Raw genomic sequence first — 139,859 nt, forward strand, 5'->3', positions numbered from 1 at the left:
GGGGGAAACGGACGAGCGAGGCTGTGCGGGTCTCAGGGCAGTCCGAGGGGAGAAGTTAGTTGGTCTTAAAGAGGGAAAGAAGGCGTTATTCGGGATCACTAAGCATCAAAGCAGGTATAGAGACCATTGCAGGGAGGGAGAGAGGGAGCTCACTCCAGTTCCAGCGTGGATCAACCTGTAGCCAAGGAGCTATGTAGGGTCAGTGGGTGAAAAATTGCCAAGTGCCAACAGTGGGGGTTAAGGAGCGGGTGGCTAAACCAGCCTAAGGGTTCCTGGGAGTACAGGACTGGCGGTGGTGCAGAAGGCTGATCGGACACCCAGGATGGCGGCGGGGGTGTTCTTGTTAAACTTGAGATTCTTTGTTACACTTGATGTTACGGACACATGTACATTGGGCCTAAAATAAGGTTCAGACGAATGACTAAAGTTTGACCAAGCAAAGAGTCTTCTGTCGCCTCTCATTGAGACTGGGAGAATGAGACCTGTTGTTCCTGATGATTACCTTTAAAGAAACAGGTCTCAGATTCCTGAGAAGGATACCCCTGAGTAAACATCTCAAAGAGGTGAGATACATAAGCAAAGGGATGAAGGAAGGATTCACAATTGCGCTTGTTAATACTTAAGAAAAGGAAGTTAGGAGCGTCTTACCAGATAATGACTAGAACAAACAGTAATTTTCCTAGCTGCATTGAGGCAGGCAGGCATTTTAATGGGGAAAGAATTGGGGTCACCCTAGGAACATGACTATTGTTGCTATGTGCTATGTTAGAGTTCTTTCTTTTCCTAAGTGCAGAGGTTGGGATGGAGGTGTTATGTACCAAGAATTCTGCCGTTCTCAGTTCCCTCCTTCCATCCCCTAATCCCTTGAATTACCATATTTTTTTAAAATTTGGGGGACGGAGTAGGCTGGGAATGTAGCTCAGTGGTAGAATGCATGTCTAGCATGCATGTGGCATTGGTTTCCATTCCCATCACAGGATGTCAGAGAGTAGAATCAAATATATTCCGTTAAAAAAGGTGATTTAAATGAGATTTTTCCTTGAAATTGGAAATATTCATTTTAAAATTTCAAAAGTGACTTATACTAAGAGGTCAGCATTATCTGATGGGTAATAATGCCTCACTTTTCTGCCACATTCCTTATTGTTATTGAGATGCCATATATAATCCATGAAATTACGTGTAGCAGTTGTAAACATTTTTTATCTACCAGTCATTTCAATTTTGTAGAACAAGACTTTCACTGTAATGACCCCATTTCACTTAGTTTTCTGTCTACCCTAGCCTGAATTTTCCAACTTTTTCTATTCAGCATTATTCCAGTACCTATGTGCCCTAGTCCACATCTCCTTTTTCTGTGTGTTCAGTCCTTTCAATCATGAGCTACTACTGCTTGTCACAGATCTTTGTTGGATTTTAAGAAAACATTGTAAATGTATATACTGCCCAGACTCCCTAAAAAAACACCCTGAGATTCAGCAGCTTCTCCATGTCTCCACTGGCCTCCCAGTGGACACTCTAACCCAGTGAGTCCAAATGTAATTTTTATTATGTATGGTTTGTAAGATAATCCCCTAGTGGTTTTCTGCTGGATTTGGATAATGCTTCAGGTAGAAAGTGGTTGTAGGATACTGTACACTGGTTTAGTCTAAACTTGTTTTATATTTGAATTAAAACTCTTAAAGCAGCACTGTCTAGCAGAACCTTCTACAACAAAGGTAATGTTCTGTATCAGACCTAAATGCATTATGATAGTTTCTAGCCACACATGCCCAATGAGCACTTGAAATGGAAATAGTGTAAGGATGTCTATTCTTTAAGTTGTTGATGGATCTTTATTTTATTTATTTATATATGGTGCTGAGAATTGAACCCACTGGCTCACACATGCTAGGCAAGTGCTCCACCACTGAGCCACAACTCCAGCTCAGGAAGTCTATTATATAATTAATTTATATTTAAATTGCCATGTTGCCTAGTGCTTTCCATTATTGGACACCACAGTTCTAGAGCCTGCCTTTAATATATAATCTCTTTTGTATCAAACTTTCACATTTTAGTACAAAACAGTTCCTCTTAATGTCCCTGTCACTTGTCTCATGTCCACTTCACCTCCTTTTCAGCTCTGGATGTGGATTTCCCTGCCAATTCATAAAATTACAGAAGTAAGGGTCATCTGTTTTCTCAGTATAGCTAAGGCACTGACATCTGACACTGGGTTAATTTTCTCTTTTATTCTTTGCCTTCTCAGTCATCCATGTCCTGGGTTTCCTATTCTCTGTGAGTTGTTTTATTTCTTCATGCAGTGTCCTTACTATTGTGTGCCACAATTTTGAATTATGATGGAAAAAGGCATTATGGTTCCCATGTAGCTTATAGTCTGTGGTGCTCTTTCTATAAATTGATGACATCCAAGCTAATTGGACCACAACACAGAAATATATCATTGTTACAAGCTAATGATTGCAAATGTGTGTGAATAAATTAATGTTTAAGGAAAATATGACCCAAATTGCATGCAAAGTACATTAATACTTAAATAATTTTTTTAATGCTGGTAGAGATGCAGTTTGTTGATTTTTATGACCCACTCACGTTTGAAAACCTAAACACTAGTGTTCCCAGGCCATGACATTAGCCTGTGACCACCTCCTGCCACCTGATTTCCTGCATGCTCTCACACAAGTCCAGCCCTACTCCTGTCTGTGGCTCTTTCCTTGAAACTGCCTCTAGAGACTCCCCATGGACTGCACTCAGCCAGCAGGCTCCCAGGCATCACTGCTTGGTGCCAGGCTTGCCTTCACTCACTGTGTCTAATCCTGACTTCATTCCCTTTCCCCATATCCTGTTCCTTCTATATTGACTGTGTTGGTGAATGGTTCTACAGAATTTGTCCTAGGTAGACATCTAGAAGACATCCTCAATGTGTCTCCCTTCATAGCTTCATCATGTGAAGTCTCTCTAATCCTTCCTCTCCTCACTGCCATTGCTTCAGCTTAGGTCCTTCTGACTTCCACCATGCGCAATGTACCTCAAGAGCCTTCTGGATGGGCCCTATATAATGGCACTTTCAATGATGATGGAAGTTTTTGTATTTACACTGCCCAAATGGGAGCCACTAGCCACATGTAGCTGTTGAGCACCAAAAATGTGGCCAGTGTGACTGACAAACTAATTTGTTTTTCTTCCTCATGGGCAGAGAATGGGCACAGCATCTTGCCATGTTGCCCAGGCTGGCCTTGAACTCCAGGGCTCAAGTGATCCTCCCCCTGACTCATGGACATGTATGGCTAATGATTAATGTACTGTACAGCAGCATATGTCTAAATAATCTTCCTGCCACAAGCGTAGCCCCTCCCAGCCCCTGGCACAAAGAGATGGCCAACCAGCAGTCCTGTTGACTAGTTTAATGAAGGAAACATGACAACATGAAGGCTGAATAAGGATGATAGCAGTACCACGAATTGCTATGTAGTGTCACAAGTCAAGCTTTTTAGTTCAGTAATTTTCTTTTAACTTGATTGGTTATTTATTTCCTCACATTCTTATTTTAAACCGTCTTTGTCATTAAAAACTTTTTCCTTCTTTTTTTTTTCCCAACAAATACAAACTACCCTTTATCTTCAACAACTTCTATCATCAGTTATATATTTAATAAATACCTCTATCAATCTGTTTAATCAGATTAGTTGACTCATGTTTAGGGACAAAAGCAAATGAGTGGTTGCCTGAAGAAGTGGTGGGAAGGATTGCAAAGTGTAATGAAAAAAAAAAAACCCCAGAAGATACAGGCATGTTTGCTGTCCTTTCCTTGTACTGGGCACTAGTCTGCGCAATCCACAACCAGTAGATAAATTATGCCTGCATTTTACAGCTGCTGCCTCTTGGAAGTGCCACCCACTCCCATGGCTCATCCACTCACCTCTGACTTCCTGATGTTTGCAAACCTCAGACACCATGACTCTTTCCCTCCCCACCGAGGGTAGCCATGCTTTGGAAATTGAGGGACAAGAGGATTACATAAATTGCCTGAGGTTGTGCTGCTGGAAGAGGCAGATCTTGTGTGAGATTTCAGATAATCCAGGTCTCAGGGATAGTACCTCGGTGGCCTCAATAAAGCCTCACAAAAGGACTCAAGGTTACTTAAAATCTTAACACACCATATGTTAATTTAAGTGTATGTGCTTACATTTTAAATGCCTGAATTTTGAAAATAACAAAAATTAAAGCTACTATAGATTTGCATTTGATGTCATTTCAGTTTATATTTACAACTCTTGCTTGACCCCTAAAGTTGTTTAAATTATAAAAATTGATATTATCCTACCCTGTATTTTATTTTGAGATAGATTTTCCCCTGAAACTTCTGCACCATGATTTTAGGTTTATTATCAATATCTTATTTTGAACATAAATTTTATCTTTTTTAAAAATTTCATATTTAAGGACCTAGACACCATGAAGAACTAGGAAATACTTTTGTGCTGTATCATGTTTATCTAATTTACTGTAGCTATTCACAGTTAGTTTACCCACATGATGGTAAAAATAAGTAGTGTCTTTTTGATGGAATCAGTGCCTGAGACCTTGGGCAAGTGCAGACTATAAGCAGTACAGACAACAAGCGATTTTTATTGAGATTACTGTTTACCTTAATTTAAAATGTGTGTTATTGATGAAATTTGTACATTTTTGTTCATCCTCTTTTATTTCCTGAAGTCCATTTTGATCTGGATTTATAATATGAGACTTGACATTAATTAAAATATTCATACTTAAAAAAATAAAATCTGGGGCTGGGGATGTGGCTCAAGCGGTAGCGCGCTCGCCTGGCATGCGTGCGGCGCAGGGTTCAATCCTCAGCACCACATACAAATAAAGATGTTGTGTCCGCTGAAAGCTAAAAAAAAAAATATTGAAAAAGTTTCTCTCTCTCTCTCTCTCTCTTTCTCTAAAAAAATAAAATAAAATCTGCAATTTGGTATTTAATTAACCCAGTCTTTTCTCATCATTCTAAATTACTGAATATTAATTTTCTGCATTTGGTCTTTCCGCTGTTGGAAAACTGTCAGTTGACATCTATGGAGTTATTTAAGGACGCACTGGAAGCCACTGTGCTCTAGAGGCGAACATTTTTATTGCACAGGGATCTGAAATCCAAACACTTCAAGAAGGGAAAATATTGCATTAGCAATATAGGAGCATGATGAATGAAACCGAAATAGTCTTCTGTCCTAGTAGCATAGCAAGCCTTCTGAATCTGATTTTAGACACTGAACATCCACTGGGCTCACATTTCAAACGAGGAATTTGGAATCCTCTGTGCCGTCCTGATAGCCTTTCAGTTGCCCCTTAGCTGGTGTTACCTAAAGCAGGTGCTCTCTGTGCTTGCTCTGCATGACAACTCTCTAGACTGTCTGCTATCTTTTTTCTAATTTGAATTATTTTTAATCGATATGTTAAACCTCATACATATTAATTGGGCAATGTGTTGTTTCAATAAATGTATGTTGTGTAATTGTGCAATGTTTCAATCAGATAAACATCTATCTCCTGAAGCACTATTTCTTATGTTGAAAACTTTCCAACTGCTTTCTTATAGCTTTTGGAAATATGCAGGATATTGTTGCTATCTACAGCACCCTCTGTGCAAGAGCACACCAGAACTTCTTGCTTTTATCTAACCATAACTGAGTACCAATTGGTAAACCTGTCTGTCTGAAACCATGGGCAGTGCCCTCTAGCCAAACCCCATGGCCTTGCTACTATTCGACTCACTCCAGCATGGGGCAATGTCCACCACTTCCTCACATAGGATCCCAAACTTGACCCTGTCCTGACCCCCTCACCATCACCACTAAAGCCTTTAGTGGTTACCCTTCTACAGCTTCCTCCTTTTGGAAGAGTGATGCTCTAGGCTTCTGCCCTTAGCGCTTGTACACCTACAACCTCTTGGACATGCTATCCAGTCTCATAGCTTGCCTCATTCACCTCTAATTTCCTAGTTTTTATGAACCCTCATACACCCTGGCCCTTCCCCAGCCCACTGAGGGAAGCCAACATGTGGGTCTGGGGTAGATTTTTCTACCATATTGCATGAATACAAGATGGGTATGTGATACTTTATTCATCTCTATATTCCTTTACCCAGCCAGGTGTGGACCGTGGGCCACAATAAGAGCTTGTGGAGAGCTGAGGAAGTAGCTTCATGGTAGACCACTTGCCTAGCATGCTCAAGACCCTGGATTTAATCCCTAGCCCTGCAAAAAATAAATAAATAGAAGTTGTGGAAGGGAGGAATTCCTTGATATAGCCCAAAATTTCTCTTAGTTTTCTCTCCTTACATCTTTACCTCCTCAATTTCTAGAACTCCAGCCCTGCTTCCCTCTGGGTGCTCCAGAGTTCTAAGCCTCTATTTTCCCTGGTATGGATTTAGTACATGCCTATTCCTTTCCTGGTCAGTCAGTTCCTCTGCACAAACCAGTGTCATCACATATAGTGGCAGAAATCTAGGAAGTGGAAATCCTTCACTTCCATCCACAGATCCCAATATGAGTCTTCACTGCATATTGAGTCATTGAAGTGTACTGATGACCTATGACAAAATTATTATTTACTGTTATAGCACTTTATCCCATTCACAATGGTATGGAAATGTCTGTGGGGGTCTGTCTCCCACACCCAGCATGTCCTCAAAAGACAGTCTCTATTTTCTCTCCAATACTCTGCTCAATTCCTAGCAGGTAATCTGAAATGTTCACTCAGACACTGACTCTGCCTGCAAGCTTAGAGTTTAGTAAGGGAGATAAACTATACGTATTATTTGAAAATACATAGTAAATGTCTGTAAATACAGAGAATGTGTCCTAAGTGTCTTGTGACCTGCAAAGCTAACAGATTTTCAGTAAATACTTAAGGCATTGCTGAATGACCAGTTCCAGTGATCTTCAGAAAGAAGGTACAGTTTTCATCTTGAGGGTGAGCTGGCATTTGAACCAACCCTAAAGGGTAATAAGCATACTATGACAGACAAGAAGAGGTGGAGGAATGAGAGGAGTGTATCCCAAGCTGAAGGAAATGTAAAAAGTGGGAGAGAAATGGTCCAGTTTAGTGGCAACTTGGGAAGAACAAACTAGAAGGCAGGTTAGAAGGTCTTAAATGCCACACCAGAAGGACAAACTTCACTTTTGACAGTTTTTGATCAGGCATAGGACACAATCATAACTTCAGGGGGATTCATCTGGTGGTTCACAGCTGTTATCTGTGTGTGGAATTATGAACCACTGTGGGAATTGTCATCTATTGATGTAAATTGCTAGGGTAAAAAACCATTTGGTCAGGCCCTCATCATTCCAGGCCTGCATTCTATGTCTTGGTTTTCAGCTTTGCTATTGTCAGACCTATTCTTATCCCATGCTGTGATAGCAGGTCAGCAAATACTCACGGAGCATCTGTGGGTAGGGACCCTGCATTCATGATTATGCTTCAGTAAGACAAAGGATTTTCCTTTAACTATGGTGCAACCTTCCACAGGCTACTTTAGACAACTATAGCAACGTTGCAGGGGAGCGAAGGGTGGAGAGAGAATTTCAATATAAGTTTAAGGAAATGGCAATTTTAAGGGTCTATGAATATGTGGAATTAAAGTAGAGAAGATGGAAAGAGTTTCCTGGCCAAGTGTAAGAGGTGTCAGTGCACACTGATTTAAGAGCCTCCGGATCAGAGCTCTAGATGTCTAACAAGACGAATGATTCTAAGTGATCTCGAAAGGAAAATCAGTGAAGAAGGATCTTGAGGGGATCAACAGTCCCCGCAAAGGGGTCAGCCAGGCTGAAACACTATACATTTCCCAGCACACTAATAGTATCTACCAGAGGAAGAAGACGTCAAGAGTCTACGTTTGACCAGGGCGCTCTGTCCCCAAGCTCATGGAGAGGCGGTTGTCATGAATAACAAGGGTGCCCAAGCTTCTAGCAGTGCGACCCTGGGCCGGTCTACGTCAAGCAAAATCGAGTCTGGCCTCACTGTAATAAGTCGCTAAACTACTACTGGAAGGGTTTGGAGAGGGGGCCCTCCGAGACCTGGTTCGCGTCGGGCACTGGCCGCGCCGGGCTCAGCACGCAAGGTTACTCCAACCGCTGGCCCGGAAAGCACCAGCCTCAAGACCGCTCACCCAACGCGGCCCGGGGAGTGGTGGGGGCGCGCGGTGCTCGGCGCCCTTTACTCCAATTGGCCGGGATGAGGCTCAGGGGAGGGCAGGCGGGCAGGGGAGGAGGCAGGGATTCGCTGCGCCCGTCCAGGGGCGGAGCTAGGGGCGGGGCCAGGCACCTCCTCGGCTTCCCGCAGGGCCCGCTCCTCCCCAGGGTTCCTGCGCCTCCCTGGAGCTGGGCGGGAAGAGGTGTACCCCCCAGGCTCCCCAGCAACCCGCGACACCGGCCGCCGGGGAGAGCGGGCCTGCGACGTGACCTCCGCCCCGAGGCGCCTCCCGCTGCCAGCTCGGCGGCCGCGCTCCCCGCCCCGGTCTCGGAGTCCGGGAAGCGGGTCGGCAGACCTGCCGAGTGGGAGCCGCGCGTCGTCCGAGGAGCCAGCCGCGACCGGTGAGGGGCCGGGGGCCGGGAGGGCGAGGGTGGCGGGGACGGCGGTCCCCTACAGTTGCCGGCTTCTCCCCTCCGCCGCCACTCGAGTCTGCCCGGGCCGAAGCGCCCCTCGGCAACGCGTGATGTTCAGGCGCGGCGGAGCGGCGATTGGTCCGCGCCCCGCCGCGTGCGGCCCGCTCCGCCCAGGCCAGCCTTCAGCGCGTCCTCGCCGCCCTGCCCCGGTGACCTTCGCGTTGGAGGCCCCACGTCGGCGGCCCCGCGGGGCCTCGACGCATTAAAGGGGCAGTGACGCCGCCGGGCGCGGAACTCTCCTCCCCCCCTCCCTCCGCGTGCAGAACGCCGGGGCGGGGCGGGGGCTGGGACAGGCCCCGCGGTGGGAAGGCTCCCGGCCATCTACCCAGCAACTCCCGGCGCGCCGACTGGGGCGCCCGGATAGGCTGCGGGGGCCCACGGAGGCGACCTGTTCAGGTGCCACGTTCGTCATTCCGTGAACAGTCGTTCCAACTCCCATTAAGTACCAAGCACCGAGGCTGAAGGCGAAGCCGACCTCTCTGCTTTACTCGGGAGCCCCGGGTGCGCGGCCGCGCGGGCCACGCTACTCCAACCACGTGGGGAAGGCGGGGTGTGCAGCCAGGGCCTCCGCGGGGCAGAGGTCCGCGTGTTAGGGCCTCTCCAGAGAAAGGCAGTCCAAGGAAACCAGGCCCTCAACTCGAGTCAGCTGCAGTTCTCAAACTTAGACACTTTTCCTGCCCGAGGAAACTGTTTTCCCAGGCAGGAGGGTGACACCCTGAGTTCTCTGTTCAAGGTCACACAATTAGTAATGGAAAAACAGGAGTTAAGACATGTGCCTCTCTGGTTCCTTTAAACAGTTTGCATTCCCAACTCCATAGTATTTAGGGTGATGGAGAATAGGATAACTATAGAAAAAAGCTGGCTCCTCCAGAAACCTAACATTTGTGAGAACTGAATCCCAGCCACAGACTGAAGAAAAATTTTATCAGGACGGACTGCTTTTTTCGAAAGCAAAAGAAAGATGATACAAAAAGAAAAAGGGAGGCTGACCTTAAAGGTCATGGTCATCGTCATCGATGCTTTTATTAGGCAACGGAAGGGCACAATTTTTCAAAGGGAAAATAGCAAGGGGCTACAAGAAAGAACTAGTTTTATAGGGTTTAGCTGAGCTGGGTCATCACTGGTGGGCTCCTTTAGGGTGGGGCAGGAAGGCTATAGGGGAACAGTTGTAGATAAAGGAAGTTCCCTGGGGGCCATCGTTCTCCTTTCTCTCTGGTGTCTGTTTTCCATATCCTTCTTATAGAAGATTATATTGCCTAGTGGTGTTGTAGCTGTCAGTTTGTGTGCAATTCACCCGGATACTCACAACAAAATGGCCCAAGAACATATTTCTCAGGACTTACTCCTGTCAGGAAGCCATCTGTTCATTTTTAAAAAAGCATTGAGTGCCAGATGTGTACACCTTGATAGACCCAGTGAGTATGTTGAAGACCTAACAGTCTTCCTGATCCCGGTTCTGGGATGCCTTGGCCACTCTGGGCCCATGTCAGAGGGATAGGATAAACTACAGTGTACACTCTCTCAGACCTGCCTACATACCCACCTTCTTCACACTTCCAAGTTGTCAACAAAATCTTTGTAAAACCAGAACTTCTGAAAGAATGTCTTTGGCTCATTATCAGACATGGGTACTTGGGTGGAAGGGAGCTGTCATTCTTCTTTCCACCAGCTCTTAAGCATATCTCCAAATGGAAGGAATGTTTTCTCTGGAAGCCTTGGGCCTTGCTGCTGTTGGAGGAGAAAAAAGGAAGGCGGAGGGTCATTCTGTTGCCTGAATTCCACTCGCCATCCTCACCTCCCAGAATAGGGCTGGAATATTTCCAAGGTAGATGGGAATCACTGCCCTGTTACTTTGGCTAATTCAGAATAGAGCTGAGTGGTGGGGTTGGAGAATAAGAGGGTCACCTTTTCTATGGCTAGTTACTGAGAAGAGGCCTGAATGAAGCAGGCAAGGATTTTCTCAGTGGCAGGACCTGCACCTCCTGGAAGGGCCCCAAATCAGGCTCCTCAGGCTGAAATAAGCCTTTGCACTACCACCACCCAGAGTAAGGAGTGGATAATTTACTTCTGATTTCCAGATAGTCTAGGGATGTCACAGAAACCTGGAAATGGCATCTCTCAGCTTCCTAAGGGAGTTAGATCCAGCAGAAGGCACCTCTTCTGGATGCAGCTCCCTCTTTCTGTCTTCCCACACACCAGGTCCTGTCCCCTTTTGAACACTGTTCCATTTCCTAGACCAGGGTTCTAAGGTAAATGCTGTGCACATAGACCAAACCCCAGGGCCAGCATCCTACCCCCTACTCCCCTGTCCACCATACTTCCCACTGAACCACACAGTCAGGTATGTTGCCACTGCTCAGTGAGCAGTTACAGGTCAGCTGGGCCCTCTAAGATCCGGTGGGGGCTGCTTCAGGGAAAGTGACAGACCTCTCGTGTCTTCAAACTACGTGCTTCTGCTGGATGACTCTGGGACAGGCCCATAAGGGAACCCCAGGTCAGAGGAGGGTAATGGGTAATGACTACCTCAAAGACTACTGGCAGGATGAAAAGGGGTCACGTCCACAAATATGTAGCAGTGGGAGAATGTTTTGAGTGGTCACAACCCCAAGGCCCAACCAGTTCTACATGAGCATTACAGACATCCACTTCCCAAAAGAGCAGGTGGATTTCTTTGGAGTGGGTGGCCAGTTGCTAGAGCCTTGGAAAAGGCTCCTGTGTGGTTTTGGTGGCATGAAGTCAGGTGGACACAACCTTCCAATCAGAGCACTCCAGAGACCTTGAGGTGGGCTACCTTTGGTAAGATGTTACAGGATTTGGAAAGGTCATATAGACAAGTGCTATCCAATAGAAATGAAAAATAAGTTGTATTTGTAATTTAAATTTTTTTAAAAATAGGTGAAATTTTAATAGTATGCTTTATTTAACATATATAAAATATAAAAATATTTTCCACGTGATCAACATTAAGCATTATTAATGAGATATTTTGTAGTATTTTTTCTTACTGTCTTTGAAATGAGGAGTTCATCTAACCCATTCAGCCCATCCCCCTTTGGACTCAGTTTCAAGTGCTCAGGGGCCACGTGTAGCTCTTGGCTGCTGGAATAGATGGTACAGTTCTCAAGAGTTCCCTCAGTTTCACTTCTTGCATCTTCTCTGGCAGTGTGACTGGCAGGTCTACGTCAAGCAAAATCTTACATATGGAGTCTGGCCTCACTGTAATAAGTCACTAAACTACTACTGGAAGGGTTTGGAGAGGGGATCCCCGAGACCTGGTTTGCGCCAGTCACTGGCCACTCTGGCCACAGCACACAATGAGTTTTGCGAACTTTGTAATGGATAGAGATGGCAAGATGATCATTTGCTTCTTGTCAATTGTAACTTTCTGGGTCTCTGTTCCCATCCAAGAAGTGCTGGTGTTGCAAAACAGAGTACCAGGAAAGAGGATTCTTTTTGTTCTGACTGAAGGACATGGCTCAGAGGAAAAGAATTGTTAATTAATGTCCTAATTGCTGATTAATTCTTCTTCTTCTTTTTTTTTTTTTTTTTTTTGGCAGGGGGTGCCAGGGATTGAACTCAGGGGCATTTGACCACTGAGCCATATCCCCAGTCCTATTTTATATTTTATTTAGAGACATGGTCTTACTGAGTTGCTTAGCACCTCACTTTTGCTGAGGCTGGCTTTGAACTTGCTGTCCTCCTGTCTCAGTCTCCCAAGCTGCCGGGATTATAGGCATGCGCCACCACGACGGGCCTAAATGGAGGATTAATTCTAATGCCCTTGAAATGTAATTTCTGATCAATTAGTTAGGGCACGAAATACCTGTCTATTAAGACAAAAATAAATAAATGATATATGAAACTCAGAAGTTTATCTTAAATCTACCATGAATGTTAATTTTTCTATTAGCTTATTTTACTTCTTAGTACCTATTTTTATTAGTTATATGTGGAGAATTTATAAGTATTAAATGCATGAAACACTGAAATATTGTCAGTATTCAACAGTTAGGAATTCACAGACCACAGTCACCCCCTTGCCTTTTCCCAAGCTTGCCTGTACTTCATCTTTTTTCCAAAGTAAAAGAATTTAGCAGCATAGCAACTTTAAAACTTACGCGTACCCAGGGGGTCATAGTGAGAGTGGTCTACTGCTTGTTCTTTTTGGACACAATGGTACTTTATATTTTTCTTCCAGGTTTCTGCCCCATGCACAGGTCCCTTTGTTTCTGTGATGAGCACCACAATGGGGTGAGGTTTGGAAGAGAGACCTGAAGGCCCACTCTGGTACCGGAGCACCGAACCTGCACTCTACAGTGGAACCTCTCATATCCCATGTCAATGACAAGAGGAAACGGTATTTTTGTTTAGCCACTGTTTAGGTGTGTGTTTGTGTTGGTGCATTTGCCTTTTGTTGGACATGTGTCCTGGAAGCAGTGGCCTCAGAGAGTGTGGGCTCCAAAACTATGGGCTGGGAGTGCCATGCCTCCTGGAGACCCCCAGGGAGGCAGGCCACTCACCAGGCCATGGGCATTGCCCTTTTGGCATTTGGGTCCAGCCACTGGGTCTCTAGGAATTTCACTCCCATGCAGGCAAGCATTCTTTTGAACTGATGTTCAGTGAATCAGCAGCCTGGTTGACTGGGTGAAACCTGGGTGACTAGTTGGTAAAACCTGAGTGACTGAGTTAAACCTGGGTGACTGGGTTGAAAGGTTCCCTGGAGGATCCTTTCATTCTGCTCATTGGTCTGCAGTGGTGCTCAAACCCTGCTTTCAGATTTTGTTTGAAAATCGTTATTTTTTTACTAAGATGGCTTGGATTTCTTGACCAAAACCAAAACAAAAATAAAACATGGAGTGGTGTCACAGATGAAACAAGAATGGAAATTGGTCACTGAGTGGTTCAAGATTCATTCTTCCTAGTTTTTTATATTTGAAAATATCCATTAAAAATATCTTCCCTAGGCCAGGTGCGGTGGTACACGCCTGTAATTATAGCAGCTTGGGAGGCTGAGGCAGGAGGATCACAGGTTCAAAGCCAGCCTCAGCAATTTAGCAGGCCCTAAGCAACTTAGAGATATGCTGTCTCAAAAAATAAAAAAGGTTGGGGGATGTGGCTCAGTAGTTAAGCACCCTGGGCTCAGTTCCTGGTACCAAAAAAAAAAAAAAAAAAAAAGCTAAACTAAGGGTTATACATAATCTTCAATGTCCCCACTCATTGGGCTGGTGATAGACTCATGGACCAGATCAGGAGGTGAAGCCACATTTACATTCTTAGCTGGAGGGTTTGTGAAGTTGTGTGCATTTTTTTAAAAAAAGGCTGATCCTGCTTAGAGAGATGCCAGAGAACCTGTTAGGAATACTATTGGAGATTTCTCACTCTGCATGTTCTCAGATCCCTAGGGTTGCAGCAGTAAGGAAAGTGTGCAGAGTGTTGACAAACTTGTATAGCTGAGAATTAGAAAGAGGTCCTGTTCTTTCCCCCAGCCCTGCCTGAAAATGTGGAATGCACTTCTTGGATAACATCACTAACTTGTAATAACTGTTTTGTGAATTTTCCATTCTTCCTTTTTGCCTCTCTCCTGGATCCTGACTTGCTTTCTCAACTGGGCATGTACTAAGTAGTTGTTTATAGGTGATGTCCAAAGCTAAGGAACAATTTTGGGGGGTTTCTCAGATACCTTCGCTTGCCCAGGTTGAGCCCCTTCCATAACATCAGATGTGTGCCCTTTGCCAGGCTATTGCTGCTTCTGTGGCATGCCCTTGTGCTTTAGTATGTGGCCTCTTTGTCCTTCCAGGCTTGGGTGGTTCACTGTCCATGCTCAGGAAGTGGTGGCGGAGGACTCCTTGGTATGGTCTGGCCTGGGTTCTCAATACTCCACCCCTCCTTGTCATTGCCTAATGCTTCCCTAGGCCGGACACCCAGCCTGCCACTGAACAGGCCAGGCATTCCCATTTCTTCCCTCTCCAGAAGTGTTGAGGGTGCCGGGTTTCCGCACTGAACTAAACTCCCCTTTGAATCCACACCTTTCTGCTCTCCAGGACAGATGTGATCCATCCCTCCTCCCTTCCAGGTAGTACAAGAACACTCCCTTCATATTGATGGGATCCCCAGGATAAGACAACCTGTCACAGGAAGCGTTCACGTTAACCTCTCCCTTCCGACAGCGGGGTTTGGCAGCTCTGCTGGACTCACATGACTTTCTCCCCGCAGAGTTTAGCAGCAGGGTGAAGCTGGCCTCATTTTGCCCGTGGAATAGAAGCAGCGCCTACAGGTGACAGAAAGACCTCTAGAAGACACAGTTTTGAGGCCTCCCCCTCTTCCCTCTTAGGAAAACCAAAACTTACCTTTGGAGCAAGGAGCACATTTCCCTGCAGGCCGCCCCTCACCATGTTGGCGGCTTCAGGCAGTGTGGCAGTGGGCAGACCCTACGCATGCAGCGAGTGTGGAAAGAGCTTCCGCTACAGCACAGTGCTGCTGCGGCATGAGCGTGCCCATGGTGGTGATACCTGTTTCCGCTGCCTGGAGTGTGGCGAGCGCTGCGCACAGGCTGCCGACCTGCGTGCTCATAGGCGGACCCACGCAGGCCAGACTCTCTACATTTGCAGCGAGTGTGGCCAGAGCTTCCGCCATAGCGGCCGACTCGACCTGCACCTGGGTGCCCACCATAGGCGCAGCCGCGCCTACCCATGCCGCCTGTGCGGTGGCCGCTTCCCTCACCTACCTGCGCTGTTGCTGCATCGCAGCCGCAGACACCCACCTGAACAGCCTTGCCGCTGCCCACTGTGTGCACGTGCTTTCCGGCAGAGCGCGCTGCGTTTCCACCAGGCGCGGGCTCACCCAGCTGGCAACCCGGCTGTCCCCACCCCTGGCGCGCCCCACCGCTGTACACAGTGCCCTCGGGCCTTCCGCAGCAGTGCAGGGCTGCGCAGTCATGCACGCGTCCACACTGTTCCCAGCCCTGGAGCCCACATGCCCCCACAACCCCGTCCTACAGACGTGCACCAGTGCACTGTATGTGGCAAGACTTTCGGCAAGAGTTCCACACTAACGCGCCACCTCCAGACGCACTCAGGTGAGAAGCCTTTCAAGTGCCCAGAGTGTGGCAAAGGCTTCCTGGAGAGTGCCACGTTAGTGCGCCACCAGCGTACACACACGGGCGAGAAGCCCTATGCTTGCAGTGACTGTGGACGCTGCTTCAGCGAGAGTTCCACGCTCCTACGCCACCGGCGCAGCCACCGTGGCGAGCGGCCACACGCGTGCACCACTTGTGGTAAAGGCTTTGGGCAGCGATATGACCTGGTGGTACATCAGCGCATCCACACCGGGGAGAGGCCCTTCCCATGTCCCGAGTGTGGCCGCGGCTTCAGCGATCGTTCAGACCTCACCAAACACCGCCGTACGCACACTGGGGAAAAGCCATATGGCTGCGAGCTGTGTGGCAAGCGATTCACGTGTGTGTCCAACCTCAACGTGCACCTGCGCAATCACGCAGGCCATAAGCCACACACGTGCCCTGAGTGTGGCAAGGCCTTCAGCGTCGCCTCCAAGCTTGCACTGCACCGAAAGACACACCTGGGCGAGCGGCCAGCGAAATGTGTTGAGTGTGGCAAATGCTTTAGCCACAGCCGGTCACTGTCACAGCATCAGCGGGCCCATACACGTGCCCGTGCTGCTGTCCGTGAGGCTGCAGGAGGCACGGACCTGGTCCTTATGGGGCCAACTGGACAGGAAAAGCCAGGGGTCTTATGTCCCTGATGAGGGTGACTTGCTGGGAGGCTTCTTGAAGGGGCCTGGGCTAGCACCCTTACAGTGCCAAGGGACAAAAGAGGACTCACAGGTTTGGCCTTTTGCACTTCTGTTGGTGCCCTTTGTTTACCAGGATTGCCTTACCTCTGCACTGACTTCCCCAGAGGCTCTTTCCCCATCCTCAGTCCTTGAATCTCCCAACCTCTCCAGGTATGGGGGAGGGCATCAGGACAGCCCTCCCGCAGTGTGCAAGGGGTCCCAGAGCTGTGTCCTGTTGCTGGCCTGTGTTCTGGTATTTTTCCTGTTTTCCCTCCTGTGTGCTGTCTTCTCCCCTCTCCTTACGCCAGTGTGCATTTCCTCGGCCTCTTTCCCCAATACTTTTGCTGCTGTGCCTCTCTAGGTACTAAAGTCACAGATTTGGCTAGTTGCATCTTGCCAGCTCTGTGGTCTTCTTGCCAGTTAGTTGTACCTGTTAAACTGCTTTCTCCCTCTGCTTGAAAGATGGAGATGGGAGCCCAATCCATTGAACCAGCATCTCCATGCCAGGAGCTGCTTGCTCCCTGGGAATGGTAGCCCACCCAGATGAGACCAGGCAGGACCCTCAGCATGACTATCTTCTGTCCCCAGAGCAAATTCGGGTTCCTATTAGGACAATGTTTTCCGGCCAGGTGGGGGACATTTTGCCCTGGCATGTGGGATAAGACCATGTGGGTTCACAAAGCCAAGTACTGCCAAGTGGAGTATCAGAATATTATTTCCAAATCAAACTTGGAACCATGGGGTAACAGGTTCACAGGTGGAAGCAGGACGGAGACTCCTGGAATTGTGACTTTTTGCTTACGGCTGGTGAAATAAAAGAGTTGTTTGGATTTTGGATGCCAAGAATCTCTTTGTCAAATCTGAGGTTGCTGTCTTCACAGACTTTGGGAGTATCCAAGAGCCAGGTCCTTCTATAGTTCCAAGGTCTCACCCCTTTCCAAGGACCTAGATGACGTGCCTCATCCTGGTCTAGCTTCGCCCACCACTCTGTGGGGACCCTCTCTCCATACTGTTACAGCCTCTCTCTTCAAGGATGAGAGTAGGTTTATACTCCCCAGGAAAGACTACCAAAGTGCCTAGTGAATCTGGAAATCAGGGTGAGGGCAGGTGAGAGCCTGCAGAGAGAGAGAGGGGCCTGTACCTGTCCTGCATGCTGGCACACTCTCACATCCAGCTCTCAAAGAAATCCAGCATTCCTACATCTCAGGTACTAAAACGTGCTCTGCCCAAAGTGCTCATGTAAAATACTCGTTTATTCTTTCCTTCAGGAAGACTAAAGTAGCCTGGCTCTTCAGGGCCCGTGCCTCCACCTGCAATCCCTGTGGCCTAGTTTCTGGGACCAGATATCTGCAGTTATCCTCCTGGCTTTTAGTCCTGTGCAGTCCCTGGGGACTGGCTCCCTGAAGCCAGCTGAGGGGGAAAGGTCACTGCTGAAGGAGCACCAGAGCCTTCAGCGGACCCCAGAGGTTCGGGAGCAGAGCCGCTGCAACAGGGCTCCAGTGGGCCGGGTCGTTCCTGTGGGGCTGGGCGCAGAGCTGGGTGACTTTTGCTGCAGTGAGCAGCCACGCTGTCTGGCCTCTCAAAGCGCTTGCCGCAGAACTCGCAAGGGAAGCGCCAAGCTGCCACTGTCTCTGCATGCTTGCGCCGGTGCCAATTCAGGGAGGCCTTCTGGCGACAGGTGAACCCACAGATCTCACACCTGCAGCCAGGGACAGAGGAGGGAAGGGGTAAGCCTTGACTTCAGTCTGCCTTGACTCCCCCAGGGCTTCCTGCTGGGCCCCGCCTGGGACCCTCAGCACTCAGGCACTCACTGCAGGGGCTTCTCTCCAGTGTGGATGCGTCTGTGAATGACGAGGTTGCTGCTGGTGCGGAAAGATCGGGCGCAGAACTCACAGATATAGTCCCGGGTGTCTGTGGGCACACGAGGCACACTCCAGCGTCTGTCCCCAGGCCCACGGCCCCTCCATGGCCCACCCTGCCCATTATCCCCCACAGAATGCAGCAGTCCTAGGGGTCAGTCCTGGTTTTGTTCTAAGGAGGTGCCCAAATCATGGAGCCTGTCTGGACTTCCTTTACATGGAGAGGTGGGACGACTGAGTGGGGAGGGGCACAGAATGGAACATCCAGCTGGAAGGCTCCATCACTGTCACACCCCTCTCCACCCAAACCCTGATCTCCCTGTGGAGTTGCAGCGACCTCATCATGGGCCCTGGAGCTGGTCTTTGCCAGAGGAATGGAGAGTTGTGTCCCTGTGGACAGGAACACCAGGCAGTAGCCACAGGATACCTGGAGTCAGGGGCAGGAAGCAGGACTATAGTCCAAGCCCCAAGGATACTTTCTGGCATCTGGAATCATCTCCCCATGCAGGCCTGCAGACCACAGGTCCAGCCCTGCTCAGGGCCCTGCGGAACACCTAGACTGCTGGCAATGACTGTCCTCTCCTTCCAGAGTCTGCTCCCTGCTAGTTCCAGCCACACCTGCTTGTTGCCCATGGTTACTGCATCTCCAGCAGCTCACAGGGACTGCTGTGGTTCTCCCACAGCCTCAGGCCTGCAGGGAAAGTGCTGGGCCTGCTTCTCCTGGTACCCACAGACCTCTTCCCTCTATCCTCTACAGACCTGCAGACTCCTCCCTTGTCACTCCCATCCATCCACACAGCTCTGACTCCAGGCCCTCTTTCCAGAGTCACTGTCCTCACCACCTGTCTTCCTCAGGTCACACTCCAGCACTGTGCAGCCTCAGAACTCACAACTTCAAGCATCCTGGCTCCAGCCAGGGCCTCCTACCGTGTGCTGCTATGATAATCTCCTGACATCCAGGCCTCTGGTCCATTGGCCCCACTACCTTGTCAACGTCCCTCTCCCCTCAGCTCTGTTTTCATGGCCATCTTAGGTGTCCTTCACTGATACCACCAATCTGCCCACTCCTCACTCCCACCCAACACAGGACAGACAAACTGGACCTACTCTAGGCCTGTACATGTGTAGGGGCATTGTCCTTCCTGTAGCCTCTTCATCTACAGCTGCAGCTTCAGGGGCTCACCATCCATCTGCAGTCCCCTGGCCTGTCCACTCTCCCACTCTCTAGAATCCAGAGGACACTCTGCCCATCCACTCGCCTCCAACACCTGGGCTCTCCATACTTGCTCAGCACTGCTCCTGTTTTCCAAGCCACCAAGAAGGAAGAAACCAGCAGAGTGGACCCCACCCTCTGCCCACCGGGCCATCAGCTGACCTGCATGCCAACCCTTGGCCACAGCCCTCAAGGCCCGTCTCACTCAAGGGCCCACTGGCAGGTGTCAGCAAGGCCTGCTCTGTGGGCTTACTCCCACCTCTGCCCTGAGCCCACAGGCCCATAGGTCTAGATCCTCTCCCCATGTTTGCAGCAAACCCCAAGCTCTCCAGATGATTGCGCTGCTCCCACAGCTGCCTCAACCCACGGCCTGACGCCCAGCTCAACCCCTCCTGCCAGAACACTTTCCTGCGGTCAAGGACAGCTTCCCACAGCCACAGCTGGGAACCCTCCTCCCTGGAGCACTCGCTGTCCCCCAACCCTCAGATCCTACCTTTGCTTTCCCCTGCGCCCACCTGGCAGGCCCAGGACAGGTGTGCCACACTCAGGCCCACTCTCCCCACGTCTCTGTGGGACCCTCCTCCACCTCCTCCAAGGCCACCCATAAGACAGGGTTCCAGGTGCACCATGCTCAGGACCCCTCTCCCACCTCTCTGTGGGGACCCTCCTTGGGGGCTCCCAACACTCAAGACAGATTGGCCTGATGTGTCTGCTGTGACTTCGCATCTCCTGGGCTGTATTTTCCTTCACAGGACACTTCTCCCTTAAAGTGGGGAAACCTTCTGCCTGTTGCTCTTCTGGTGTCCTCCGAGCCACCCCTGACTCCTGCTGCCTGTCCCGCACGAGGCGGTTTCATCCTGCCCCAGCAGCCTTCTGGCCATCACACATACACCAGCCTCAAGCCACTGCTCACCAACTGCCACGGCTGGTCCAGGCCACCATCACCATCTGCCCATCTCCATAGTTGCCTGGCAGCTAAGCACCATGCTCTACGCATCTGTGGTCCTCCTACTTTCCACACAGCATTGTGACCTGGCCTTTGTCTTGTCTCACTGGAGGCAGGAGCCACATTGTCCTGTGGTGGTCTCCAAGGCCACCACTCCTGTGAGCTTCCTCCCTAACCTCCTGGCCTCCTCCCTCCCCGAGAGCACCACAGGTGAGACCAAACGCCTCCCCCAGGCTTGGTCCTAGGACTGAGGAGGGTCTCCACACTGTCTTCACTCAGGGCTCGCTCAGGCTTCACTTCCTACTGCAGCAAGCCTCCTCGCTGCCCTAGCATCACTTCTTGTCATTCTTCATCACTAAGTGGGTGCTTGTGGGCTGAGGGCTTCCTGCTGTGCACTGCTGTACCCAGCCCCGGGCACAGTCCAAGCAGACCAGGGCTAAATTCACAGGGATGCAGGGCGACCCTAGAGCCACCCTCAGAGGGAAGAGCAGGTTCACAGAGAGAGAGGGTGTCCCCCGGGGGAGGGGAGGCCCCAGAGGGAGAAGGTGAAGGACACGGGGAGAAGGTGAAGGACACGGGGAGAAGGTGAAGGACACGGGGAGAAGGTGAAAGCGTGGGGCAGGTGAAGATGGAGGCCCAGGGGGAGGTGAAGACCACAGGGTAAGGGGAAGGACACAAGGGACAGGAAAGGACACAGAGGGAAGAGAAGGGACACTGTGGGGGGGGGGGGCAGAGACAGACAAAGTGGACCCCAGCACTCACCACTGTGCAGCTTCACGTGCTCCTTCAGGTGCTTCTTAAAGTTGAAGGACTTCCCACAGGCGGGCTCCGGGCAGCAGAAGGACTTCTGGTGAATGTGCTGGTACTTCTTGTGGTGCTGAGGAAGAAGGGGTGGCAGGGGAGGAGGGCCAGGAGGATGACTGCCTTCCTCAGGGAGACGGACCGAGCTGAGGGGCAGGCAGGCACCTCTGCCACCTCCCGCACCACAGCCCTGTCACGGCCTGGTCACGCCACCTATCCTCGCCTGCACCAGGAGCAGCACCACATCCATCCCACACCGACCACTCTGCTGTGCCCCACCCACCCTATCCTGACATGGACTCCCACTTGGTCATCTCTTCAGCGCGATGCCCCACAGTGGCCCTGTACAAAGGCCCCACAGTGGCCCTGTGACACTCCTGCCCACCTACCACGGACTCACTGTTGGAGGGGAGAGTGGTCTAGGTGAATGTGGCTGTCCTCTTCCATGTCAGTACTAATGGACAACACACCCTCGACCACCTGACAGCTCAGCCACTGATGCACACTAATGTCATATGAATATGTGGTTCCCTTCTAACCTGCTTAGAAACACACACACCACAGCCTCCCAGTGGAGAGTACTGTTAGGGGTAAGGGGTTCTCTCTGACCCTCCCTCTGGCAGTGCTGGGGACCAAACCCAGGACCTGACATATGCCAGGCAAGCGCTTGCCACAGGGCTACACCCCATGCCCAGGAGATGGGCTCTCAGATCTCCATGCCCCATCATGAGTACTTCCTGTCATCTAAGCTAATTCCCACCCTAGCTGTCCCTTGCACCACCATCCTGTTTAGCCACAGTTCAACCTCTGGAGCAGCCTCGGCCTCCCACACAGCCAGCTCAGGTGTCTGCCCCTGCCAGGGCTCTGCTCAGCTACTGGCACTCAGGCACCCCCATGACTCCCATGTGGCCTCCTGTAGAGACATTCTCTGGTCCCTCCCACTCACACCACAGTCAGGACCCACTCTGCCATGGGCTCTGGCCAACTGTGGGTCCTGGTCCTCTTCCCCACTGTTCCTCAAACTTCCTGGGCAGAGAGGCTGGGGACAGGACCGCTGCCCAGTCCTTCTAGTCATCACTTCTCGGCCTTTTGGCTAAGATTAAGTGCAGTCCTTCTAGTCTACCCATGCAGGCCAGCAGGGGTGTGGAGACAGCCCCAGCACCACCTCGCTCTAGCAGAGAAGCCTTGGCAATGCTGACTCAGGGAGTCTTGGTTTCCCTAATTGCAAACTGGCAGTAATATCACCACCTACTCCACAGCAAGTCTGTGAGGATCAAGAACTTACGTCAAGCACCTAGAACTGCACCAGCACCTACCAGTGACTGACAAACAGGCACTGCGTAGTCCTCTGAGGACCCACAAAGCAAGCAGGAGTGGCCAGGAGCTCTGTGCCCGTGGCTTGGTTTTCCACATCTACTGGTTATCTATCTCATTTAAAGGTTAATGTAGGAAACTGCCTGTTCACAACAACCTTCTTCCTTCTGGCTTCCAATTCCCCCTACACCTAGACTTCTTTTATTTTCCTTCTTTTTCCTTCCACTCCCTCCCTTTATTTCTTTTTTGCAGTGCTGGGGATAAAACCTAAGGGCTTGCATGCCCCTGACCACACCCTGAAGTCCTCCTCAGCCCAGCACACACGGGGCCCCAACTGGGTCCCTCACATTCAGATACTGCCGGTTGGAGAAGATCCTTCCACAGCCAGGGAAATCACAAGACATCAGCTCTCTTTTGGCAGCTTTCCTAGGAAAGGAAAGGGGGAGCAGAATGACTCCCGCCTGCTCTCCTCCACTCCCCTCCTCTTGACCCTGTCCAGAGCACCATTTCCTCCAAGTCCTACCTAATTCTTTTGGGCCCAATCTGTGCAGTGTCCTCATCCCAGTCCGGTGTCAGGGCAGATGAGGACTGGCTTGTAGGGCTAAGGGCAGCAAAGAGGGAGTGGAGGGTCTTGAGGGAGGGCCAGTCATAGGGTACCCTTGCCCTCTCTGTTGGCTGTCATGTTACCTGGCCAGTGGCTCTGTCTGCTGAGCCACTGAAGGGGTCCCACTGAGCTCCAGCTGCACCCCAGCATCTGATGGCAGAGGGTCTCTGGCACCCTCGGTGTGTGTGGATGAGGGTGGAGTAGCAACAGGAACAGGGAGAGCTGCAGGGGCTGGTGCTGTCTCTCCCTCCTTGGGTGTGGAGGTGACAGGGGAAAGGGGTGGTCTGGTGTCATCTGGCTCACTGCTGAAGGGAGACGAAGAGAAGGGCATTACCTTTCTGGGCACTCAGCCAGCCCTGACAACCCTAACCCTAAACTGAAAATCTCAAACTTGGAATAACCCTGTTCCTCCCCAGGGTCTCCATTCATACCTGCCTTTAGCCCACAGTCTCCCCTGGAGCCCATCTTCCAGTTACTCTGCCTTTGCCAAGGCTCACCTGCCCTCCCCAGCAGCAAGCCCACCCCTCGAGTCTGCACCTTGTGCCTCTTGTGCTCCACCCAGCACCTCCCTCCATCCCAACTTGCTCATCTGGGGAGGAGCTGTAGGTCCATGGGCTGGCATCGATGAGCATCTCCTCTTCATCCTCCTCACCGTCTTCCTCTTCCTCTCCTGAGGGCACGAAGGCCTCCGGTGGGGGTCCTGCCCCCCTGCAGGCCAAGGAAAGCAAGCCTGAGGTCCTGCTCCCACACACCACCATCTGTGCGGGCCCATCCTGTCCCTCCTCCCTCCCATCCTCACCTGGGCACCCTGGCTTCTTGAGTCCTCTCATGCGCAGACTCCAAACCTGTTGACACAGGCAGGGTCAAAGGAGGGAACACAGGGCTCAAGGAATGAGGACAGATGTGGGGAGGCCCTCTAGGAAGGGGGCAGGGCCAAGAGCCTACTGGAGTGGAAAGATGCATTTTGGTTCAGAAGTTCTATTCACATGGACCAAAAATAAACAAACAAATAAATAAATGAAGCAAGCAAGCAACCCAGAAGCACACAGTGAGAACCTTCTTTCCAGTACTGCCCCCTAGTCACCTGGCTCTCCCCAAGGCAGCCAGTTTCCTATGTGTCCTTCCAGAGACATTTTATACAATTACATACAGATAGATAGATTTTGTTTTATTTATTTATTTACAGTACTGGTGATTGAATCCAGTGGCCCTCAACCACTGAACTATATCCTCAGCCCTTAGCTTCAATTTCTTTTGAGATAAGATCTCACTAAGTTGCCAATGTTGGCCTTGAACTTGGCATCTTCCTGCCTCAGCCTCCCCAGTCACTGGGATTACAGGTGTGCACCACTGTGCCTGCCCTTTTTACCCTTATTTTTTTTTATTTTCCACTAATGACAATACACCATATCTAACAATGTATGTGAGGACTATTTCCTTGTTGCCATAAAAGGACTGTTTTTAGAAACAAGGTTCTGAGCCAAACGTGGCAGTGCCCACCAGTAGTACCAACTGCTGGGAAGGGTAAGGCAGGAGGGTTGCAAGTTCAAGGCCAGTTCTGGGAATGTAGCTTAGCCACCATCTGTGGAGGCCTATCCTATCCCAGAGGACCTCTGGATTCAATCCCCACTACTAAAAGAAAAAAAAAAGGAAGGAAAGAAGAAAAGAAACAAGATTGTCCCAGAGACCTGAAAGCCTTTTTCCTTCATATTTTCCACAACTCTTTTTTTTTTTTTTTTCTTTCTATGGTACTGGGGATGGCACCTAGGATCTCACCCATTCCACAGCCTCTTTCCCCTGGCCTACCTGCAGGCTCCTGCCCACTCCTGGCCTCGGGGCTCCAGCTCCTTGGGCTAGTCCGTGGAAGAGAGGTCTGCTTGGGCACCTCTGGAGGTGTAGGGCTCAAGGAAGGTTCCCAGGAGAAGGTGTGGCCGGCTGAGCACTCCCACACCAGCCCCCCATCTTGGCCCCCAGGTCCCCGAAGACCAGGCACTAAGCTGCATTCCCGACTGTGGACATGGGACAAGAGCACCAGATACTGCAGACCCTTGGGGGGCAAAGGCTCTGGACCTGGAGGGGTTGGGGGAGCAGTCATGTTGGGCTAGGAGGCCCCTCCTCTCACCCAGAAAACCACATTTAGACAATGCTGTCCCCAGAAGCCCCAGTGCAGTTTTTCATCCTTCAGAGCGCAGACCCGAAGCCCTGAGACGTTGCTCCCCTTCCCAGAGGTGCCCAAAAGACTAACTCCCCAACTCCATCCCCTTTCCCACTTCATTCAGGGCTTCCAGCCAACTATCTCTGGGTACCATTGTCTTCTGGGTACCACCAATCCCTTTGCTCCTGTACCCTCTGGCTCCTCCTCTGCCATCCTCTACCTACCTGCACAGAGGACACAGCCAGAAGTGTACCTGCCGAGGGAGAAGCTGCAGGTCAGATCAGAGCCCGGGTGACCATCACCCTCAGCTCTGGGCCACACACTTAAGGGGCCAGGCCTAATGACCCCTCTTCGCTGGGGCCACGGAGGTTGGACTGACCCTGGGAGGCCACAAATCACTCAGGTCATCCTGCTAAAGTGAGAAACCTGAAGGTGGAAAGGAGCAGTTGCTGCACCTGACCCCCGAGGGGACAAGAGGCTTGCTGCCTGAGGCCCGCCCCGCCCCCTCCCGACACCCCCACCCCCAGCCCCCGCGTCCCTGACCGGTCCAGCAGGAACTTGGCGAGCTGTGAGTGCAGGGAGAAGCCCAGCCGCTCCTTGAGGAGGCACCATTGCTCCATGTGGCCGCCCAGGCGGATGCGGTACTTGCTGCGGCGCGCGTCCAGCTGCCTCCGCTTCTCCCGCCGCAGGCAGGACGCGTCCGCTGCTGGGGAAGCCATGGGTCCCGGGCCTGGAGGGGAAGGGGATGCTCCTTGCCGGCGGGTCCTGGGGGCAGAGCCCCCTGCTCCACCACCCTCTGGCTCATCTGTCCTCATCGGGGCCTCGGGCAGAACTCAAATATTTCAACAGCAGCAGCCGCCACTGGAGCCGAACCGCCCTGCACAAGAGGGTGTGCGCGCGGGGCGCTGTGGGGGGTGTCGCTGGGTGCAGGTCAGGGCCAGGATGAAAGTCAGGACAATGGCCCGTGCCCTCCGGCCCACTCAGGTGTCAAACGCCAGCTGCGGGAAGGGGCGGGAGACTTGAAGGGGAGACTTCAGCTGAGGCGGGGGCGCGGGCACTTCACCGGCCTTGCTGCTTTCCGGGGGGCAGAGATGGTGTTCTGGCGTGCAACTGGGCGCTCTTCTCGGCCAGGTCGGGGGTGGGCCGCACGGTGCCCCCACCCCGCCTCGGGCCGCCGCACTCGACGCTCACAGAGCGAGAGGCTGGCCAACCCCGCTGGCAGCTCCAGGTGGCCAGGGCCCCGCCGCTGCCCTCCCGCACGGGTCTTACCTGTGCGCCCCCACCCGCCCTCACGACTGCGCCTGCGCCCTGGCCTCGCGCGCAGGCCGGGAGCGAGGCGGGAACACAGGGGCCCACCTCGCGCGCGCCCCGCCGTTTCTCTTTTAAGAAACCGTCCCCTCAGCGTCGGCTTTGCCCGGAACTGCGGCTGGTCCCGGGAGGGGCGGGGGTGCGGGAGGGAGGCCGCGATGCGCCTGCGCACTGGGCGCCTGCGCGCCCCCTGCCGGCAGCGGTGATCCTACGCGAGCAGCGCACTGTGTGTGGTGAGCTGCCTGGGTGGCGAGTGGCTGCTTGGGACCGCCAGAGGCTTAGGGGAACGAGGGATGGCCAGGATCAAGCCCTCCTGTGCACAGACCCTGGCCCTCCGGTCAGGACAGACACGTGGCCTCTCTAGCCTCTTTGCCTTCTTAGCACCCTCGAGCTCCCTTCTCAGTTGCCACCAGCGAGAAAACACGTGCTGCAGAAGATTAGCGCCTCCTCTGGACCACGAGACCCCGCCAGGCACAGCCTCTAACCTCTGGTAGCTTCAGAATTCTTCCAAAGAGTTGCCTAGATGATCTGCAGGCTCATTCTCTCTTCATTCTCCTCAAATGGCTCCGCTGGAGCTGTTCTCTCCAAGCCCTGCAATGGCTCCTCTCAAGATTGTTTGATGGCCATGTAGCTAAATGCAGTGGTCAGTTTGGCCTGCCTCTCGGCCCTAGACGGAAGCGACTATCATGGGTAGATCTCGCTCCTCTTCTTCCCAATGGATGCCTTCACGCTTTCCCAAGCTCTGCGATTTCACCTGATCCCGGGTTTCCTTCCTCCTCCTGTAGCAGTGGTCCACTTTATACTTTGAATATAACCCTTGCTGCTCTGCCACTGCAACTTATTTTTAAAATGAGTATATTTCTTTCTCTTCCTCTCCCTGCTGCTCCCTAAAAAATCTTAGAGGAAATCTTTCTAATCTATTTTATTGATTGATTAATTGATTGATTGGTACCGGGAATTGAACTCAGGGGCACTCAACCACTGAGCCACATCCCCAGCCCTATTTTGTATTTTATTTAGAGACAGAGTCTCACTGAGATGCTTGATGCCTCACCTTTGCTGAGGCTGGTTTTGAACTCACAAAACTCCTGCCTCAGCCTCTCCAGACGCTGGGATTACAGGCCTGCACCACCGTGCATCCCACATGCTAGGCAAGCACTCTGCTACTGACCTACATCCCCAGCCCTTCTTCCCCACTTTAGGAAGATTTGTCTGTCCTTGAGCACACACCCACCATAGGAAGGAAGTAATACAGACTTTGGGAATAGAACCAGAAGATCTCAGAAATACCTATCTCCCAAATTAAAAGGTGAATTACAACTCCAAGAGAGAAAATATGCAATGCAGCCTTTGAATTACCTCTATAAAACCCCCCTGGTTCCTGCTGATGGGCAGAATCACAGCCTTTGGGATTGGAGACCCCTGTGTTTCTCCTTTGCTAGCAAAGTTATAAAACTTTTTTTCTTTTTTCTCAAAACCATGCCTTCATTATTGAATTGGCACTGGGGAGAAGGACTGAGTTTCGGCAACACTCATTGGCCTCCTCCTTCCCCTTGTTGGACCCTTTTCCATCTTCTGTGGGACCAAGTATCTCTTCTCCACATGTTTTTTTTTTGGGGGGGGGCAGGGGAGTGATCTCATTAGGTCCCCTAGCTTTAAGTACACTGATGGCATCCAGATTGATATTCCAGCCCAACCTTCTTTCAAACCCAGACTTGAAAGTCTTTCTAACTGCCTGCTTGGTTTTCCGTGGTTAATTCAGTTCATTCAGGTAAAGAGTTGAGGACAGTGTTTGGTGCAAAGTCAGCCTGAACATATGCTAGCTTATATTTTCTCTGACTAAGAAAGATAATGATTCACAGCCCATTCCCCTCTCCCTTATCAGTTCTCAGTAAATGGTGCCATCATCTATGTAACTGCTCAAAACTAAAACCTGGGAATCAGGCTTGAGTGTATCTTCTGGGACATCTGACCATAAACCAATAAGTTGTGTGTATGTGTGTGTGTGTGTGTGTGTATGGTTGTCAGTAGGACCACATGCCTGTAAGGGCTCTAGGAGAGAATTCATTCCTTGTCTCTTCCAGCTGCTGGTCATGGCCAGCATTCCCTGGCTTTTGGCAATGTCACTTCAATCTCTGCATCTGTGATCACATTGCTCTTTCTCTTCTACATCAAATCTCCCTCTGTTTCTCTCACAAGGAAGCTTGCAGGTGCATTTAAAGTGCAACAAGTGATCTCCCATCTCACTGTTCTCAAATAATTACATCCAAAGTGTTTGCTGCAAGGTGATCTTCCTGGATTCCAGTCATTAAGGCTTGGAGGTTCTTCCTGAGACTAGTTCTTAACGTACCAGACCACCATCATCACTCTCATGGTCTATGCCCACACCTTTCCCATGAATCTACCTTCTACTTTGACATTACTCTCACAATGCAGATGAAGTGAAGGCAAATCTCTTCCTTAAAACCTCTAGTTATCTCTAGTGTGATCCAAAGTCCTTACCGTGGCCTTAGATCCTAGGAGATCTGACCCCTGGCTGCTTCTCAGGAATCTTCCTCTGAATTCCTGAACATTGTGCTCTCTGACCTGGCCACTTCCACTTGCTCTTTCTGATGTGTGTTGACCATGCTGGAGGGAGCTTCTTTTTTCCTGGGGCACTTCCTCCTAGCTCTTCAGGTGGGCGCTTTCTTTTCACCATGTATATCTTGGCTGTAAGATTACCCACTCAGATAGCTCCTTCCCTCTGTCAGTTTCCTCCCCACTGTGCCCTATTCTCTTGCTTTGACCACACTCATTGTTTTTTGAAATCATTTTAGGGACTTGTTTGTGTATGTGTGTGTGGGGGAAGGTTGTTTGTTTTTTGGTATATGATGATTGTTGGCTACCCCAGCCTTCTTCTGCAAAGGCTAAACATCCCAAGTGTCATGGAGTTCAAACACGAACCACCCTTAGGAAGAACCCAGTATGTCCTGTCCATGTTCCTATTCATTTGTGGTCTTGATGATTCAATATACTTGTTGAGTAGCATAAGGTAGGAAGGAAGATCAGCTACCGTGTTCCAGATACTTTACTCACTAATAAGGGTAAAACCTATGTTTATATGTAAAGCAGGAGTCTTCCAGGCACCATGGTGCATGCTTGTAATCCCAGGCTGAGGCAGGAGACTGAGGCAGGAGGATTGGAAGTTCAAGGGCAGACTGTGTAACAGGAAAATCCCGCCTTAAAATATAAAAAAGACTGAGGATGTAGCTCAGTGGCAGGTGCTTGCCTAGAATGCCTGAGGCCTTGGGTTCACTGGAATTCAGGTCCTCACACTGCACTGAGGTCACTGAAGGAAGAGAAATATTTACTGAGAAACCACCTCTCCTTCCCCAACCCCAAGAAGTTAGTGCTCTTCTGTAGGACTTAAAAAGGTGGGAGCTGGTGGCTGCTTTTGAGATAATTATTCATTCCTTACTTCAATGATTGAAAATTTAGAGAGGTCGACAGAAAAAGATATCTTTAAAATTTTAGTTCCTTTGTACAACTACAAATAGGTCCCATAATTCTTGGTTACTCTTAGACAATAAAAAAAAGTCTTTTACTCACTTTGAGACCCAAGAACCTTGGTTCTTTGGGTTTGATACTGTTCAAAACAACTCTAGACTTCTTCCAGAGTCAAATGCTCTCAAGAGATCAATCCTCTTTTTCTCTCCATCTCCCTTCAATTTCTCACATCATGGAAACAAGGAATGAACAATTCTCTCAATTGAATTGAGAGAAACAAGGAATGAACAATTCTCTCAAAGGTAGCCCCAACTCTCACCTTTCTAAGTCCCTTGGAAGAGTGCTTTCAGGGAATGGGAAGAAGAGGCAGTTTCTCTGTAAATATTTCTTTTAAGATATTTTATTTTTTTTAGAGAGTGAGGGATGGAGGGAGGGGGAGAGAGAGAGAGAGAGAGAGAGAGAGAGAGAGAGAGAACGAGAGAGAATTTTTAATATTTATTTTTTAGTTTTCGGCGGACACAACATCTCTGTTTGTATGTGGTGCTGAGGATCGAACCTGGGCCACACGCATGCCAGGCGAGCGCGCTACCGCTTGAGCCACATCCCCAGCCCTCTGTAAATATTTCTCTTCCTCAGTGACTTCAGGGCAATGTGAGGACCTGAGTTCTATTTTAGTATCCCATTACAAAGGCTAAGATTGAACTTGAGCTATTTGTAGCTCTGCTGCTGTTTGGCTATGGTTTACAGCCCACTGAAACTGCCAGTTCTTTTTCACATATAAAGTTCCTAATCTCCCCATCACAAACGCTCATAACTAGGGGGTCTGTGTGGAGAACAGACCACATAACATTTATCTCCATAACATTTATTTTTCCTGGACTTTACATGTTACCCCATGGTTGTAGCCAGATCTAATAATAATGCTGTATCATCTGAGCTCTCAATATTCCATCTCTTAAGAGAAAAATCACTTTCCACTCCCCTGGCCCACAGAGGGAAGAGCCAAATTTTACAGCCTTGGGATCACTAAAATCCTGAGATGACGACTTACTGGAAGTGCAAGCCCTTCGGGTGTCCACAGAAAGGCTCTTAGTAGCACAAGACCCACCCATTCTATTTGTCTACGCCCTCTGACAATTGGTGGGCGGTGCCTCTTCCCAGCAGCCAATCATGCCGGGCCGCGGCACACAGGTTTTTCCCCCCCCTTTGACGAAATGTGGGCGGGGCCATGCGGGATGGTATATAAGAGAAGCAGGGCGGGGATCCTTAGTGTCTGGCCGGTCCGCCAGTGCTGGGTCGGGAGGCTTAGACGCTGGTCTGGGAGAGCTGGGAACGCGAAGGACTTGAAAACGAGCTGCTGGGGAACTCGCAATTGGAAATGTTATGGCGGCCAGGGTGCTTAGGGCCTCGAGGCCGGGGATTCGGCGAAGTCCGGGACGCCAGCTTTGGAGCGACATCAAGTTCCAAGTGCTGAAGCAGCAGCTGCCCAGTGACATGGTGGCCCCGCTGCCCGTGGTGAAACCTTACCTTTTCGATCTTGTCACCGGCGAGGTGACAGGGCTCAGGCAGGAGAGCGTGGGAGAGCCGGACCAGCATGGCCAACAGAGGGCCGTGCGCGCTGCTGAGGTCACAGCCGCGTTGGTGTGGCCATTTTGCTCTGAGCTGCGCTTGGCGCCCACATGTTGTCCTCCCCAACCTAAGAGGAGCGCGTGGTCGGTACACAACCCTCGTTGTCCCCAAGAGCTATCCTCTGTGATATGCCAAAGACTGTGGGAAATCGCGGATTTGCAGATATATTGCAGTTATCATCCAGGTTGTAGACAAGATCCTGCCACCTGTGTCTTGGATGTGTTGCAGAAGAAATGAAGGGGCTTTCAGCGCAAATGCCCAAGGAAAAAAAAACATGAAATACAGGCAGGGAAGTGGGCGCAGGAAAAGGTCCTGGCAGATGTGAGATGTTAGGATGCACTGTGTGGGCCACTCCTGCTGCTCCCTGAGGAAGATAGAAATGGAGAGAAATCGATTTGTTCTCAAAACGTGGCTTCTTGTGTGCTATTCTGAAGGGTGAAGGTCTTCATTTGGTGATAAGCTCAAATGACAGGGTTTCTCCAGCAGAGGAAACTCCCAGTTCCTTCTCCTTTCTGGCATCTTCATTCTTTGTACCAAACCTTTGCAACCATAGATGAAGAACCCCGAAGGGCAAGCTGAGGTTGCTGAAGAAACAGTAGGGCTCCTGAGCCAGGTTTGCTGGGGAGAGGAACACCAGTGGAAGACTGATTATAGGAGACTCTCCAGCCCCACAGCAAATCTCATCCCGCTCTGCAGACTTCCATATTTGTCTTGCTTTCATCTCTTCTCCCTTGTCTTGTTTCTTTTCCTGTTTTACTTATATAACTACCTTTTCTCCATTCGGACCTTCTCATTGCTTCTGGTCTCTCTCTTTTTTTCTCTCCTTCACTCATCCTCTTCCCCTTTTCTTTCCTAATTGTCTTATCTTCCTCTCTAGAAAGTTTTACATTTGGACCAAAAATGAATCCAACCTTTCCTTTTCTGCCATCTTACAGCATCAAGCTTTTAGTATCTAGGGATTTATGAGCTACCAGCATTCTGAGGACCTCTCTCCAAGGCCTGTCTGATCGCCCACTCACCACTGTACGATCCCAAGCTCTTGCCTTGCTTCCACCTATCAGCACTTGGTAGATATTGCCCTCCCCAGACTGCTCCTTCAGCTTGGGTAACTGAAGTCCCTCCCACCAGTGAGAACTGGGAAGCATGGTGGAGACTATAGACTTCTTCTCCTCCTCTGCTCATTGTCAATCTCCAGTTTACTCCAGAAGCATCTAAAGCATCTCCAGAACCCTGGAAACTTACAGCCATATGTAAAAGGGCCCCCATCAGCATCCCTCCCTTTGTTCTATTTATGTTGACTCCTAGGAAGGGAGGGAAAGAGGAAGCCTGCTACAGCCCCAGCAGAAGAATGAGGCATGAAAAGTGGTGCTGAGGACATGAAATGACAAAGCTGAGCCACCACAGTAGAGTCTACCCTAGATAAGCTAGTCTGCAGATTTCATGAGCTAAATCAGTGCCAACTATTGTGGGTGGATGTTATACAGCACTATGGGCCATGGTTAGCTGATACAGTCTCTAACACCTATGAGTCTGTCAGGGTTGGTCTCCTTGCAGAGATCTTAGAAAGCCTGACATGAGCCCAAGGAGACCTCGGAGAATTCCTTCTACCCAAATTTGCTGTTCTACCCTGGAAGTAGTGTATTTCTAGAAGGATCTTTCTAACTCCTAGGATGAGAGAGGCCACAGGGAATGGTGGGAAAGACAGGTGGGCCAGGGAGGCTGGAGAGAGGTCACTCCTAAATTGAAGGAGCCTAAGTCAGGGACTGTCTGTAGATTTATGCTAAATAGCACTTCCAACAAAAAGCTCCATTTGCACATATGCACAAGGGAACATTGTCATATGAATCAGAAAAAAAAAAACTAGAAATGACTCAGAGGTTCATGGGTAAGGAGGCAGATAAATAAACCATGGGGCACTGACAGCATGGAACAAGCTCAGGTGGTTAGAAATAACGAGGAAGACTTTTCCATGCCATCATGATTAAAACCTGAAGACAAAAGTTGTTTACTTCAGTTCCTTAGGTGCACTGTGGCTTTTATTTTTTAAAAAGAAAACCAATAAAACTGAACCAAACACTATACAGTAACCTGGGATCACATTTTCTTTGGAGAGAATAGCTAGATATTGGGGGTGGGGGCAGACTGACTTATCAAATTAACTCCAGCTTTCTTTTTATTGTACAATTTTTAAAGAATCTTTATCTCTATCATCACTTATGTCCTTAAAAATCAAATTCAAAACATGAATTAAAAAGACCTAGATTTTGGAAACCAGCAGACCTAGTTGAATCCCAGCTATATCACTTGGGCTGTTCATTTCCTACTGGTGGTTTCAGTCTTCCTGCCTCCACCAAGGGAAGGCCATTGGAAGAAGTGACGGTGTCTATAGAGGGCCAGCATAATGTCTGGGCCCAGGAAAGGGCTTTTGAATGTCAGCTGACAGTGATGGACAGGTTCACTGGGAGCCGCACAGCTTGGACTGCTCATCCCTTTGGGACCTTGTTTCCCTGGGAATCCTGCCAGGACTTTGGGTCACATGAGACTGACCCTGGGAGGGGTGACCCTGGTGCTGCCGGGCCAGCACTCCAGCCAGCATGATGGCATCACAGGGCATGAGAAGCACATTGTGTTCTGTGACCTTGAGGGAGGTAGTTGGAGGTTGGGGACATGGTGTTTGCCGCAATCTGGCTGGGCACAAAATAACCGAGCCACCACGAGGCACTTGTAGGTTCAAAACAGGAACTCCTTTTTTGCCCGAACTCTCACGAACGCCAACCACGCGGGCCCTTCCAGGAACCACCAACCGGAAATCCCTCCTCCGGCACTTCCCCAACCAAAGCTGAACTCTCCAGGAATACCCGCGAAGTAGCAGGAGAACTCCAAAGTGGACAGCAGGGGTCTAATATACAATTGAATACACAGCTTAACATAACCATCCTCATCTCAATGACTCCCTGGCACTCACCTCTCAACCACTCCTTCTGGCAAAAATGCCATGTGTCATTCCGTCATTCTGTGGCTCTCAGCAGGTGTTGACATTGTAATGACATCTAAAATAACAAGCCCCTTGAGCTGTCCACGGGGTGCAGGAGAACCTCTTCCATGCACTCTGCTGGCTATTGTGACCGGCCAGGGGCGAGATGAGTCCCTGGTGATCATTTCTTGCGTGAAGATGTGGAGCTGCTGGCTGTCTTGTCTGTACAACGAGGCTGATAAACTAGTCCTGAAGACCACAGGTGGTTGGGGAAGGTGAGCCTCCAGGCACTGTGCTCAGTGGTGCTCAGTAGAAGTGGATTCTCCTTCTCATCCAACTCCACTGAGATGAGATTTTAGATGGATTCCCTTGATGCAGGCTACTGAGCAACCCCCTAGCAGCCATCTTGAACCTAAGCTGGGTTCAAACTGCCTAGGCCTGTGTGCACCGGGATTCCCTTTGAGCTTCTCTGCTGCTTAGGTCCACATCTGTGCACTCTCACCCAGGGCACCTTCCTCCCAACCTGGGCAATCCTTCTCCCCATGTCGCACTCCTTCCCTAATTCCCTGTAATGTGTAGGTCCAAGCCCATCTCTCTGGAGGGCAAGAAGTGCCTGTTCCTTTGGCTTCCCAGCACGTAACTGGAGGTCTGCAGAAAGCAGACCTTCATAAAGTGCTTCCCTGGACCCTCACGTCCTCTCTAACTCCAGGAAAGGGCTTTTAAAAACCGCCCCCCCACTCCCTGCCACCAGTCTTACCATTTTTGCCCCCTCTTGCTTGACACCTTTTGAAAGCAAGGTGATACAGGGTTCCTAACTGCCTGGCCTTCCCAGCAGGGGCCTGCTCTGTGTCAGCCTGACTGGCATCTGGTCTCCTTCCACCTTCGCCTGCTTGCCTTTGCTTCTCTTCTGATTCCTGGTGATGGAATCTGCGTTGGACAGAACAGGATTCTGGAAATGGCAGTCCCCAGCTGCAGCCCCAGCTGAGTGCCCATGAAGTATCCCACCGTGACTCCCATCACACCCATGGTTGTAGTTCTGGTGAAGGTGACTCATCTTCACGGATTGGTTCCACTGCTCCCTCCCCCTCTCCCAGGCCTCCTTTCATGAAGCTTTGTCTTCCCCACTCTGAAAAATATCACAGATATTTTTCTGTGAGCAGAGCAGTTCCTATAAGCTTTGGTGTCCTCACCATCTCTTCTCTGTATCTTTTGGAAATTCAAGGTGTGTCTTACTGACTTCTTCCTGAAGGTCCATGAATCAAGAACCTCTAGCCTCCCCCATTTTGTCTAGGGGACTCTGATCATGGCAGACACCACCATACTCCAACAGCAGCCTCGATTCTGGCCAGTGCCTTTTCCTTTACAAGAGCCTGTCATTGGAATCTCTGGGATAATTCCTTGCACAAAATCCATGGATTTTCTCTTGACCTGGTGTCTCTCATCACCCCACCTACTGACTGCTGGCTTCCTTGCTCGACAAGGTTTCTATTTAAAAGATCTCCCTTTCTCCTAGGTAACAAAAGCATCTTGGCATATGGGAACTCTGGAGACCTGCCACTGCATGGAGTCTCAGCCATACACCTGGTCCCCCAGGCGAGCAGGAAAGAGGACCTTGGGCAAGTCACGTTCCCTTTTCAATATCTCGGTTTGGTTGTGTACTGGGTTGAATGGTATCTCTTCAGAAGTTTATGACCACCCAGGGTCTTGAGAGGTGACCTTCTGTGGTTCCACTCTTTATGGCCTCTGAAGGAGATCTTAAGACAAATCATAGCTTTGGGGAAACTCCCTAACTTTTTAAGGTAATTTTTAATTTGGCCTTTACCTCAGAATTCTATTGTGACTCTTTTTTTGGGGGGAGGGGGGAGTAACCAGGGATTGAACTCAGGGGCACTTGATCATTGAACCACACCCCAGCCCTATTTTGTACTTTATTTAGAGACAGGGTCTCACTGAGTTGCTTAGCACCTCACTTTTGCTGAGGCTGGTTTTGAACTTACAATCCTCCTGCCTCAGCCTCCCGAGCTGCTGGGATTATAGAAGTGTACCACCATGCCCGGCCATTGCGACTCTAAATCAAGACACCGTATGATGAAGTTTGGGAGTATCTCTTCACTGGGGATTTAAAAAATGAAACAGCAAGGCAGCCTGCGTTTTGATAGCTTTATTGGAACATGATGGTAACACAGAATGCTAACTCAGGTCCACCACATATGCTGCCTCTGGGCAGCAGGTACCCCACTTTGCAGCCAGCGGAATCTCCAGGAGGTCCCCAAAGGGGCCAGAACAGCCCAGATGCAGGCTGGTAGGAGTCCTCTGCAGTGGCAGGTGGCTAATGGGCTCCTGGGGTGGAGCCCCGACCGGCCGTGCCTGTGACCAGGCTGCAGTTTGCTTGCACTGTAGATCTTATGCCTCAAAATACTTGGCATGACTTGGAGACCCAGCTGTCTCAGACTCCTGGGGGAATTTCCAAAAGAGGGGTTTCTGGGACTTCCAGAAGAAACAGCCCAGAAATTAAGCATCTCTGGGGCTTACCAGGACAAACCAAGTCTCTGAGTTTATTGGCAGGTAGGCCATTGACCACACTCTGCACTTTTCATGTTCTCTGCTCGCCAATCTAACAAACATTCATGAAGCTCCTACTGTGTGCCAAACACTCTTCTAGGGGCTAGACAGACAACTGTCACCAGAACTCATGAGCAGGGGAGGCAGATGATGTTCCGGGAGTCAGCCAAGTGGCAGTATCGTTACCGCCATGCCAGTGAAGAGACAAGGAAGACTTCCTCAAGGAAGGGCAGTTGTGCCTGAGATCTGCAGGAAGTCAACTGACCCAAGGGCAAGAGCATGTCGTCATGGAAACAGCACTGAGCATGCCTGGCTGCCAGAAAGAGCAGCGAGATACAGAAACCAGGAGGCAAAGGCCGGGCCGAGGACAGGAGGGAGGGCTGGGCATGCGGGGCATATACAGCACCTGTGGGCCATCAGCTTTGGCCACCATGTGTGGAGAGGGGCTGGAGGAAGGGGGTGGGGACATGGAGAGAGGCATCAGAAGCTGTTCCATTTGTCCTACTGGAGACAGGGCCCTGGGCTGAGTGACAGCAGGGCAGACAGAATCAGCTGGAGGGCGGGCCCCGTGGGGCCTAGGACCAGAGAGCTTGGACACTGGAAGCAGGCAAACGAGGCCTCCTCAGCTATGGAAGCCCCAGTGGGGTTTTTGCATGAGAAGTGGAACCTGGGGGAGCAGGTACAGGGACACCGTGCAGTGTGGTTATGGACACTCAGAGGTGGGGTGTCTTGGGAACATCCCGCTGGAGGGGGCACATAGGCAGAGGGGTCGCAGCCCCGAGGAGCCTGGCTACACCTGGGATCTGTGTGAAGGCTCCTGGTGCCTCGTAGCTGAGGCCTTGGGTGTAGGTGAAGTCACGGAGGGAGACACCCTGAGTGAGGGGAGAGTGCTGGACAGAGCGATAGAGAATGGCTGCCGCTCACTCGTGGCTGGACAGTGATGAGCTCAGAGAGGACTGAAAAGTCCTGGGTGGACAGTGAGGGAGGGAACCAGACAGGGTCTTGGAAGCCTAGGAAGGGTGTCGTGGAGGGGCAGGGCCAGTAAAGAGAGATGTTGCTGAGAAGTCTGCCCACACTCTCATGCCCCTGGGGCTCTCACCTCCCCGTCTCCAGGGGTCTCTCCCACAACCCTACAGATAGGGAGGAGGAACTTGCCCCCTTGAACAGAGGAGTAAAGAGCTGCTCAGGGGGGTCAGGAGATGTGTCCAAAGAAACACAGCCAGCGAAAGGCACCCCTGGGCCAGCACCACCTTGATCACCTCTACCAGTCAGCACACGGTGCCCGGGAAGTCCATGCACACCAACAAGCAGCAGAGAGGGTCGGACTTTTAGCCCAAAAGGATCCCAAGGCTCCAGGGCTCTAGGCTTTGCCAGGAGAGGGTAGGCTGAGGCAAGGAAATTGCTTCACCTCTTTACTACAGTGCAGTGCAGGGTCGAGAGCATGGCTTTCCACCCATCCACCCACCCATCCATTCCAAAATCTGCTGAGTGCCTCTTCCAGTCTGGCTGAGTGGCCCCAGGGGGGCCCTGTAGTTTTCTGACTCTCAGTTTCTACCTCAGTGAGGTTAGGATGGTGACCCTTTCCCTGAGGACATGCTAAAGGGTTATGAAAGCTCACACAGGTGAGGTAAGGTGCCTGCACATAGTAGGTGCTCATGGAAGACAGTCCCCTCCCCTTCCCCCTCCTCCATTCCCTTTGTCCTGCTGATCCATGAGAGGGCGAAAGGCCTGTTTATGCAGCACCCTCTGCCCTGCTTAGAGGACAAGCGGGTTCCCACACATATGTGTTCAGGCTCCCGTATGCACACACCTCTGTACGTCCCACTGTCTTCACTCATGACACTTAGGGCCAGCACCAACGTGTGCTCTGAACCCCTGGATTCAGCCCAGAGGAGTCCTGAGCACGAGGGTGGGGTGCCGAGCACAGAGCCAATGTCTAGCCCGGGTCTAGGCACCATGGCACCCACTGTGTGTGCTGGGAGCCCCCAGTTCTCTGTGGCTTTGGAGGCTGGGTCCTCGGGGGCTCCAGAGGTCAAACTTGGGTGAGCAGAATCTTCAGGGTCCTGGAGCAGGGTTTAGACAGCCTCCTGGGACAGTGTCGATGGGGTGTCCTCAGGCAGTGTCTCCCCCGAAAGCTCCTCTGAGGGGCATCGCTGCTGCCTGTGGAGGAACCGAAGCTCCCACAGGCTCTTGCAGCAGTTCAGGAGGCTGTTGGCACACGTGGTGCAGGACAGCGCCGGCTTCCTGAGGAGACATAAGCACAGGTCGGAGCTGCTCTGCTTTGTTACTATTGAGCTGGTCTTTGGGAAGGGGTGAAGGGCAGGACGGGGACCCCTCTTCGCTGCCCAGGCAACATATGCTTTTTTCCTCCACATATGAGGTGACTTGTTCCAAACCCCAGCTCTGTTTCTAATATGCTGGACACCTTAGTCAAGTTTCTTAGCTTCTCTGAACTTCAAGTGGATGTAAATAGTCAACCTTCTCAACTCTCTTTCTCTGTTTTTTTGTTTGGTACTGGGTACTGGGGATTGAACCCAGGGTGCTTAACCATTGAGCCACATCCCTAGTCCTTTTTCAGGGTCTCACTAAGTTGCTTAGGGCTTCACTAGTTGCTGAGTCTGGCTTTGAACTTGAGACTCTTCTGCCTCAGCCTCTCAAGCAACACTTTTTCCCCCTCCTTTTTTCAGTACTGGGGATTGAACCCAGGAAATCTTTACCACTGAACTACATCTCCACAGCCCTTTTTATTGTTTGTTTGTTTGTTTTGAGGCAGGGTCTCACTAAGTTGCTTAGGGTTTCACTAAGTTGCTAAGACTGGCCTCAAACTTGTGATCCTCCTGCCTCAGCCTCCCCAGGCTCTGGGATTACAGGTGGGTGCCATCATGCCCAGCAATCTCCCCAATTCTTGAAGGAATTTGGTGTCGTAAAATATGTATAAAAGTACACACAGGTTGGCTCACAGTAGGAGCTCAGTTAAGGTTTTCTATTTTTGAGTCTGCTCTTTTTCCAGTGCCATGGATGAAACTCAGGGTCTCTTATATGCTAACAAGTGCTCTCCCACTGGGCCACTCTCCAACCCTGATTTCAAGTCTGAATGAAAGGGTTCCTGGGCCTCTGCAACTTGTTTTGTATGCACTGGGAAGGTGGCATTAATACCAGCTGTGAGCACTCAGGCCACCAGAGGACTCCAGCACCTTTTCCTTTCAGACAGAGACAGGGAGCTCTGTGCTTCCCTTGAAGTCTATGAGAAGGTGGCTGTGGACTTGGAGGCCTGACTGTAGGCTCGGAGCAAGGACACAGCCAGCCCCACCCTGCCTTCTTTGTGTGGCTGGAAGCTCCCATGGCCTGGTCTCTCCCTGCCTGCCCAGCCCCAGGACGCCCTTCCTGCCTGGACCTGAATGTCACACCTCTGGCATTTTGGGAGCACCCTTTTCTGTGTTAGCAGTATACAGGTCTGAGCAGGCAGGCAGGAATCTGCCCTTAGACTCACATTCCAGTGGGGCCATGGCTTTGGGGAAATCACTCTCACTGAAATTAGTAGAGTTGTCAAAGAAAAGCCTCCTAGAGGCTGGGAAATAGCCACCTCTTCTAGCAGCTCAAGAGTTGCTTGAGAGAACACAGCCTTAGAAATACCCCACTCTCACAGTAAAATGTCAGAACACAGAGAAGGATAGAAAGAAGAAAGCCAGGATTGGCTCCTCCAATCCCACGTCTTTTGTTACACGGCGATTCAGTCATCAGGTATTCTTAAATGAGACAACTTGTCATCCAGAGACTCTATAAAGCACATGTACGTGGTTTAAAGAATATTAAAATACTCCAGTGGACCACTGTGCAGGGTGAGAAACGGAACGTCACCAGCACCTGACCTGCTCTAGCACACGCGTCTGCATCCCTAGACAACATATTGGGCTATTCTGCCAGCCCAGTGCTATCGTGATATGGGAATTTTTTTTCCTGCAGCTAACTTTCTGTTCTTGTTCAACATGATATTTTTCAGATTAAACGGGAGCACCCACTGTTAATTCTCAGTGCTTGGGTCCATGATATGAATGCATTTCAACTGGTCCATCCACTCATCTCCTGATGACCACCCAGACTGTTCCCAGTCTTGACCATTTCAACAACACCGCCTGGCGTGCCCTGGACCTTGGTCCTGATGTACGCTTTCCAGTTTCTCCTGTGATGCCTGGCATCGAGGCTCATGGAAGTTGGCCAAATTGCTCTCCAGAGGCGCAGGACCCTTCCCGTCCCACAGGTCCCACAGCCGTGCAGCGGCTCTGGGTGACATCCTCACCAGCACGGGATCCTGTCAAGCTCAGACCTTGTTGATCTGGTGAGTGTGAAATGGAGCCCTCTTTTTAAATTCATGCTTCTCTGATTACTGAAGAGGCTGCTCAGGTCTCTGCCCAGGCCCTCACCCCCACCGCCTCCCTCGTCTTCTTCCCATCTCTCCTCTCCTCCCCTCCTGCCTCTCCGGGTCTGCCTGTCACAGAGCTCTTTATTTATGTCTGAATACTAATACTTGGATTGTGTTGCAAGTCTTTACCCACTTCTGGCTTGTCTTTCATAAAGGTTTTTATAGATCCTTTTAATAGATCCATTAGGGAGACAGATCTTATATCCATATAGAGTCTCTTTGGATGATTAATGTATTTCAATTGAAAAACATCTAATGATGGAATCAACATGTAACAAAAAGACGTGGAGTGGAGGAACAATGAGATGTTGGTCTGCTTCTTTGTTCATCTCTGTGTTCTAACATTTTACTTTGAACACGTGATTTTCCAAGACTTTATTATCTTAAGTGATTTGTCTTTTGGAAAGCAGAAATTCCTTAATTTTAATAGTCAAATTCATCTCTCGGTTGGGTTTTCACATCTTGGTTCTTATTTTAAAAATTCCTTCCTACCCCAAGGTCAGAAAGATATTCCACATTTTCTTCTAAAAGTTAAATATTTGGCTTTGATATTTAACCCATCAGCCTATCTGGAATTGACTTTCTGTATCACGTGAAACTCAGGGCTATTTTATTTTCCTACTTGCTCCCTCCAGGCTCCCAACCCCAATTTTAATATCCAAAGACCACCGGTGGATTTCCCTGCTGATTGATAATGCTAACTCAACCTTTCACTTCATGTTTATTTTCCTTTGCCATGGGCAGAGCATTGATCCCAATGTTCTTATTACTGGTCTCCAGCTCTGCAACATCTAAGATAATATCCCTCTCATTATTGTATTTCTTGTATCACTTACACTTTCAGTACGTTTTGCCAGATTTTTTTTTTTTTTTTTTTTTTTGATCTTTTGATATTGCTGCTCTTCGCTGGTAAATCTCAGTCTTCTGTTCCATGGGCTTCTGCTGATAATCTGCCTTCACTTTTTCCTTTACTATCTTTGAATTCTTTGAGATTTACTATCTTGGTTGTTTCTTTAACTCTCTAAATTGGATGTTTAGATCATCACATTTCAGCTTTATTTTTAAATTATAAGCATCTCAAGCTACACATTTTTCTTTAAGTATAGCTTTCGGAGGTGTACTCTAAGTTTTATGTGCAGTGTTTTTGTTGTTGCTTACCTGACAATATTTTCTAATGACCATAGGGAATCTTCTTCATCCCATGATTTACTAAGAAATGTGTCTGCAAATAAGTAAAGGTTTGTTGTTGTTTAGTTGTAGTCAGTGACTTATTATATATGCATATAGTTCTTTGAAATAGGTTGATTCTTGCTTCTTGGTCTAGTACATAGTCAACCTTTTAAGTGTTTATGCATGCTTGAGAGGAATATGGATTCTCTAGCTGTTGGAAGTAGTGTTTTATTCAATAATAGTGATTTATAAGCTTTTCATTTGTGTTTTCAAAATATTACATATCCTGATTAATTTTTTTATATATTTGATCTTCAAATATTGATAGAAGTATGTTATACATTTTGTACTACAATGATTTGTTTATTTCTTTGTAGTTTTGTCAACTTTATTTTTAGAGGTAGATTATTTGGCACATACAAGTTTAGAATATTATATTTCTGGTGGATTTTGGATTATCTCTTTTATCAAAATATGGTGGCCATTTTTATCTCTAGTAATGCTTTTTTGCTTAAAGTTCACTTTGGTATTAATATAGCTACTAGATTTCTTCTGATTAATATTTGTGTGTAGTATCTAGTATACATTTTTTTATTCCTCACACTTTCAAGTTTTTATTTCCTTAAGTCTGTGCTTATTAAGATACTTGCTTGGATTTCAAAAATCAAATCTGATGATCTTGGTATTTTTTCATTGGCCAGATTATTCGGTTTTCATTCAATAAAATTACTGATGCATTTTCACTTATTTCTTCTACCTGTTTTTGTGCTTTACATTTGCACCCCCTTCTGCATTCCCCTCCTCTCTTTTCTTTCTTGATTAAAATTGACTTTATTCTCTTTTCTCTACATCATATGAAATATCTACCTTCTATTAAGAAAAAAAAAAAAAAGAAATGTTTATCCAAAGCAGCATTGTAGCAGGAGTAGTTAACCTTAAAGACCTGGAGGCAGGCAGTGCCCCCCTCTGCTGACCTTCCAACCATGCAAGGTGAGCTGAAGGAACACAGAGCACAGCTTATCCTCACACACTTGAGAGGCGTGATCTGCATCCCCTCAGGGTCCTGTGCCCTTCTGTCCTGAGCCCTAGCCTGGGTTTGAGGGGATGCTGGAGAGCGCAGGAGAGGAGCCCTGGGTGCTGCTAGGTGCTTCCCACAGCCCCTGCACCTTTCCACCCACTTCCCCTTCTCTCAGCTGCAGCACCTGATTCTTCTGTGAGAGGCAACCTTCCCCATCTTCCCCGTGTGGGCCAGGCTAACGTGACCTCTTGCCCTTTGCCCTGGCTTCAAAGTTGCCTGTGACAGTCGGATCAGAGGGATCCATATCCCGGGCCAGACAATGAAACGTGAATCTGAAACTTCTGCATGACAGAAGGACAGCCTGGCCACCTGGTGGCTTCCTGGGGAGAGTCTGACCCTGGGAAGCCGAGTCCAAAACTGGAGAAAAACAAATGCCTGTGACATTTGAGCTCCAGGACCCAGGCAGGCTTGCGGCCCCTCGGTCTCTTCAACTCCGAGTCGATCACCTGTCCCTCCCGTCCCACACGTCTGTAACTAGACTTCTGCTACCTCAGCAGCGTCCAGGATATTTCCCATTAAATGTTGCTAGAATCTCACTGCACGAGGGTGTTATAACACGGCCGGCCGCCAGGGGTCAGGGCACAGCACCCGCCGCCTGCGAGGGCCGGCTCCGGGTGGCTGGGACCCGGCAGGAGCAGCGCCACTGCCCTTTGGGTTTCCCTCCTCTCAGACAGAACCGCCCAGTACTTCCTATCCTGCGGTGACTGGCGTCGGTGTCCTTGCATGACAGTCCTTTACCTCCTCAGATGGCCAGCTCCTCTCCTGATTCCGGCTGTCCGGCATTACCTCTGGGCAGCTGCCTCAGGTGGCCCAGGTTACTGTGTCCTCCTAGCACCTGCAGCCCCTCTGCCAAGGCTCTTACCACGGGGCGAGTTGACCCTGCCCTTGTCTGTCTCCCAGACTCAAATCAGTGTCTTATCGCTGGCATCGCTCTCCTCCCCCGCTGTCCACCCTGGAGTGAAGGGGCCTGGGTGGCTGGATGAGTGGAAGCGCAGCAAGTCTCCGCAGACCTGACGCTTCTGGAGCGCTTCCTGCGCGACCAGAGGGCGGGGGCAGCAGCGCAGCCGACCCACTGTGGCTTCCTCCCTTCCTTCCCCGCGGGCGGGTGTTGGGCTGCACACACCCTCTCACCTCTGGAGAGACAGAGGGAGACACTGCCATTTAGCCAACATCTGGGCAGCAGCTGCGCGCGCGGGAGACCGGTGAAGGGATGTGATTCGGAAACAGGCACCCTGTGTTGGGTTGGACCCAAGCTCATTCCCCTGCTGTTGGGTCTCAGACAGCTCCGCCTCCTGCCTAGGCCCAGGATAGACCTGGGAAAAGGGAGGTTGGAGCCCTGAGAAATACGGGAAAAGTGAAATGTTTTGAAAATTTTCCTGCAATGCACACGTCATTAGGTGCTTTGCCTTGGGGTCATCAAAAACTCACAGCTGCCTGGAGCAGGTGGCATTTGTGTTGGGCCTGTGCAGTGGGGGGAATTTCCACAGCAGTGTTGGGGGCTGTTGGGGTTCTCCAGGCAGAGGGAGCGGCATGCACTGGGAGCTGTGCTCTGAGGACAGAGAGGAATGTGGGATGCAGAGGGAGGGGAGGCGCAGGATTCTGCAGCCAGCGGGGGAAGCCTGCCTGAAGAGGCTGGTGAGATCTGACAGGCACTGGGTGCTACTGAAGGCTGTGGAGCAGAGGAGTTAGGAATTGACCAGGTAGGGCCTCAGTCTGTGGCCTGGACAGGAAATTCTCTGAGATTTTACAACTGTGTGGGGCAGTGAATGTCCAGGGGCAGAAGGGAGTTTGTTCCTCTGTTGTAGTTTGGATCTGCAATGTCCCTAAAGACCCCGTGCTAAAGGCTGGGTCACCTGTCTGTGGTGCTATTAGGAGGTGGTGGGTCCTTCAGGAGTGGGACCCAGGTTGGATCACTGGGGCATTCCTTGAGGGGGACACTGGGACCCTGGCCCCTTCCTGGCTCACTCTTGCTTCCAGCTGCCGTGAGGTGACAACCCTGCTCCACCATGTGCCAGGACACACTGAGCCTGCACAGGCCCAGGAGCAACGTGGCCAGCTGACCATGAAACCTCTGACACCACAAGCCAAAGTCAATCTCTCCCACTTCTAAGGTGATGATCTCGGCTATTCTGTGAAGTGACAGACGCTGCCCAGCACTCTCTGTCCAGGAGTGTGCCCTACCACTGAGAGGCTACAGGTGGTGGCTACTCAGCCTGGTGGAGTCCTCTCTGGAGCTTTAGGTAAAGCGTGGGGCTCAGCATGCATGTTGAGCATGTCCTCTGCTTGGATGGGCCCCTCCCAGCAGCCCTGCCAGGTGAGCACTACCCCCCACATCTTCACAGAGGAGGAACTGGCCCTCCACGGGGTAAGTGACCTGACCGAGGACACATGCTGACTCCATGCCCCGTATGCTGGGTCCAAACCCTGTGCACTGAGTCCCAAGAGCAGCCACAGAAAAACCACCACCCTCAGAGCAGCGTGCGTGCAGGCCTGGCTCTCAGGACCCTGGCATACTAACCCACGGGGCAGGTATTATCAATTTCCTCATCACAGAGGGGAGGCGACAAAGGCCCAGAGAAGTTAGAAAACTTGCCTAAGGTCACCCAGCTGGTAAGCCAGTGCTGGGTATGTCACAGCTTGTTGGGCACATAACTTGGAGGAGAATGAAGGCTTGGGGAGCGTGGCTTCCTGGTCGGTCCTCCCCTGCCTCCCTGCCATCCAGTTCCTGCTGTGGACTCGGATTGCTGAGTAACCCACAATGAGAGTGCCCAAGGCTGCGGCATTTAACATGCCAGGTCTCATGTAACTTCCAACACACATGTGACATACATGACATATTATTATGTCACCTCTGACAGAGGAGGAACTTGGGTCATTTTCCCAGAACTTGCAGCAAATAAAGGGTACAGCGCAGCCTCTGGAGGGCCCAGGCTGGCCCTGCTGCCGAGCTGGAAGCTCCTGCCCACCCTCCTCCAGAGCATGAGGAGCATGCTCAGAGAAGCCCTCACCCCACTCCTCCTCCCTGGTATTTGTGTCACACTCAGCTCCCCAGTCCTGGCCTGGGCTCACCCTGCCTAGTTGCTCAAACTCTCCAACGGCCTCCATTTGAGGCTGGCTGGCTTGACCAACTCTGTCTTGAATCAGATTTCTTTTTTAAAATTGGAGGACATATGGAAGCTCGGGCCACTCATGCCAGTGGGAGCTGATGGAGAAAGACCCCAAGGGCCAAGACATTTCCAATAGGTTTCCATCACTCACTACCTCCCATTCCTGTGAGGCTGGCAAGGTACTTGCCCAGTTCAAGACAGGGAAACAGGTCTGCCATGTGTTGCCACCTAGCGGTGACAGTAGAGCGGGAATCACCCCAGGCCTGCTGGGCGCTGCATCCTGGCTGGGCTCCCTGCCTGGGCATGCTGGGCCCACAGTCTCTGATGGCCCACGCCTTGGGTGTAGGACAGGGCTCCCCTCAGAGCCTCCTCCTGGGCTCCTTCAGTCTCCCTGCCCCTTTCAAAACCTGCACCTGCCCACCCTCACACCCCAGGGCCTCTCCTCGTGGTCTGTCCTTCTGCCCCAGTCATCCTCCATGGCACTTCCAGCACCCACTTGCAGGTGGCTTTGTGGAAGTTGGAGAGGGAAGCCATGTGGCTGGTCCTGGGAACAGGCAGGGTGAATAGAGGCTTAAAATATCCCTTCCTGTCAGCCAGTGACTCTGTTTCCAGAAACCCAGTTTCTAGGAAAACAAGCTCAACAAATCAGAGTCTCTCTGCACCAAGATGGTGGCCACAGAGTTTCCTCTATACTCTCAGTTTCCTATCACAGCAAAAACAGTGCAAAGAGGACGTAAGGCAGAGACCCAGAAGTGCTTTGCCCAGGCAGGAACTCCCCACCCCACCCCACGCTGGCCTGAACCAGTGGTCTCCGGACCCCTCCATGCTGGTATTAATCTCTGCCCTTCCATCCTTCCAATGGGTGCTAGCCACACCTTTTACAGATAAAGAGCGTGGGGGCGGTGCCCAAGGTCAGTTGGCTCCTGGGCAAGCTGACTCCATTGGCTCATCTGGCCAGGGCAGTGGTGCTCACTCCATTTCAACAATCAAGTCTTCTAAACACTCCATCTCCTGATTCAGTGTGGGAAGGGACTGCCACCGACCGACCGTCAGCCCCCCTGTAATGATGGTAGACCTTGGACGAGGGAGAACCTTCTCATCCATGGACCCAGGACGCCAAGTGTGCAGGGCCTTCCCTACGCTTGGCAGCTGTCTGCAGGATCAGCCTCAGGGGAAATGGACATGCTGATGGTGTGGTGGCCCTGCCTGCCATTCTGGATCTCAGGCACACCGCAGCACCCCAATACTCTGTCACAAAGAGCCACTGTGAGTTCAGTAAACACCAGTGTCACCCCAAAGCAGAGAGCCCTGAGATTCATTGCTGTTTCTTAGGGGTAGGCACAGTTGTCAGAATCTCTTATTTACACATGAGAGAATTAGAATTCAGAAAGGGATGCAACCTTCTCAAGGTCATACAGCCATAAACCCCATGCAGAGGCTTGGAGAAACCCAGGTCCCCCACCCATGAGGCTGGGCTCTCTGCGGAGCTTTCCTATGCCTGGCCTGCCACAGCTCCAGCGCCTGCAACTCAAATTGTGACAAGGACACATTCCACTGGATTTGCCTCCATACTCTGAGCAATTCATTAGCATAAGAAACAGGCTCTCCTGCCCCTTGCCAGGAGATTCTTGACATAGCAGGGTCGAGGGTGTGGGCATAATTTTGTCCCTTGTTAAGCATTTATATATATAGTTATGTTGGAATGGTCCTTGAAGCTAATCCAAGTCCCCTGTTTTCAGATGAGGGACATGAGTCTTGGGGTCAGGACCCAGCTTCAGTAGCACAGCTGGGACACAGTTCACAGAGCCTGCCCCAGACTTTCCAGCTGCTTCTCTGCAAAGAGGCCACGGGAAGAACAATGATCAAAGCTGCTGCTTGCTATGCACTTTACGCTGTGCCAGGCACCTTGCAAAAACTGCAGCTAAAGTCTCACCACAGTCTTCCCAGGGTGGCATTTTAATCCCTGTTTTGCAGATGAGCAAACTGAGGCTCAGAGAAGGCAAGGCACTTCCCTGTCACAGAGCAAGGGGCTGAATTGGTACTTATTTCTTTCTCCTATGCCAGGGTTGGCCAATGACAGCCCAGAGACCAAATCTAGCCTACCACCTGGTTATTAAGAAATAGAGTAACATTTCATGACTCATGATGAAGCTATGCAACTTAACTCTTGGTGTCCATAAGTAAAGTTTTATCAGAACACAGCCACCAATCAGTTTATGTGTTGTCTACAGTGGCAGAGTTGGTATGGCCCTGTGCTGTATGGTGACAGTCATGTCCTGAGAACTATATCATCAGGCACCCTCGGCCTCTGTGAGTCTCAGAGTGTGAGGTACACCCAGCGGGGTGGATTCTGCCACATGGGGGCTGCCGGCCTGGGCAGCTTGTTCAGCCCACCCCCACGGGATCATCGTCCTGCATGCAGTCGGTGAGGATGGAGGGCCTGTGGGGCAGTGGCTGAAACAGACTGTGGGCTTAGGGTGTGAGATTCACTATCTGATCCTTTGCAGAAGAAGTTTGGGGACCCTGCCCTGGGCCACGCACACTCTCCCATGTGACCCGCAGGGACGGACTCTCCCATGCCAGCAGGACTGCACTGGCTGCTCTGGTCAAGAGGAGCTGAGTCCGGCCTTCCCTGTGACTGCCAAGCTTGTGTCCTAGGGCTGGGTCCCCGAGGGAAGGGCCCTGGGGGAAAGGAGGTGCTCTTTTTCTTGGGGTCAAAGATACCTGCGGTGGCCTGGAGATTCAGCTCTCTTCCTTCAATCACAGCCCTGCAGCTCCAGCCAGATTGTCCTGGAAGGAGCCAGGAGCCAGGAGGTGACTGGGCAGGGGCAGTCTGGGAGACAGAGGGACCAGCCAGGCCATGCCAGGGCCTCTAGCTGGCAAAGCCACCACAGACGGTGAGCGCAAGTTCTCTACCTTTCCAGACTCCTGGGGGCCACGGCGTGTTCTCCTTGACCTCTGAGGCTGCGAAGGGCTCCCCTCCTCCTCTCTGCTCTCCTCTCCCTCACCTCCTGGGGCTGGAGGGTCTCACTTCCCAAACTCTCTGAAGAGACAGAAGACGTGGATTAACTGGCTGTAGCTGTCTGCTCTGCTGGCCCGCATGCAGAAGGCAGGCTCTGGGGAGGGTCACCCTAAGTCCTCCTGGCAGGGAGTTGGGGATTTGGGCAACTGGGTGGGTGTGACAGAACCTCACACCCGGAGTCCTCCACCCAGGCCTAGAAAGTGCCAAGAAGTGCCAATGGAGCCTGAGCACTTGTGAAGGAGAAGTGGGATGGTGATGGGGGAGGATGGGGAGAAAGGAGAGGACGAGGAGGATGGGGGGATGGGAAGAATGAAGGGATAGGGAGGACAGGGAGGCCGGGGAGGAGGGGGAGGATGTGGAGGAGGAGGATGGGGAGGACACAGAGGATGTAGAAGAGGAGAGGGAGGACAGAGAGGAGGAGGAGGATGGGGAGGACATGGAGGATGGGAGCACGGCAAACAAAAAGGAGCAGAAGAAGGAAAAGGTGGTGAGGACAAGCCTTGGAAACTGAGTGGGACATAAAAGACCACGTCGGATGTGAATCCTCCAGAACAAGAAAATCTACAGAAAGAAAGCGGGTCAGGCTCCTGGGCAGGGGTTGGGGGTGGGGGGGGACAGGGAATGGAATGTGGGAATCAGAGGTGACAGTTAAAGGGCACAGGGTTTCTTCTGTGGTGATGGAATGTTCCAAACTTGATTGTAAGGATGGCTACCCAATTCTGAGCATACTGAGTGTGGAGCATACCTTCAGTGGGTGAGCTGTAGAGTGTTGGACCACTGCACGCAGGAGTCAGAGAAAGGAGGAAAGGGCCGTGGGAGGGAGGCAGGAGGAGAGGTGGCTGGGGGCGAAGGGACTGTGTTACTGCCTGCTCTCCTTACTCTTGTCCCACCAGCCTGCCGAGGTAGACCCCTGCCACCATTCTGTAGGTCAGGACAGGCCCCTCGGATGGATGGTGAATGGCTCCTCCAGCCAGCAGGGGCCATGACCCACAGGGCTCTGCCCGACCCCGCTCCGGGAGAAACCCCGGGAAGCCTGAACCAGAGGCAGAGCTGAAAACCCCCTATTTGAGGCAGGTAGCCAGCTGCGGTCCAGATGCAGGACGGGCAGCCTTCATCCCTTAGTCTGAGGGCAGCTGCTGAGGCTCATGTGCCAAAGGCACTTATAGGAACTCCTCAGAAATGTTAATATCAACGTGCCGAGAAGCCATACCAGTTGGTGAGCGAGACTGCACAAGTTGACACGTTTGGGTTTTGAAGGAGTCAACAAACTTGGGCCCCGGGAGGAAACTTCCTTTCCTAGAAGCAGCTCTTTTGCAGAAGTGTGTCAGACACAGGCTCCGCTGCCCGCTGCCCACGGAAGCTGCAGGCGCATCCCCGGGGCTGGGTTTGGAGCAGAAGACAGCCAGCCCCACCCTCCCTGTGCCCTCCACCTTTGGTCAAACAGGACATGCCTTGTGGCGCAGGGGACCCAGTCCAGGTGTGTCACCAACTCTGAGCCACTTCCTATGCTTGTGGCACACAGCCTCACTTTTTTGGCCTGTCTGTGACAGGGCTGGGGAGGCAGGCAGTCGCCACCCTGAGGTGCAGTGATTTCCAGCGGTCCCTGGAGGCTGCTGTGTGGGAATGCCATGGTGGCAAAGGAGCCAGTCATCTCTGAGCTCTCCCTGGCTTCCTGCTGCTTCCCTCTTTGAGACCCAGTTTCTGATCTCTACAGTGCAGGTGGCTTTATTCATTTCTCAGGGCCCTCTGGGACCAGGATAAGACATTCACTCACTCATTCATTCATCATCTGTTTGAAAAAAGTCCCTGGGCCTGCTCCAGGCTGAGCACAGAACGAGGTGTCAGGACTCAAGAGCCAAGAGCACAGGCATGCACCTCCCAGGGAGGCAGGCTGAATGGGGACAAGGTGTGGCCTGGGAGGCTGTCCCCTCGGGGTGTGAGAGGGCTGGGGCAAGGGCAGCAGCTCGGGAGCAGAGCCTTGGAGGCTGGGATGGACTTTGCATTTTAGTCCAAGTGCAACAGAAGAGGTGGAGCCGGCTTTGATGAACTTTTGGAAATGTCCTCTCTGACTGCAGAGGGTGGGCAGGCAGGTGGGAAGTGGTTCCCTGGCAGGGGGCGGCGGCTGAAGGAGGGAGCAGAGCACCACAGCAGCCTGCCAGGCATCTGGGAGTCTGGGTGCATCCCCGCCCATGGGGAGCAAGTACAGGGGCACTGAGGAATGAGGAAGTGCCCAAGGGCTGCTGATAGGCCAGGTGCTCATGAATCATATCTCTGAATTGGGAGATTATAGGGACCAGTGAGGTGGGGGGGCACAAAGAGCACTGGGCAGGGCCCAGCCTCTCAGCCTGTTCCGCACTGCAGACAGGTCACCTGCCTCCCTGTGCCTGGGCTGCCCTTTCTGGTGTCTAGAGGACGAGTTGAAGTGTCAGTCAAGAGCAGGTCAAGTTCAAGTCCAGGTGTGTTACTGTGGAAAGGGCCCAAGCTCTGAGTGTGACAGGCTGTGCTGAAATCCGAGCTCTGCGACATCTGAGACTATGGGACACCAGCCACTTTATGTCTGGGAGACCACGCTGTCCAACTTGGAGAGACCTGTTCCCTAGGACAGGAGGGCTGCCTTGTCACTGTTGTCCCGAGCAGTGCTGCAGCCGGCAGGCCTTGGTAAATGCCCTGGCTGAAGGAGTGCAGGGCACTTTGCTTTGGCTGGGGAGGGTGGGAGAGGGACCTGGCCTGGGGATGCTGTCAGGAAATGGAGCAGGAGGGTAAGGTGCTCAGGGACCCAGGCATCAAGAGCCTCTGGTGCTGGGGCTCATGGCAGGCTGAGGAATGGGCGCAGGTAGGCCTATGTCCCAATCGCCAGAGAATGTTACCTTCTGTGGTATCAGGGCCTCTGCAGATTGATGGATTAAGGAATTCAAGATAGGCCTCCATCCTGGACTGCTCAGGTGGTGAGCGGGACTGCACAAGTTGGGTCCTTCTAAGAGGTCGGGCTGCAGAAGAGGGGAGGGAGGGTGGGAATGAGAGGTGGAGTGGGGGCAGTGGGTGGGCATGAGCCCTGGGGCACAGGTGGCGTCCAGTGCTGGGGACAGCAGGGGATGCTGCCTGGGATTCTCCAGAAAAGACTGCCCTACCCACACCTTGACTGCAGAGTTCTGAATGTGTGTTGTTTTTCAGTTTAAAAAAAAAAATGGTAGTTATTTTTAACATCAGCCACAAGAAGAAAACCAGAGATGTGCTGTACGCAGCAGGAGACAGGTTCAGTGGGAACCTGGGGACAACAGGGGATCTGTGCTCTGGGAAGCTCACCAGGAGTGGCCGAGCAGGCCATGTAGGGGATCTGTGTGCCGGAAAGCTCACTAGGAAAGACGGAGCAGAGAGACCCTAGGAGGCGAGGAGTGTCCAGGGGAGTGGGGGTGAGGAAGGGGCAGACAGAGGTCCATGTTGGGGCGTGGGCTGCTGGCTGGCCACAGGGAAGGAGCAGCAGCCAGTTTGGCCCCCTGTCTCTGGAGACCCCCTGGGCTGACCATGCCCCCACTCTGCCCAGGCAGGCTGAATCGGTCCCCTTTAGCACCCTTGGCTCAGGCAGACAGCCCAGCCCTGGCATTGATAAGGGCCGCGGGTTGGCGCTGGCTCTTGACCCCAGTAGAGAGCAGGAAGGACCTGCTATCAGTCAGCAGGGAGCCCGGAGCCAGCCTCAGGGAGCCCCATGGCCCTGGCAGCCTCAGTGTGAAGATCGACCTCTGGCTGCTCTTGGCCTCCTGCAACTTCCATGCCTTTGACCTTGGTGTGAGGTCCTCTGACTGCCCCCACCCTGCCCTTGTCTGCCCAGCCCCTCTGCCCCCTGCCCTAGGGACTGTGGCCTCCAGGAGGCCCTGCTCTGTCCCCGGCTCTGCACTGCTGTGTCAGCCAGGTGGGCAGTGATTCTTAGCTAGCCTTGGCTCTTCACCAAGGGTGGGCGTGAAGATGAGAGAAGGCAGATGGGCAAACCCGTGGGGTGCCTGGAGCAGAGGGCACCGGGAGCTGGTGCTGCTGTCTGCGGTTGCTCAGACCTCAGCTTGGGAGCTTCTTCCCAGTTGTGCCACTTGGAGCGACTTACTGGAACTCCCCAGCCCCAGTTTCCTAACTGTAAAGTAGAGTGGACACGGACCCTCCTTCCCAGAGAACAGAATGAGGTCCAGCCCCTCCTGGGTGAGAAAGGCTTTCTGTTTGCATTTAAAGGCTCAACTCAGAAGGCAGTTCTCTGGGACAAGCTCCCAGGGACATGTACTGTCCCTCATGGCTGGGGACACTGAGTCTCAAACTTTGGCACCTGCTGCTGTGAGCAATTGCCCGTCTATTCCATAATTGGATGATTAGTGATTCCAGGAGGCCAGAGCAGAAGTGTGGGCAGGGCTCACTCTGGCTCCCTGTGCACCTTGGCCTCTGGGATGGAGTGGGAACGGGACAGTGCAAAGGCAGCTTATGAGCCTGGGAGTGGAACAGGGCTGAGTGACCCAAAGCAACACATAAAAAGTGCCACCTGCCTGCTCTCTGGCCCTCTGCCCTGGTGTGTGCTCATCTGTTTTGTTTCTTTTTTGCACTGTGAGCTAAACCAGCTTTGCCTTTGAGACTGCCTTCTGGATGAGGGACTGGAAGGGACATGGAAGAATGGGATCAGATGGGCATTAGGTCCACCATGACGGGGCAGGAATATACCCTGGTGGGGGGTGGGTGTTGGAGGATGGACTTGAGAGGGACAGTTAGAGACCAAGAGGCCAGAGGGGAGGCTGCAAAATAGCTCAGAGGCAGAAGCAATAGCACAGGAGCGGGGAGGGCCCAGGTCCCAAATCGGTAGGGACACTCCATGCCTTCGGGGTGAAGCAGCTGCAAGGGGACCTGGGGCCCAGCGAGGCAGGTTTGCCCACAGCTGTCCATCAGAAGGAGAGCCCTGGTGTGGGTCTGCAGCATCTGTCCACATTCTCATAGTGTGTGCGATGCTTAGAACCCAACAGCAGACCCCAGTTCTGCTGGGTCCACATTCCCTAGCTCAGGGGGACTTCAGGCAACTCCAGGAAACAGCTAGAAGGCCCCATGGGAGGAAATTGAGACCCAAGAGCACAATGACTTGCTCAAGCCACAGGGTGAGTGAGGCAGAGATCAGAGCAGAGCTTGCAGCTCACCTTCCATAACTCTCATCAGTGTCAACACACAGAATGTCATTTCCACATCCCTGGCCCTCAGCATAGGCCCTGGCATGTGATGGAAATCTGACAAGTGTTTGCAAATAAATGAATGAGCAATGAATGGATGAATGGTTGGATGGGTGGATGGATGGATGGGTAAGTGAAGAGATGAATGGGTAGATGAACAGGTGAATGGATAGATGGGTGGGTGGGTGGATGGTTGGGTGGATGGATGGATGAATGGAGGGATGGATGAATGAATGGATGGTTGAGTAGATCGATGGATGGGCAGATGGATGGGTAGATGGATAGGTGGATGAAGGGATGGAGAAGGGATGGGTGGATAGGTGGATGGATGGATGAACGGCTGGAGGGATGGAGGGAGGGATGGGTAGATGGGTGGGTAGATGGATGAATGGAGGAAGCGAGGGATGGATGGGTGGATGAAGGGATGGTTGAGTGGATGAATGGATGGGTAGATGGATGGATGGGTAGATGGATGGGTAGATAAAGAGATAATTGAGTAGATGGATGGATGGATGGCACGGTCTACAGGAAGAGAAAGAAAATGACATTTACTGAGCAACTTGTACATGCTAGGTATTCTACCAACACTCTTTCCTGCACTGCTATCAACAGATGACATGGGACCAGGAGCTGTCTTTCACACAATGAGCTTCCTCAGTGTCACTCAGCTCATGGGTGCAGTGTCCCCTAATGCCCTCCCTGGCTTGTTCCAGTGGCTTTATCTAAATCTCACTCTGTCTCTTTACCTTTTGTGCAAGTGTCTTCTTTCTTTTAATAGCCCTGCAATTTGGCTTTCTTCTCTTTCCCCTCCTGGACCAATGCCCAGCCTCCTCCCTGAGCCTCTGTGGTTTCACCCAACTCATTCACATCAAAAGAGTCCTCTTCCCAAAGCAAAGTTCTGTTTAGGTTACCCCAGCCCTTTTGTCTAACCCTTGCATCTTCCCCAAACAGCTACACTCTTGGTCTGGCCTTTGAGGACGCCCTCCTGACTCTGCTGTCCTCTCTTCCCACTGACTTGAGCAACCCTATGGTAAGAGCTGGTGCACAGTAAGAGCTCAATCAATGCTGAATACAACGAGTTTCTCCTTTAGCCCAGCAGTCCCATCAGATGACAGATCAGCACCTGACTATCTGAGTGTTTCACTGCAGCGGTAAGTTATGGGGCTGGCCCTAAATTGGAGGCCCAGCTCCACCACAACACCTAAGTGGCAGAGCTGAGCCTCCTATTTAAGTCTCCAGAATAGAAAGACAACATAATTAGAGAGACAGGCCCATGCGTTCTGGAGCAAGGGCCCTCTGTCCATGTCCTAGCTGGGTGGCCTTTGACAAGTTCCCTGAGACCTTCTTTGGGATCCTTTTGAAATGGAGGCAAAATATTCTACTTTAGGGAGTCCTTGGAGGAATTAAATGAGATATCATTTGGGAAATGCTTCTGGAGGGTCTTGGCCACCATGTAGCAGAACCCTGGCTGCTGTTCACAAGACCCCTCCAGGGTCCCCTCCTGTGTATGAAGGCTGCCTTACCTGTCTGTGGCTCCCTGGGGTGCAGTGACTTCGGTCCCACTCCACACCTGCAGCTTGAGGGGTTTCTCCTCCTGCCACCTGGGTCCTCGGCTGTGGCTCCGTGACAGCTGAGAGTTGTTCAGCCTTAGGGACCTCAGGGAAGCCTCATGGGAGCCACGGTGCCCGTGCCTGCAGCAGAAGAGCTGCTGGTAAGCTGTGCGGAAGTCCCTGTTGAGCGCAGCATACAGGATGGGGTTCAGGGCCGAGTTGGCGTAGCCCAGCCACAGCACAACGGCTTCAAAAACCTCATTGACGGCATCATCCCCTTTCAGCCCACGGTAGACGAACACAGTGAAGTAGGGAAACCAGCAGATGATGAATGCACCCAGCACGACAGCCAGCGCCACAGTGGCTTTGTGCTCCCTGATGGTGGCCGCCCTGCAGGAGCTCATGTGGTTGATCCTCCTGGCCTGCTCCCGGGCGATCTTGAAGATGCGATAGTAGGTGACACACATGACCAGCAGAGGCAGGTAGAAGGTGACCAGCCCGTCCACCAGCCCGTACACCTCGTTGACCTGCACATGGCACCTGCGGGTAGTGTCGTTGCCCTTGCTGGCCTCACCCCTGCTGTTCCAGCCCAGGTGAATAGACAGGAAGGACAGGGTGATGGAGATGACCCAGATGAAGACCAGGGAGATGGCCACACGAGCTGGAGTGACCATCACAGGGTACCGCAGTGGGTCCGTGACGGCGCAGTAGCGGTCGAGGCTGATCATGAAGAGGTTGAGGATGGAGGCCGTGCAGAGCATCACGTCTAGGCTGGTGTAGACGTCGCAGAAGACCCTGCCGAAGGTCCACCTGCAGGACAGCTGGTAGATGGCAGAGAAGGGCAGCACCAGGAGGCCGAGGAGCAGGTCAGTGACCGCCAAGGACACGATGAAGCAGTTGGTGAGGCTGCGGAGTCGGCGGTTCAGGCCCACAGCCAGGCAGACGACCACGTTGCCAGCGACAGTGACGAGGATGAGGACCGCGAGCACCATGCTGAGGGTGACCTTGAACACGGTGGACTCCAGGCCACAGGAAGGGGCTGTGCCATTGGACGCCATTCTGGCTCCCAAAGCTCCTGCCCTGCCCTTGGCCTTTTGGTTCCAGCCACTGGGCTCCAGACTCCCAAAAGAGCCCAAGGCAAGGGTCCATGTGGGGGAAGGCTTCAGTGACTGACCCAACGCTATTTTCTAGAAATAAACCAAGCAGTCCCATAGGTGTGGGGCATGGATATGAATAACGAAGAGCCAAGGGCGGGGACGTGAAGCCAGGCTGGACACTCAAGCTCCAGAGGTTCCCCAGGAGCCAGCTTCCTCCCAGGGCTGCGGTAGCTCTCCACTCTTCAGGCTCTGCACGGGGACAGAGGCACCAGAGTGCGGCACTGAGGTGGCCTTGATTCTATGTGGGAGGGATCTCACATAGACGCAGCCATATCCTTCTCCATAGCTGGCACCCTCTTCTGCCCATGTTATTGGGTTGAGGACGGGTGGTCTCCCTCTCTGGGGCGACTGGAGCAGGAGCTGAAAAAGTGAAGGGCAAGTGTTGAGCTTCTGAAATGAGACTGGGAGCCCAAGGGCATTCAAGGTGAGTTTCTAGCCCTGCGCCCCCTGGAAGGACTCCGGGGCATGGGGCCCACCTGGATGCCTCTCCTTGCAGAGACTGGGGCGATCAGGGTACAGGGCGGGGAGGGCAGGAGCAGGATGCACCACATCCTGGGGGAAACTGCGGGAAGGGCTAGGAATGTCTATACAGAAGAGGAAGGACCTGGGCACCGGCTCTCGGCTTTGGGAGAACAGGGACTGCACCAGTCTGTCTCCTTCCAGGTTCCGGAGCCCACAGGTAGGTAGCATCCCATGAATGAATGACAGGCTGAATGGATGAATGACAGAAGCACTCTTTGCTCCTGACAAGTGCTGAGAGCCATGCCTGGTGCTGCTGTTGTGACAAAACATCTTCACACTCTAGCTAGGGGCCAACAAACTTTCAGGAAAAGGGCAGGTGGTATATTTCCTGCTTGGTGGCCAGTAAGGCATCTGTCACAAGGATTCAACCATGCCACATTCAAGAGAGCATGGCTGTGCTCTGATAAAACCTCAAGGAGGATGCGGCCATGTGCGTTTCAAGTGTTGCAAAATCTTCTTTCGGCTGTTTCCGATGATTTAAAAATCTGGAACCTTCTTTCCCTCCCTCCTATAAAGATCACTTCAATCAAACAGCTGCACACACAATGCCTCTTGGTTAAATGAGAGTCCCTGGTCACCAGGGAATCTCCAAGACTCCTTCTGGTGGCCACATTCTGCTTCTAGCAGAACAAGCCCAGGCTGTGCTAGTTCCTGGGCTCCTCAGGCACATCCATGCTCCAGAGCAGCCAGCAGGGGATGTCCCCAGGTCGGACAGTGCCAGAATGGAGTGGCCGGCAGAAGCCCTGCCAGAAGCAAGCTAGTCTCCGGAAGGCAGGAGCTGGCCTCCCTCAGCCTCCCGTCTGGAGTGGCTTTGCATCCTGACACGAGAATCACCATTGAATGAGAAGGACTGAGAGGGGCAGGAATCACGTTCCTGATCACCTTCTGCTGCCCTCCTGGCCACCCGGCCCTGTGAGCTGGCCTCTGGGCACTAGTTTTAGAAGGTCTGTTCAGTACAAAAGTGGCCCAAATAGCAGGAGTCCCACTGCCACACTTAGTTAACTTTGGAGGGGGTAGCAATAGGATTTTTTTTTTTTTTAAGAATCCCTGTTTCTGATCAGATTTCTCTGAGTTTCATTAAAAGCTGAGTATAGATCGCCATTTTGGCATTGGGCTGGCATTTCAGTGTTCAGGGAAAGCGTCAGACCTGAGTGAACCAGCCTCTCGAAGGAATCAGAAATTCTCCCTGCCTCTCCTCTCCTGGCCCCTCCTGGCCTCTCCTGGAGTCTCCTGGCCTCTCCTCTCCTCTCCCTGCCTCTCCTCCTTCCTTTCCCCCTCCCCCCTTCTTTCTTCCTTTCCCTTCCTCCCTCTCTTCACTCCCTTGATACACTTCAACAGGTATTTCCTGGAGAATCTCACCACACCAGGTGCTGCTCTGGGTGCTGCTCCTGGTGCCAGGGGTACCAGGTGCTGGGGGGACCGGGTGCCATGGGGACCAGGTCCCATGGACAAGAGCTGTGCTTCTTTCCTTCATGGAGTTTCCAAGGAGTCGCTCCCAGCCATTGCTGTGTTAAGCCCAGTGCCCCAGCAGTCTGGGGAGACCTCCGGTGAAGGCAGGGGTCTTCAGGCAGGCCTCATTCCCCTTGCACCTTTGGGAGGATGACCAACTTAGAGGGTCACGTTGCCAACTTGCACATCAGCTTCCAATGGCTCCCTTTTGCCCACAAGAAAGAATCGTCATTGTCACCATCACAGCCTAAGTGAAAGGCACTCTCCCCAACGTTTTCTCAAACATCCAGTGTTCAGTGCAGTAAACCAAGCATCCTTGATACAGGCAGCAAAGACTGGCCCTTGGGCCTTGACACGCCCAGGCACTTACATTGCCAGGTGACGGGCGCTGGCCATCTGGTGTGAGGGGGCCCCTAGACTGTATCTGTGCCTCTGTTGTAAGCAAGCAGGGGTCCAAACACACCTGTGCATTACTCCGCAACTTCCTTTCCTTAGTTTCTTTTAAAATCGTCAGTGCATCATGGACGTCTCTCAGGTCACTAGATTCAGCCCACTCTTTCTGGAGCCAGTGTGTGGCAATGCAAGCCAACACAGGAGTCCCTGGGCAAGGACATCTGTGCTGGCAGGTTTGCAAGTGGCAAGAAATGGAAATACTGGGAGCATCAGTGCAGGGATAGTGCACAAGTACACATGCATATTAAACACGACTGACCTGCACAGCAGCCTCACAGGGGAGGGGGGGAGTCATCCACTCCACACAACATCCAAGAGAGCAAGGCTCACAGGGACCAGGTGACGTCACACTCCCAATTAGCAGCACAGCTTGGGTTTAATCTCAGGGCTAAGGTTTGGACAAGTGTCCCCCAAAGGCCTTGTTATGGAAGGCGGGGTCTCCAGTGTGGTCCTATTAGGAAGTACTGGATCCTTCGAGGTGGGTCTCAGTGGGAGAAACTGGGTCTTGGGGGTGTGCCCTTGAAAGGGATATTGGGACGCCACAACAGGGCCAAGGGACCCTGGAACAAAACCTCCGAAACTGTGAGCCAACATAAACCCTTTTCCCCTTGAAGTTGATTATCTCAGGTACTTTGTCATTGCAATGGAAACCTGCTCAGCACACTCAGTTCAGTTCCTTTGACCTGTTTTTAATGCCAGTTCTTGGATCAGAGCAGACGTCCAGCTCTTTCCAATTGCCTCTCACCAAACACTCCTGCACTGTCCCAGCTTCACCATTAAGGCAACTGAGCACCCCCGGGCACAGCAGCCTCTCTCTCCTGCCTCTGCCTTGGCCGTCCCCACACCTGGGGTCCCTTTTCCTACACTCAGTTCAGCTCCTGGCCTTCTATGGTTCAGCACAGGTGACTGTCTCCTAGATGCTGGAGGAAGAAGCAATGTCCCCTGCACTTAGATTCTGAGCACCTGCCACTCTGTACTGTTACCATGGCTTTGTCTTGTCCCCACACTGAAGAGGGAACCATCTAGGGCAGGGGCTGGATCCTTTCCACATTATACCCCCATCCCTGTGTCTTCCTTGTCACCCATTCCTCAGTCCTTCCTTCCTGCACCCGTCCTCCCCTCCCTCCCTCCCTCTGTCCCATCTCCCCTCCCTCCCTCCATCCCTCCCCCATTCCCTCTGGTCTCTGTCACAGGAGGAGTATAGGGACAGGTAGTGTGTATACATATGCATGCTGTTTCCCTACGCTGGGATCCTCTAAGTGGAGCTCATCCTGGGATCTTGGGCACTGGAGGTCCGTCTGAGTGGTAGGTGAGAGGTGTCTCTAATGTCCCCAGTGTTTTACATCAGACATTTCCAAGCATTCTGGAGAGCTGACAGAAATAACCCAGCGTGCATGGCATCTCGTCCTCCTGTCACACAGATTTGGCAATGGCCTTCTCCACTCTTTTGGGTGTGTGTGTGTGTGTGTGTGTGTGTGTGTATGAGAAAAGACACTCACTCGCCCAGCCCCTTCCTGTTGGCGCAGCCCGCAGCTGTGTGGGTGTGCGATTCACTACTTCCTCTTGCGTCTTCCTATCTTGCCTTAGCGCCCTCAGAAAGGCACTTTCTGGAGAATTTCTCAAGAGCAGGTCCTCCTCTCCATTACCCGCGAGGGAGATTTCCTATCTCCATTGAAAGGCGTCATCAGCCACTGCAGCCTCAGTAGTGACGAGGCGGCTCGCTCTGCATCTCACCTGGGGTGGCCTCCATGAGCTACACTTAGGGGCAGTCACAGCAGGGCCTCCGTGCATCTTGCAGACATGAGCTGATCCCTTCTGGCCACGCCAGCTCTGTGTGCCGAAGTCTGCTGGACTCTTCCCATCCTAGCTGGCTTGTCCTTGGCCTGGTATGTGGTGACCTGGTCTTGCTGCTTTGGCCTCGCTTCTGCCTGTGGGCCTGGGGTACTTTCTGTGCCCTGAAACAACGCTTCCAGAAATAGCTAAATGACCCAGTGAGAGGGTCCTGGTCCTGAGAATGGCAGGCCCATCCTGCTCTACCTTGGCGTCCCGTGCCCATCATCAGAAACACCCTCCTCCCTCCTGCTTCTCTGGCAAGCCTGGCCTCTGGTGGCCTCGGGTGGTCTCCTCTAGTCTTCCAGAGGTGGCTTCTCCATACTTCTCCTTCCAGCTCTCACCTGCCCCACCGCCAGCAGGGGCTAGGAAGGGGGTTCCTCGACTGCACTGGCACAGTGCTGAGTTTTCAGGGCCTCAGGGGACCCTCCTCCTGGTGGGTCCTTGTGATTCGCCATCAGAACCTGTGCTGCCTGGAGCTGAGCCAGGGTGAGCCAGGAAGGCCTCTGTCCTATCCTGCCTCCAGTGACAGTATGGGGACTGGAGGGCGGGGGGCCACCCAGGCCTGCCCGATGGCCCGCTGCCCCCACTGCTCCTCCAGGACACCCCAGGAGAGGGCTGCTGGAGGGCTGCTCTCTGCACCCAGACAGCACGAACACAGAAACAGCAACCACCAGGGGCTGGTGTCTCCCCATTTGGTCAGACTGTGTCGAGGGCTCCTTTTTTCAAGGGGAAGTGAAATGGAGTTTCTCTTCTGTGGATGACACTTCACTTCCAGGCACAGCCCACATGGGGAAGCGGCACCATACATGAGCCACCGCCGGGCAGGCTGGTGAAGGCTGAGCTGATGGGGTTTCTCCCTCAGCCTCCAAGACACGCAGCTGCTCCAGGGGGTCACGTGCAGCAGGAATGCAGGCTGGCCTTCCCTGAGTGCACCTTTAGCCGGGCCACCTGGCCAACCTGTGAAGCAGGTGGTCTGTTCCTAACCCTCCAATAACAGACACTGAGCCACAAAGGGGAGCCCGGGGCTGAGGACAAAGGCTGTGACAGTGGACAGTCTCTGTGCTTTGTGACCTTGGCTGACAGGTGTCAGGGTGACAAGTCCTCCTTTACTTTCTATTTATGAACATGAAGACAGTAGAGGAAGAGAAACCCCAGGACCAGGCCCGTGGTTCACTCTCTCCAAATGTGACTTTTTTAGTGTCCAAATCCTTGAACTCAGAACAGCACCTGTGTGTGCTGCAGGCATGTGCGGCGCTGTGCTGGGGCTGGGGGAGGCAGCAGTGGGCTTGGCAGACACACTGTGCAGCGCCTCCTGCAGGGGTAGGGACAGACGCAGAAGGCCACCTGAAAAGTGCTTCTTTACTGCAGCTGAGTTCTGCGCAGGGGCAGTAGATGTATGTGACGGCGTGGAGGCGGTTTGAGTGGAGGTCCAGCACGCGTTCACCCCCACTGACTGTCAGGCTTGCACACCATAGCCCACACATCCCAGGCAGCCACACACGTCCACCTGAGGGCTGGGGAGGAAAGGACGTGTACGATGGCTGTCTCCATGGGTGGGTGGCGGGACAGGGGCTGGGGGACCACATTCCCCTTGGGAAATTTCCCATCTTTTAATCCTGTGGAAGTGGCTTTCACTCGAACCCTAAGAGCCGCACAGCTGGCCAGGAGAAGGGAAGGGGCAGTGTGCAGGGCAGGGGACGGAAGGTGGGTCCCCGGGCTGCCCTAGGATGCGGTTGGAAGGGGCTCCAGCTGGGGCTGGCCCCTGGTCCTCACATGCAAGAGCCCTTTACTGGACATCTTCTGCCCCAAGCTCACAGTCCTCCAGGGCCACGCCTCTCCCCCGTCCCTGCAGAGGTTTGCCGTCAGACTGTCCTGGTCTCCGACCATGCCATGCCCCTCCAGAGCCTCCTCTGTTGTTAGGTACAGAGGGCAATGCCTGCCATTCCCCGGTGACCTGGCTTCTGCTGAGCTCTCAGCTGGTTCTCAGGAGGAACATGGATCTGGGGATGGATCTGGAAACTCTGAACTTGGCTCCAAGGCAGCAGGGACTCAATCAGCTGACCCTGGTCACCCAGGGAACTGGCAACAGAAAGGGAAGCCCGCCTTTTGATTCCTGCCAGCCAGCTCTCAGCAAGGACAAGCTGTTAGGAACTGGCACAGACGGGAACGCTGACTTCGAGTCAGGCAGGCCTGGGTGCTAAGCGTCCCGCCTCATTTAACCTCTGCCACCGCACTGGCAGGCAAGGGACTTTCACCTCCCCCATTTGAAAAACACAGAACCCCAAGACTCAAGAGCAGGAGGAGGAAAACTCAGGACCTAGGCCTGCCTGCCTCAGCCTTGTGTAGTTAGCAACTCCTGTGAACGGACACAGGCTGCCTTTGCATCCACAGCACAGGATACTTCCTCCTTCACCACCACACTCCAGGGCGTCTTTAATCTTTGTGGCTGCAGATTTCTAACCTCTTCCTCATACACAGTGGGCTGAACACTTGGTCAAAGTCCTGGAGGCAGGAACAGCCTCTGGTGAAGGCTACTCTATACAAGAAAGGGCCAGCCTCCCAGCAGGGTGGTCCCACTCTTCCTTCCCCGACCCTCCGCGCAGGCCCAAAGCCAGGCCTGGGTATTACTTCTGTCCTCAAGCGCGTCTTGTGCCCACACTGCAGCCCCCTTGGTGGGACCCCTCTGCCCAGCAAGGTCCGGGCGCTTGCTGCCCCACAGGTATGGACTCTCCAGCCCAGAGTTAGGTGGTGAGATCTTTTACAGTACAAGTACCAGTGAGAGAGAAGGGCCTTGCACCAGAAGTCCTCTGGGGAGAAGTCAGTCACATGGTCCCTCGTATTCAAGAGTCTCTTCTGCAGTGTCCCAGAGAGACAGGCATCTGGCTGTCCTTGCACAACGCCATGGACAGGGAGCTGACTTTCTTACAAAGTCTTTGCCCAGCACCACATCATTTAAAGACACGTACAGCACCCCACCCCATGCTCTTTCTCTTGGAAGCCATACCCCTCTGCAAGGTGAATACATCGCAACTCACGCCCAGTCCACACAAAGCACGACTGGCACAGGACAGGCTGCCATGGATGAGCTGGTCCAGGGCTGCCTTTGTGGATGTGCAGCTGGATGCTCACTGCTTGCTGCAATTTTGTGGTTTTCTTTTTATATTTAAGGTCTGGTTGTAAACACTCGCGCAGGTCTAAGAACAAGCCTGGAGGCCTGGAGAACAGGCCCTAATCCCTCGCCAGCGCTGCAGAGCTCAGCACACACCTTTCTGCAATCCAGTCCCCTCAGCCATGCTGCCATCCTGTCCCTAGGTCACCTCCACCACTGTGATCTTCACAGGCCTGGGCCCCGGAGCTGTCCCACAGCATGGTTCCTTTCTCCTGTCTGTTCTCTCTTTCTCTCTCAGCCTCATTCCTTAAGGGTCCCCCTTGCAGTTAGGCACGGCTTGCTCCACGGGCCAAAGTCCTGCTACCCTGGCCAGCTGGGACACCTTGAAGGTTATCAGCAGCAAACAGCCACCTCTTGCCAGGGCATTTGCACCTAGGTTATCTTAGCCATCGCTCCCCCCCCCACCACCTTCCCAGCCCCTTCTTGTCACGGCGGCACCTGGAGACCTGGACAATCTATAGCAGGCAGCATGAATGTACTGCCCACTTTGCAAGCGTGGCCCACAGAGGCCAAGTGCCTCCGCAGAGCCCACACAGCGATGGAGTTGAGGAGAACCCAGTGCCCACAGCTTCTGATTCCTGACATCTCACCTTGTCCCACTCCTCATGCTCCCCAAACCCTAAAATCTCCCAGTTCTTCAAATTCACCTAACACCAGTCCTGTTTTGTTTTTAACTTAGTGATTTTTTTCTTCTAGTGGTTGCAGTTGTGGTAAAAGGACTTTGATCATTACAATGAACACCAGGATCACTTTCCCTTAAGTAGGTCACCCTAAAAATAAATACAGTTGAAGCACAACCAATGTAGTCACAGTCTCCCTAGGGACTGCTGCCTGCAGGGCCCAGCCCCACCCTCTCCTCATTAGAATGGGAGACTGGCCTGCCCTCCAGGGCTGGAGGACCCATGATCATTCGCTTACACTTTCTTGGTGCCACACTGGGTAGCTTAAGTGGAGAAGGAAACGGGGGCTTCTGTGTGATTGGACCCTTACTGACGTCTGTGTCACTGACCCCCAGATCCATCCAGGGACCCCCAGGGCTGCTCACACTGGAGGAAGCACTTGGGAACCCCAGCACTGCAGTGGGAGAGGAGCCAGCCCGGCCAGGCCCAGATGCCCGCTTAGCAGCCTCTTGCTGTGCTGCTGGGCAACCTCTGCACCTCTCTGAGGCTGTTCTGCCAGATGTCCACAGGCGCCACCTGCAGCCTGCCATGCTGCAGATGAAATGTGGGGGGAATGGGCAGGGCGGGCAGCGTGGCGGCTCCTTAATAGATGGCCCCCTTCTCCCAGACCATGCTCTGGTCTCCTCTGGGAAATGCAGGTGTAGGTCCCACCTTTCCTGTTGGGGAGAGGCAAGGAACAGGCCAAGGAAACACAGGTCCCCGTCTGACACAGTCTGAGCTCCAGGTGCTGTGGCAGGGTGAGCCTGGCCAGCAATGCTGGATGGACGGTCCCGTGACAAGGTGAGAAGGGGAGGAATGGTGGCTCCTTGCGGAAGGGCAAGACCGTTAAGGAATGTAGCTGGGGAGAGAATGGGAGGAAGGAATGGTGTAGGGGCTCTCTGCTGGAGGAGGAGTAGGTGAGGAAGCAGGGTAACGGAGGTGGCAGGTGGTCACAGAGCTGGGCCTGAGAGGGGAACAGAGAGAGGACTGTGAAGGCCAGGAGGGCCTGAGGTCGCAGGCAGGAAGAGCCTTTGCAAACTCCCTCGAGTAAGCCCTTCCTCAGCTCTGCTGAGAAAGCCGCACAGCGGCCCCCAAAGCCTCAGGGGATCAGTTCCCAAACTTCTCTTCCCCTGCTCAGGGGTCTCTGCCACACCAGCCCCTCAGTTGCCCAGGCATCGCCTCATGCCCACCAGCCCTCTCAACAGAGGCCACAGCCCACGGATAACTCCCGTCCTCCCCGTGCTTCCTGCGTGACACTTGGGTGTCCGTCACCAGCACCACAGATGCGGTTCTTCACTTCTCTGTCGGCCACTGCCAGGCAAGTGTGAGTTTACAGGCAGAGGGTCCAAGTCGGCTTGCCTACCGCCTCACAGAGGGGGCTCCAAAGCACTGCGTCCCCCCCGAGTCCAGGCAGGGTTTAGCAGAGTGAGTTGCAGGCCAGGCCAGGCAGCTGTCCACCTGGAAGTGGATTTTGCCTTCCTGATGTGGCAGGTCTGGGGCTACTGATGGGGTGGGGTGAAGCTGTCACCTGAAAGATGCAGAATCTCCATGGGTTCCAGGCACTGGGGGCTCTGCTGCAGGTAGGTGGTTATATCTGCAGCCTGGCTGTTACAGTATTGCAGGCACCTGCTGGTCCCAGAGGAGTGTGGGGGGGAGAAAGTGTGTGTGTATGTGTGTGTGTGGGTGTGAGTGTAAGAGGCAGGGGGTGGGGTTGTGGGACCTCTGGATCACCTACTAGTGTGACTGAGGACAGGAAGGAACACAGTGATTGTTCATGTACAGAATTCCCTTCCAGCATTCCAGATGGATGGCCCACGGCCTCCCGGGTCACCTGCAAGGACATTTCCCTTAGTTGTTAAGTATCTGGATGCAACAATGAAGTCACAGGCGGAGCTCAACCTGCTGAAGAGCCTTGCTGGGTCCCACCCTGCTCAGGACCTCTGAAGATAGCAACAGAATTTAGTCATCAGGAGATTTCATGGAAACATCTAGGTTTCCAGTTATAGATGGCCCCAATTTATGATGGTCCATTAGGATCTTCAGCTGGACAGTGGTGCGAAGGCTGGACCCTTACAAGCATTCTGTCTTCATGTTCAGATGATATTCAGCACGTTATTATGAGACAGGCTTTGAGTTAGATATTTTTTGCCCAACTACAGGCTAACGTAAGTGTTCTGGGTATGTTTACTCAGGCTGGCAAGGTCCAGCTGAGTCCCTGGACAGGCTTTGGTGGCATTGGTACCACTGTGTGAAAGGATGGAAAGGATCCTTTCAGAGTCCCAGCACCCAAATAGGACACCTGAACCTGTGTGGCTCCTGATTTGAACCCAGCCACCAGGCCATCTTGAGACAATCGCGAAACCTTGAGCCTAGACTGGACTTTCAATTACACTGAGGAGTGAGTGGTCCCCCTGTAATTCTGCTAGCCACCAAGTAGAAAGGGAGTCATGAAACGAACCCTGAGATGATTCAATGCCACAGATTCCGCTGAGCTTCTGCTGTGCTGGGAATGGAACCCAGCACTTGGCGCAGGCTAGGTGGGTGCCCTGAGCTACAACCCCTGATGTCACAGATCAACTCTAGACGCTCAAAGAGAACGAACACACACCCAGATGACGTGGAGGTGGGAATGGGTGAAAGCGAATTGGCCAAGCTGTTGAGCCTGAGAAGGGGACGGGAGGGCTCCTCTCTATCTGTGCCCAGCGCCATGTACCCAGGGAACGTCCATAATGAACAGATTTTGCAGAGCGGTTCTCCCCCAGAAGCACCTGCACAAGCTGTTCTGCCCCTATATGCTGCCCTGGGGTGAGCCCTGCCCTCGCTGTCCCTCCTGCTCTGGGGACATCTGGACTTCCTGCTTCTCCTACCCCACTCTCTACGTGGGGACAACTCTGCCCCAGGCCTGGCTGTTTCCCCCCACGGCGCCTTTCACCTTCACGCTCGGCCAGCACAGGACTCCGACCTTGGAGTGGCAGAGTCTTAGCTCTTCCCCTGCCTTGGCCCCACCCTCAGCTCAGCCTCCAGGCCGCGTGGAAGAAGCACCTTTTCCAGCAGCTGCTGTGGGTCCAACCCATGTCCTGCTACTTACAATTGGGCAATTTGGGTCAGTGGCTTTGCCTCCAGTCTCACTCCTCCTCCTGCAAATGGGGATGACAGTCCCAGCCTCCCAGGGAGGTGAGAGGCCCAGAGGGGTAAGAGCAAGGCTCTCCTGGAACCAACCTCCAGGTTATGTTGCGCCCCCCTCCCACCCTGCTTTCCATGATGAGCAATGGCTTGGGGTCTCTGTGCCTCAGACCTGTCCCCTGGATGAATGAAAGTCAGGGTCGTCCCCAGGTTATGTCGCCTGACTGATGGGAGGAGTCACCAGGAACACCTGTCAGGCACTCAGTGATTGCTGGGGTGGCACAAGCACTCACGGGCGCCTGCTCTCCTCCAGCTGCCCGCTGGGCGTCCTGGCCTGTTGCTTGTCCTTCCAGGACCTCATGCACACCCTCTGCCTCAGCTGTGCCCCCAGCAGCCACCTATCCCTGTGCACACCCAGGCTACCCAGTCCCTGCCCCAGAGTGGCTTCTCTGCTGCTGGCCCAGACGTCTGGCTTCCTGGACCCGCTCACTCAGCCCAGCTCTAGTTAGCCATGTGAGAAAGGCAAGCTCCTCTGTGCTCCGGACAAGAGCTGCGGGCTGCTAAGGCCCCCATGTTCCAAACCAGGAGGATGGCGGAGTGAGTTATGTCTTAGTGGAAACAGTAGACAGCTGGCACCACCAATCTTGGAAACTATGATATAATAAATGGAAATGCTTACATTCAGGTTAAAAAAAATAGCAGGACTCAAATTGTACATAGAAAATGACTGTAACTATGAACTTCTAGCTTGGAAACCTTCAGCAGGGAGAAAAACAGCCACTAAAATTTATGCCTAGAAAGACTGGATGGCAATAATAATTTTCTTTGGATACTGATACCGGTTGTTATTATCGTCTTTGCACATTTCCTTATTTGAAATTTTGTACATTGACAGTTAATTCTACTGTGACTAAAAATCAACACATAAGAATTGAACAGTGTGCAGAATATTCTTTTCTTTGGGGCAAAAATAATACACAGACATACACATATAATACGAATCAAGTAACATAAATAAAATACAGTAGTCCCCCTTACCCACAGTGTTGTGTCCCCGGTTGCCAACCACAGCCTGTAAATATTAAATGGAAATTTTGAGAACTAAACAATTCTTAATTTTTAAATTGCATGCCATGGCAGGATGAAATCTCATCTATCCTATACTGAAAATGAATAATCCCTTTATCCAGTGTGTCCTCTACATACCTGTTAATAGATGTCCTTGACTATCAGAACCACCATCTGGGTACCACCGTGGTTGTGCTTATTTAATAATGGTTCCAAAGCACGAGAGCAGTGATGATGGCCATCTGATTAAATCTGTATTGTTGTAGTCAGGTGCGGTGGCACATGCCTGTAATCCCAGAAGCTTGGGCGGCTGAGGCAGGAGGATCACAAGTTCAAAGCCAACCTCAGCAAAAGTGAAATGCTCAGCAACTCATGAGACCCTGTCTCTAAATAAAATAGGGCTGGGGATGTGGCTCAAGGGTCGAGTGCCCCTGGGTTCAACCCCCAGTACCAAAAGAAAAAACTGTATAAAAAAATGTAATTGCTGTTTCTTGTTATTAATAATCTCTTACTGTGCCTACTTTATAAATTAAACTTCATCATAGGTATGTAGCTTAGCATACATGGGGCTCGGTGCTATTGCCAGTTTCAGGCCCTGGCTGGGGTCTGGGGTGTACCCCTGTGGATGGGGAGAACTACCATACATTTTCTGCTTGTATTTTCATAAAGAAAATCCGGGAGGATTCTCCCCAATGAGATAACAAAAGCTATTTCCTTCTGGGGAGAGGTGGGGACCTGGGCAGGTGGGGGCCTAGGTAAGTGAGCCCTTTCTGGGTGGCCTCTGCATATTGCACTTCTGAACCACACAAAGGTCTGACCCACTTGAAACCTGGGAAGACACAACTGACCATCTCATGAAGATTCAGGAGCAGGCAGCATTTTTCTGAAAGGGCTCCTTTTGTTAAAGGTGCTACCTCAAAACAAGGGGCCCTGTACTGGAGCTCTGGGCTGAATCACGACAACTGGGGTCTCTACTGTGGACCTGACCGACCCTGTTGGTGTGCGCTGTGACCAAGGGGGCTATGGATGGAAGGACTTCCAAAGAGCCACACAAGGCTCTAGAACCCGACCCTCTGCACAGAGCCTCTGTGACTGACACTCTCTGGAGTAGTTTGAGGACAACAGGGTAAGGGGTCCCTCTGGCCCAGGTCTGGGTACCAGGGTGGTAGAAAGGAGGAGGATGGTGCTAGGGTCCTGGGTCCCAGGGTCCCAAGGTCAGAGGTCTGGCAGGCAGAAAAAATGAAGCAGGCTGTGCAGAGACTGTGTCATCTGCACTATGGCGTGGGTGCAGGGCGCATCCGGAGGGGTGGCCACTACACAGCTGTGCTCACTGTGGGCCCAGAGCCCTTAGTGGCCACGTTTTCCAAGAGAAGCTGGAAATCTGCATATGAAATGATATCTTTTGGCTTTAAAATATAATGTCCCAACTTTTCAACGAAATCTCATTTAAAATGTTGGCTTTTTTTTTTTTTTAAATATCTTAGAGGCTTTGTAAAATTCTCTGCTAGCTGCTTGTCTGATCTTTGCCCGTTTCTGCAGAGCCAGATCAGCTCCCAGGATTCAGTCTTCCTTTTCTAACCCCTCTCTGCAGTTTCATTATTGCTTTGAGAATTTTGCATCTGATTGGTATTAAACGCACTGGCCCATTGCCTGGGGGAGACTGACTTCCCTCTGCTTGAACCCAGGCTAGATGTGATTATCTGTGACCTGGGGGCGTGGTAAGGGCACAGCTGCCAGATTCTAGCTATGGGTTCTTATGGGCTCTTGAATGTTCTGCATCTAAAAGCGAGAGGTAGTGGCCTTGCAGTTGCTCTGGGCTCTAACAGCCAAACTCCACTGGGTGTCCACCCTCTTTCCACTCTCCTGCCTCAGTTTCCCCTCCCCTCTTCACTCATGCTCTGTCCCCTAGGTATCCAGAAGTCTCCCTCTTCCTTTAACTGCAGATTCTTGCCCATTTTCTTGCACGGCTAGATCCCAGCATCTGGACCACCCTCCCCTGCTGCCTCTGTCTCATCTCCAGCCACTTGGAAAATGCCGAGCTCAAATGCCAGCTCCCACGGCTCGGCTCCGAGGAAGCCTCTGCAGTAGTGGAGCCCGACGGCAGCTGTGCCTCTCCTTTACTACTTACACGCCTTCCCTGCATGCAACCCACACCGCTGGAGATAGTCGGGCCTCTCCAAGCAGCTCTTGACTTTGTCCCTCTCTCCAGCTGCAATATTCTGGTCTTGAACCCTGCTCCAAGTGAAGGGCAAGAGCCAGGGCTCTGCCCTCTCCTCCCCTGTCATGTGTGGAGAAAGGGCATTTTAAAACCTGCAAACCTGATGATCTCTATGTGGGGCTAGAATCCTTCTGTGGCTCCCACAGCCTCCCGGACAACATCCAAACTTCAACTTGGCAGTGAGGGCTCTTGGAGATCTCTGCCCGGTGGACTTCTCTATTACCCCTCCCACTGCCCGGGGTCTCAGATAAAACCTACTTGTTCCGAATGCCCCAAGCACACCTGGAGGTTTTCAGCTCTGTGTCTCTGCACAGGCTCCTTCACCTGGGTCACCCAGCCACTCTGCCCACCAGTGGAACTCCCAAACCCAGCTCGGTAGAGCTCTGGATGGTGACTCCCCCAGGACAGTGGGCACTCGGGTCTCCAAGGACAGAAGGGCTGCACTATTCCAGGCAGCAAGTGCTGCTCACTGCTGTCTCCCCCCGCCACAGGGTCCTTGGCAGGTGTCAGGTGGATCCTCCCCCATGTCTTCTGTGTACTGCTCAGGACTGGCTGCAAGCAGAGCCTCGGTGAGTGCTGGTTGAATGACTGAATGTGTGAATGGATAGCTCTGCAGCTCAGAGGGTCTGCAGGTCAAACTATTATTCTCTACAAGAGGACAATCCTGGAGCGGGAAGTGACCAAGGTGTCCAGTTTTTGCTGGCGTGGGTGTTTGCAATCCTCCCTGCTGTTCCTGGAGGCTGGGAATCAGGTCAAACCTGCCACGTCCTCTTAGAGACTGTCCCCTGGGGCTGGCAACAATTGGCCATGCTGCCTGGTCCAATGCGTGACCAACTTGGTGCCAGCCACCCTCTTCTCACTGTGGCAGTCCAGGCCTGTGCCCTCCTGGCTGGGCTGTCATGAAGCGTCAAACCAGGCAGAGTTGGAAAGTCCCTTTGGGATCAGCCATCATGGCCCCTGTGGTTTTCAGATGGGACAGTTGAGGTCCAGAGAGGGGAAGCAGCTTGCCCATGGTCCCACAGGGAAAGGAAGGGATGGCCATGCCTGGAAACCAGTACTTCAAGGTCTTATCAGGTAGGAAAAAGGATCAAAGGATACTTTGACACATGCTAGAGAGGATCTGAGGGGAGGCCCTTGAGATTGGAAGGCCAGAGGGGCCTCCAAGAGTCTGAGCCTGGAGCTGCTGTGTGAAAGGAGTGCTGGACAGAGGAAACAGAAAGCAAAGGACTGGACAGGGATGAGCTTGGGAAGGCTGGTGGCCAGCACAGACTCGGAGCCACCATCACGGGCAGTGCCTGACCGGGCAGGGCCTTCTAGACTTCTGTGGAGTTCGCATTTCAGTTTAAGTTAGGGAACGACACCAGGGAGTTTAGAAGGTGACTCTGAACAGACAGTTCTCCAGAGAAGGGACTGAACAATGAACACACCAAACAACACTGAAATTTACCGGCCACCAGGGAAATGCAAACCAAAGCCACAAAAGTACCACTTCCCACATGCCAGGATGGCCGTCACACGGGAGACAGTGCCAAGGCAGGGCAAGGAGGCAGAGAAGGGCCCCACGCAGGGCTGCTGGGAATGCAAAAGGTGCGGCCACTGTGGAAGCAAGTCCAGCAGCTGCTCAGAGCAGGAAATGGATTCACCATGTGGGTACTTCTACCCCTGGGTATGAGCCCAAGAAAAATGAACGTATACATCCCCCCAAAGTCCTGTGCACAAGTGTTTGCAGCAAAATCAAAAGTGAAAACACCCCCAAAGCCCGACAGCCGATGAAAGGATAATAAGGTGTGGACTGAATGACCCCTGCAATGTAATACGGTCAGCCACAGGAAGCATGCAGGGCTATGTACCCTGTCGCAGATGTGCCTCGAAAACATCATTCTGGGGTAAGAGGCCACTAACAAAAGGCCATATGTCATATGAGTCCATCGGCACAAAATGTCTAGAAGAGATGAATCTACAGAGATAGATCAGTGGCTGGGTGGGAGTGGGGACCGGGAGGGTGGCTCCTCACAGTCACAGGAAAATGTTCGGAAATCAGATGGCAGTGATGGTTGCCCATCTCTGTGAAGATGCTAAAACACTGATCTGCACAGTTTAAAAGGGTGGATTTTACAGTAGAGCATCTCTATAAACCTATTATGATTAAAAAAAGAGATCACCCTGGTTGCTGATGGGGACAGAGATTCTGGAAGCAGGGAGGCCTGGTGGCCCACAGGGCAGTCACAGGACCAAAGTGCCCAGCATAGGAAGCACTTAGTGAATACCTGTGGCTTCCTGGTACATGCCGACCCCAGGCCAGGAAGGCCCCTCTCTTCTAACCCAGGCTCAGAAGCTAAGCACCAGGACCATCTTGGACAGGGCTCCTTCTTTGATGTGCCTGTGGAATGCCTAGCAGCCTCCCTACCTCCATGATGCCAGCACATTCCTCCCCATCATGACAATCCAAAATACCTCCAGGTGTTGACAAGTGGCCCCCACTTGAGAACCCTTGTTCTAGCTTCCCCCTTGGGGAGCCCCTGCTCTTCCCTGCAGAACCACTCCAGCTATCACTCTGGGACTGTCTGCAGCCCCTGAGGTCTCTCAGTTTTGTAAACACCCTGAGCCAAGATCTAAGGACCCTGTCCATGTCACTCTCCATCAACCTGTCAGCACCTTAGGGACCTTTGGGCCCCAGTACCCAGCACAGAGCTGAGCTCTTCAAGGTCACCATGGAGCCCTTTCTTCACCTCCACAGCACAGAGATGTTTCTGCTGTAAACTGTCACCTGTGGGGACCCTGGGGAGCAGATCTGAACAGGATGTTGAAGGAGGAGGAGGAAGACCACTGAGCAAAGAAGGGCGCTGTGGGTGAGAGGAGCTGCCTGGGGGAGCCTGGGAGGTGCGTACGAGCACAGCTGGGTACAGACCTCTGCAGATAGACCAGCGAAGGGCAGGCAGACAGAGGTTCAATCCCACAGCTGGTAGCTGGAGGGAACAAGGGCAGAGACTGGACCATGGTGGCCATGTATGCTATAAGGACTTTGCACCTGACCCACTGGGGAATGGGGAGCCTCGGACTAGTTTTGAGCAGCGGAGCAACAGTCTCAGATCCCTATTATCAAACTGACAATGGGATAAAATATGCATCAGAATTAGAGGAAACCAGACAAGAGGTAAGAGGAAGGTGAATATTTCAATCTGGCAAACACCCTAGGGACAATTTGGTCTCCACGATGGACCTGGAGGCCCTCAGAAAATGGGTGCCCATTTTATAGAACCATACAGCACCTTCATTTGTGCAAGCCCCCCCTTCCTTCTCCCATCAAGACCTCAGCACTAGCAGCAGACAGGTCTATGTCTGCTAATCATTAAAGCGCATGCTCATTGAATCCAACCTGCAAAGCCCAGGGAACAAATCTCCCATAATCCTAACGCCTACAGGCAAACACCATTAACCTTCAGCCGATTTCCTTCCTGTCTTTTGTCTAAACTCTTGCCACAATATGGGGTGACCATGTTATATATATGCCAATGCATAAGCATTGAAACCTCTCCAGTTTTAGTAGCCCATGGCTGTCCCTATTGTCGGGCATTACAGGCACTCTGTGATTGTGGATGAGTAGCTTGGCAACTGAAAGAGCCTTTGTTTGTATCCCCATCACTTCATCTGGATGTACTCTTCTTTTAAAACATTTTTGGCAAACGAACCTCCCTGGCTTGCTGAGATAGCCTTTCTCCCATCATCGGGGAACTTCTTTCCCAAGAATAAGCTAAATTCTTGGGACTGGACCTTAATCCTGCTTTTCCTTCCTTGGGGTGTTGGTGGAGAAGGACCACAGCTGGCCCTTTTTCCCCATGGACATGTCGGCTGGGAGGGCCACTTCCTTAGTCATCACCCTAGGTCAGGGAGCAGAAAGTGCATGCTAGTGACCCCAGGGAAACCAATCTAGGCTGAGACTAATGGACCCATGTTACCTGGAACAAGGACAAGGGAGGAAGGAAAAACACGGCCCGTCAGCCTGACATCAGCTTCCTACGTAGTACTGAATAGCAGCCTTCCTTCCTTCCAGACCCCTAAAGAAATCCCTGGGCAGATGAACCTGCGGCCCACTGCCAGCCTTCAGGCTCACCTTTGCCAGTGACCACATATGTGGCAGCTCTTCCTCCTACAAATGCAAAAGAAACCAACACTGATCAGGTGCACGCAGGGGCCAGGCCCTGTGCTATGCATTTTACTAGTCGTCTTTGGAGGCCAGCATGGTAACATGAGAAACACCCCGGAGGCAGGCAGACAGGGGTCCAATCCCACAGCAGGAATTTTCTAGCAATGAAACCATGTGGAAGTCACTTACTTCCAGGAGCCTCAGTTTCTTCATCTGTAAGTTGGGGTTCAACGTCACTGGTTTCCCAGGGTTGCTGTGATGATTATAGCCAACACCATACACATAACACACCTTGCACCAAGCTGCACAGAGCAGGTGCTTCAGAAAAGTTATTTTCTCATGATTTCCAATTCCTCTTTTACCCCAGCAACATGTATGTCAAGAAATGTAACATATTCAATTGCCTTTGATAAACTCCAGGGATGAGGAGCTCATTAATAGACAGGAATTCATGACTTCCTCTTAGAATAAGGCAACTATGAGCTGGGGGTGCAGCTCAGTGGTAGAGCGCTTGTCTAGCATGCATGAGGCACTGGGTTCAATCCTTAGCACCACATAAAAACAAATAAATAAAATAAAGGTTTGTGTCCATCTACAACTAAAAAAAAAGAAAATTAAAAAAAAGAAGGCAACTATTGACAAAAACTGTCATCTGAGAGATGTCCTGCCTTACAGAAGCATGAGCCTCTGGGCAAGAATGGGGTGGGAGTGAGGTCCTGGGACCCCATTCCCTGGTCCTGCTTCAGGCTTAACTGGGTGACCCCTAGCTCTACCCCTTTATTATTTCTGGCAAGGGAGACAAAGAGGACCTGGTGCATACAAATGAGTTCCCTGGAGACGTGAGGACTCTAGGGTCACTTAAGTTTGGTGACAGATGCCACCCGGGGACACCACAGCTCACAAGCACTTTCCAGCCCCACCTCCTTATCCTCACAACCACCTCAAACGGGGCGTTAACACGGAGCTTGTCACTAGGGAGGAAACTGAGGCTCACAGGCTCAAGGTCATTGGGATTCTTAAGGGGCCCAGAAGAATCGGAGGGGAAGCCACTTGCCCGCCTCTTCTCACAGGGGAATCCCTCTCCAGATGCCCTGGGAGGAGTCCCGCCCAGCTGAACGCTGTCCCACTGGCTACCAGGCTTTGGCTAAGCAGCCCGGGAGGACCAAGGCCAGTGTTCTGATTCCTGAGAAACTAGGAGGTCCCCTCCCGCCAGCCGGGGGCCCTCCGCTGGCATTTCTAGAGCAGAGTCCATCCGTGCTCCCACAGACACATCGCCCCGGGAAAATGCCACCCACCGCCCAGACCCGGGGACAAAACAGAGACTTTCCACGCAAGTGGACTTTCCAAATCTACCCTTGGGCGGGCGGTAGCAAGGCAGAACTGACCCGCATCCCCTGCTGTGCCGGATCCCAGGCTGTGCCCCTGGCTCGCGACGACAGGGTGCGGCCACGATCCCCGAGGGTCAGAGAAGGAAACTGAGACTCCCGGGCGCAGGAGGCACTTGCCCAAGGTCGGGCGCTGCTAGAGATGGGGCCACGACAGCCGCGGGGACCGGGAGCCTCAGCCCAAGGCGGCCCCAGCGCCCGCAGCGCCCAGCGCCACCCCGCCCCCCGCGACCCTCGGCGAGCCAGGCCCGAGGGCAGCGTCGCCACCTTACCTGGGGCTGCGCGGGGCGGATCGGCACGGCCTGGGCCGCGCACCGCCGCTGCGCTCGGGGCAAGGAGGGAGCGGGCGCCGCGCACAGCCCGCGCCCCGCGCCTCGCACCCACTTCCTCGTCCCGCCCCCGGCGCGCCTCCCGCGGGCGCGCCTCCCCCTCCCGCTCGCTCCCGCCGCCGCGCACACGCACGCACGTGCTCCGCTGCCCGCTTCCAGCGCGCCCACCTGGGCTTCGCTCCTTTCTCCTGGACTTCCTTCCGTGCGCCCTGCGTGTCGCTCCCTTCTTGGTTCCTGCCTTCACACCGCCTTGAAAGCTCTCGCTTCTTCTCTTGGCTCCTGCCCACTCCCCACCACTGCACTGGGACATGCCCCGCACCCAGGGCCACACCCTGGCCTGAGACCTGCGTCCACCTGTGCAGACACTGGTCTGGTGGACAGGGACTGGGCCCTAGGCCCAGAGATCAGTTGCACCCCTTACCTTAGTTGCCCGGGTCCCAGCTGCTGGAATCAGGCAAGGAGGGAGAAAAACACTAGTTTGATGGAAAGGCCAGGGTAATTCTGAGGTTTAAAATATAAAGGGCAAGAGGATGGTGGGCACATAAAAGTCAATGAGTCCAGGTGTTATTAAAGGAAACTCCGTGAAAACTCCAAAAACTCTCCCGTGGATTTGTTCTGATGGAAGGGTGCATGGGAAAGTAGGGAGGTGAGTCTTGGGAAGAGGGAATTTGGGGGTAGGGAAAATAACACCCACTTTCCAGGTGAGAAAGTGGGAGGTTTGGGTGGGGGCACCCATGACCTACATGTCAGGATGTGAAGGCCATGGTGCTAACACAGACCTCAGTGAGGGGAGCCTGTCAGCAGGACAGCCAGGGCGCTGTGCCAGGCTCAAGGCAGCAGCCCACTGTAGGGGTGGCAGGTGGTCAGATGGGCAGCCCCTAGTTGCTTGGCGAATCTGATATGTGGGTGAGGAGTTTCTGCAGAAGCTTGGCGAAGAAAAGCAAACCAAGAAGCTTCAGCTGAATATAAATTGTAGACATGCATCTGCAGCTTGGTGTGCCATCTGTAGCCACTCAGTCACCATGTGACCCAGCACTGTGCAGGATTGAAATGCATAGACTAAGGGCCACACACAGTCCCCTAGAGCTCTGAGCCCACAGTGTCCAGGGAGGGAGGCTCTTGTTGCAGCACATCCAAGTCACACGTCATGGAATGAATGAAGAGCCTCCAAGTGGGTCTTTCGGTCTCTTCTCTTGCCCACCTGCAGTTCACAAGCAGGCGAGGCTTCTGCACAGTGTAAATCAGATTCTGTCTCTACTGCTTGGCTTCCACCCCTCCCGTCACTTCCTGTTGTAATCTGAATAAAATCTAGCTCCTTCCAGTTGCCAGGAGAGCCCCTCCCCAAGATTACCAGACCCTCCTTTGGTCCTCTTGTCTCTGCACTCACTGCCTCTCTCCATGTGTTATAATTGACATCAGGAATGTCTCCCCAAAGGCTCATGTGTTGAAGATTTGTCCCCCAACCAGTGGCACTACTGGGAGGTAGTAAACACCTTAGGTGTAGTTGGAGGAAGTAGGTCCTTGGGGACATGCCCTTGAGGAATTTTTCTTGTCCTTGGCCTCTCCCGGCTTCTTGTTCTCACTCTTTCTCCCTCTGCTCCCAGCTTTTTTTTGCCATGAGGTGAGCTTCTCTGCCCCACCATGCCCTCTCCACCATGATGTTCTGCCTCCTTCACTGGCTCAAAAACAAGCCAGCTGACCATGGACTGAAACCCTGAGCCAAAACAAGCCTCCTCTCCTTTTAAGTTTTTCCTCTGGTATTTGCTACACCATCAGAAAGCTGACTGCACAGTCGGCCTCAACTGCAATGGCGTCCTCTGTGTTCCTGGGACAGCCCATACTGGACAGACCACAGGCCATGTGCCAGCTGGTCTTTCTGCCTGGAGTGCTCTTCCTGCTTCCCGTGGCTGTTTGAATGCTGCCTTCTCCGAGAGGTCACCTCTGGCCACCTTATCTAACGCAGTCACACTTTGCTGGTGGTTTTTATGGCACCCTTTTTCATTGTAATGGACAGATCTGTCACTGTCTAAAATTATTGTCTCTTCACTTATCTACATGCTTACTGACTGATTTACCTCACCAGGACCTCGCTGGTGAAGGATCAGGGGCCTTGTCAGCGTGGTTCCTATGTCTCCCCACAGCCAGACAGTGTTCCCTGGATAAGTGATATGGCCTGGATCCGGAACATCTCCCAGAGGCTCCTGTGTTGACGGCTTGTCCACCATGCAGCCATGTTCAGAGTGGGGCTGTGGGAAGTGACTGGACTGTGAGGGCTCTGCCCTCACCAGTGGACTGATCCATTGATGGATGTTGGAGTGGACAATAGGGAGATGGGGGAAGATGTTGGAGGTGGGACCTAGTTGAAGTGTGTGGCTCTGCAGGGGCATTCCCTTGGGTACTGTCCCTGGCCTGCCTCCCTGACCTCTCTCTCTGCTTCCCAGCTGCTGTGAGCTGAGCGGCTCTTCTCTGCTGCACCTGCCACCATGATGTCTCTGCCTTGGTGCCAGCCCACTGTGGACAGAAACCTTTTAGACTGTGAGCCAAAATCAGCCTTTCCTCCTCTTTTGGAGATTTTCTTGGGTATTTGTCACAGCAATGGAAAGCTGACTAACAATGAGTGAATGAATAAATGCTATAATTAAGGGTTTTAGAAAAAGGAAAGGTTGGTTGACCCTGCGAGGGGAAAAGAAAATTGTCTTCAGAGAAGAGCTTATAGTTGGGTCTCCTCATTTGAAGTTTCTGCAACTGACAGTTTGATCAACTGCAGGGTAATATTAGGAGGAAAAAATTACATCTGTTCTGAGCAAATAAAGACCTTTCCTTGTCATTATTCCACAAACAGTATGGCACGACTGTTATTCCCATAGCACTGTCATAGTATCAGGTATCACAGCCATGTAGCATGACTTCACATACACAGGAGGGTTGTGTGGGTTCTGTGTGAACGCCAGGGCACGTTGGAGAAGGGATTCGGGCATCCCTGGATTGGGGCGTGGGGAAGGGTCCCGGAACCAATCCCCTGCTGATACGGAGGGACCACTGTATTTCATAGCCAGATCATAACAGAACACAGCATTTCACAAGATGGAGAGAGAAGAAGGCCCTAGAGGCCGAGGAAACAGCACAGGAAAAGCACCCAAGGGCACAAGGCCTGGGTACTCGGGGCTCTCATCTATCTGGCACAGTTGCACACTGAGGTACCAAGAGCAGAAGGTATAAGTCAATGCAGAGGAGGGGCCTCAAGGAAGCAGATGGGGGGAGGTTCTGAGGATACGGGTGGGGCTGGGCTTGATCCTGAGGCCAGGGGCAGGGCTCCGGCCAGCCCCAGCAGATGTGTGCTGTGAGCTTGGTTGTGGTCATGAGAGTTCCTGGAGTCATCCGGTCCTGCTGGATGGTCCTGGTCCCTGGGTCTGCCTCACCTAGCAGCGGGCTCAGGCTGCTTCCAGCACTCCCTGACTGTCAGATTTCCCAAGACGACTGTGAGAGTTCAGCTCAGGCTCCTTTGCAATGGGACAGCTGCCCCCTGCCCAAAGGTGGAGACTAAGTGATGCCTCTGGGATCTGGCTGGGCCCTGTGGCTTGCTTTGACCCAAAGCAGCAACACTGTGCAGCTTCTGAGGTCAGGCCCCAAGAGACCATCATGTTCCGGTTGCCCCTCTCGGACCAGTGTCCATCGAGATGATGGACAGGAAAACCTCCAGGAGACAGATGCTCGGCTGTTCCAACTGTCTTAGCAGACCTTCCCAATGACTGTACCGACCCAACCTGTGGGTACAGCCACTTGAGTGGACATAGGCGAGACCAACTCCAGACCTGAGGGATAGGATGTGTCCTTTGAGGAGGTTTGTGACATAGCACTGAATAACTAGATGAGTGGCCTTGGGGTACCAGGGCCTGTCTCTGAGCCCACTGCCTTCATCATGAAGCAGGCACACAGTAATGTCTGCTGTGCAGAGTTTGGATGAGACTCAGGTGTTAAAAGGAGGATCTTAAGTTCGTTCACTCATTCATTCATCCGTGCTTTCACTGGTAGGTGTGTACGGAGTGCCTGCTGTGTGTGTGGCCACCTGGTCTGCTCTGGGATTCAGTGATGAACGAGGCAAACGTGGACCTGTGCTGCTAGAGGGGCGTGAAACAGACCAGATAGTGTCCACTAAAGATAATTGTCACGAGGAATTAAAACAGTCATGTAATGGAGAGTGGCTGAGTACTTGGGGAAGGTTGTTCTGAGCTGAGCCAGGCACAGGAGGGCAGAGGGAGCAGCATCCCCATGGGTGGGGGTAAGTGCAGGTGATGGGGCAGGGAGGAGCTCGGGCTCCCCAGGAGTGTGGGAAGTCAGCACTCTGTGACTGAGAGACAGGGACGGTGGCCAGCCAAGGCTGGTGCAGGGCCTTTAGGCCACAGCGAGGTGTGTGGATTTCATCCTAAAGGAGTGGAGCCACCAGAGGGCGACCGGGTGGTGACAGCTGGGTTCCCACTGGAGCACTTCAGGAGTGGCCACTCAGCTGATCAGGATGGCACTGATCACTCTAAAAACCCCCAGTTCTGCACTAGATCTGAAAACCTTCAAATCTCCTAGGAGCCCTTCATCATCCTGGTTAGCAGTATTCAGAACTGAGGCTCCCCACTTTGCCAGGGGGCTTTGGGATACGAAGCCCCAGTGCCCAGCTCTGAGTGGGTACTGAGAGCCACTTTGCAAGGGAGTAGGAGGAAGCTTCTCATTCTGAGGAAACCCAAGCCACGATTTGACCAAAATAGAAAAAAAAAAAGTTCTTTCTTTGAATGAGTAATCTCTGCAAATCCCACTGCTTGAAATCGAACAAAACAAAATCAAAAACAAAAAACAACACCCAAACCCAATAATAAAATAAGGATTGACACAGTACGGTGGTGACATTTGGTGAAGTGGCCTGTGGACAATACCAGTGAAAACCCACTGTTTTGTCATGGGCTGTCTCCACCCTGAGTTCTGAGAGAATCTAGGCTTGGGGCAGAACCCCTGAGCTGTGGTGAGGATGTGTGGGTTCCAGGTTCCACAGTCACAATGCCGGGAAGGCCTCAGGGCTGGGAGTCCCCAGGGGTGGAGGTGGGGGCTGCCTACCTGCTGCTGTGCGGAGCCCAGGCCTGGCCGTTTCCCCAGCGCCTCTGAAATCGCACAGTGCGGGGTGCTAACAAGACCAGAGTATTTACCATCTTCTGCACCCTGGCTGGGCTGTCCACATACATAGGTCACCTGAGAGATTCTCACCTCAGCCCTGGGTGGTCGGTGCTGTTTCCTCTGGGTTGCAGAAGAGGTCGCTGAGGCTTCCAAAATCAGAGGCATCTCCCACTTCCTTCCCAGGACCTGCTTAGCGCTCTCCGCCCTCCTGCTCCACTCTGTTAGCAAACAGACCCTTCCGTGGGAGTGGCTCCTCCTGGAGCAGAGAGGTGCCAGAGAGGACCTTGACAGCAGGCGGGGAGCATAACCAGAACTGTTCCTGGGTGGTGGGAGGATACCCACGCAGGCACAAAGCATAAAAGGTGCTAAGGTTTGATGTGGCTCATCCTCCATGGGTTTCTGTGTTGGAAGAGTGGTCCTCAGTGTGGCTGTGAGAGGCAGCGGGACGAGTGGGAGGTCCCTAGAGCCCCTTGGAAGGGGCTGTAGACCTCCACCTAGGTCTGGCTCCCTCAGGCAACATGCTTGTTCCCTTGGCGTGTGTCCTGCTGTCTGCTTTGAGGTCCCCACGAGGGCCAGGAAAATGCTGGTGCTGTGCCCTGAATCTACAGAATTGTGAGCTAAATAAACCTCTTTTCTTATCAAGTTAGTCTGCCTCAGGTGTCATATTATGGTAACAAAGATGAATGAGTATGGAAGGGCATTAGGAGGTATTGATAAGGAAAGAAGGCCGGGGACGTTGCTCAGTGGTAGAGCACATGCTTGGCATGCAGCAGGCCCCAGCTTCCATCCCCAGAAGAAAAAGCAAAACACAACAAAACAAAGAAACGGAGGAAACAGTTTGGCTGGAGAGCGTGGAGCTGTCCAGTGAGGCCGTGGAGAGCCAGCTGGGTGGGATTGTGAATGTGTCAGGCTGAGGGGCCTGGACTGCGCCCTGGTGGTGACATGGAGAAGCTGTGCACTGGGGGATGGTGAGTGGGAGGACCTTCTCCCTGGGAACTGCAGGAAGTGGACCAAGGCATCTTGGGACCACAGGGAGCAGAAGTGCCCCAACCAGCTCAAGTGGGCAGGACCTTGGAGAAACAAGCTGGGAGTGACAGTGGGACCCATCAGGGGTCTTCAGTGCTTCTGTGGCTCCCCAGCTGGTCTGTTTTCTTGAGCAGGTGCAGGTCCCTGGTTCCTGGTCCTCATTTGCACTTCTGTGGTATTGCTGCTTGGCTCCTGCTGGGCCTCAGCTGACCTAACTTACCCCTCTGGGGCCCAGCACCACATTTCCGGTCTCTTGATTCAGATCCCAAGAAGAAACAGCCTGTGGAAGGGCCAGGAGAGGGGAGCGCAGGGGTGGCACTTCTCCAGGCTTCCACGCACCAGGCAGGCACCTGCAGGAGCTCACCATTGCAGAGACGGGGAGCAGCCCATCCAGGTGCCCGGGGGAGTCACAGAGTGTGGGGTTCATTTCATGTGTCAGCTTGGTTGGGCTTGGAGCTGGGATATTTGGTCAAACATTATTCTAAATGTTTCTGTGAAGGTGTTTTTGCATGAGATTTGCATTTAAATCATTGGATTTTGAAGAAAGCAGTTGCTCTCCATATTGTGGGTGGACCTATCCAATCAGCTGAAAACCGGAATAGAACAAAGGGAATTCTGCCAGCAGGATTTGGACTTGAATTACACCATTAGCTCTTTCCTGGGTTCCCAGCCTACAGCCACCTCCTTACAGATTTTGGACTTGCCAGCCTCCATAGTTGCATGAGTCAATTCCTTAAATAAATCTTTGTCTCTGTCTCTCTCTGTCTCTGTCTCTCTCCTTCTCTCCAGACATACACACACACACACACACACACACACACACTCCTAGCTCTATATCTCTGGAGAACCCAGATTAAGACACAGAGTAAGAACTATTAGCCATCTCCTAAATCAAGTATGGGAGAGTACCTCTAGGACAGGCGGGGTGACTCAGACAGTCCTGGGATTCATGAATAGTAGCCCAGCAGAAAGGGAAAGCCAGGTCCAGGAATTGCTCTGGACTGAGCCCCTGGGAGTCTGGCTGGGTCATGAATCAGACTCTGGTGAAGCGAGAGCTTGGAGGTGAGCCCAGGACCCAGCCAAAGAAGTCGAGGGCAGCTTATCCCTGGTCCAGGCAGGCAGGGAGAGCACCGATGAGATCCAGCTCATGACTCCAGACCCCCTCTGCCCTGCCCTTTACTCATCTCAAAGGCTGAAAGATAGTGCTCTGGGCTCCCCCTGCAGCTAGGGGCTGCCATGTGACCCAGTCTGGCCAATGAGATGAGGGTTGGAGAGTCCTTCTGGACCAAGGAGGAGCAGATGGGAGGTGCCCCATCTCTGCCTGCTGCTGGTCCCACAGCTTCCTTCCTTTGATCCCGTGGTGGCGGGCAGCCACGTAGTGACCAGGAGGGAGAGACCATGAGAACTGAAGTGGACTCAGGGTGCAGGTAGTGTGGGGCACCAGGACCAACCCCAAGAGCACCCGTGTCTGGCATTTCTGCTTGTGAACTAGTGAAGCACTCCACGAGGAAGCCACAGGGAACTACATCTGTCTGACAGCTCACCCACCCCAGCTCAAGGAGCCAGGGTCTGAATGTGCAGGGGGTACCATCTCCTCCCCAGTTTGCTCCCCTTCAAGGGTACAGTGATCCAATTTGCCTCTGTTGGGACATTCTTCTCTGTCCTCCACCTGCTCCCCTGCCAGGCTTAGATGCTGCCTTCTCTGCAAGGTCAAGGTCAAGTTTTCAGGAGGGCTCCTAAACCCCCTAGGCCTCTTAGCCCTGGGCACATTTGCTTTCAAAGCATGCGCCAAAGGTCTTTTCATGACACCTTCCCCACAGATGCATGCTCTGTGAGGCAGGAAGGAAGGAGGAGGAGTGGGAGCCTGTGAGGTTCAACCCCATCAGCATACTTCCACCTACGCGCGGTGCCCCATCTACCAGGTCACTGCCTAGCTGCCAGGACACCAAGAGCCCATTCACCCTTCCTGCCTGTGTGGTGGAAGGCAGGCAAGGGACAAGAGGGCCAGAATGAAAGCGTCTGCCTGGCCACTAGGAGCATCTGTTGCTATTGATGCAATGTTTTATCAGATTATTTGGAGCTTTAACTACATGACTCTTATTTTTTCTAAAAATGAAATACTTATATCATTTTTTAATCAAAAAGCAATAAAGCTCGTAAAAAATTAAACTGTATGGGCTACAAAGTGAGTTTTCTGAAATCATCTCCCTTCAGAGATAATCTTATGAACAATTTATATATCATGCAAGATTTTGATCTATGCATGAAAATAGTTTTAGTCACTTGTTTGTAAAAAAAATGACACTCACTCAGTGTGGAGGGGTCCTATTGTCTAAAGCAAGTTGTGGGTCCTGCCCATATGAATGGCTGAGCTCCAGGGGCCAGGGTCACAGGGACCATGGTCTGTTTGTGTCCTCTCTGGTCAGCTCATTCCCCTGGTGAACCTAGGTGGTCTGCAGTTTTTCCACCAATGTAGACAATGTCACCATCCTGCCACTCATGTTGTCATGAGCTGGTTCAAGATTGTCTTGGAAAAATTCTTCAAGGTAGGGTTTCTCGTTCTGAGGGTGTAATGCCAGATTCGTGGGACCCCAACAGACCTCCAGGAGCCGAATCCGATGCAAGCACACAAGAGTCTTTATTGCAAGCTCGAGCCTGGACTCACAACCATTTCTGACGCAGCGGTCCCAGGGAGTGAGTCCTGGTCCTTTGTTCAGTGAGGATTTATAGGTTTTGGGGGATACTCTATGTGTCACACATCACACAGCAAATCATTTCACACTGCGGGAAAATCAAACAACAATTAACATCGATTAGCACATTCACTGGCGGGAACAAGTTGGGTAGGGGTGATTGGTTAGTACTGATTAGTTTGTTTGAACTGATTGGTTTAATCTGTGAGGGGAGTATGTGCTGAACTACATGGTTTCCCAACATGTTAACAACCACCATAAACTACTGGGGGGTCATCTGGCATCCCAGGTATTTTCCCTGATTGGTGGTTGCTAGGGGGTTGCTATGGTTCCTCATCTAGCCTAACTGAGTCAGGGACACCTGGCTCCGAGATCTCTCCTGTTATTTGTAGACAAATAACTCAGCAGGGTGGCTATGTGCCTAGGAGTGCTCTATGGGTTTTTCCAAGGACAAGGGTCATGCCTGCCCTTTGGACAGGCCTTGAGGTAGAAGCTGGGTTTTCAAAAATGGAGTCACATCAGTTTCTCAAGGGCAGACGGATTCATCGGTGTTTTGTAAAGGTTGGCAAATGCGTGGGTTCCGTAGCACCGTGAGTGAGGGCCCTCCTGCACCCCTCATGCCAAGCACTCAATCATTTGTTCACAAGTTTTCAATATGGCAGGCGAGAACAGGCACCCTGTGTTTTAGTTTGCAGGTCTTTGTTTCTCGGTATTTTTGTATGAATGTTATCAGCTGCTTGTTTTGGCCAGGATTTTTTGGTATCAAGCACTAAAAACCATTTGAACTAGGTTAAGTATTACAAAAGCACAAAAAGCAAAGAGCAGAAGACAGTGCTCCCTGTAGGAACACAGAGCCGCTCCACGCGCCAGCAAACAACATCTTGCAACTCCTGGGAGTCGCTCCCTCCATTGTTAACTCCCTGGTGCTCCAGGGGGCCCTCTGCTCTGCTCCGCTCCTTCCTTACCTGCTGATCAGCTCTTCCAGTCACTCTGAGGAGTCGGCTTCCTCCGAGCTTTCTTTCAGCTTCCAATACAAAACCCATGCTTGATAAAAGCTACAATTGATGTAGATGCGTATAAAGCCAAATGCCACCACATAACCTCCACCCGAGTACTGTCTCTCAGAGGTACTGGTGATTAACAGTTCGATGGGTATTCTAATGTTTTCTTTTTGCCCTGGGGATCATGATGATAATGACAGTGATGATGATGGTGGTGGTGGCGATGGTATTGATGATGATGATGGTGGTGATGATGGTAAAGATGCTGATGATGGTTACTAGTTACTGGGTATTTAATATATTCCTAGCATTATTCTTTTTTGGGGGGGGCATTGAGGGTTAAACCCAAGGGATGTGGCTTAACCACTGAGCCACTGAGTTGCTGAGGCTGGCTCTCCTGCCTCAGCCCCCCTAGCAGCTGGGATGACAGGTGTGTGCCACCGGGCCCAGCTTGTTCCTAGCATTATTCTAAGAGTGTTACATGTTGTGATATTTCTTAGAATGATGATTTGAAGAAGACACTATTATTCCCCATTTTATGAACAAGGAAACTGAGGCATAGAGAGGTTAAGTAATTTTCCTAACGTCAATAACACTCTAATCCAGGATTAGAAACCAGGTGACTTGTCTTAAATGCACACTATAAATGTGAATTTTTAGAAGCAGATTTTTTTTTAAAGATAAAAAATAGTATCACACTTTTAATTTTCTGCATTTTACTCTCAGTAAAGCTTCCCCTTGTGGTTTTGAATCATGGGATGGCATTTCATTGCAGGGGTGAACTGTAATTTCCTTTCAGCCACTTTCCTATCGAGGGACGTTTTAGTTGCTCCCAATGTGTCATTTCACAGCATCCCTCATGAGCACATCTTAGTTGATGGAGGAGACTCCAGCCTTGTCCTAAAATGACCTTCCAGCTGGACTCCCCGTACGCTGGCAGCTGGTGGCTCATGTCTTGATTCAGGTGTTCAAGAGAGGATCGGTGGGCCCCAGGCCAGCCGAGCACCTATGAGTGTCCCTCCCAGTGGCTGCAGAGAACCGGAGCTTCCCAGGGAAGGGCAGGCAGGCAGCCCGTCCAACGTTGGAGCTCTGCTTCCAGTGTAGCCTGCACTGTCCTCGGTGGTGGCTCTGCGAGGTGCCCCCTTTTCCTCAATGACTTAGGAAACTCCTTGAGCCCGAAGCTTCGTCTCTCACGTATTTTGCAAGTTGCGTGTTGTCATTTGTCTCTGTGCCTCGACCGCGAGTCTTAACTTTCAATGCGGTTAGGTTTATTGGCCTTTTTGTCATCATTACTGACCCTTGTGGTGTGCTGAGAATGGCCTTTCTCAGTCCAAATCATGAACCTCTTCTCCTTTTATTTCTTCTATTAATTTTATGGTTTTTGTCTTACACTGAAATATTGAATCCTTTTCAAATTTGTTTTGTCATCAAATTAGTAGCCTCTCAGAGTGACCCCAATGCAGTGGCTTGGGACCATTCCCTTCCTTTCCCACTGATCTGAGCCTTGGTGTTCCACCGCGCTCCTGTCTGCCATGGTCACCAGCAGCGACGTTCTAGCTGGACACACCTGGGGCTGGGCCCTGCTCTGCACTTCCTGGCTGTGTGACCTCGGGCAGTTGCTTCATGCTTTGGGGCTTATGTTTCCTCATTTTTAATGTGGAGATGGCTAGGGTTCCTGATTCGTGGGATTGGTATGAAATGAAGCCATGTGGCACCTGCAAGTGACTCCATAAACAGCCTGGGGACCGCGACCTCCTCCTCTCCCCTCCGCCATCTTCAGAGCCTGTGCCTGGGCTTGCACTCTTCCCCTGCCTTTCTGTCCCCTCTCTGTCCTCCTCTTCTCCCGCATCCTCTGCACTGAAAGTTTCTAGGGTCAAGGATGCTTCTGTCATGTGAACCTGGCATCTGGCAGCTGCTCATAAACCACCCACTGGAAGACGAATGGGAAATGTGAGCTCCCCTGTGTTTCATTTCTTGGTCATTTTCTTAGTTACTCTCGAGCAATTTTTCTCCCAAATTAATTGTAATTAATCTGTGAAAATATTCTCCCGAGGACTAATGGGATTTTTATTGGCATTACAACAATGAGGGGGTTGATTTGAGGAGAATCAGACTTACAGCCCCAAGTACATGATCTGCCTGGGGCGTCCCCAGCCCCTGCTCGGTGGCTTTGCAAAGCCACGTTCTCTCCTGCCTCTTGGCCGCATCTGTGCCGCAGTCTGTCTGGCTGCAGCAAAATAACCGGGGGGTGACGAACAACTTGTGCACGTTGATACAGCAGGAGTGGGAGCCGTTTATTGCAGGACAGGAGCAGTATTTATACATTCCACACAGCTTATCTAATTAGCATAAACTAGATACATCAGTCAACCAATAAGGAATCTCCACACTTAATGGCTCGCTTTTGTTACTTCTCAAACCACTCCCTCTGGCATTTTGCCAGGCACCATCCAGACTTGTTTAGGAACTCTAACATTCCCCTGGCAAAATGCCAGGTGTTATTTTTGACTTGTTTACAGACTCTAACACATCTGCCCACCCGGCATGTTTGTTTCTCCTGCTGTCTTGAAAGATGTCTCCTCTGCATCACCGCGATTGAGCTCTGGGCTGGGCTGGGGCTTCCTCCTCCTGGGATATACCCAGAAACAACACTTTACTGGGGTCATCAGCGCTTGGATTTAGAGTCCAGCAGACCTGGGTGTGAATCTACTTAGTACATGTGTGACCTTCGGCTATCTCCAGGTCTTAGCGTTCTACTCCGTGACAGAGCAGAGGTGACATCCCTCCACCGTCTTGCTGCAATATTCCCTGACACACGTAGGCAAACCCTTAGGGTGCTGCCTGCCCCGGTGGAGGTAGAGTGTCTTCTAGGAGGATTACTCAGTAACGTTACTGACATGAATATTTTATAGCCCTGAGCAATGGACTATCATATTGGGTGTTTTCATGGTGACTAAATATGAAGATGCTGCCCCCCATCTCTTTGGTGCTTAGGGGCATTGCTGTTTGCTGACCAGGCCATGCACTCCATCCAGGGACCTTGCATCTCTGGCAGATGTTGATGAGTGTGGAGACCCGGGGTGGGGGGGGGGAGAGTGGAGATGGGGCGTGGGGCGGGACGTCTTAGGAGGGACCAGTAGGGATTTAGGAAGAGAAGGCACGGGGCAGAGCAGAAGAGAGGGTCAAGGTCATGGAGATTTGGGCGGGAAGCCCCACTCTCCCCACAGGGTGCCCTGCTCACTTTCATGGCCAAGCAAAGGGGTGCTGAGCACCCTGCCTCACTAGTCCTCTGGACCTCTCTCCCAGGGCCTTTGAGCTTCCGGGCAGAGCAGCTGGCTGACCTCTGAGCAGCAGCTGCCGACAGCACGTCCTCACTTGGAGGCAGCAGGTCCCTTTTGGGGCCCCAGATTCCCAGGCCCTGCAGAGCCCTGAGCACACTAGGAAGCCATGTCCTCCCTAACACTCCCAGGGGAGGTTGGCTTCTCAGCATGGGACCTGAGCTGGTCCCAGGGTCCTTTCTTGAGGGAACAGAACTGAAGGGCTGCAGGGTGTGCAGAGAGGGAGGTGGGAGCTGGCTCCCACCCCAGCCCCAGCTGCCCCAGCCACCCCAGCCACCCAGCCGACTTCGCTAGCTGTCCCAGTGCCCTTTCTCCAAAGGCAGTGGGATGCCTATGGCTGGAAGGATCCGCACAGCCTTCTCCGGAGCTCCTGGGAGTTTCCTGCCAACACTGTGTGGTGGCTACTCTGTCACTGTGGCCCCTGGAGAGCTCCGGACACAGCCCTAAGGGAAACTGTGCTGGAAAGTGTCCCTGTGGGAGGACTAGGCACACTCCAGTCAGGTCCTTTGAGCAGTGAAGGGAGGAGCCTTTTCCAAAGCCACAGGCAGGCGGAAGGGTGCCACAGGAGAGGGAGAGCTATGCCATGGCTGGGTCTCTGCCTCTCCCGCTGGTGGGACAGGGAGAGCACCCAGTGTCCAGGGTGCTGGGTGTGAAGAACCGCTGGAGCAGCAGCCACCTGCCTGGTGGCCCCCAGTGTGAAGGAAAAGGGGGGGGGCGCAGCCTGGCCCCCCTTTCCCTGGCTCTCCTGGTGGTGCAGGGCTCCCCAGGTCTGGCACAACAGAAGCCAGGCACAAGGGAGCTCTTGACTAGTAAGGCTTTGGGGTAGAGAGAGGCTCTGGAGAAGCAGCCAGAGTCTGTCCACCACGTGAGGGAAGCCACGCATCAGGCCACGCTCTGTTGGAAGCTCTTGATTCGTGCTGACTTATTTAACCCACCACTACCCTCTGACCTAGTTGCTATTCTTAGTAGCATCCCTGTTTTGCTTGTAGGGACACCAAGGCTCAGAGAGATTAGGCACCTGCCCCAGGTTGCCCAGCCACAGAGTGACAGCCTGCTCAGACTCTGAGGCCCAAGATGCTCCACCTCCTGCCTGCCTGCATTTGGGCCTCCGGGGAGCAGCTTCCTGTGCCTCGGGGAGATGCCTTCCTGAGCAGCTCTGCACTGTGAAGTGCTAAGGTTGGGGTGCATCCAAATCCTAATGGCCTGGACCCCAGGTAGGCCTGGACCCTACCCAAGGAACTGACTCAGGACTGAACCAATGAGAGGTACGGAGCCTGCAGTAGATGGTGTGGATGCCAGTTGCCTGTGTCTGCTGTGGCCACCTGTGTGCTTGTGTCTCCTGTGTGCTGAAGCCAGCCTTCCACCTCCCAGTCCATGACAGCCTTGGTCCCAGCCGGCCCTCTTCCCAGGGCAGGGCAGGCAGTGGAACTCCCTCGTTGGATCCTGACGCTGTCGCTTCCCAGCTGGGTGACCTGTCAGTTACCTGCCCCCTCCTCTCCCCGGCCCATGGATGCTGTGAGGCCCAGAGCTGCACCTGAGCACGGTTGGCCCTGAAGAAGCTCTTCAGGGGAGGATGGTGTCAGTGAGCTGAGAACCTCTCTTGCCAGGTGTCGCAGCAGAGGCAAGGTTCCTGCCACTGGCTGATGCGGGTGTGAACACGCCCAGGGCACCTCCGGCTCTGGGGGGAGAGCATGGCGCCCCATGTGCCCACGAGCGCGGTGTCACCGCGGTCGCCTGCACTGCCGTTTTCCTCGTCGTTTCAGAGTGTGCTTCTGCTTATGAAGACATCACTTGCTGCAGGACAGGTGGCCGTGTTTGGCCTGCAGTTGCCTCTCACGTCTCAAGTTCACCGAGTCTTGCTGCACAGAGAGGCTGCATCTAGCCTGCTCCTGGGTCAGCCAGGCCTGGCAGGAGCGTCACGCAGGCAATGCGATTCTCAGAGCCAGTCGCTGTCACGGAGCAGTGCCACTTTAATCTCAGTGGAGTGTCGTAAACACCTAAATGTCCACTGTAGATCCCGGTATCACTCTTAGCTGGAAATCAGCCCTCCAGTCCAGGGCTTCCTCCATCCCGACTGTGTGGGAAGTTCTAAGCATACTCAGCCTGGCTCCAGCAGACGGCTTGATCAGGATCCCTGGGAGGGGACACAGGCTTTGGTAAGGGGCGGCTCCTGCTTCCGGGAGTTTAAATCTAGCAGGACAGAATGTAGGCAGTGCAGGGCTGGCTTGGTCTCCTCCTTTGAGTGTGAGTGTGGAAATCAAGGGCCGGTTCGGGAGGGAAGGGGGTGAGATTGGAAGGGTCAGAGGACTCCTCTTGCAGGACCGAAAAGAAGTGAGCAAACACTAGATGGCTGCAGGAGCCCTGGCCAGGAGCACGGCCTGGACAGGCTGGGCACGCGGACGCGCCCAGGGAGTGTTGTTTAATGGAAGAACGGAGCACTTGCCCATGTTTCCTTTGGCGCTGCATCTGTAACTTGAGATTTGGGGCATTCAGTGCACACTGGTTTCCTAGAGCTGCACAGCAAGACAACGTGGGTGGCCTCCGCAAGAGACTCTTGCCCACCCTGTGGAGGCTAGAGGCCAAGGTTGGGTGTTGAAGGGGCCGTGCCTCTGCGAGGCCAGGAGGCTCTGCCTTGGTCCTCCCCACCTCTGCCAGCCGCGGCTGAAGATGGATTCTCACTGTCTTCTCGCCTCTTCCTCTGTCCAGGCTTCTGTGTCCAATGCCCCCTGCTGACAAGGACGTAGTCAGAGTGGCCTCGTCTTGGTCACTGGTTTGGATATGACTGGTGTGTCATCCAGAGCTCTTGTGCGGGAAGCCTGGTCCCCAGTGTGGTGGTGCTGAGAAGTGGGGGGGTCTCTGGGAGGCGGGGCCCGATGGAGGTGAGGTGCTTAGGTCATGGGTTTTCTCAGAAGGGATCAGCACATGTCTGTGGTGTGAGTTCAGTTGTTAGACCACAAAGACACCCACAATCTTGGTCTCTTTTGCACATGGCTATTCCCATTTCCTTCTTGGCCATGTTGTGATGAAGCCAGAGAGATCCTTGCCAGAACACCACAAATGCTCTATGAGCTAAATAAACCTTTTTCTTATACAAATCACCTAGCCTCAGGTATTTCATTATAGCCACACAAAATAGACTAAGACAAACAACCTTATTTCCAAGGAAGGTCACATTCGCACGTACTAGGGGTTAGGTTTCAGTACCTCAAGGGGGACACAATCCAACCCACAACTTGTTCAGTTAAGGGCTAAGAGAACGATTTCTTTCCTCCATGCTTCTGCTGAACACCTAACATGGGCCATGCCTTAGAACTTGAGACTGGTTCTGGTGCCAAGGAGCTCACAGCCTGGAAGCAAACCCTTCTGAGGAAGCAGGCGGCTGGCACATGAGGGAGCAGGGGACTGTGGTGTGTGGGGAGCTGAGGCTGCTGGGAATAGCCCGGCCTCTTTTCAGGGCATGCTCTGCTTCCTGTATAAAAAGCTCTTGATGAATACATTTGCATATATTATCCACGTTTGCTGGCTTCAAGTTCCCAGGCATTTGGGGAGGCGCTTCCTTTTCTTTAGTGAGCAGGAGGCTGTAAAAAAAAAATAACAGACTTCCAAATGCATCCCAGCTCATTCTCTTTATTAGGAGAATCACATCTTTTCTGTGCTCCAAATCTGAACCTTAGGTTCAGGTGTCTCGAAATTTCTCTTCCCAGGGTCTAATTCTGGGTAATGCCTTGACATGGGAGAAGCACACCTTGCTCCATTTGATTGGACCCCATTCCAGCTCCAGAGATCAAGGACTCCCCTTCTACCCTGAGGCCTGAGGGCCAGCAGGTCCAGCTCCCGTCAGCGCCTGCTGAGCATCCGCGGACATTCCTCCTGAGCTCTGTTTCTTAGCAGGTCAGGGAGCTTCTCTGGCTTTCCAGAGTGTCCAGTGGCACATTGGGCTGGGAAAGCAAAGGTGGCCTGTGTAAGCAGATGGACTGACTCCCCAGTCCACTCTAGAGCTGTTGACAGGACAGGATGGTGGAGGGCAGGCTTGTTCCCGGCTGAATGTCACGTGGCTGACCTCCTAAGTGAATGGGGCTTTGGCCCAGGACCCCAGCTGCTGGCCATCCCGCTGTGCAGGCTATTCATAGATCCCAGAGGGCCAGGCCCCAGGCGCTCATCCTAGTTCACACAGGCTGTGATTTATTTCCAAGTTCCTACGACACATCACCTTTTCCAATGATCAGAATGATGTTCCAGATTGCGATCACATCTAGTTTGGGTGACCCTCATTACACTCTTGGGCCATGTGGGCTTTGTGGAATGGGGTCCCTGTCTGATGATCCCATGGGGAAGGCAGAAAGCAAGCAGCTGGTTCCAGTAAAGTATGCAAATAATTCACATAAATACAATAAAGACAGGTTGCAGGGTGTGGTGAGATGCTGGGATCAGGGCCTAGGTGACCCGGAAAACTGAGCAGGCGGAAGGGACACAGAGTTGTCCTCCCAACAACGGGGCACTACTAACATGGTATGCAGGGGCAGAGAGTGCTGCCAAAGCCCATCGGGTACCTCAGGAGGGCTGTACCCTGCAGCCAGGGGTGCGGCTTGCTGGAGGAGGAGCAGGCACTCAGAGGACCCCGAGAGCAGGTGGTGGGCACACAGTTCCTTAGAGAATTTGGGCTTGACTTCGGTGAGTGTAGGGGAGAACGGGAAGCGGGTTCTGGATTGAAAGTTGCCAGAGAGCAGGACTGGTTCACGATCGGTCTTACTACATCTTATCTTCATGCATTTTCTCTCTTAAAAAAAAAAAAAAGCACTAGTTACTCACATCAGTCAAGGGAGGGTTGTGGAGTAATTTATGGGGGCACAGAGTGGCTTTGTCTATGCCATGTTTGGAACTCAGATGCAGCAGGCTGCCTCCGAGCCCCATGTCGTTGAAGCTCAGTTTCTACTCTGTGAACACGGAGCAGTATTAATTTTCAGATGGAAACATCATGGGCTGGACAGCTTTACTTTCTCATCGATAATAGGGAAGAAATGGTTTCAAATGTTGGTAGAGACCACCACTATACACACACACACACACACACACAAATATGATGTGTGTAAGGCAGATTAGGAAATGATTTGTTCATGGTGTTTTCCTATAGAGAGACTTTGTGGTACTTTTAAGATCTGGAAATTTCACACACATAAAAATTAGTATTTTTGGCTTCTACTGGCAAAAGCGGGAAGATTTATCAAGTTTGGCCTTAGATCAATTGTTTATTTCTGAAACAAAATATTCCAGGGTTTTCTGGCAAGGAAGCTCTTCGAAGTTCCTGGTGCATGCCCTCTGATGTCTAAATTTGCAGAGCCTTATTGAGTGCTCAACTCTGGAACCCCTCGCAGTCCCAAAGGAGACCTCACAGTAAGGCCAAGGGAGTCCACGTTCACAGGAGAGGCTACATTTGGGAGGCTAAAAGCCCTTCTGGACCCAGGCACCTGGTCTGGCTGGTGCTTAAACAGAAAGAGCTGCTTCTGGGATGTGGCTCAGGACAGCTGGAACTGGGCGCCTACCTTGGAGTAGGGCTGTGCACCAACAGGGAAAGGAACCTTCACAGGGTCCTGAACTGAGAAGTCCCATGGCACAAGTCACAGAGGATTAGAGACAGAAGGAGTCAGAGAAGCCCACCCTAGTGGGACCAGCAGGCGAAGGCGAGCCCAGCCTGCAGGGAGGAGCCGGGCCCTGGAGTAGGCTCTGTCAGCAGACCCAGGCGATCCACCTGGGGGCCAAGGAGCCATTGGAGAGTGTCGGCTGATTTAGGCCCCAGAGAGAAGCCTCTGGACTTAGATGTGGTTGGACACAAGGAGGCTGCTCCAGAGAACCACAGCAGTGCCAGATACGAGGGGGGGGGGGCCTGGACTGGGTGGTGGCTATCGGTTGGGGAGATGAGGGGACTTTTGGGCAAAGAGAGGGACCTTGGGTAGCCTGGGACAGCAGTGGGAAATGACCAGGCATCTCAGGGACAGCTGGGCAGGCTTCTTCTGTGTGGACTCCCTGGGCCTCCGCCTCTCAATTGTACAATGGGGATGTACGCACCTCAGGATTATTGGGAGAGGAAAGGAGAGCCAGATGCTGCTCCGTTCCTGCCGTCTGACCTCGGGTAGATCTGCTGCCCAAGCCTAGAGCCTGCCGTGGGTCTGAGCTGAGACCCTAAGGCTGCTAGAAGCTAGCTGCCTGCTGGGAGGCCACTGGAGGCCCCCTGCTGATCTCCCTGCTCCTCAGGTCTTGCCTACCCAGAAGCCTTTGCCTAGGCCCATCCTGCCACCAGCACCTCCTCCTCTCCAGTTCCCCGGGGCCATTCAGTCCTTATTTCTCACGTGCTGACCCTGGGTCTGTGGGGGGGGGGGGAATAATTGCAAATGAGAGAGACCACGCCCTTTTTCTCATGCAGCCTGTGTTTGAATTGAGAGGGAAATGAAGACATTATAATAAGGAGACTTGGGAAGGTGGGCAGCAGGGCTTTGGGGGGTTGACAGGCAGGACAGAGCAGGGCAGGCTGCTTCAGGAAGGGAGGTGAGAGCTGAGTCCCAGGCCTACAAACAGCACGTAAGGAACAGTGAACAGGAAGGAGCAGGGGCTGCTGGCAGATATACAAGGCGCTGAGCACGAGGCTCAGGATACAAGCTGGAAAGAAAGAAATGCCTCAGACAGCAGGAACGGAGCAGCATCTGGCTCTCCTTTCCTCTCCCAATAATCCCGAGGTGCATGCCGACATCCTCATCGTACAGATGAGAAGCGGAGGCCCAGGGAGTCCACAGAGAAGGAACCTGCCCGGCTGTCCCTGAGACCCCTGGTCTTTACCCACTGCTGTCCCAGGCTTCCCAAAGTCCCTTTGATTTGAGGCCTAAATGATAAAGAACCAGTCGTGCAAGAGTTGGGTGCAGATTCCAGACAACAACGGCAGCAACTGCAAAGGCTCTGGGGCAGAAACGGCTTAGAAATCTCCGGGAACAGAAAGCAAGCCACATGGTGGGTGTGCAGTGAGAGGCAGGACAGCAGAACTGGGGCTGGAGCTGCCTTGTTCTGTGATGCTGCTGCTGCTGCTACTCAAAGCCTCTCCCCTCACCCCACCTCCCCAACTCAAAAGTGGCTGCTCAGAATTCCCCTGCATCTGAGTTGTGCCCTTTTCTGGGCACCACATCCTTTCTCCCTGATCTGGCAGCTGTTTTGAGCATGTTTGACTCCACGAGGAGCAGAGGGTAAGCACGGACCGTGTTTTCCTTCCTATGTCTGGGAGTCTGGGCAGCACGGCAGGGGGAAGCTCTCAGTCAGCAGAACGGCCCCGTCAGCCTCCCACCGCCGGGCAGAGCAGGTTGACCGAGAAGGAACCAGAGTTGGGCCCTCGGCCATCTCCAGCTCCGACTGCGCACCACAGGCTCGCAAGGCCTGGGAAAGCTGAGCTGGGTGGTCAGGTTGCCCATCTCCTGGCCTATCCCTCGGTAATTGCCACTTCTATGCTTCCCAAGGTCACCTTGTCTCTCCACTCGCACGGCCACCACCTAGTCCACCCCCCCCACCTCCCCCGTATCTGGCACTGCTGTCTCTGGAGCGGCCTCCTGTGTCCAACCACATCCCAAGTCCACAGGCTTCTCTCTGGGGCCTAAATCAGCTGACACCCTCCAGTGGCTCCTTGGCCGCCAGGTGGGCAGCCTGGGCCCACTGAGCCTGAGGCCCTCCTGCTGCGGCAGAGCCTGCTCCAGGGCCGTGGCCTCTCCCTGCAGGCTGGGCTGGCCCTCACCTGCTGGTCCCACTAGTGTGGTTTCTGTGATTCCTCCTGTCCTTGGTCCTCTGTGACTTTTGCCACAGAACTTCTCAGTTATGAACCCTACAAAGGTTTCTTTTTATGTTCTTATTTATACATAATTGCATGTATTTCCAGGACACAGTGTGACAATTCCCCATGTGTCATTACATAACTATCCAGTTGGAGGAATCGGCACCCCCGTCGGCCACTGAGGCACCATTTCTTCATGGTGAGACCGTTCAGAAACCTGTGCCCTGGCACTTCAGGACCATGCCAACACCACTGTTAGCGACTGTCACCTGTCTCTGCGTATCTCCCTGCTACTACCCTCTCTGAAGCACTGGGGAGGCCCTGTTCTCCCTCCAGGCCGTGAGCCCGTGTGCACAGGCAGGAGGTGCAGCAGGACCCAGCGTTGGCCAGAGGTGATCAACTACAGGGAGAAAAGGCCTGCTTAGTCCAGAGCATGTGGGTTCAAGGTCCAAAGCCAGGCGTGCAGAGGACAAGGAGGGCACTGGCCAGGCCTCTGCTGAGAGCGTATGATGGAGAGAGTGGTCACAACTCAAGCCAGGAAGGAGAGGCAGAGAGGGGGCACTGCCCAGAGTGGGGGCAGCCTGCCTGAGGGCCATAGAAAGTCTGGGCCAGAAACAGGAGTCCGCGGAAGGTCACAGCTACAGAGTCCCAGCTGAGCCCTGGCTACCAGTCAGGGATGGACGAGGCCCTGCTGAGCCCTCAGCCTGTCAGTGGCCAAGCACAGTCTCTGTGTCCTCCATCAGGGCCAATGCCAGCAGCTTTTATGCTTATTAAGATGTCCTTCTCCCAGGTTCTGCCTGGGCACAAGGCCAGCCTGGAGACATCTACCCTGGCTGCAGCTGTCCTTGGGGCCACTGGCCTGCAGAGGGAGGGTCCAGCCCTAGAGAGGGAGTCCCTCCACATGGGTCCAGGTTGTGTTGTTATGGGAGAACCCCTGGCCTGCCCAGCCTGTGGCTCCAGCTGCCCTCAGGCCTCCTCCTCTGCCTGGGATGACCCTGAAGTACAGACCAGCCTCCGTATCTCCTCCCCGTCCTTCCGGTTCTCCAGCACTCACCTCCAGGGCCTGGCCTTCGAGGCCTGCGCCCTTACCCACGTCCTCATGTGCCCCAAGCGCTCTTCCTTCCTTGTCCACCACTGCTTGTCCATAGCCACCTCCCTCTTCTGCACCCTTGGCTCTGTGTCTTGGAGACTGCTGCATCCACAGCGCCCTCCTCAGTGCCGGGAGACTTCGGGGGCTCGAGGATGCTTACTGAACCCAAGAGTGAGCCCTCTGGTCCCTGGCTGCCTTTCCAAGTGCTCCCCTGAGATTGTCCTCACTTATCTTGGGGTTTGTGTCCCTGCAGTGCCTGTCTCCACCTGTGCCCACCTGTGCCAAGCCTCTGCCGGTGCTGCTCTCTGTCTGCAGGACCTCCCTTTCTTGACCACGGTCTCTCCTGTTCATCTCCAGGGCCCATCTCACTCTGGACCTTTCCTCACCCTGCCTGCCCTGACCTCCAGGTCGTTCCTCGTGGCCCCTGCCACTGTTGCTGAGCGCGTCCTGCCTCCATCCTGAGCCTTGGAGGAGCCCGCGCCTGCTCCCTCTGCTGATCTGGTGTTGCCCAACCCGCTGCCAGTTAGCAAGAAGCCCCTCCTCCACTGCAAATGGCACAGGGAGAATCACCCTCTCACCAAGACTGAAGGGTGTAGCTGGCAGTCAGAGGGCCTCGGGGTGGGTTGGGGGACAAAGCTCTGGTGTCACAGCCTGGATCATTACTACCCCAACCTGGAGGCCCGCATTTGGAGCCGTGATCCAAACCCACACCTCCACTGGGCAGTAGAGGACCTTCAGGCGGCTGGCCAGTGGGAGCCTCTCACTCTGTCCCACATGCATTAACTGAGCCACCTCCTCCACCCCATGCTCCTGCCAGGGTGAGCTGGGGTGCCACAGGCCCAGGGAAATGGGGCCAGGACTGCAACCTCCAAAGCTGAAGGCCAAAAATAACCTTTCCTCCTTACGAGGTGTCCATCTCAGATGTTTTGTCCCAGTGACAGAGTTGCCTGGCACATCTGGGATTATATCCCCATGGCTTAGTGGGGGTTTCCACACGGGCTTTCCTGATCTCCTCTGCTGAGGGCAGGCCACGAGGGCCAGGCAGCCCAGAGAGGGAGAAACCAAGACCTCCACTTCATGGGACGGGGACTGGGAAGTGCCTCTCAGGTCCCCCAGGGTGAAAACCAGGGCTGCCTCCCTGCAGAATCCCTGCTCTGACTGCCCACATCCCCTCTGATGCAGGCTGTTATGGACTCGGCTGTGTCATCCCCAGAATTCACCCGCTGAAGCCCTAACTCCAGGTGGCTGTACTTGGTTAAGGGGACATAGGGAGGCCCTCGTCCTATGGGATAAGCTTCCTCATAAATAGCAGCACCCACGTGCCCCGCACGCCACACAGTGGGGGCTACCAGCAAAGGGAGAAGACAGATCTCACTAGAACCCACCATGCTGACCCCTGAGACTTCCGGCCTGCAGGGTGGGGAGAAGACACTCCTGGGTGTGGCACTTGGCTGTGGCAGCAGAGCAGATCCATGTGGTGCACCTGCACAGGGAGCGGCCGGAGAGAGCCCATTTCCTGGGCATCCGCCACATGAGAGTGCGGCCCACTGTCAATGGACTTGCAGGCACAGCACCCAGACCGCACCATCCCTTTAGGGACTCACAGAAATGTTTTGATTTCCTTTAAAACTCAAGATAAACAATTACATTTTTTTGCACCTGAAAAACATGCAATTTCGAGGGCCCATAAAAATCTATTGTAGGGAGAAAAGCTGGGAAGACTCAGCCACGCAACCAGCACGCTAGCTTCATACTAGAGGTTCGAAACATAAAAGTTAACTAGTGAGTTCAAATTAAAGACACATGACTCTCAATTTACCTTTTGTTTGCCCAGCTCAGAGATGGCTCCTCCCAGCTCCTGCCTCTAGCCACCTGATGGGGTAGTGAGGTTTACACAAGAGGCCAGCAAGAGAGAGAGAAACACGCCAGGGAGTGAGCTTTTATTGGGGAACAAAAAATTCAGGGGAAAATTCCATCCAATAAAGGTTGAGGGGGGCAGCATTCCAAGGTCAGGGTCAGTGATTGGTTTTCAGGTCAGTGGTCAGTCACACCCCCACACGGACAAGCCTTCGCACCTGGGGAAGGCTCTGACACAGCTTGTCTAAGCGCTCACACCCAGCCAGGGAGGTAGCTCAAATCACGTGCAAGAATGGCTTCCCACAGAAGACCACAGTGCCCAGGGTCACTAATGAACACCAGGACGGAGCCCTGTGTGTGCGGGCCCCGGTCGCCCTTAGGTTAGGCATCAGCACCTGAGGCCGTGGGCAGGGCAGCCTGCTGCCTGTGGAGGCAAATGCATATTGTCCAGGCCACTTCTGGGCTGCTGAGACAGAGCTGGGGACTGTAGCAGGACTGCAGGGCCCAGGCCAGCCATTGACCACCCTCTGCAGAGTACAGCAGCAGCCCCTGTCCACAGCCCCTGTCCACTGGCTGGGCGAGCCCAGGCCCTGTGAGCGGGGCCCTCTGTCCTCCAGGATTCCTGGGTGAACAAACAGACGACCTGCCACGGGTGCCCTGATCTACGACAGGGTGGCTCTGAGCTCATGGACGGTGCGTGCTCTACCTTCTTCCGCCAGCACCAGCCCGGGACGGGCAGACTGCTTCCATCCTGACGTGGCCTTTCCACTTGCCACGGGCACGACGTTTAGGCGATTCTGCCACCACAATTAACTCCAGCTCAACCCATGTGTTCTGTGCTGAGCTTGATCCTGGGCTCGGTGCCATAGAGATGCCTCCTGGGGGCAAGAGCGCAGGCTGTGCCATGGCTGAGTGCGGGGACCCCAGGCATCCCAGGCTAGCCACTGCACCTTCCTGATCCTGGGCTCCAACAGGCCGCCTCTTGGAGTTGGCAGCCACGGCCTCAAGGAAGCAGAAGGGCTTCTGGCTGTGGGTAGTGGGCATTCTTCAAATCGCAGCGAGGGACATTTGGCATTTGCCCTCTTGACCTCTCTAAGTGGACCTTTCGGTGGCCTTAGGTGTGCTCACATCATGTGTCACCATCACCCCACCCGCCTCCAGAACCCTTTCATCTTGCAGAGCGGACTCGTTATCCTCTAAGCACTACCTCCCCGTCTGCCCTCCCAGCCCTACCACCGTCTCCTCCCTCCCTCTCTCCAAGCTTCCTGCTGCAGGAACCGCAGACGGGGAAAGCATAGTGTGTCCTTTGGTAACTGGTTTGTTCCTCTTAGCAGTGTCCCCAAGGGTCATCTATATTTCAGCAAGGGTCAGATTTCCTTTCTTTCAGGGGCTGAATGAGACTGCACAGTGGACAGCTCATTTTGCTTATACACTAATGGACGTTGGACGGCTCCCACGTCTGGCTATTGTAAAGAGTGCTCCTGGGAATGCAGGTGTACAGACGTCTCTTTGGGACTCTGCTTTCAGCTCTTTTGAGTGTGCATTCACAAGTGGAATTGTGGGATCATTAGTAATTCTGAGTTTTTGAGTAAATGCTGAACTGTTTTCCACAGAGGTGACATGATTTTACATCCCACTGACAGTACACAAACATTCTGATTTGGCCATATCCTTGCTAACTCTGATTGATTTCTATTTTTTTTTTTTAAATTAGGTGCCAGGGATTGAACCCAGGTCTCACACATGCTAGGTAAGCACTCTACCTCTGAGCTACATCCCCAGCCTGGTCAATTTTATTTTGAGACAGGACCTCGCTAAGCTGCTGAGGCTGACCTTGAACTTTCGATCCTCCTGCCTCAGCCGCCCAGGTCACTGGATTACAGGATTAGGGGTGTGCACCACTGCACCAGGCTTGACTTCCCAGTTTTTTTGTTTGTTTTTTTGTTTTAATGGTAGCCAATCAGTCATCCTGAGGCCATTGTACATTTTAGCACTCGGACACCAGAAAAACTGGGAGATAGAAGGAGTTTTGCCCGTGACACCAAAAGCACAGAGAACAAAATGAAAAGTGATCACCTGAAAACTTAAAACTTCTGTGTATCCAGAGACTCAGGCCACGATGAATAGGCTGCCTATGGGATGGGAGGGTGATACTGCAACTGCAGTGAGGAGTTGTTATCCAGAATACATGAAGACCCCACGGCTCAGCAACACCACGGAATCAACCTGTTTAAAAACTGGGCAAAGGACTTGGCTGCACATTTTTCCAAGGAAAATCTGTAAAGAGCCAATGAGCACATGAAGAAATGCTCACAGGAGTGTTCCGCCAGGGAATCACAAACCAAACCAGGATGACTGAGGTCCCTGAGGTCCAGAGCCTGAGCCTGGTGGTGGCTGGGAGCATTTGTGTCCAATGTGTGGCCGGGACGGGGCAAGGCAGTAGCGAGCAGGATTCCCAGAATTCCTTGCATCCTCACTGGAAGAGCCTTGATTTTCCCATCCCTGAAATGGACTTCTCCATGGAGTCGTGGTGAGACTTGGGTGAGAAAGGGTAGGAGTGACTGGCCCCACTGAGGGCCTAATCCGCAGAGGGGACGGAGCCATGCCCCCAGTTCCCGTCACCCGAACCCTGCAGTGGCCTCTGCTGGGTTATCAGGAATACCCTCAGGGATTCCAGGCTGGCCCAGATGCTCCAGGCAAACAGAGCCAGACATGAGGAGCAATGGAAAGGAATCCCGCACTCTGCAAGTGACAGTAGGAGACACGAAACAAGGTGAGATCCATGACCTAACCCTTGCTCGTCCCTGTCCTTCCATCCTCTCCCAGCCCTGGGCTTGGCCTCTGCCTGGCCACACTGCTTCCCTGTGCCCCTCCATGATCTCAAGGGCAGCTTGGCCCAGGGCTCGGAGCTCCCTGCCTTCCTCCCACTCCCCAGCTACACTCCTCTCACTGCTGATGGGCTCCTTTCTGAGTCCCATAAAATTCTCCAAGAGGATAAAGCCGCAAAGGCTAAACCAGTGGTCTCTGAGAGAGCGGGGGGGGGGGGATGCAAAAAGAGATCATGCTTTAAAACTCCTTCTGTGTGGCACAGATCACCTGGAAACCCTGCGCCAGGAGCGAAGCCAGGCTCAGGAGCCGTTTACCAGGAGGCCTGAGATGCGAGCCTAAGGACTCGGATGAGGGTGTGGCTGCCCAGGCCTGGGGACTGGGTGGCGAGGGGCTGTAAGGTGCCTCCCTGGTGGTGGAAATGCCCTAGAAGAGCGCCCCTGAGCTGGGTGCTTTGTCACAGGGAGGTACAGTGCCCTCGTCCTTGTTCTGTGCTTAGCCCTGGTCAGCTACGGGCTAAGACTATGATTAGATTGGAAATTTGAGAAATCAGCAATGTGTGACTTTTAAATAAATTTTATTATAGTATATTATTACAGTTGCTCTAGTTTATTATTATTTTTTGTTGTTAATCTCTTATCTTGCTTAATTTATAAGGTCAATGCCACCATGTGTCTGTATGGATAGGAAAACAGCCTAGGTCGGCTTGGTCCCAGCCACAGCTTCAGGCTTCCCCAGAACATATTGGGGGTGTCCACCCCTTTTGGGTATTGGGGATACGATTATGGAATTACATCTCAATAAGGCCGTTTTTAAAAGGCCCTTCACATACCACGGATGAAGCAGGGCCTTTTAAAAAGGGCTCTCTGCCCAGGTACCTTGGAATTCAGGGTGACAGACATGCAAGTCCAGGAAGGCACCAGGGGCAGCAGTCACCTCTGCCCTGGGGTGGAGTCCCTGCTGTGATGGTGGAAGGGCTCCTCAGGCGAGGCAGGCTAGGCTAGCAGCTTCCCTGGTTTGGGGAGCACACCCTCTCTGCCTCCCTGCATTTCCACCTCCTGTTAAACGCATGCTCACAGCACATTGCCCTCCCAGAATAGCAGTGGCAGGCAGCCGCTGCAGAGCCTTGCTCCTAGGAGCTCCCAGTGCTGAGATAAGGACCCCTGCCCCTCACGCTGCAGCCGCACCTGTGCCCACAGGCTGGAGTTCAAAGCCCGACCTGGGCAGTGTGGGCTGTGACCTTGGGCAACTCATTCTCCTCTCTCAGGCTTGGTTTCCAAGATCTAAACGAGGGCTGCAGACCCGGACTCCTGCTGCTGCTGCCTCCTCAGGCCCGGCTTGCACTACCGCCCTGGGGTTTTGCCAGCGCAGGGGGAGGCAGCTTCTAATGGCCTTCTTGCTCCTGGGCTGCTGGTCTGAAGCACGAGGTCACTTGCCTCCTCCACCCAGGGACTAAAAGCCTCTAAGCAGGCATCGGTCAGCAGGCCTGTAAACACCCCTCCCGTCCTTGGATTTGAGGCGGCCTCTGGTCAGTCTCACAAGGTCTGTAGTTCCAGTTCCAGCAGAAGCACCCGGGTCCCCATTCCCCTAGCCCCTTTCCCCCCATGCAGAGCAGGGTGAAGCCATTTCTTCTCTGGCTCTGGTGACTCTGGAATGCCCCATCCCAGTTGTCACTCTGGGGAGGCTGAGCTGCGGGGAGCGAGTCCACCAACGACTTTAGCCTCATCTGCCGCCTCATTAAAATGGAGCAGACAATGTGGACCTTGGAGCATCATGATGAGGGTGACATTAAGTGAGATAATATATGCAAAGTGGCAGATGCTGAGTGGCGCTCAAGAACGGTGGCTATTTTTACCTCCATAAATGCATCTTCAGACTGTGCTGGGTTTTTCCAAAACTCTCATCCACTGAGAATTCCGACTGGGATTCGAATGCTGCCTGGTGGTTTAGGCCCTCGCCTGCCTCTAGGATGCCCTGTGGCTTGCTGGGTGTTGTTAGGCAGGAGACCGAGGCTTAGGGAGGTGAAGTGGCAGAGCCGGGCTCCTCTGCCGCCGCGGGTTGGGTTGGCTTTTGTTCACCCGGTCACTTTGCACTGTCAATCTGCTCTGGGGGCTCCAGGAAGGCTGCTAGTTTGGGGTGAGGGCAGCAAGGGTCCAGCAGAACCTGGGTAATGGCAAACTGAGCACAGGGGCCAGGAACAGGGTGTTCAAAGTTGGCTCCCCCAGCGAAGTAATGGTGGGGGCCCTGTCTGAGGACTTCACAGTAATAACATCACTGACAGTCGGCTTGCTGCTTGTTATTGCCATGGCTGGTGGGGACATGGCTTTAGTGTGTCCCCAAGGGTTTATGTGCTGGAGACTTGGTCCCCAGTGTGGATATGTGAGAGGGGTGAACCTTCAAGGGCTGGGGCCTGGAGGAGGTCTGAGGCCGTGCTGCCCTAGGAAGGCAGAAGGGAGCTTCCCCTGGGGCCCCTTGCTTAGCTCTTTCCAGAGGGTTCTTACGACAACAGCAAGTCCGGCTCCTCTCCTCACTCTGTCTCCCTGCCAGGCATGATCCATCCCTTGCACCCAGGCTCCTGCCTTGATGCCGTCTTCCCTAGAGCCCTTCCCAGAGCCATGCCACCTGCCCATGCCCTGAATCTCCAGAACTGTGAGCTAAAAAAAACCTTTGAGCTTCATAAACTACCCAGTCTCAGACATTTTGTTATAATAAAAGGAAATGAACTAATACAGCCTGCAATTCTAAATAATGTCAGGGATGAAAATATTATACCTTGGGCTGGGGCTGGGGCTCAGTGGTAGAGCGCTTGCCTAGCATGTGTTGTGAGACCCTGGGTTTGATCCTCAGCACCACATAAAGATAAATACAATAAAGTTATCCTGTCCATCTACAACTAAAAATTCAAAAAAATATTATACTTCCCTGAAAAAAAATTTTGTTGGTCTAAGTTCTAAAGAATTGCCGTGGTTACCGTTAAGATTTCAATGATGTATGTTACTTTTGAATTAGCACATCGACATTACTTATCCTTTTTAAAATACTATTGTATACGGAGATGAGTTTTGAGAACCTGTGGTGGATTGCAATGCACACCGACCCAGCTGTATGACCTTGAGCAGAGAGGAAGTTCATGTCAGCTTGGAATGGTCAAGTTCACGTTGGGCGAGGTGGCCACCTCTGGTGCCTGTGACACCACCTATTCCCATTTGAACAGGAGACGTGAAGGGATCACAGCCGTGATAAAGGGGAGGGAGCAACTGAGTTCCTTCAACCCTGTTCTACACTGCCACTTGGAGGTCTTATTTGTGTTTAGTCTTTAAAGCCCTGGAGCCCAGAGCCAACTATGAAGGCTTCCTATTTTAGTTTAATATTGCAAGTTTTGGTGTATGCATGAAATCTATCAGTTTCACTTTTTAAAAAGAATTTTAGTTCAGGTTATTATGATTCAATGTTCCCCTCACACGAAGGAGCAGATGCTAAAAATGCTACCTTCCGGTGTCCAGTATGGTCAGTTCAGCCCTGTCCAGGAACCAGCAGGACTGGACCAGGTCCCTGGGGAGGCTGGAACCATTTTCCCTCCCTCTCTCTCAGATCAGAACACCCAAAGGACCACAGGACCTGGTCATATGTGTTGTCATATACAGGAGGAAACAACCACCATGATGTGAGAACACGGGCAAGACCAGGTTTAAATTCCAAATTACTGTGTAGCCTTGAGTGAGTCACCTGGCTTCCTGAGCCTCAGTGTCTACTATAAAACAGAGACTACAGCAACACCTACCCCTGGTGGGATTGGAGCACACAGTGAGATAATGTGGCCAACTGCTTGTAGCGCAGGGTTGGTGCACAGGACTGGCCCTTGTCAGTGATAAGAGTCCCCTTCACTCAAGGAGACTAGGGAGGAAAAGTGGAGAAGCAGAACAAAGAGCCATGTGATCCCACGTCTTCTGTGGTGACCAGGAGAATAGAGGGCCTGCCAAGAGCTCAGAATTCCAGAAGAAAGTAGAAATGGCGGTGGGGCGGTTCAGGGAAATCTCATTTAAAATGTAGCTCAAATTCCTTGGAAACACTGTGGGCATCGAGCAGAACACATCTGCGTGAATCTGCAGTCCAGGCCACTGGTCAGCAACTGCTATCTGAGGAAAACACCATCCTGCTGGGTGCAGTGGCACATGCTTGGAATCCCAGTGCTAGGGAGGCTGAGGCAGGAGGATCGCCAGTTCAAAGCCAGCCTCAGCAATGATGAGGCCCTAAGCAACTCAGCAAGACCCTGTCTCTAAATAAAATACAAAATAGCGCTGAGACGTGACCCAGTGGTTGAGCACCCCTGGGTCCAATCCTCAGTACCCCCACCTAAAGAAAATAAAAACAGCACCCTGAAACCTGGAGGCGTTGGCTGCCTCGAGGAGCCCCGCTGCCTCCCTCCCTCCACCTCTGTCTCTCCCTTACTCTATGTCAGTGGCTAATGCTGAAAGATAAGGACTCTTTAAAACCTAGCTGCAGTGACATTATCACACCAAATGTCAACGTGTTTCACCACATACCCAGATTTCAACACTCCCCAGTGGTCTGTCTTATGTATTTTACGGTTTGCATTTTAATTCTGTGCTTTCAAACCTTTCTTGAGATTTTGGCCACCCCAAGGAGATTTTCTTATGCCTTTCCCCAAATTACAATTTTGCTTCCCCTGTGTAATTTTGGTATCATGGATGTGCTGTAAAATCGGTCCTCTGTATCCATGGGTTCTGCATCCACAGACACCACCCCCAACTGTGGATTAAAAATATTCTTTTAAAATCCATCCATTGGAGCTGGGGCTGGGGCTGGGGCTCAGTGGTAGTGCACTTGCCTGGCATATGTGAGGCACTGGGTTTGTTTCTCAGCATCACATATAAATTAATAAAATAAAGGTCCATCAACAACTAAAAGAATTATTTTTTTTTAAAAAAAGTCCATCTTTTGAGGGCTGGGGATGCAGCTCAGTTAGCTAGCCTAGCATGCACAAGGCCCTGGGTTCTATCCCCAGCAAGAAAAAAAAAATCCATTTATTGAGCATGTGTAGACTTTTCTTGTCATTATTTCCTAAAAAATACAGTACAGTGTCTACTCACATTGTATTTACATTGTATTAGGTGTCATAAGATGCTTTCCAGTCCCTGGGAGGGTGTGCGTAGGTTACAGGGAAACAGAACACCATTTTATGTCAGGGACTTGAGTGCCTATGGATTTTGGTGTCCTGGGTCCAGGTGAGGGAGGGTCTTGGAACCAAAGCCCTGCAGATTCTGAGGGATGGCTTGTATCTCTTTATATCCCGTGGTCCTTGGCAGGGCCACAGACAGTTAGATGAGCTCAGAATTCCCACTCCCAAGAAGCAGTGTTTGCTCGCTTGGGGTGATTGCACCCCCAGGTGTATTTTCGTGGGATCCAGATACGCTCCATATAACAACCACTGAGGTGTTTTCTCAGGGTTTTTGTTTGCTTTTTGTTTTGAACGTGCTCGGTACTGGTCTGGAATTCCCTGTCCGAGTTTTCCGGCCGTGTATCCCAAGAGCTGTTTGGCCTGCTCCTCTGTCTCCTGTGTTTCTGGAACCTGGTGCTGGATGCCATCAGGACTTGATCTGGGTGAGGATCCCAAGGAGACCCCCGGATGGGAGCAGAACGGATGGTCCAGGCTGCATCCATCAATGCCTTAGGAATTTCTCCCCCTTAAAACTAGGTGGTTGCTACCAGCTAGTCAATTCCTCGGATGCTGGACATTTTGGCATTTCCTAAGGGCTGACTGAGGGCACTCCTTGCAGAGTCTATTTTAAAGCCCCTCCATCTAAACACGAAGACGAGAATGAAAAGTTCAGCATTGGTGGCTTTTGAGAGGCCAGCCGTTTACTAGGAGAAGTGACATCCATGCATCTCACAGCCTGTCTGTAGCATGGGGTGGGGGCATGACCCCTAGGAAGCTCTGTGCTGGGCCTTCCTTCTTATCAAGCACTCCAAGGCATCCTCGTGGCCTTCTGCCCCAGTGTTTGGGATGCAGGGTTGAGCCGGCAGGTGGGACTTACATTCCGGATGGACCTGCCCTTCCCCGCAGCTTTGACTTCTCTTCCTGCCTCCTTCTGTGGCATGACCAACAACAACATTGGGCTGTTGGTTGGCCTGGGACCCAGGGGCCTGTTTCACAGAGAGCCCTGGAGGACAGAGGCTGAATTCCTGCTGGGACCAGGAGCCTGCGCCTGGCTCATGCACAGAAGCCTGAACGAGGGGTTCCTGGGGCCAGCTGGTGGCTTTTCTGAACCCCCATGGGGCAGTTAAGCCATGCGGGCAGATTTGACCAGAGAGGAAGGGCCTGCTGCCCCTGCCTCGGGTCCACTTCTGTCCTTCAGAGCGAGTGTCTTCCAGGGCTGTGAAGTGGCTGCTGGAGACGCTTCTGCACTCATTCCTGCCACTTCCAATGTCCTCCCTTTTCCTGCTGCAGATGCTGGGTCAGGGCCCAGCTTCCTGCCCTCTCCCTGCAGGGGTGGACACTGGGCCAGGGTAATCTCTCTGGGAATGGACATTGGAGAAGCAGCTTCAATGTAGTTCCAGGGGAGGGGAGAGGAATAACCTCTCTAAGAGCCAAGTCCATTGGAAGGGAACGAAGGCCATCTGAGCACACAGCAGGACTGCGGGGCTGGGCGTCCAAGGCTGGCCTCCAGTGCTGGAGGAGAGAGCTCCCGAAGGGGCCCGGCAGAGCCTGGGAATCCAAGTAGGGCTCAGAGCAGGGCTTCTCCTTCCCTGGCTGGCATCTCTGTCACCCAACTCCGCAGTGACAATGCACAGAGGAGCCTTTGGGTGCTCTTCAGAGGGCTGTGACCCAGTGAAACAAGGCTTTATTAGGGCGGCTTGTGTGGGGCAAAGGACGCAGGGAGGGCAGGGGACGGTTCTGTGCCAGGCACTTTTGAATCATGGCTCTCATTTGATTCCTGTAATACTTGCATGAAGTAGGAAGTCTTGTCTTATGATCTGCCAGATGCTGGGGATCCACTGCGGCTGACATCCCCACAAGCAGCCTATATTTGGTGCTGACACGAAGACAGCCTTCCAGACAGTTCTCCCAACCTGTTCTCTCTCCATGCACCCATATGTTCACACATCTAACAGGTGTGCACTGAGGTCTCGCCTCAGTGATGGTTCACAAACGAGGATGTGGGAGGACGAGAGCCAAGCGTTCAGCAGCTGGGTGACCTTGGAGTCCCTGCAACCCTGAGATGGCAGCTTCTTTGTGTGTGAGATGGTGTCACTGCTATCTCCAGGACTAGCAAGAGCCTGGCACAGAGCAGGGGCTCAATAAAACCTTTCCCTTACCACGGGGCTGCAGAGTCTCATCTGGACGGTACAATGCCTTGGGGGCATTCTGAAAGTGGCAGGTGGCTTTTGTGTTCACAAGGATCATGAATGCTAGAACTATTGTGGTCATAGGGAAGAACCACCTGCCCCCCAAGGACCTGAGAAGGTCCCAGCAGGCCAGAGGGCTGAAGTGCAAGTCAACAGCACTTCTACACGTTAGTTAATACGGAAAGTCTCAGACGCTCTGTGGAATCTCAGGAGTTGGTAGAACTTTCAAATGCAGGGAGGGGTCTGAATGGAGGGAAAATCCTGTCTGGAGGTGACTGACCCGTTTCTCTTTATGTGCACCTGTGTAACTCATGGTAGACCACCGTGTTCCTGTCCTGGATTTAGATGAACAGTGTTTCCAGATAGCAGTGCAGCTTCTGCAAAAGCAGCCCTTCAATATTTGTTATCAGAGACTGAGAAACAAACCGTGTTCCGATCCAGGAGATACAGGAAATGCAGACTCCAGCCAAACTGCATTAACAAAGATCGCAGGAATATTTGAAATGACTGCTGCTCGATAAAATTTTAATTTTCTTGGAGGTTAATGAAAAGAAAACCAAGTTCTGGAAATCATACATGAACATGATTGATTTCGGATCTTTCTGCTATTTCCCGAGTTCACCCTGATGGGAATTTCAGCTGGCCACAGCTGTTCTGCAATCTCCGGTTTGATTGCTCTTTTCCCTCCCCTGTGTCCTGTCTTCCCTCTAAGGGTCCAGATTCCCAGGGCTTCGGGACCGAATGTGTGCCTCTGCAAGGACTAAAGTGTCAGGTCGCAGGGCCGCTGCCCTGACGGTGTCACAACAGGGGGAACTGACCACTGACCGGACGTGATGCTTGTCATCAGGCGCTCTGATGGGGACAAGCCACCTCTCCTCATCTTTTCCACTTGTCTTGCAAGTTAGTGGAGCTTCCCCGACAGCCATTGCCTTTCTCTTACCACCTGCGGACAAGTCTGTCTGTCTATAGGGACCTGCCACAGTGTCGATGCTGTCATTGTTGACTTTGTGGAGCTGGGCATGGAACCAGGGCCTGGCCCCTGCTGGGGAAGCGCTGGCCCATTGGAGCCACCAGGGCCTCCGGACACTGGTGTAAAATCTCAGGTCCATCCGCCTCCGCCCCTCTATTTCCCCAAATTTCTTGTGCCTTGCGCACAGCATCTTATCCAGACTCACGTGTTAGGAAGCAGGATGGCAGTGGGCTCGTGGGCTGTGTCCCTGATGGGTGACGCTGAGCCCCCACGTATGGAAACACACATTATCCAATGTACTCGTCTAGTTCCCATTATTACTGTGAAACAGGTGTGGCCAAGGGACGTAAAAGAAGGGGGGTTCGTGCAGCTCCCAGTTGAAGACACTGACAGTCCAGGCAGCCCCGGGGCCATTCTGGTGAGTGCCCCTGGCCATGTCACCTCATGGCCCTGCCGTGGAGGCAGGTGGGCCAGTGAGCAGAGCTGGGAGACGGGAAGCCAGGGACCAGGCTGGCTCTTCTGTAGTAACTCACACTGTCCTATTCTGTTTAAGGGCTGCACCCAGTGTCTCAGTCCCCTGGCACTGGGCCTTCCTTAATGCCACCTCCCAACACCACCACGCTGAGAATCAGGCTCCCCGAGGAGACACCCTGACCATGGCCTCTGGGACAAGGGTCCACTGTGCTTCTCTTTTGCTAGCAAAGCAATAAACCCTCTTTTTTTTCTTTTTCTCAAAACCATGTCCTTAGTGTTGGATTGGCAGGGACAGGGACCGAGCTTTCAGTAATACCATCAGGTCAGAAGGGCCGTTCGAGGTGATCAGCATGGACCTGGGATGTTGGGAGGACACTGGCCCGGGCTTGTTTCCCACCTCTGTGCTCCTGGAGGGACCCAGGTGCGTGTGGGTGCAGGAGGCTGGGAGGGAGGGTGACTCGCCTGGGGCCTCCCGAGCATGGACCTTTGGAGGGCCCTTGCCTACATCACGGGGAGAGCACTGAGATCATGGCTACCTGGGTTCACATCCTTCCTCTGCCACCTTCTGTGTGGCCTTGAGTAGGTGGCCCAGGATGGCACCTACCTTCAGGGGTTGCAGGTGCCTGGCCCCCGGGGAGCCTCGTGCCATGACTAGAAACCTGTTGTTTACCGGATGTTTTCTTGAGATCAATTGCGAGGTTCAAATCCTCCCTTCAGCCTTGTTCGTTGGTGACAGGGTTTCCTCATTCACTTTCACATAAATGCATGGCTATTGAGAAGGGACAGCCACACTGTCACACCTTGGGGGGGAGGGGATGACTTTGGGACCTACCACCCAGTAAGGAAGCCCGTCTCAGTTCCCAGCATCCAGGGAACACAGGGCGTCCTCCTTAAGTACCTGAACTCAAGGTTGAGGAAAGAGTCCTGGGACCGGGCTGCAGCCCCGCGTCACCTCCCAGGCCTCAGGGGTGAGGATGCCTCTGTATTCACCGGCACTGCTGCCAGCGCTGGAGTCTCTGCAGGGAGACTGCTCTTCTGTTTCTGCTGAAGTCGTGTGTTCCTGAGCTATTTGGTTTCTTTCACACCCGCCCTTGCTAGCAGAGGTGGCTGTGATTTTCAGGCTCTGGCGATAATTAAAATTTCAAGTGAGTAAGAGCTGAGGCCGCATCTTCTGGGAGGGGATGTGAAAGGGCTGGGGGGGGGGGGGGGGCGTCTGCAGCTGCGGGGGGCCAGGGAGGGGCCTGAGAGGACAAAGACACGGAGCTGCCCCAACTGTCCCCACGGGGGCTGCAGTCGGGGGCTGCAGTCGGGTCCCTCCTCCATGGGCTCTGTCTTTCCTGACAAAGCCCTTTGGTGGCCACCTGCTTCCTACACCAGTGGTTCTCAAAGTGAGGCCACCAGGTCAGGGTGCCTCCCTTGGGAGTTTGTTAGAAAAGCAAATTTAAGCTCCATTCTAGACCTACTGAACCAGAAGCCCAGGAAGTGCCCATAAATCTGTTGACAAGCCCCCTCAGGCGGTCCTGGTGCTAGCTCAAGGCCCAGAGCCTCTGCCCCCACATAAGCTCCAACTTCATCAGCTAGCCAGCCTGGACCCTTGGGGTCTGGCCTGGACCTGCTTTGGGGTGGCAGCCTTTCTGCTCTGGACTTCAACCAGGATTGAGGCAGGCCTCTGTGCCCTGGACACGGTCCTGCACCCGTGCTGGCATGCTTTTAGTTTGTACATGGGGTCATTGAGACTGTAAATGAGATGGCTGTGTGGTGGCCAGCCCAGGGCCTGGTATGGAACAGGTCAGCAGTAACTATAATGACCATTTAGCAATTCCTCTGTGCCAGGCACTGTTGTGGACAATTAGGGCCTGACCTGGACTGGCCCTCAGAGGTTCCTATGTGGAAGTCTCCGTTCCCCGTGCAGCAGTGTCCAGGTGGGGCTTTGGGCAGCGATCACAGTACTGGGCTGTTGGAGATCAGGAACGGGTCCTTGTTCCCCCAGGTGAAGATAAAACACTGGCAAGCGGCCGAGGAAGTACAGAGAGCAAGTGCTCTTTAACAAAGGGACAGAAACCGACTTCTCCAAAGACAAGTGGGACCTGGGAGCCAAGACCGTGGGAGGGGGGGAGACTTGCTTTCCAATAGACCCAGCACCCCCTTTTTCCTTACCGTCTCTCTCTCTCTTCCCCACATGCATGACTAGGAGCCGGAGCGAGGAGGTTGACCGTTGGCGACCCAGAGTCGGAGGAGCACCATCAAGGAAGTCAGCCATTACTAACCCGTCGCTCCTTCTTTGGTAACCAGGGGTCCCCGCTCTCTGGACCCCGTCCTCCCTTACCTTCACTGACTGCCTGGCCTTTGCCCTGCCTCAGCTTGCTCAGGAACGGGACATGTCCTGTCCACTTAAGCCAGGCAGGGCTGTAGCGGAATGGCTTTTTGGCAAAGAGAATGTGTTGGGGCCAGCACAGGCCCGGCGGCCTCCACCTAGAACTGAGGCTTGGCCTGTGACCCGGTAGCATCTGGGTCCTTACGCAGGGAGATGACACTAGTCAGACCTCACTGCTGAGGCTCAGGAGGGTGCTGTGCTGAGAAAGGCTGCCGAGCTGTGAGGGGTGGTAACCGGGCCCTTCTGCAGGCTCCTCAGGATCCACGCCAGGGGGGATGGCCACCCGGGGCCGAGCTGGGAAGTCACGCCCTGGGGACAACTCAGTGGTGGCAGTGGGATTTTCTGGCAGATCCAATGCAAAAGGTGAAACAAGAGGAGGGTGACGGTGACGCCAAGGTCTCTGCCGAGCTGCTGGAGAAGGTGGAGGCCACACACGGACGCGGGGCGCGGCGGCAGAGCGCGGCTCTGAGGGAAAGCTGAGTGGGCACAGGTGGCCCTGCAGAGGCGGTGAGTGGACATTTAGGAGGCACCCTGGCCGTGGGAACCTGGGTGCCGCAGTCCAGGCTGCAGCAAAATAACCGGGGGGTGACGAACAACTTGTGTAGATTGATACAGCAGGAGTGGGAGCCGTTTATTGCAGGACAGGAGGGGTATATATACATTCCACACAGCTTATCTAATTAGCATAAACTAGATACAGCAGTCAACCAATCAGGAATCTCCACACTTAATGCCTCGCTGGAGTTACTTCACAAACCACTCCCTCTGGCAAAATGCCAGGCGCCATCCAGACTTGTTTACAGACCCTAACACCTGGGTGTGAAAATGACACTGTCCGGCAGGCCCTACAGGACCCAGCTCTACAGGGGTCTGGCCCTTTTCATGGTCTTCAACTGAGTCAGTGACAAATGAACGTCACCCTGCAGAAGCTCTGACCCCTGCTGCTGGAGGCCAGGTTGGCACTCACTGAGGACTCATTTCAACATAGCCGATTGGCTGTTTCTTGGACTCTCCTTGACCCTGATGTCACATTTTATGGGTTCTTCATTACGAATGAAGTAAATAATAGCTTTGCCACTTTTCCATATTATATTTATACGGCCTCATGATCCTTAAAAATGATTCTTCAACAACCGTGATGTTTTCAAGGCCAACGTAGCCTGGAATGGGCCAGGAATGGGGTGGGGGTGGACAGAGGAGGAGCAAAGAGAACGCCTCATCTGCAAGGGGTGACATCCTGCCAGAGCGAGCTCAGCTGGAGGGAATTTTGCTGGAAGATTCGGGTCCTCTGATGGATTCCAGCATGAGCAGAATCGCCAGCCCCAACTGAACCAGGAAGAGGGTTGGGGAGTAAACTTGGCTGCGCTGTTGTGCTGGTCAGGAATGTCCTTGAAGGGCCAAGTGTGAGGGGCTTGGTCTCTGGCTTGATGCTCTTGGGAGGGGGTGGACCTTTTAAGAGGTGGGGCCTCAGGGAAGTGAGGTCATTGGGCCCGGGCCCTTGAAAGGGGTTATGGGACCCCGTTCTCTTCATATTTTTCTCTCTTTGCTTCTCCGCCATGAGGTAACAGCTTTGCTAGGCTGCATGCTCCCTGAATGACAGTGAGCTGCCTCCACATAGGCCCAGAGGCCATGAAGAAAACTGACCATGGACTGAAACCTCCAAAATTGTGAGCCCAAATAAATCTTTTCTCTTTATAAATTGATTATCTCAGGCATTTGTCATAGAAACAGAAAGCTGGCTGACACAGGCTGTAATAGACTGAGCAGAAGTTTCTTTCTCCCTGTGAAAGAAGTGCAGACATCTGAAGCTCACGGCCAGCGTGACATCTTCTCAATATCTTTCAGGACCACAACCCCTCCTGTTTTCCTGCTTTCTTATGCTCAGCAACCTTCCATCCTCAAAGTCACCTAGATATCTATTACGGTTCCTGAAGCTCAAGACATTATTTTTGTATTCAAGGCGTAGGGAAGGATGAAGCAAAGGACATACTTCCTCTATTTGAAAGGAGTTCCAGGTAACTCTACATAATACTTCTATGGGGGCAGCTGTGGGATGCAGGCATGTGGCCAGCTTGTGCCCCCCAAAAAGGGACATTCTGCCTGCAAAGGAAGCCAATGTGGGAAAAGCAGGCTCAAGAGAAAGGAAGTCATAGAAAAATCCAGGTGACATCCAGTAAGTTCCATAAGGACTCGAGGGCCGGCCTACTCCAGGTAAGAAGTCCACAGACTCCTCCCTGTGCTGACGGGAGCTAGTGTTGGTTTTCTGTCACTGAGGGAATTGCCGAGGGCCTCATGCAGGTGGTACGACCAGCAATGAGAGGCCTGTGTGAGACATGAAGTGTTGTGCCCTTGGTCCTGGTTTAGTCATTTGAGCTGGCTTGCTTTCCCTTCGCTTCTTATAGTTTGATCCATGGCAGCAGCCTGCAGAGATCGACCCTTGGCCAGACAAGGCATGAGGTGTCCAACAGAGTGTGTGTGTGTGTGTGTGTGTGTGTGTGTGTTCGTCTTTGTCCACTGGTGACTGGAGTGCGGGGTTCAGAAGTCGGTGGGGAAGGGTGCTGGGCATGGCTAGCGATGTCTGCCACGAGCTATGAAGAATGCAGGTGCCGTGCGACATCCCTGCCAGTGTGGATTCATGTTTGATTGATGCTCTCTGTTCCAAATCAATAAGAGGGATTATAATGACTTCCCAAATTGGTTTCCTAAATTGGTGCCACTTAGCCCAGTTCAGGAATTGGAGACGGAGAGATTTGTGGCCAGAGGTGCCTGAGGCCACCGTAGCTAGGGGAATCCACAGCTGGGGCAGGAGGCAGAGGTCACCTGCTCCACTGGGTGGTGCTGGGGGCAGATCATGTCCCTGGCCAGGGCACCTGTGGCCGACGGGCAGTGAGACTGAGCCAGAGGCCCCCTGGCGTGTCTGCAGGAGGCGCAGCCCATGTGGCCATGGGTACTCAGCGCTCTGGTGACACTGATCTTCTTGTCCTCCCCGCATGGCGTCCTGTCCTGGGCTCTGTGGTTCTTGTCTCATGAAGGACGTTGCTCTAACCAGCCTCCTGGCTCCCCGGGCCCTGGTGATCAGCCCTTCCCCACCTGCCTTCTTCCCTGTCCTCGGGGTGAGGCCCTGCGTCCTGGCTGCTGCCCCTCCAGGCTGGGAGTCCCCAGGCTGGGAGGGCAGGTCCAGGCTGAGGTGGCTCAGCTCAGAACTCCACATGGGGCCTGGTGACGTCTGTTGACTGTATTTCCAAGGACCCCTTCACAGTGACTCAAGGCCTCTGGGAAATTGAAGGAAGGGTGGGATTCCGAAAAGCCATCCCCCCACCCCTTCCTCCATTTTCCTTACTCTTCCTCTCCTCCCTCCCTTCATCTCCCACAGAATTTCAAGCCAAGAGAGCCTTTGGGGCCATCACCCTTGGCTTTGGGGGCGACCCCTGCACGAGGCCTGGGCTGGGGCTGGGCTGGGGGTGCCGGGTCTCCTGGTGGATTCCCTCCCAGGAAGCTGTGCGGCCCAGGACGCTCTGAGTCAATTAGAGGCACTGTTTACATGCTAACGCCTGTTTTTCTCTGAACTTCCTGCAAATTGGACTGAATGTGCTAAATACATAATGAATCTGCTAAACTCTTTAATGCACTCGCAGTACTTATTGATTTCCTCGTTGATTACATATAATTTGCTGAACTGATTTGGCTGTGTGACTTGAAAGGCATTGGAGAAAAAAATCTCTGTAATTTGTCACTCAGCTCACCCTGGACTTTAAAATGAAATCCAGCCAGATACAATTTTTACAAAGTTCCAGGGTTGTGATCTGGATTGTTTTCAATGGATGGCACCACGTTCAACGCAGCACATTTTTTTTTTTTTTACTGAGTCCCAATTACGTGCAGGCCCTGTGGGAGCTACTGGGGTTTCACTGATGAACAGGGGGGTGTGTTTCCAACCTTGAAGAGCCCAGCATGGGGGTCCCTGGGGGAGGAGGGCTGATGGACAAGCCCAACAGGAGGAGGGCATGGAGGAGGAGCAATTGGTGAACACCAAATGTTTGTCTTCCTCTGATAGTGCCCTTTGCAACTCCTCATCATCCCTCAGAGCCTTGTCCCCTCCTCTTCCACCTGGGGCACCACCGAGTCAGAGCCCCCTCTTGGGTTGAGATCAGGTGTTAGCTGGGTCCGAGGGAATCTGACTTTCAGGTGGCTGTGGATCTTGGCCTTGAGCTGGTTCTCTGTGGAGTTCCCCAGGCCAGCCCTTGCAGTAGGTTCTGCCCTGCGTCCCTCCCTCTCCCCCCTTTGACCAGTGCACCAGGTTTCCTTTGAGAGCTCCCCTCCCATCATCCTTCCATGGGTCCTGCAGGAGCCAGGGTGCCCACCCCCCACCCACAGCCGAGACCTGGTCCTGCAGCCTTGCTCCGGAAGCACCTCCATCAGCCAAGCACCACACAGGACAGAGGACAGGGAGGGGCCGAGCCTGCCCCGATTCCCTGATGTGGAGCTTCTTGTCCCCCTGGCTCTTTCCTTCTGCAGTCTTACCCAACAGTCCTTTTCGGGGTTCTGAGGCTGAAGCCCTTGAGGTCAGGAGACTCTGCCATAGAAGGGCTCACAGAGCTGCTAAGACGCTTGCCAGGAGGGGCCAGGGCCTGGGTCCATCCCTGCCACAGCCAGCAGCAAGGCTGGGAGCAGCCTGAGAGGTGGCCACCGACCTCAAGCTACTTCATAACAGAACTTGGGGGAGGAGGACGTGCTGTCACACTGATCCTGCAGCAGCCAAGGGTCAAGGGGTGGACACACAGTCCTGGGGTAGGAGGACTCACTGCTTCTGCCTGGCTGGGCTGTGGACACCTGGGTGGGATGGACTCATTCAGGAGTGAGTGGCCTCCCTTCTTCTGGTCCTCAGCTGTTGTCCCATAAGTGTCTCCTGTCTCCTGCTCCCCATCCTCTGGCCCTTGGGACTAAATTTCTGACTTAGGGTTTTTTCTCCTAGGGTCTAGGAGCTGCTCACAGCCAGGCTGGTTTCTTTTGCTCGTTATCCTGCATGATGGGTCCCTGCATGATGTGTTAGGCGGGAAGGAGCTTCCTCCCTCCAAGCAGAGCAGTGCCTCCTCCCTGGCAGGACTGTGACTGCAGCCAGCCCTCTGCAAGGATGCGCCCAGGACTCAGATTCCAGCTCCGCCCCAGTCCCGCGCTGAGCTCTGACCCTGGACATCTAACCAACCCACTAACATGGCCACTGGTGGACTGTGCATCCAAGATGCTGTCCTCTGTCCCCAATGTCCCCTCAATGAAAGGCATCACTACCTGACCTTCACTCCAGCCACCTGTCCATCTTCCAGGGCCTCCCTGCCTGGCTGCTGCGACTCCAACGTGGTTTGTCCCCTCTAATGCTCATACTAAGTTAACGCCCACCCTGAGGCACTGAGGAGGGAAAACTGGGTCACTGTGGTCTTGAGCAGGGGTCTTTGGGAGGCGACTAGGATCAAGGAGGTCAATGGGTGGAGCCCCTGGTTGAGTCTCAGTCTTCTTTACAAGAAGAGTCAGAGACCAGAGCACACAGCCTACTGAATGGGCAATGTGCACTGGGCCTGTCTCTCCACGCGGTGGCCTGAGCCTCAGGACTCTGTCAGGACCAAGGGGCCAGGAGGCGCTGGATCCCCACCTCACTCCTGCACAATGGGAACCTGGCCCCATACCTACAGGGCACGTGGTGTTGAGTTTCCACTGAGGGAGACAGGCTAGGTCCTGGCCACCCACAGGACCCCGGGCTCCCCGGCGAATCTCCTCATGCCCCTGCATTACGCCCACCACCTCAGGGGAGGCATCTCCTGCCAGCGCCCTGCCGAAGGATTTGAGGTCAGGTGCACGCCCTGCCCTCCTGCGCACTCCTCCCTGATGGCTACCAGGGTCCCCTCGGCGCTTGAGACAAACGTGACCGGTGCCCCTGCTGCGTGCGCCGCTCCCCTCCCGTCTTCACCTCCCGCCGTCTTTCCTGAGTCCCCCTGGCCTGGCTGTCCTGAAGCCCACGGGCCCTCTGGGTCTTTCCCTGGGTCGTCACGTGCCTGGGGTGTGCTTCTTGCAGGGACCCCAGGCTGCGGGACCAGTACTCCGGGACCCCTCGTGGGGCGACGCATGGAAGGTGTTTGGTGGCCGTGGGTTAGAAGAGCGTGGAAGCGAAGGGCTGGGGTGGGGGTGGGGCTCAGGTGCTGCGCTGGCTCATCAGACTGGCTCCGTGTCCCCCCGCGTCGCCAGGACTGGCGTTTCTATGGTGCTCAGAACGTGCGCCAGGGCGCAGGGTATTTTAGGTAGTGGGGGGCGCAGTGGAGTTCCGCGGGTGCAGTGCTTAAAATAAACCCTCTTTCCCTTCCCAACAGCCCAACAGAAACGATTCCCAGGACCGAGTCCAGGAGGGGGAAAGGAAAGGTGGAAGTCGGGAATTTTCAAGCAAGAGATATGGTGGGAGAGGAAGTCGAGAATTTTGATGAAGTCCAGATATTTTAGGAGTGCAGGATTGAAAAGGGACCTAGCCTTCTGTGCTAGAGGTCCTCTTGTGTTCACCACCATCACAAACCCCTGGGAGTTTGGTAAGGTTGGGGATTAGGTCCGGGTGGGTCTACACCTTACTAATCACCTGTTGGTGCTCTGACCCAGGAGGTCACCAGCCCTGACCATAGCCACTGAGAGACAAAGCAAGCCTTACTTGCTGCCTGGACTCATCTCTGCAGCCTCCCTCCCAAAGATGGCCATCCTCCTGGGCTGCCCTAGAGGTGGCCGTTGGGAGTCTGAATATCCAAGGATCAGGGGGTTTTGTGGCTCTTTGGGAGCAGGAGGATGAGAACAGCATTCGATGCAGAAGGTGCAGCACAGACCCGTGAGGACAATTGGTTTGCAGCTGGGTGGTGAGAGATGTAAAGTCAGAGCGCTGGATTACAGGAAGGTGTGAAGAACCTAAAACTCAAGTTGCCTGTGGAAGCTAGACCCTGGAGGCCTTGTGTGCCAGATGGTGGGAACTTGTTGAATTTTCAGCAGAGAAAATATTAACCAAACCAGCATGGGGTGGAGGAGGATGATTCTTGTGTGGCATGGTTGATGCAGGACACAGTTTCTTTCTCTTCGTCCCCTCAGTCAGCATTAACTCCCTCATATCAAAAGATAGATGCAGCAGCTCCAGCCCCCACACTTCCCTTTTAGTCTTCTTTAGATGGGAAGAGCCATCTAAATAGCATATTTCTTAAATGCACAGAAAGGGTCAAAGGGCATATCATTTGCTATACTTGGGTCAGGTTCCCAGGATGACTAAGGGAGTACAATATTTGACTGGCCAGGCTTGGGTCGCATGTCTGTGTAATCAGAGGCAGATTCAACTTTCCAGGAAACAAAAAGACTGATAGTGAAGGGCAGGGGTCCCTTAGAAAGAGATTTATGAGTCAGTTTAGAATGATGTCTTCCAGGATTTTCCAGTATCTGCTCTGCTCTGAGACGTATGTGTTGGGGGAGGAGGCCACAAGCCCCTGGGTGGCAGCGGCGTGAGTGCTAGGAGGGGAGGGTGGGCATGAAGGCAGGGGAGTAGCAGGGAAGGACCGTCTCGGAGAGAGGCCGCAGTGCTGATGCTGGGCGGTGGGTCTTGGCTTTGCTACTGCCCCCTGTGTGGCCTTGGCCTGTGCTCATTCTTCACCTGCACAGGGCACATTCCCTTCCGAGCGTTGCTGCAGGGAGTGGCAAGTTTATGCACAGTCCCTGGTGTGTACTAACAACTCAGTAAAAGAAACAGTGGTAATATTTCCTTGATGTGAGAGCAGCATTACTTGTAGATGAACCATTAATTCAATAAGTGGTAGGAAAGGAGGGAAGATAGTTATAATATCAATTGCAGGAAGTACCCTGATTTCAGAAATGGTAAAGTGTGGAAAATAAAGTATCTTTGAACTGGGGAAATGGATGCTGATGAGAGTGATGATGGTGATGAAGATGATAGTGATGATGGTGGTGGTGGTGGTGATGGTGATGGTGGTGATGATGATAAGTAGGCAGGCAGGTAGGCAGTGGGTGACAGCACAGACTAGACATTTTCAGAGCTGTGCATAAATCCTGGTTCTGGCATTCAGTAGCTGCCAATATCGAGAGATGTAAACTATGAAAAGAATCTAACATGTGGTCGCTTCCTTTCCTGTCTTCTCTGTGCTGTTTCCCTTTGACTCTCCTGTCGCGTGACACTCCAGTTCACTATTTTTGCCTTCCTTTACGTAGGAAAAATACACACATTTGCATTCATTCACTTTTTTACATGTTTTATAATCCAATCGTTTTGCTATTTTGGGGAAATTGCTTCCAGAAAAGTAGAGGGAAAGAAATCAGTCACATTTCATTCTTGTCCTCTAAATATAACTTCTTTACCACTTTATTGATTTTCCTTCCCACCGGGTCTTTCTGTGTGTAAGGTTTTCTGGGTGCTGCTGCTATAATCATCCTGGGATTTTAACTCTGCATCCTGTCTGTGCTGGTGATGACCGCTCTCCCTACACAGAGCTCTAATGACCGCATGGTGGTTCATCATGTGTCTGGAATCAGCTCACTTAATCATTTTCTATCTTGAGCATTAGGTAGTTTCCAAGTTTTCTCCAGGGGTTGATAACATACCCATGAAAACTTTTCTGTGGAAATTACTTCATATCTCTGAGAGCATTGCAGGGAGACAGTCTCAGATGTAGAAATGCTGGGACAAAGTTAGGACATGTTTTAGGTTCTTGATTGCCAGAGATGACTTTTCACGATGACTCCAGTGCTCTGATCTTGTAGATAGCGGTAAGTCTTCTTTGCATTGCTCAGCACGTCCACAAACACACTTGCAAAACCACACACGTGCACACACATTTAGCGTTTGCCATGAGTCACTCCTGAGACAGGAAGTGCGCTGTCTTTTTAACTGGGGAAACTATCCTTTAAGAACTTGCTGTCTCTGGAGCCGCGTGAGTAGGATCTAGGCTTAAATAGGATCAGACTGGCAGTGGAGACGCCGTGTGTGTGTGTGTGTGTGTGTGTGTGTGTGTGTGTGTGTGTGTTGGGTTCTGACTCAGCCCCTGGATTTCAGTTTAACTCAGTGCTTCCCTCCGAGATCAGACACGTCCTGCGAGGAAGCTCTCTCCTCCTGTGCAGTGTCCACCCGGGCTCAGATGCTCATCCCCCAACACCTTCCATCCAGCCCAGCTCTTGCTGAGCCTGAGGCAGGTGCCTCTCCCAGGACAGTGTGCTCTAGAACTGCCTCTCACCGGGGGCAAGGGGACACCTGGGATGAGAGAGCAAGCATTTAGATTTCTTACAGGTTTTTTTTTTTTTTTTTGGTACTGGGATAGAACTCAGGGACACTCAACTACTGAGCCTCACCTCCAGCCCTATTTTGTAGTTTATTTAGAGACAGGGTCTCATTGAGTTGCTTAGCGCCTCGCTATTGCTGAGGCTGGCTGTGAACTCATGATCCTCCTGCCTCAGCCTCCTGAGCTGCTGGGATTACAGATGTGCACCACCACACCTGGGCCTCTTATAGTTTTTATACTATTTAATTGTGAAAAATCGTATACATCCAGAAGTGGACACACGATGCCAATGAACAGCTTGATGAATTATTCTAAAAACTGCCACGTGACCCCGAGCCAGGCCAAGAAATACGAACGGTCCATGTTGCAGAGCTTCCTGTGCTCCCTTTAACTGCAGCTCTCTCCATCTGGCAATGATGAGCATGGTCCTGACCACTGCAGTCATCACTTGATTTTCTTTAGAGCTGTTTCCTAAGTAGGTAACCTGCACACTACAGTTTAGATTTGCATAGTTTTGAATTTTCTATAAGTTAAAACAGAAGTATGCATCTGACTTCTTTAGCTCAAAATTATGTGCTTAGTTTCCATCCAACCTGTGCACCATTTTCATTGCTGTATAGTGTTCCATTGTATAAATATATCATAACTAATAGAATCATTCTGTTTTTGCAAATTGTGGTGCCTGTTTCTTTCTTTTGTAAATAAAGTTTTATTAGAACACAAGTATGCCCATTTTTTTTTTAAAGTTCTCTATGGCTGTTTTCACTCTCTGGCTGTTTTCACTCTACCATGACGATACTGGGTGGTTGTGGCAGAGACTGCAGAACCCACAGGGCCTAATTGTAGTTGGCCTCTGGCACTGCCTGTTGGTGTGTCTGTGCTTGTGAGTTCGATCCACCACAGAGGGAAGATAATTGAGAAGGATGTGGCGTCTGCGCTGACCACATGCAGACTTCTTTGTTATCATTATGCCCTGAACCCTGACCTGCACACCAAGGGCTGGCGTTGATGGCATTGTGTTAATCACTGTGAGCCTGTGGAGGTGACATAAGGTGGACCGGGGGGAACTGCGAGGCTCCATGCAGATGTGACACCACTCTGTAAAGGGACTCAGGCATCCACAGACCTGGGTGCCTGCAGAGGGCCCTGGACCCAACCCCCACGTGGCGCCTTTGGGTATTTGGCTTTGGCAGAGAGAGTCTCTAACCCCCCAGACATTCCACAGTTGGTGGACATTGGGTCCCCTTCACTTCGGGTTTTTCCTGTGTGCACCGACCAATACCTTTCTCTTGTGCAATACCCCAGGGTTATCCAAGGCATATCCCTGGAAGTGAGGCTCTCAGGCCCAAGGGGCTGACCCAAGAGTGCTCTTCCACCATGCAGGGCGTCTCCTGCAGCTCTTCATCACGGACTTCAGAGTTCATGACAAGGGACGTTGTCGTGGTTTGGCCCCATGTTTCCCCTCCCGTGAGTTTCTCTATGGCTGTTTTCTGTCTTCATTTGACTATCTGTCCCTATGAAAGTTGTCAGAATAAAAGTGGAGTCAACCTTCACATCAACCAAAAATAATACATGAGTTCATGTAGGGACGGAAGGAAGGGACCTCATGCACTGTGCCCGATGACAGACGGTGTCACGGAGACTCTGCCGGGACCACAGCCTCACACAAAGGCCACTGAGATCTTACATGTAAATGATTTCTGCAAGAATGTTGGCCCAGCAATCTCCTGTCCAACCCTGGGCTGACGCCACCGTTGGAACTTCTCTGTAGCCAGGATAACTGGTATACGTGATGTATGTGACCCTTTCACTTACCTTTGAAAACCTTGGTCTTTGAGCTAGGCATGGTGGTACAAGCCGGAAATTCCAGCTCTTCGGGAGACTGAGGCAGGAGGATCACAAGTTCGAGAACAGCCTGGGCAACTTAGTGAGCCTTGTATCAAAATAAAAAAATAAAAAGGGGACGCATGTTGTTGTGGAGCATTTCTACAAAAAAAAAAAAAAAAGGAAAAAGAAAAATCGTCTCATCTCCCTTTGCCTCTTTGCCCACCTCTGTTCCCACCGCGGAGGGCATTCCTGGAGAGCTCCCTCTTTCTGGAGCCCCACCCCCACCCCCACCCTCCCCGCTTTGATTCTGGTAAAGACCTGTTGTACTTGATCCCTAGGAGTCCTCTGCACTATTCTGGGGTCAATCTCACGTCCTCCACGTGCTTCATGAATGGCTTTTTCTCCCCTTTGACGATCATTTCACTTCATTGTTGGTCATTTTTACTTAGAAATTTTACATTTTAATCAAACTAACTCCTTTCCCCGTGTTTTGCACTTTTTATATCTTATCCAAAAAATAATGTCTTGCTCTGACATTAAAAAGTGTTTTTCTATAATTTCTTCTAGGACATTTTCTGCCAGATTCATTATAAACAGGCATCTATGTCCTTTACAGAGTTCTGTGAAGTGAAGCTTTATGTTCCCAGGTCCAGAGAGGCCAGTGACTTGGTCAAGGCAGCACAGCAGGTGAATGCCAAAAAAACATGGAGTCTGATGAAGACCCCCTCCCAAACCCCGGCTCTGAGTCCTCTCTGGCCACAAGTTTGCCTCCTTCTCAGCATTCTAGAGGTGGAGCGCTCAGTTCAACTCTGTTCCCTAGCAGGGGGAGTTAGCTCTCAGAGAAACAAGTGGGCCCAGGGGACTTGGCCAGGGTCAAAGGGTGAGAAGTGCCCACCTTTGCTCCTACCTATGCCTTTGTGGGGCAGGCGTGGCCAGGCTGGGAACCACGGCACACCCGCCTCCTCCGGGCTGTCAGAACACCATGCCTGGGTGCCAGGCCAGGCAGCTTCATGGTTTCTTGGAAACTCTGGCCAGATCAGCCTCCGGGCTCAGCCTCCCGGATCAGCCTCCCAGAGCAGCCTCCCAGATCATTGTGTTATCACAGCAGGGCTTGAAGGCGGGGCCTTCCTAACAGTCCTTTGAGGGGCCCCCAGAAGTTTGCATCCTACCTCAGGTCTGCCTATGCTGCAGAAAGGTTCCTGAACATTCCTGGCTTGCTCCCAGGAAGCCGTCCCTGAGAGGACCTGGATTTGAGGGGGCCTCTCTGAGACTGGCTGAGTGGGCCTCAGTGGCTCTGTAGGACACAAGAGAACCCATGTCTCTTGGATACCTCCGACAGGGCTTGAGATCTGCCATGAGCACCGATTCCTCAAGTGTCTGGGCCTCCTAATGAGGTTGTCTGTGGTCATGGGACTAAATCCAGACTTTCTTGTGGCAGTCCAGGATCCAAACATGTCTCTAAACCACAGAGAAGCTTCCCCTACTTGGACATTTCACCCCCTAAGGAAAGAAGCCACCATCATCACCCCACAAATGGCCCCACGAAGTCCCACGCGGGAGGTGCCAAACCAGGTGCAGCGTTTGTGACATTTCTGGAGAAACACCTATTCGAGTCCGTTTTCAATTTATTTACTTATTTCATCACTGTGACTTGAGTTTTTGGTGTCATTTATGAGAAATCATTACTTCATTTTAGATCACAACAATTTACCCCTATTTTTTTTTCTTTTTTAAGAGTTTTATGGCTCCAGCGCTTGTGTTGGGTCTTGGATAGATTTTAAGCACGTTTTTGTGGATGGTTGGAGGTAGAGTTCCAACGTCACTCTTTCACACAGAAAACCAGAAGTTGTTGAGAAGGTGGCCCTTTCTTACCCCCCGGGCTCTTATGAGGACGATGAACAGCAGGAGTGAAGAAGGAAGTGGGTTACCAGGTTTCCCTGGTAACCTGGCTCAGGTCGCCACCGGGGCCTGGGCTTCCTGTCCCTCAGTTCCTGCTGGGCGCAGAGTTGACCAAGGCATAGATCAGGGTTCAACAGGGAGTTCCTCGCTGTCCCAGCACTTCTGAAACGAGGTACCCAGAGACGGGAACAGGGAGAGCTGGCGAGTTCAACAGCCTCACTTTCTTGGGGAAACGTCTGGCTCTTGGGGAGAGGTCATCTGCTTCCATGGCTAGCCACAGCTGGCCCCGAGCAGCCTCGGCACTCTTTGCTGGGTCTCTTAAGCAAGAATAGAATAGGCTAGGCCTCCCTTCTGGCCAGAGTCCCCAGGGCAGGCTACCTCCCAGGACTTGAGGTTGGAGGAGGAGCGGGCCACTTCTTTGGCACAGTCTCGGCAGAAAATAGAATAATGAGCACTTTTCTTCTTAAACTGAGCCTAATTGCAACATGAAAAATAATTACAGCTTGTGAAAATGCAAATGTTTAAGTCGGCTTCCCGTCGACTCCACCCCTGCAGGATGGACGGAGCCCTGGCAGCAATCCTTAGGGAGTCACGCCATGAGGCAGGTGGTCACAGGTGTCTTAGGAGAGAGGGCTTGGGATGGGCCTTGGTAAGACAAGGTCCTTGCTGGAAGGACCGGGGAGCAGAGCAGAGACAGGAAGCACTCCGGAGGAGGGGACAGTGAGGGAGGAGAGATGGTTCTTCCACTGACCAAGGTCTGAGAAGTTCCCAAGAGGGAGAGCACCACCCAGGACGAGTGGGGCTCTTGGTAAACACTATAGAAATGGGCTCACAGGTGTGTCAATCAAAGACAGAGATTTATTTAGGAAAGAAGAGATACATTCAAGATGCCACCTCAAGAGTGAGACACTTTTACACACTCATGGGAGAATGTGGGCCATCTTGAGGGTGCAGACACTTTGGGGTTCTCAGGCTCTTCAAGGACACGTGTGAGGGAAGGCATGGAGGTATACGAGGGTGACCTCAGTCTAATGGTCACAGGTGGCTTATGGTGGTCTGGCCATTCTTGGGATCCTTAGGTGGATGTGGTTTCCATATCTGATGAATAGTAACACTGGAAAGTCTCCTAAATTGTAGGTTTCTTAAAACCTCACATCTGTCTTTGTTTAATTTATGTATCGTGTGCGCTAATTAACAAGGCAAGAAGTCATTTTCATAAGTGAGTAAATTTATAGAAACTCTAAGATTTCCAGATTTCTGGGAAGTGAAGGCGGGGGATGGGGGGTGGGGGGAAGAACTTAGCTGGGGAGCTTTCCGCTTCCTCCTCTTCACCTGTCTTTTATTTTTTCTGTCTCAGCCTCACTATCGCAACTGAGCAAAGAAGGATCCGGAATCAGGTTGTTGCTAGAACCAGAGAAGGTGCAGGCCACGCCCCCGTTGTCCTGTGCTGCGCCGTTGGTAGACCACAGAGGGCAGCAATGTCGGCAGGAAAGGTAGGTTCAGAGCCACGCCCTGGCCGCCCAGGCTTGTGTCCTCCCACCTGGGGCAAGAGCGGCCACTGTCCTGAGCGGCTCAAGCTCAGCTGCGCCTCTCCCCTGTGTCCCAGAGGCCACTCCTCAGGTAGGTGGGAGCCCTGGCTGCAGAGGCTGCAGGCGCTGGGGGCGCAGAGGGCTGGATTAACCATGTGCCGGTCCTTGGTCTTGGGGTCCCGCTCTGCCTCGTTGGAGCTTCCAGGTGACCTCCCAGACAATCTGCCTTCATGATTGCAAGACTGTGGTCACAGTTCTCCAGTCTAATGGGAGGGAGGACAGGCCACCAACAAGACGGCAAGCTCCTGCCCCGCCTTCTGTTGTGTCTATAAAGTGCGAAACTACCCTACCGGTCAGCATGGCCAGCCCAGGACCCCAGAGCTCATTCCTCAGTCACCACCCCAGAGAATCCTGAGCCATTCCCCACCGTGTCCATGGATGCTGACTCCAGTCATCTTACATCTTGTCCCCAAGCTGTGTCCTATCTGTGTGGCAGGGTCTCTTCCCTGGCCATTGGGAGAACTCCCAGAGGAGCTCAGGGCCACCGGGTGTCACTTCTGTGCTGGGACACTAGGTCACCTGGTTTGTTCCGATGTCCACTGAGGCTCTCCTGTTATTCCCCAGATGTTTGCTGGGTGGGGGGGAGTGGGGGATTGGGGAATGACACTCCATCATCTGCCTGCTCTGTGCTTGGCTTTGCCCTTTTAGACTGGGCCATGCTGTCCTTGAAGCTGGGTCCTCGAGGGCCAGGTGGCTCCATGTCCTCAGTCCCGCACATTCACATTCCCCGGGTTTCAAGCCTTTAATTTTCTGTCTGAGCCACTTGGCTCTCGAGCTGTGCATCTCACAACCCACCTGCTTATATTTTCCTCTTTTCCAAGCCTAAGAAGCTCTTCCACTCCTTCTCCTCCCCCCTCAGTCCCTCCCTCTCCCTTCCTGTGCATCCTTGCCTTTTTCCAAATCGCTTTCTTTGTGTCCTAGTAAACCAAAACAAAAAAAAACAAGACAAAACGAAACATAGGATTCAATCCCTCTCCCCAGCCCTTCACAGGGATTTTCCTGAACCCTGCCAATCTCAACCTTTTCATGGGTAAAATGAGAACACGTCAAGAACTTTGAAAAGATTGAATAGATGGTAGCAATATTAATCGGCATCTCTGCATCTCCAACATATGGTCATAACATTGAAACTTAAGGACATTTTCCGAGTATTTTTGCTTCCATTTATTGGATACCTTTACAGTTGCTTTTGTTTTTAAACATGGATGTGTATTCTGAATGTTTAAAATTTGACTTTGAATAAATATCCGCCCACATATGGGGTGAGGAGAGGGAAAAAAGAAGAAATCAGAAATCAAGTTGTTTTTTCCTTCAGAGCTGCCCTTCAGAGGGCTTGGAAAGGTAAAGGCTTCAGGCATTTAGATTCAATCACCTCTTTTATTATGCAAATATGTCCCCTCCGAGTCTGCCTGTCAGGTAAGACGGAAGGAAACCCTCTCAGGAGGAGCGGAGCTGCTGGAGCTGCCGACGCAGAGGCAGAGGTTGGCAGTTTCTCAAGCCCCTTTCCTCAGAAGCCAGGCAGCCCTTCTCCCCAACAGCCCGCTGGCTTTCTTTACAACGTGGTCCATTTTCCCTGCTCCTACCTGTGAGTCAGAAACAAACCCAAAAACCCAGCGCTGGCTCCTACTCCAGCTCCCTCTTTCCAGCTCTCAGGGAGAGGCCGCCTGAGGAAGGCACTTCGCTCCTGTGACCTGGGGCTCCCATGTGCTGAACACCGTGCCTGGCGGTCTGTGCATACCAGCCTGTCCACCGACAGGTGGCACCGGGGACAGGCTTGCTCTCATTGTCGTCTTTTGCTGATGAAGAACGGGAGACTCACTCACCCAGGTAGTCACTGGGCTCTTCAAAACAAGGATTTAACCCAGAGGTGGTTTAGAGTTAAAGTCACACTAAGCTGCATGTGCAGAATCCCGTGGGCTTTGAGACAGGGGCACAAACTTACTTTATAAAAAAATTAAAAAACAATAAAAAAGAATTAAAAATGTTTAATTGAATGCACAAGGCGTTGGGTTCTATCCCCAGCACCTCAAAAAAATAAAATAAAACGAATAAATTAATCAACACACTAAGATTGGATATTTTCAAGGTGTACAATGTGATGATTTGATACATGTACATACATACACAGGTTGTAGTGACTGCCCATGAGACCAGGGCAAAGGACAGGGAGCTAATTATCAAAGGAAAGGAAATGGAGAAGCACTCCCACCACCTGGCTGCTAACAGCCCAGCAGGGAGGAGAAGGATCCCATTCTCCAACACAAGCAATCAATCACCCCCTGGACACTTTTGGTCAAGTTGGCTAGAAAAGAGGAGGAGGGGACATGAGAAGAAAGGAAACCTAAAATCTATAAAAGAGCAAGACACTCTCATTCCCTCGGGCACCAGTTCTGGACCCCCTCCTCTCTGGGTGTTGGATCTTCAACACCAGGTGAACAAGGACCCAGTCCTGATTTTCAAGACCAGTTTCACCACAAGCACAAAGTAATTGACACATCGGCTACCACCCAGGCTGTGCATTAGAGCTGAGAACGTGTTCATCTCACGAGGGAAAGTGATTTCGCTCTGACCAGCGTGTGTGGCCATCTCCCCAGCCCCAGCCCCCGGAAGCCATTATTCTGCTCTCGGTTGCTAAGAGATCTAACCTTTTTAAATCCATCTACAAATGAGCTCATGCAATATTTGCCCTTCTGTGCCGGTCAAGCCTGATTCTTGTCATCCTGGACTCTGAGTTTCCAGAAGCAGAGCCAGACACAAATTGCTGCACAATGTATTCAAAGTTCAAAGGAAGGAGTGAGTGGATAGGTGAGTGCGTGGACACCAATCTAAGAACAACCAGGAAGGTCCAGCAGGGGCAGTCTGGGCTTTGGATCCAGGTGTCTGCGTCTGGTCTTAGCCAAGTCCAGGGCTTGCAGTGTAGCCTCTCTGGATCTAGCTTTGTTCCGCTGACAAATGGTGCCAGAAATGGGAAACAGCTCCCTCTCAGGGTTGTGGGGGGAATCGATAAACTAATTTGCAGGGAAGCTCTGTTATTCTGTAGCCTTTTGTCAAGATAATCTGAATGCAGGACCATTCTCCACTCCAGTTCTAATATACAAATGGTTACTTAGGCTTCCTGACCAAGAGGAGGGAAGTCCTCCAGGGAGCCCCTTGGCCTCTGTGTCACTGAGCCATTAGCTTGGCCTTTCAGAGTCTGGCTCTGTCCACTCACTCAGCAAGTCTCTGGCCCACTTCCATTTCAGTTCCGGTGGAGGCCCGATGCCAGAGTCTTATTTTGTGAATTTGCCTCTTAGAGGCTCTGGGATCTTGGGCAAAAGTGTCTCACTTTTGTTCCCTACAAAACGGGGGTATTAATATCCAATTTCACGAGATGCATGAAGGTTATGTGCTCAGTAGTCTGTGGGACACAAAGTCCTGAATAACTGGCCGCTTCCCTTCTTTCCTCTGCCCTGAATCATGGAGTCTGTTCAGAAATTAACTGAAATTCGAGTGTCCTAGGAGACAACGGAAATGGGATTGAGTTGTCCTCATAGTCGGTGACACTTCAGTGGGTAGCACAAGATGGTCACCCTGTGATGCGTGGGTGACTGTTTTAGATCATGAAAACGGTCACTGCGGCAGCAGGGACAGCAGCCTCTCTCCACTCCCTCTTTCCTCTGAGCTGGATGGAGGCTGACCACACTCTCCACAGCACCGGCAGCTCTCTGCTCTGTGAGGGCTTCCTTCCTCATGCTCATGCACACACATGTCCTGTGGGGCTTGTCACTGCCTCCCAGGGTGACCTTTGCAGATGGAGCTGGGAGCCTATGGACACCTGCTTGACTTCCTGCCTTCTGAGGCACCGACTCTGGGTTCCCAGAGGGCCTGAGCCCCACAGTGCCTGCAGCGGGCATCCCCTTAAGAAGAGGGCTTTCACTTTCCCCTGTGCTTCCTGGGAGGGCCTCATGAGCCCACCAGGACCCTCTTTGAGGAACCCTGAACGAGAAGGTAACTGTTATCGATTGGGTTTAGAAGTGTTTCCCCCAAAGCTCGTTCTTTGGAAGAAGGATCCCCAGTGCAGGAAGGTTCAGTTGTGGGGTTTTCAGGCACTGATTACACCTGTGACGTCATCAATGGATGGAATAATAACTTTAATGGACAACTTTGTGGTAACTCAAGGACGTGGGCATGGGTGGAAGCAGTAGCTTACTGAGGGCGTGATCTGGAGACGAGATCTTGTCCCCCGCTCCTCCCAATCTCTCTGCTTCCTGGCTGCCCTGAGGTGAGCACCTTTCCTTCATCTTCCCCTCCCACCATGATGTTCCACCTCATCTTGGGCCATGGAGATGGCCAACCATGGACTGAACCTCTGGAACTGTGAGCTCAAAAGTAAGCTATTTCACATGCTGGTTCCATTCCAGGCCTGTGCTGACTATTGACAGACACCCCTGTGTGTGCTCCTCATGGAAGCCCTCTGAGGGTCTCTGTGGCTGTCCCTGTTGAGAGCCACAGCCAAAGCGGCCCCAGCAAACTTCCGGCTGCCAGCTGATTGGCTCCTCTGCGGTGATGCTCACTGGGCTGTTTCCCCGCCCTTTCAGACCACGGAGCTGCTCATTGGGGAACTCTTTTGGCTCCGCCCATGCGACCCAGCCAATCGGCCTCAAGAGCAGGAGGAGAGGGGGTTGAGAGGCTCTCCGGAAGCCGGTGGTGGCAGTTGGGCTCTGAGGGAATTCCTGAAGAGCTTGTGTGGTGCTGTGTGTGTTCTAAAAATAAAGTTTGTTCCTGCTTGATAAGTGGCTTGTGAATTGTGCCCAGCCAGACTGCGGCAGTCCCCACTCGGTGGCTGAGAAAAATCAGGGCTCTAAGAGGTAAGTAATTTGCAGTTCCACACAGTGACTTAGCTATTTTACAAGACAGAGCATGTGGTCCAGGAGCCGTTGTGCCTGGCTGGCTCCATTCCCACAGGTTTCTTCCATCCACTTCATACGAGGAGCCTCAGATTCAGAGGAGACTTTTGTGGCCAGCTCCTTGGAGAGTAGGAGTGAGCAGAGAGTATCTGGGCCATAGAGAGCTCTAAGTCAAGAGTCCAGGGTCACGAGGTACAAGTGAATTTGGGACTCAAAGGGCTAATGACACCTCCCTCAGGTCCCTGCTGAGGCCATCACTGTGTTCCTGTGGTATTACTAGAGCTAAGAGGTAAGTTCTTTAATGAAGGCTACCAAGTACTGACAATTCCTTCCATCTAGGGAAGAGCTCTCAGCCTCCTCCCACCTTCACTGGGCTGAACCACATGACTTACTTGGGTTAATGCAACATCCACAAACAGGTCACAAACTGGACAGCAATAAAGCTTGGGATGCTGTCCTGAGGTCACCATGCAAGGGCTGGTTTAGCTTTGCAGATAAGAGGCTGCATGGGGGAGCCTGGCAGTGCCACAGCCTACAGAGAGCTCCAACCGCCATGTGAGGCTCCCTCATGCTTCCCAAACCCACATGCAGCTGAGTGAATGAGTCCAGGAGAAACTAGCATGGAACAACCCCGCCAACCCATGGAATCAGGAGACAGCATAAGTCCTTGGTGTTTCAATGCACCATGTTTGGAGTGGTTTGTTATGCAGCAATAGCTAGCTGGTATACATGCAGCAAGAGAGCTTTGAGCCACAAAGACCTTCCAAGGAGAAAAGAGAAGCCTCTGAAGCTTTTGGTCCACTGAGGACCAAAGATGTTTCCTAGGTATCACCCTCCATAATTGCAAGGGGTCAGGAAAGTCAGAAGTTCACATCACAGAGCAGAATCCAGACAGTGTCTCTCCTCCATCCTTCTACTCACAAACTATGCCTCCCAGCATCAGGGAAATGAGACACATGAGCATCACTGAACCAGATGTGTAGCAGCTACCAAAGACGAGAGGAATTCTGATGTTACCACAGATGATTGCTGGGGTCATGCACATCTGCAGGGATCCAGTGTGACAGACTGCAGCCATCTTGGTCATGACCTGGCAGCACCCCAAACCCCAGGACAAAGTCCTAAGGCAGTCAGTCAGGCACAGTGTGCTGGCCATTGACACCTGGACTATTAAGGATGTTGGGCAGACCGATGGTTCTGAGAAAGGCCAGGTACCTGCCAGCTGGCTGAGGCCCATTTTGTCCAGCTTAGCATATAAACCCCTCCTCCTGCCGTGGAGCGTGGGGTCCATCTGCATTACTGCTGTCCAAGACATGCTTCTGTCCACTGTGTGTGATCCTGGGTCTACCTGCCTCCTGCAGCTCCTTCCATCTCTCTGTGCCTTCTGCCATTAGTAGCTTGTTCTCTTACACCCTGATGGGATTCTCTAATCCCCCCACCCCGCCTGAATGTGTGTGTGTGTGTGTGTGTGTAGGGGAGATGGGGGAGGAATCTTCTTAAAGATGCACCAGGAACTTAAGCTTTTAACGTCAGTCATGCTATTTGTGTGTGCTTTGTTTTTGTTAATTAATTAACACTTTCAGTGCTCACTTATTGAGGAGCAACCATGTGCCACAAACCCTAGAAATCTATCAGAGGAAAAGGATTCCTAATTTGTCCCAAAGGTGAACCAGGAGCAAAGCCAAGATTCTTCTCAGAAAGGAACTTAGAATGATCTAAATTAGGGCCCTAAAACACTAACTTATGAAACACAAACTAAAACATTTCAACTGAAAGATGCTCACAACTTAAACTTATTTTCTTTTTCCTACATTAATGTAATAGCTATTGCTTATTGCAAAAGCACAAAAGAGTAAAAAAGACAAATAAGTAGCACTTGTAGTTTCTCTGACACTATTAATATTTTGGTGTTCTTCTTGGTTTCATCCTGGTTCCAAAAGGAGTCATTTGAAATGGGCTTTGAAGGATGAATAGGAGTTTACCAGGTAATCAAAGATGCAAAGACCTTTCAGATAGAGGAAATGGCATGTGCAGAGACCCAGAGACGTCAAACAGCATGAGCACGATTCATAAAAGCTGATGAGGAGGGACAGGAGGTACAGAGAAGGACACTGACCTGGACAGGCTGGTAGAGATGTGGTCAGGTGAGCCCTCTAATGGCAGGTTAAGGAGCTAGGAGTTTCTTTGAGAGGCAGTGGGCAGAGACCAAGGGCTTTAGCAGGGAGTAGGAGTGCTCCAGCGGCATGGGAGGTGGGCCAGAAAGGGGAGTGTAGGGGCAGGAGCCAGCCTACCCTCAGCCTCAGGGACCAAGAAAGAGATGCCTGGGATTCTCAGTCTTTAGTGGAGAGCTGCTTCTTGTGCTGACAAGAGTGCAAAGAGATGGGCCTGTTGCTAGGGTGCACACAGGTGCCTTGCAGGATACAGACCCGTCATCAGGTATGAAAGTATGTGTGTGGGGCAAACCCCAGGTCTCATTCCAGTGCATGGAAATGACAACAGAGCAGAGTCGACCTTACAGGGGGGTTGATGCAACTAAGTGAGAATGAATGTGAGGCTCTTGCACACCCGGCACATCCAGAGAAGTGCCAAATACAGTCAGCTGTGTCCCCATCAGCATGATCATCAAAATTTAAATGCTCACATCCAATGACCCAGCCAATCCCTCTTCTGGGAGCCTGTTACAGAAACACCACCCAGGATACAAAGCTGCACACAGATGTTTAGTACAGCAGCAGGAACATGGAAATGACCTAAATGCCTATCCCGTAAACACAAATGTTTGCATATGTACACACGGGGCATCGATGGGAACAAGTTGGACACAACAGTGACCTCTGCGAGATGGGGCGTTGGGGGCTGGGGCTGAGCAAGGGGAAGCTTCATTTCATCCACTTTTGTGTTCTACTAACTTTTTCCTCCCCTCCTTTTGGATCTGGGAACGGGACCCAGAGCCCCACATGCTAGGCAGTGTGTACAACGCAGCTGCACCCCCAGGAGTCTTCTAGGCCAGAGAGGCTGAAGCATGAGGCAGAGAGAGGACGAATCCAGGTGGAGCAGGGAGCAGATGTGAGCCCCCAACAGAAAGCGCTGAAGCCTCCGGACGTCCATTATTCAAATTGCAAACTCCGTTCACCTGGATTCTTTTCAGAGCCACCTTCGGCAGCGGCCGGCAAGTTGCTGTCTTGGGAACATCTGTTGCTGGCCTTCACTGACCAGTGCAGGTTCCCCCTCCCAGGCTGGCCCACTGGAGTCACAGTTGTGTGAACTTGGGGCACATGCGGGCTCTGCCCATCCCTGCTGTGGGAGCTGGGCTGAGAAGGGTTCTGGGACTGTGGCAGCCAGCTGGTCCTTTGGCCGGAAGCAGTAGAGAGCCTCATGCCCCAGCTCATTCTGCCCTTGGCTGATCTGTAGCAATTTCATCTGTGAATCGGGGATGACCAGAGCAGCTGCTTCATGGGATTGTTGTGAGATCAAATGCAGTGCTGTCCAGGGCAAGACAGTGCTCCTTGTATGCCAGCCACCACGCTCTGTAAACTGGGGCCCACGGGAGGCAGAGTGGATTTAAGTGAGATAATGTAGTCCATATGCCTAGCTCTAGGCTAGACACTCTCACTACTGCATTGTGTTTTAAAACACCACCTGGCACTCTCAAAGTCACCCAAACACTCCAAACCATATTTCTATCACTGGAACAGAAGTTCTCAACCCTGGTTGCAGCTCAGAACAAGCCTGGGGAGCTTAAAATACTGATCCCCAGTATTGAGACCCAGTTGGTTGGGGACAAGACAACTTGCTCCTCACCCAGGCAGGGATGTCCTCTTCATGCTCAGCAACATCTAATGATGACTTTGCTTCCCACCACTGCCCCTCAGGGCACCCCCTCCCTCCAGAACAGCCACTTTCCCAGTCTCTACTCATTGCTGTGGGGGACCCTCAGCCACAGCTGTCTCTGCTTCTCTGCTTCTCTGCTCCTTGGTTGGGACCATTCCTGGGTTGCCCACATTGCCTGGGCCAGGGTTAGCCCTTCTCTTTCTCACAGA

General features: G+C 52.4%; 3 protein-coding genes across 18 annotated transcripts; 1 reads left to right on the forward strand and 2 right to left on the reverse strand.

The window, feature by feature from the left end:
- Window positions 1–8,316: 8,316 nt before the first annotated feature.
- On the forward strand, window positions 8,317–17,287 carry Znf672 (zinc finger protein 672). 9 transcript variants are annotated; one of them, XM_046453886.2, is made up of 3 exons: window positions 8,317–8,597; window positions 12,868–13,026; window positions 15,001–17,287. In XM_046453886.2, the coding sequence occupies exons 2-3, from the start codon at window positions 13,005–13,007 to the stop codon at window positions 16,425–16,427; spliced, it is 1,449 nt and encodes a 482-aa protein (XP_046309842.1). In that variant the 5' UTR covers window positions 8,317–8,597; window positions 12,868–13,004; the 3' UTR covers window positions 16,428–17,287. The 9 variants fall into 9 exon arrangements, with proteins under 9 accessions (XP_046309842.1, XP_046309843.1, XP_046309846.1 ...); XM_046453887.2 differs by having other exon boundaries at window positions 8,318–8,597; window positions 12,868–13,051; window positions 14,743–17,287; XM_046453890.2 differs by having other exon boundaries at window positions 8,318–8,597; window positions 12,868–13,051; window positions 14,883–17,287.
- Znf692 (zinc finger protein 692) lies at window positions 17,155–26,787 on the reverse strand. Of its 6 annotated transcripts, XM_046453882.1 has the most exons (12): window positions 26,706–26,787; window positions 25,893–26,079; window positions 25,574–25,602; window positions 25,001–25,264; window positions 23,994–24,138; window positions 23,780–23,902; window positions 23,278–23,499; window positions 23,114–23,191; window positions 22,938–23,016; window positions 21,238–21,352; window positions 18,269–18,368; window positions 17,155–18,156 (listed from the first exon to the last, which is right to left on the reverse strand). In XM_046453882.1, the coding sequence occupies exons 2-12, from the start codon at window positions 26,066–26,068 to the stop codon at window positions 17,826–17,828; spliced, it is 1,662 nt and encodes a 553-aa protein (XP_046309838.1). In that variant the 5' UTR covers window positions 26,069–26,079; window positions 26,706–26,787; the 3' UTR covers window positions 17,155–17,825. The 6 variants fall into 6 exon arrangements, with proteins under 6 accessions (XP_046309838.1, XP_046309840.1, XP_046309839.1 ...); XM_046453884.1 differs by lacking the exon at window positions 26,706–26,787 and having other exon boundaries at window positions 23,278–23,496; window positions 23,994–24,039; window positions 25,893–26,612; XM_046453883.1 differs by lacking the exon at window positions 26,706–26,787 and having other exon boundaries at window positions 23,994–24,039; window positions 25,893–26,612.
- Window positions 26,788–36,892: 10,105 nt separating this feature from the next.
- Hrh2 (histamine receptor H2) lies at window positions 36,893–78,405 on the reverse strand. 3 transcript variants are annotated; one of them, XR_006853752.2, is made up of 4 exons: window positions 78,294–78,405; window positions 56,815–58,358; window positions 50,000–50,126; window positions 39,420–39,552 (listed from the first exon to the last, which is right to left on the reverse strand). XR_006853752.2 is itself a non-coding variant. In XM_046453899.1 (3 exons), the coding sequence occupies exons 2-3, from the start codon at window positions 57,897–57,899 to the stop codon at window positions 39,384–39,386; spliced, it is 1,254 nt and encodes a 417-aa protein (XP_046309855.1). In that variant the 5' UTR covers window positions 57,900–58,358; window positions 78,294–78,405; the 3' UTR covers window positions 36,893–39,383. The 3 variants fall into 3 exon arrangements, 2 of the variants coding, with proteins under 2 accessions (XP_046309855.1, XP_058438474.1); XM_046453899.1 differs by lacking the exon at window positions 50,000–50,126 and having other exon boundaries at window positions 36,893–39,552; XM_058582491.1 differs by lacking the exons at window positions 39,420–39,552; window positions 50,000–50,126 and adding an exon at window positions 52,888–53,092.
- Between the last annotated feature and the right edge of the window lie 61,454 nt (window positions 78,406–139,859).

The sequence above is a fragment of the Marmota monax genome, unplaced genomic scaffold, assembly GCF_021218885.2.
Source record: "Marmota monax isolate L192 unplaced genomic scaffold, Marmota_monax_Labrador192_F-V1.1 WCK01_AAM20220418_F8-fsc00316, whole genome shotgun sequence".
NCBI classification, from domain to species: domain Eukaryota; kingdom Metazoa; phylum Chordata; class Mammalia; order Rodentia; family Sciuridae; genus Marmota; species Marmota monax.

Bases quoted from the DNA above. Each gene is read 5' to 3' on its own strand.
- Znf672 (XM_046453886.2), top strand. From the start codon at position 13,005: ATGTCAATGACAAGAGGAAACG. The intron at 13,027-15,000 runs GTATTTTTGTTT...CTTCCCTCTTAG, and splicing joins GTCAATGACAAGAGGAAACG to GAAAACCAAAACTTACCTTT.
- Znf692 (XM_046453880.1), bottom strand. From the start codon at position 26,164: ATGAGGACAGATGAGCCAGAGGGTGGTGGAGCAGGGGGCTCTGCCCCC. The intron at 23,192-23,277 runs GTAACATGACAG...TGCTGCCCTTAG, and splicing joins CAGACAGAGCCACTGGCCAG to CCCTACAAGCCAGTCCTCAT. The intron at 18,157-18,268 runs GTGAGTGCCTGA...CCCTGGCTGCAG, and splicing joins ACTGGAGAGAAGCCCCTGCA to GTGTGAGATCTGTGGGTTCA.
- Hrh2 (XM_046453899.1), bottom strand. From the start codon at position 57,899: ATGGCGTCCAATGGCACAGCCCCTTCCTGTGGCCTGGAGTCCACCGTG. The intron at 39,553-56,814 runs GTAAGGCAGCCT...ATGTCTCCTCAG, and splicing joins CCCCAGGGAGCCACAGACAG to GAAGCCGGCGCTGTCCTGCA.